This window comes from Dipodomys spectabilis, unplaced genomic scaffold (genome assembly GCF_019054845.1).
Source record: "Dipodomys spectabilis isolate Male_0828 unplaced genomic scaffold, ASM1905484v1 ptg000197l, whole genome shotgun sequence".
Lineage (NCBI taxonomy): Eukaryota > Metazoa > Chordata > Mammalia > Rodentia > Heteromyidae > Dipodomys > Dipodomys spectabilis.
The window spans coordinates 15,627,912-15,771,154 of record NW_024870874.1 but is presented as its reverse complement, the minus strand read 5'-3'; the positions used below and the strand labels follow the sequence as shown (position 1 = coordinate 15,771,154).

Sequence of the window (143,243 nt, the reverse complement as noted above, 5' to 3'; positions counted from 1 at the left end):
ATCTATCTATCTATCTATCTGTCTGTCTGTCTGTCTGTCTGTCTGTCTGTCTGTCTGTCTATTGGCTTGCCTGCCTGTATGCTTGTCTATCTATAATTTTATGAGGGATTCTCTTGTAAGTACCACTCTGGACTGTCTCACTAATGATTAGGGAGAGAGCACTAAGAAGCAGAGCAGGCAAAGGAATCTGTCTTTGTTTCAAAGGGAATGTCACATCTATCTGCAGGGCTGGGAATGTGGCTTAGTGGTAGAGTACTTGCTTAGCATGCATGAAGTCCTGGGTTCGATTCCTCAGTGCCACATAACAGAAAAAGCCAGAAGTGGCGCTGTGGCTCAAGTGGTAGTTTGCTAGCCTAGAGCAAAAGATGCTCTGGGACAGTGCCCAGACCCTGAGTTCAAGTCCCAGGCAGGACTGGCAAAACAACAACCATAACAACAACAACAGCAAAATGTATTTGCAAATATTCAGCAAGTCCTCTGTGAGCTCATCATAATCATACAGTGTTAATTCGGAAGCATCGTGAAAGAGCGCTGGTGACTTTATACCTTTCTCTGGTCTCCAAAATTCAAAATTTCTGGCCTTCAAAATTCAAATGCTTCACCTAGCCTTTTGCTTGCTCCTTTTGCCCAAGAGTTCTTTTCTTCTTTCTTTCCTTCCTTCCTTCCCTCTCTTCCTTCCTTCTTCCTCCCCTCCCTCCCTCCCTTCCTCCCTTCCTTCCTTCTTTTTTCTTTCTTTTATACTGGGGATTGAATTCAAGACTTTGCTTTTTCTTTTGGTGTTGATCCTAAGGCTTGAACTTTTACTTCAGCATTGGACTGCACTCTATTTCTGGCTTTTTGTTGCTTAATTGGAGATAAGAATCCCATAGATTTGTCTTTTCAGACTGGCTTTGAACTTCGATCTTCAGATCTCAGCCTCCTGAGTAGCTAGGATTATTAGTGTAAGCTACCAGCTCCTGTTTTATTTTTAACTGTGGAGCTGTATATGAACCCTGGGTTGCTGTATATCTTGCTTGGCTTTGCTGCGAGGCTCCTTTCTAGATCCTTTTTGGATGGTCCCTGTCTGTTCCATTCTGACCATTGTTCATATTTTCAGCTTTTCAGTATTATATGCATTATTTTATTTAAGTCATGAGACTGGTACTATTATTACCTCAGACTTTGTTTTTATTTGTTTTTTGCCAGTTCTGAGGCTTGAATTCTGAGGTGCTCTACCTGAGCTTTTGTGCTCAGGCTGGTGCTCTGCCCTTGAGCCACAGCTCTATTTCTGGCGTTTTGGGATTAATTGGAGATAAGAGTCTCACAGACTTTCCTGCCCAGGTTGGCTTCGAACCTCAGTTCTCAGGTCTCAACCTCCTCAGTAGCTGGGATTACAGGCATGAGCCACTGGTGCTCAGATACTACCTCAACCCTATGAATAAATAACGAAATTGCAGAGAAGTAAGAAACTTGCCTAAAGTAAAGCAGTTACAAAGAGGTTGAGCTAGGACTTGAACTCAGGAAGACAGAAAATTAAACAGTGAGATTAAGAATTAATTAGAGCTTGATGAAAAAAGATGGAGTCTTAAGATTTGACTGACTAAAAGATTGGAAGAAAAAAATGTCTAAGCTAGGGCTGGGAAGTTGGCTCAGTGGTAGAGGGCTTGCTTTGCATGCCTGAGGCCCTGGGTTCGATTCCTAAGCACCACATAAGCAAAAAGAAAAAAGCCGGAAGTGGCGCTGTGGCTCCAGTGGTAGAGCGCTAGCCTTGAGCTGAAGAGCTGAGGGACACCGCTCAGGCCCAGGGTTCAGGCCCTATGACCGGGAAAAGAAAAAAGAAAAAATGTCTAAGCTGGGCACCAGTGGCTCACACCTGTAATCTTATCTACACCAGAGGCTGAGATCTGAGGATAGCCATTCAAAGCCAGCTGGGGCAGGAATGTCTGTGAAACTCTTATGTCCAATTAACTACAGAAAAAGCTGGAAGTGGCACTGTGGCTCAAGTGGTACAGTGATAGTCTTGAGCAAAAGATACTCAGGGACAGTGCTCAGGCTGAGTTCAAGCCACAGGACTGGAAAAATCTATTTCCCACAAGGGAGCATTGCTTAGCATGAACTCTGGGATAATTGCACCTCGTCCATATGCTATCTAGGAGAAAGGAAATCTCAGCCTTCTACTCAGAATGTGTTGCTGGAATGGGTTGGAACCAATGGCTGCTACTATCGCATGTCCTATGGGAAAAATCTTTCCTACAGGATGACTGACCTGAGCTGTCTTAGGCTGCCCTGTTGCCAATTAATATTGGCTCATCTAACTTCTCTGGTGTGTTCCGTTGCCATTTGGCAGCCAATGTGCTCATTTTCATGAGGACCTGTCTAGCGGTGGGGGGGTAGGGGGGATGTTTCAGAAAGATATTTGAAGGGGAAGAGCTGTGGACCCTGTAACAGTTTGATTCTCACTGACAAAGAGTAAATTGTCAGTCTCATGGTCTTTTTATTTCTTTTTTCTTTTCTTCTGGAGCAAGTCTGCCTCCCTTGGGCATTGCTCAGGACAGGCTTTGTCCTTTCAGAGTGTCAGGGCTGATCCTGGACAGTAATGATTGCTCTCAGGGAATTTCCAACTCGAGATCATTTCCCTCAGATGACATCTCCAGTAGCTTTCAGCTGGCTTCTAGGCTATTTATATTAGCACTTAGCTGTTTTCATTTCATTTTATTTTATTGCTGTTTTGGTCTGGTTTAGTTTTGGACACAAGGTTCTGCTATATAGTAAAAGCTGGCCTAAAACTTGTGCTCATCCTGCCAAGTGTGGCAATTATAGGTATGTAGCATAATTCTTCAAAAACTGCCAAGAGATACTATGAGAGTTCCAGAGCATTTATATACTAGCTTTAATATCAAGAGACTTGGGTCTCAGTTCTATCCCTGCAAGATTATCCCTCTGAACCCCATTTATAAATTGGGAATAGTGAGAGTTACCTTGCCTGTCTTGCCTTAAAGCAAATGATGGTAAGGTTCTTTTCCAAGGTAGGTCATCATTTTATGAATATGTGACATTCACAGTTGAATATGAAGTAATGCAATAGCCACCCATCATAGTTATTACTTATCTGTTATTTTCAAGAAACATCTTTTATTCCACATAAAGCCTGTGGCTGCATTGTGTCAGATAAAGAGCTTGCAGAACATATAGGTATATAAAGCATGGCTTTCATTCTCTATGAACCTATGATTTCCTTCTCTCTTCTGCTTCCAAAATGAAAATATACAAAATTATAACAGAGCACCTTGTAGAGAAAATACAGACAAATCCAGAAAAGTAGCCAGAAGAAAGCAAAACCCCCTAAATCTCATTACTCAGAAGTAATCACCATGAGCTCTCTCTCCAGCTAAGCTGTGTTTACCATGTGTTCAAATGAAAGGAAGGGGAGAAAATTGTAATCATAAGAATGTGAGAGGGGAAGTGGCACTGTGGCTCAAGTGGTAGAGTGCTCGCCTTGAGCTGAAGAGCACAGGGACAGCGCCCAGGCCCAGAGTTCAAGCCCCAGGACCGACCAAAAAGAAAAAAGAAAAAAAAAAAAAAGGAATGTGAGACGGCAAGCCTTGTAGCCCTGTATTCCTCTGTCTGTAGTGTTTAAATATAATTTTTTCTTATCTCTTGGTACAGGTACTGGAGCTTGAACTCATGGCCTTGGTGCTGTCCCCTAACTTTTTCCATCAAGGCTGGCATTCTACCACTTGAACCGCAACTTCACTGCAGACTTTTTGGTAATTAATTAGATTTTTGGGTTTTTTGGTTGGTCATGGGGCCTGAACTCTGGGCCTGGGCACTGTCCCTCAGCTCTTCAGCTCAAGGCTAGGGCTCTACCACTTGAGCCACAGCGCTACTTCTGGCTTTTTTTTTTCTTTTTGCTTATGTGGTGCTGAGGAATCGAACCCAGGGCCTCATGCATGCAAGGCAAGGGTTCTACCACTGAGCTACCTTCCCAGGCCCTAGCACTATATTCTTTTGGAAGAGCAGTTGTTGAATTTTTTTTGTTGTTGTTTTGCTTTTTTGTTTTTTCTGTCATTTGTGGGGCTTGAACTCTGGGCCTGGGAGCTGTCCCTGTGCTCTTCAGCTCAAGGCTAGCGCTCTACCACTTGAGCCACAGCACCTCTTCCTACTTGTTAAACTTTTGTCTTATAAATTAGCATACAGCGAAGCTGGGCATCGGTGGCTCACACCTGTAATCCTAGCTACGCAGGAGGCTGAAATCTGAGGATTGCAGTTTGAAGCCAACTGGGGCAGAAAAGTCTACAAGACTCATATCTCTAGTAAAATACTCAGAAAAATCTTGAAGTGGCAGTTTTCAAGTGGTAGAGTGCTAGCCTGGAGCAAAAAGAGGCGCAGGGATAGCGCCCAGGCCCAGAGTTCATGAGGCCCCAGGACTGGTGAGACAACAAACAAATAAACACACACCAATATTAATTTTTTTGATTGGTTGCGGGGCTTGAACTCGCAAGCTCAGGGCTTGTCCTTGGCTTTTCTGCTCAAGGCTACCACTTTGTTGTTGTTGCTTTTTTTTTTGTTTTTTGTCGTGGGGCTTGAACCAGCACCTGGCTAAGGCTACCACTTTGAGCCACAGTTCTACTTCCAGTTTTCTGGTGGTTAATAGGACATAAAAAATCTCATGGAGCCGGGCGCCAGTGGCTCACGCCTGTAATCCTAGCTACTCAGGAGGCTGAGATCTGAGAATCGCGGTTCAAAGCCAGCCCAGGCAGGAAAATCCGTGAGACTCTTATCTCCAACCACTAGAAAACCGGAAGTGGTGCTGTGGCTCAAGCCGTAGAGCACTCGCCTTGAGCTGAAGAGCACAGGGGCAGCACCCAAGCCCAAAGTTCAAGCCCCGTGACAAAAAAAAAAAAAAAAAAATCTCATGGACTGGCTTTGAACCTCTATCCTTAGATCTCAACCTCCTGAGTAGTTAGGATTACAGGTGTGTGCCACCGGCACCTGGCAATACTATTTTTTCAATCCTCTCTCTCTCTCTCTTTCTCTCTGTCTCTGTCTCTGTCTCTCTCCATTTGTAGGGTCTAGCTGTGTAGCTGAAGCTACATGGAACTCAGGCCCATCTCATCACAGGCTCCTAAAGGCTGAGATTATTGACATAAACTACTATGCTTCTCAAATATTCTTTTCATGGGGGCTGGGAAGGTGGCTCAGTGGTAGAGCGCTTGCCTTGCATGCTCAAGGCCCTGGGTTCGATTCCTCAGCACGACATAAGAAAAAAGTCGGAAGTGGCGCTGTGGCTCAAGTGGTAGAGCACTAGCCTTGAGCTGAAGAGCTGAGGGACAGTGCCCAAGCCCAGAGTTCAGGCCCCACGACCGGACCCAAAAAAAAAAATCAAATATTCTCTTCATGGACTTAATGTCAAAATAGTATCTTAAAATATTTTGAAAAATTGACATTTGGGGAATGTGTTTAAGAAAAGGAACAAATATCTCTTTTAAAAACTGCCCTGAACATTCTGAATGAGATGAACAGAGGAAGTTCTACTCCTGAGAGGGAAGGGTGGAAGAAGGCAAGAGGAGGCTGATGGGAAGAGAAAAGCTGTGATTGTTCATGTGACGGAACTTTTCAAAATAATAAGCCCTGAGTGCTGAGCAGTTCCACGGCAAATGCTCTAGCGATGGAGAGTCCCACATAGGATTCCCTGCAAGCAGCTCCCAAAGCAGCAGGAGAGAAAGTGAAAGAGGGGAACCCTGGGAACTGGCAGAAATCTACAATGACAGTTTTGGACTCTAGAGCTCTATGGTCTAGGCAGGGAATCTGGAAATTCTGCCTAGAAACAGGAGGTTTCTGTCAATTATTGTCCTGTTTACAAATATACTTTAAACACCTCTATGTACAGCATACTACCTACAGTAAAATAACCTGCTTTTCCCATTCAAACATGCCAACTGACACAATAATGTATCAAAAATACTATGCTATCACTTGTATGCTATCACATACTATAATTTTATTTAATTATTTAGTTTGTTTTACAGTGCTGGGGATTGAACTTAGGACCTCATGAATACTTTTCAAGCATATGACCTTTGAGTCATACCCCAGTGTTATGTGTTATTATTTTCAATGCAGTTAAGAAAGAGAAGTACTGTCAATTAAACTGTGACATGCTCTCAGTAGTGATATCATCATAATTTCAGCAATACTAAATGTATAAAATAACCATCTTAGAATTAAAAGTATGATAGTATGCATCACTCTTTCTTATGACTGCATAGTACAAGTTTTATTTTTCTTTCTATTTTGGATAGTCTTGCCATGGTTCTTTTCCCTCCCTTCCTCCCTCCCTCCCTCCTTCCCTCCTTCCCTCCTTCTCTCCTTCCCTCCTTCCCTCCCTTCCTTGTTCTCAGAACTGGAGTTTGAACACAGGACTGAGTTTGCTAGGCAGGCACTTTACTGCTTAAACCCCAACTTCACCCCAAGACAGAGTCTTGGTATGTAACCCAGGTTGGCCTGGAACTCACAATCCTCTTGTCTTAGCCTCATAAGTGCTGGGATTACAGGAATGTGCCATGATATCCAACGTGATTATATAGTATTCCACTCTGTGTAGTACGTCACAGTTTACTTATTATTGATGCCTACTGATGTAGACAATGTATTGTAAAATAACCATTGCTTACTTAGATCACATAGCTGGAATAAATTCGTAATAGGTTTATTGATTGGAGGGTATAAATATTCAAAACTTAGTATATACCGCCAGAATGCCCCTGAGAATTGCAAGCTGATCTTTGCCCCAGACTTTACAACATAGAGGAATCCTTTTCAATATGTAATCACTTTCCAATATGCCAGTTGAAAAGTGCTATCTTATGTGTCTTAATGCATTTCATTGGGCACTGGTAAGGTTTAACATCTTTTTATGTATTTATTTTTTTGTTTCAATAACTTTTTTCAATAACATTTTTGTTTCAATAACTTGCTCATTTCTATCTCTTTTTTTTTTTTTTTTTGGTCGGCCATGGGGCTTGAACTCTGGGCCTGGGCGCTGTCCCTCAGCTCTTCAGCTCAAGGCGAGCGCTCTACCACTTGAGCTACAGCGCCACTTCCGGTTTTCTGGTGGTTTATTGGAGATAGGAGTCTCACGGTCTCTCCTGCCCGGGCTGGCTTTGAACCACGATCCTCAGATCTCAGCCTCCTGAGTAGCTAGGATTACAGGCGTGAGCCACCAGCGCCCGGCTTCATTTCTCTTATAAGAGCTACTTTTTAAAAATAATGTTTTGGTTTATTTTTATTTTTTGTCGGTCGTGGGGCCTGAACTCTGGGCCTGGGCGCTGTCCCTCAGCTCTTAAGCTCAAGGCTATCACTCTACCACTTGAGCCACAGCGCCACTTCCGGCTTTTTCTGCTTATGTGGTGCTAAGGAATCGAACCCAGGACCTCATGCATGCAAGGCAAGCGCTCTACCACTGAGCCACCTTCCCAGTCCCTAAAAATAAATTTTATTGAGATTGATTATATAAATTTCACAAATTTCACAGTATTGTGACAGTGATACTTAAAGTCACAAACACATTCTAATCTTCACGAGGCAAATTGTCATTATCATGGGCTATAACGTTTGTGAATTCTATGAGCTTTGATAATACAGCTATTTTTTCCAAATTGGGTGATATGTACATTTCTGTCTTTTTGCTTAGTGTCAGCTGTTCGCTCTTTCCCTCTCTTTCCCTTCCTCCCATCGCTGCCCTTGACTTGCTTAGTTCGTTTTCATCAATGTCCAGTGCAGCTGATGGGCCCCTCTACTGTATGTTTTTCCCTGTTTCTCTCTGATTCTGTGTCCTCCTCCTAGCTTCCCTCAGATGTGCACATAAACACACACACACACACACACACACCCCATATATATGGTCAAGAACATGTAGTCATTTAGTAATGACACGACAAAACGAGTGGAGGTCTTTTGTTTCTCGAGTCCTGTTTACTTTGTCATATCTCCTTGCACTTTGGATTTTGTAAGAGCTACTTGTTAAAAAAATGACATCAGACACAGGCAGTTATAGTAGGCAAATCATTGATTCTTCAAGTTGAAAGAAGCAGAGACCTATAAAAAAATAACATCACATAACACAAACATGTTTATTTCTGCATTCAGAAACTGCAGTTTCTACCTGGAAGCAGCCTTGAAGCGCACTCAGGGTTACTTGCCTAGGAATGACAGCTGGAACTGGGCGAACTCCCAGGAGAAGGCATGGTGACAAATCTCCTCCATGGGAAAAAAGGCTTGCAGCTGCCACAGGTGACTGCACCTTCCCACAGAGCCACAGGGGAAGATGGAGTTCCTCTGAACACCAGGCAACTGCTCTCCATCTATAACTCAAGTGTCTGCCATGCATACATGATTGCCTGCCTTCCTGCCTTATTCTTTCTCTGTATCTCTCTATTTTTTTGTTTCTCTTTCTCTTGTCTCTTTGTCTCTCTGTCTCTCTCTCTTCCCCCCATCCCCACCAAGGATTGAACTCAAGGCCTCCTGTTTGCTAAACAAGCACTCTACCACGTGAGCCCTGCCCCTCCCAATCCAGGGGGACTTTGTCTTTTTTATTTGTTTTCCTGATAATTTTGCTAGAGTTGCCTCAGATTCTGATTCCTCTGGTTCTACTTCCTGAATAGCTGGGATTATAGGTGTGAATGTCCCTTCATATAGCCAATGTCCCTTCTATACAGCATTCAGCAGAGCACCCTGTACAGCTCCTTCAAGGATAATGAGATGTTTTTTTTTTTGGGTCCGGTTGTGGGGCCTGAACTCTGGGCTTGGGTGCTGTCCCTCAGCTCTTCAGCTCAAGGCTAGCGCTCTACCACTTGAGCCACAGCGCCACTTCCGGCTTTTTTCTTTTTTGCTTATGTGGTGCTGGGGAATCGAACCCAGGGCCTCATGCATTGCAAGGCAAGTGCTCTACCACTGAGCCACCTTCCCAGCCCCCAATAATGAGATGTTTTAAGAGGTTGTTGATTCAACCTTCTAAAATTTCCCTTTCCTTAGTGAAACTGAATCAATAATCTATGCCGAGTGGCATATTCGAATTCCTTCTAACTCCTGGAGTACCTGTGATGATCCAGAAAGGCCTATGTGCTATGAGAGAAACACACTGAGAGTCACTCTGTCTTAGTTCAGGCTTAGCGTTTACCTGAAGACTAGGATGATCCCCATGAGAAAAGTTCCTGGAGGATAATTCAACATCCCTAGAAATTAAGCCAAGGAAGTGTATTAAGCTCAGCTGAACCTGCACACCAAATCAGAAGCTCTTCCTTTTAAAAAGAAAGCATAGGGTCTTCCTTGGACAAAATTGGAAGGTCTCCTTTAAAAAACAGTTAAGCCAGGTGCCAGTCTTTTATGCCTGCAATCCCAGTTACTCAGGAGGTGAAGATCAAGATGAGCACAGTTCAAGGCAAGCTCAGGCAAAATAAATAAATAAATAAATAAATAAAATTACCTCAATCAAGAGTTGGGAGTGGTGGCATACCCCTGCCATCCCAGCTATGCAGGGAAGCATACATAGCATTGCAACATTCAGGCTAGCCCAGGCAAAGAGCTCAAGACCCAATCTCCAGAATAACTAATGCTAAATGGCAGAGAGAGGGGCTCAAGCAGAGAGTGTCTGCCTAGCAAGCCTAAGACCTTAAATTTAATCCAAAGCACCACCCCATTTAAAAAAAATTTCTAAATTACTTTTAAGCCAGGTGCCTGTAATTCCAGTTACTTAGGAGACTGAGATCAGGAGCAGCATGGTTCCAGGTCACCTTAAGTCAAAAGTTTGAGGAAGGGGCCGGGAAGGTGGCTCAGTGGTAAAGTGCTTGTCTTGCATGCCTGAGGCCCTGGGTTCGATTCCTCAACACCATATAAGCAGAAAATACCGGAAGTGGCGCTGTGGCTCAAGTGGTAGAGCCTGGCCTTGAGCTGAAGAGCTGAGGGACAGCACCCAGGCCCAGAGTTCAGGCCCACGACTGACCAAAAAAAAAAAGTTTGAGGGACTCCACTTCAAAGAAAGAAATTAGGTGTGATCACACATCCCAGCTATGATGAGAAGCATAAGATTGGTGGCTTGTGGTCTAGGCATGTGCTTGGGCAAAGAGAGAGACCCTATCTCAAATATAACTAGTGCAAATAAAGGATGGGAGGTATGGCTCAACAAAGTCCTGATTTAAACCTTGATACTAACAAAAAAAGAAAAAAGAAAGAGAGAAAAAAGAGAAAGAGACAGAGAAAGAAAAAAGAAGGAAGGAAGGAAAAAGAAAAAAGAAAAATTCCATTTTGGTCCTTGCACCCAAATTTGGTAAAATTACAAAATGGCAAGAAGCTAGTCATAAAAAACTATGTATGGGGCTAGGAAGGTGGCTCAGTGGTAGAGTGCTTGCCCTGCATGCATGAGGCCCTGGGTTTGATTCTTTTTTTTTTTTTTTTTGTCGGTCGTGGGGCTTGAACTCTGGGCCTGGGCGCTGTCCCTCAGCTCTTCAGCTCAAGGCGAGCGCTCTACCACTTGAGCTACAGCGCCACTTCCGGTTTTCTGGTGGTTTATTCGAGATAGGAGTCTCACGGTCTCTCCTGCCCGGGCTGGCTTTGAACCGTGATCCTCAGATCTCAGCCTCCTGAGTAGCTAGGATTACAGGCGTGAGCCACCAGCGCCCGGCTTCCTGGGTTTGATTCTTTAGCACCATGTAAACAGAAAAAGCTGGAAGTGGTGCTGTGGCTCAAGTGGTAGACTCTAGCCTTGAGCTAAAGAGCTGAGGGACCCAGAGTTCAAGCCCATGACCGATTAAAAACAACAGCTATGTATGATTCAATTCATATAACATATGAACAATAAGGAAATCTTTAGAGGCAGAGTATATTAGAGCGTGTTCAGGACTGGAGCATGGGCAGGAAAACAAAGGGGAAAGTGATTTATAAAGGATAAGGCTTATATTTTATTTTATTTTGAGGTGATAAAAATGTTCCAAAATTGCCCTTGCATGTACTGAAAACGATTGAATTAGCTCTAGAGGTGGTGACACATGCCTTGTAATCTCTGCATCTGGGCAGCTGAATCAGGAGGATTCTGAGTTCTAGGTAAGTCTGAGCAACATAGCAAGACCCTGTTTCAAAATCAAACAAAAAATATTGAGTCATACTTGGAGATTTTTGTTTTTTGCTTGTCCTGGGGCTTAGGTGTTGTCCCTGAGCTTCTTATGCTCAAGGCCAAGGTTCTAATACTTGAACCACAGTGCCACTTCCAGACTTTTCTGAGTAGTTTATTGGAGATGAGAATCTTAAGAAATTTCCTGCCTGGGATGGTTTCAAACTGCATTCCTCAGATCTCAGCCTCCTTAGTAGCTAGGATTACAGATATGAACCACTGATGCCCGGCAAATTTTTTTTTTCTTTGCCGGACTGTGAGCTTGATCTCAGGGTCTGGGTGCTCAGGGCTAGAGCTCTACCATTTGAGCCACAGCTCTACTTCTGGCTCTTTTGTTGTTGTTGCTATTGGTCATGGGTCTTGAACTCCGGGCCTGGGTGCTGTCCTTGAGCTCTTCACAAGGCGAACATTCTATTACTTGAGCCATAGCACCACTTCTAGTTTTCTGGTGGTTACTTGGAGATAAGAGTCTCCTGGGCTTTCCTGTCCGGCTGGCTTTGAACTGCGATCCTCAAATCTGAGGCTTTTGAGTAGCTAGGATTAAAGGTGTGAGCCATCAGCACTTGGCAAAAGCACTTCTGGCTTTTTTTTGGTTGTTAATTGGATATAACAGTCTCAAAAAAGCTGTGTGCTGGTGGCTCACGCCTGTAATCCTAGCTTCTTAGGAGGCTGAGATCTGAGGATCACAGTTCAAAGCCAGCCCAGGCAGAAATGTCCGGGAGACTCATCTCCAATAAACAACTCAGAAAACTGGAAGTGGCGTTGTGGCTCAAGTGGTAGAGAGATCACTTTGAGCTGAGGGACAGCGCCCAGGCCAGAGTTCAAGCCTCATGACTGACAAAAAAAAAAGGGGCTGGGAAGGTGGCTCAGTGGTAGAGTGCTTGCCTTGCATGCATGAGGCCCTGGGTTCGATTCCTCAGTACCACAAAAGCAGGAAAAAAAAAAGCTGGAAGTAGTGCTGTGGCTGAAGTGGTAGAGCGCTAGCCTTGAGCTGAAGAGCTAAGGGACAGAGTTCAGGCCTCATGACCGGACCCCTCTCCGCCCCCCCTCCCCCCCCCAAAAAAAGTGTCTCAAGAACTTTCCTGCCTGGGATGGCTTTGAACCACAATCCTTAGATCTCAGCCTCCTGAGTAGCTAGGATTACAGGCCTGAGCCACCAATGCCTGGTTGTAAGACTCTTATCCGTAATTAACCACCAAAAATCTGAAGTTGGAGCTGTGGCTCAAATGCCAGGACTGGCAAAAATAAATAAATAAATAAATACACATACACATGCATACATATATACATACATACATATATAAATATTCAGATTCATGTATTCCCAGGGCAGGGCCTGGCTTGCTGGTTTCTGTGTGTGTGTGTGTGTGTGTGTGTGTGTGTGTGTTTGTGTGTGTGTGTGTGTGTGTGTGTGTGTGTGTGTGTGTGTGTGTGTGTGTGTGTGTCCTAGAATTGAATTCAGGGCCTGGGCACTGTCCCTGAAGTTTTTGTTTTTTGTTTCTGTTCTTTTTTCTTTTTTCTGCTCAAGGCCAGCTCTCACTATAATCACAGCTCCATTTCTGGCTTTTTGTAGTTAATTGGAGGTAAGAGTCTCACAGACTTTCTTGCTCAGACTGATCTTGAACTTCATTCCTCAGATCTTAGCATCCTGAGTGGTACAGACATGAACCACAAGCACTCAGCTTCTGTTGGATTCTTTTTTTTTTTTTTTGGGTCCAGTTGTGGGGCCTGAACTCTGGGCCTGGGCGCTGTCCCTCAGCTCTTCAGCTCAAGGCTAGCACTCTGCCACTTGAGCCACAGCGCCACTTCTGGCTTTTTTCTTTTTTGCTTATGTGGTGCTGAGGAATCGAACCCAGGGCCTCAAGCATGCAAGGCAAGTGCTCTACCACTGAGCCACCTTCCCAGCCCTTCTGTTGGATTCTTGAAGACCCAGGCCTTCTGGTTCAAGAGCAGTAAAGCCCATAATCTACAGCATTAGCATCAGGAAACTTTTTTGAAAAGTAAATCTTTGGGCTACACCTCAGGCCTAGTGGATCCAAAACCCCTGGGTGTGAGACTCAACAATCTGTGTGGGATGTGTGTGTGTGTGTGTGTGTGTGTGTGTGTGTGTGTGTGTGTTTGGGTCTGGTCGTGGGGCCTCAACTCGGCCTGGGCGCTGTCCCTCAGCTCTTCAGCTCAAGGCTAGTGCTCTACCACTTGAGCCACAGTGCCACTTCCGGCTTTTTTCGTTTTTGCTTATGTGGTGCTAAGGAATCAAACCCAGGGCCTCATGCATGCAAGGCAAGCGCGCTACCAATGAGCCAACTTCCCAGCCCTCTGTGTGGGATTTGTGTGTGTGTGTGTGTGTGTGTGTGTACATGAGTGTGCGTGCGTGCTTGTGTGTGCCAGTTCTGGGGCTTGAACTTAAAGCCCTTTTTTTCTTTTTCAATAGTCTATTCGTGTTCAGTAGAAAGTCTATGAATTATTGCTCAGTATCACCAGAAGAACATTAGTGATTATTTGACTCTATTTATTTGTCACACTGTTGAATTATTACTGTGTGCAGTAGAAACATCCTATAGGTTTTTTTTTTTTTTTGTCAGTTGTAGTGCTTGAACTCAGGGCCTGGGCACTTTCCCTGAGCCAATTTGTGCTCAAGACTAGGGCTCTACCATTTGAGGCACAGAGCCACTTCCAGTTTTTGAATGATTAATTGGAGATAAAAGTCTAATGGGGACTTTTCTGTCTTGGCAGGCTTTGAGCCTCAATCCTCAGATCTCAGCCTCTTTAGTAGCTAGGATTACAGGCATGAGCCACAAGTGCTTGGCTTAGAGTTGTTTAAACTGAGCCAGTTCTAAGACACTTCTACATCTTTGTTGATCCTACTTAGGTGTGGGATGAGTAAGTATGATGACTTGTTTTCTTTTTTTGTCCAAAAGTTCAGTTTAGGATGGTAGAAAGAAATGGTATTGGGAATAGCACAGCAGTGTCTGAATTTTAAGATTACATTTTTAAATTAGCATATATTGGTTGTATGTATGGGCCTAAACTCAGGGCCCACACACTGTATCTGACCTTTTTTGCTCAAGGTTAGTGCTCTACCACTGGAACCACAACTCCACTTTCAGCTTTTTGGTGGTTAACTTGAGATATGAGTCTCATTGACTTTCCTACCTGGGCTGGTTTTGAACCAAGATCTTCAGATCTCAGCCTCTTGATCTAGGATTATGGGTGGTGAGCCATTGGTGCCTCGTATTATTTGGCTTTTTTGGAGCTTGCTTATCAGCATGATGTTCTCCAATTCCATCCATTTCTTTCTTTCTTTCTTTCTTTCTTTTTTTTGCTTTTCCAGCTCATTTAGAATTTTTTTTAATTGTGAGATTACCATACAGAGGAGTTACAATTACATGGGCAAGAAATTCCATCCATTTCTGTGTGAGTGATATGGTTTTGATTTTCTTTATGTCTATATGATATTTTATGGCATATATGTACTATATTTTTAAAATTCATTTATCTTTATCTGTTGGACATTTCAGCTGATTCTACCATGTAGCTATTGTGAATAATGCTGCAATTAACATGGGTATGCAGGTAGTTTTTCTTGTATATTGATATATACTCCTTCAGATATATGCTCAATAAGGATATGTCAGGGTCTTAAGGTAGGTCTATTTTTAGCTTTTTGAGGGCCCTCTGTACTGCTTTCCATAGTAAATGCCACTATGGAGATGTGCTAGTTTTCATTCCTACCAGCAGTTTATGAGGGCTCCTTTTGCCTGTGTCATTCATTACCTGCATTCCTATTAGTTGTTTGTTCTCTTAATGGATGCTATTCAAACTAGGGTGAGGTGGAATATTGGTGTAGTTTTTATTTGCTTTTTTACTATAATATTATTTTTGTTATTAAGGTGTTGTACAGAGGGGTTATTAAGACTCATTCCATAAGTCAGGTAATACGTCATTTCTTTTTAGGACAATGTCACCCCTTCCTTCATTTTCACCTAGTTTCCCTCTAATTTGCATTTTTTATGGCTTAGGATGTTGAACATTTTTCCATGTATCTACTAGTCATTTGAATTTTTTTCTTTTTTCTTTTTTTTTGGTCGGTCGTGGAGCTTGAACTCTGGGCCTGGGCGCTGTCCTTCAGCTCTTCAGCTCAAGGCGAGCACTCTACCACTTGAGCTACAGCGCCACTTCCGGTTTTCTGGTGGTTTATTGGAGATAGGAGTCTCACAGTCTTTCCTGCCCGGGCTGGCTTTGAACCGTGATCCTCAGATCTCAGCCTCCTGAGTAGCTAGGATTACAGGTGTGAGCCACCAGCGCCCGGCTTTGAATTTTTTTCTTTTGAGAACTTGAGAACTCTGTTCAACAAATTCTTGTCCATTTGTTAATTGGATTTTTGTTGTTTTGCTGTATAATTTTTTTAGTTCTTTGTATATTCTGGATATTAACCCTGCATATATTGAATAGTCAGCAAAGATTTTTCTCCCATCTTGTAAATTGAGAGAGCAACCCTCTTTCTTCCTTGTAAGGAGACAAGAGACCAACCTGTTTCTCCACCTATACCAGTCTTTTATCGTTTGTGAGGGAAGCCCATCACTCACCAGCTTCTTGGTTGGGAAACAGTTTGGCCTTTATCATACTAGCACGCTGGGTTGCTTAATGTCCGGGAGACAGGGTGCAGTGTCTGTGAAACTGGATGTAAACATGTGACAATTCATCTTGGGCTACAGGTATAGTTCAGTCATAGAATGTGATGTGTAAATGTGTAAAGTTCTGGGTTCAATCCCCAGCACCACAAAAATAAAAACTTTATTGGGAGAGAGCTGTTCTTGGCTTCTTTTACATCAAGCTTCCCAACAGAAAGCTCCCAGGAGGGTAAAGGGTAATGAATATAATAGAGAAGGGACCCACAGTGCCTTCACTTGCCTGTGTATTGTGTATGTGTGCACACGTGTGTGTGTGTGTGTGTGTGTGTGTGTGTGGTACTGGTGCTTAAACTCAGTGCCTCATGCTCTCCCTTAGCTGTTTTACTCAAGGCTAGCTCTCTACTACTAGAGCCACATCTCTACTGAGCTACGTGTATTTGTTCTCTTGTATTTCCCTTGGGTTCAGTAAGTGGTCAGTAAACCTCAAATCTACTTAGGGTTTTCCCACCCAGTATTTCAAAACTATCTCTCAGAAAATCTTTAAGCAGTCAGGCCCCAGGGACTCGGGCCTGTAATTCTAGCTACTCAGAAGGCTGAGATCCAGAGGATTGCAGTTTGAAGCGAGCAGAAAAGTCTATTAGACTCCAAAGCAGGACCAGAGGCATGATTCAAATGGTAGAGCACCAGCCCTAAGTGCAAGACCCCTGAGTCAAGCCCCAATACTGCTAAAAAAGGAGGGAGGGAAATCTTCAAGGCTTTTTTTTTTTTTTTTTTTTTTTTTTTTGCTGAAGGCAAGTTAACTTGTACTCCCATCATTCGATAGAAATTCACAATATCTGTTCACCAAACTCTAGGCTAGGCCCACCTTCAAGTTTGGCTCAGGGAAAAGCTGGCTGTGACTCAGAGTTCTGAGCTGGAGAGCCAAAGGCAGGTGACCCCAGCTGTGGCAGTGGGTTTAACCGAAGAAAAAAGATTGATCATGTTGGGTTTACAGCTATCTCAGGTTGTGCAGAGAAGAATTCTGCAGAGAGTATACCCTGAAAGTTGATGTCAGAACATGTTAGGTTACGAGAGGTCAGGCAATGTGGCCTTCTCTTGGTAACAGAAGAGTCAGTACTGGTTCCTGAGAGTGAAAACTTCTTCAAGTTTACAGTGTTACTGCTCGTATGGAGTTAAAAAGAAAAGAAAAGCTGTGTTTTGATACAAGATGTTTGTTTGGAAATGTAAATGATCATTATAAGGAAAAATTCAAAACTGGTGGCTCATGTCTGTAATCCTAGCTATTCAGGAGGCTGGGATCTGAGGATTGAGGTTAGAGGCCACCCCAGACAGGAAAGTCAGTGAGATTCTTATCTCCAACAAAATAGTAGAGCTGTGTTTCAAGTGCTGATGGCTCTTGCCTATAATCTTAACACTTCAAGAGTCTGAAATCCAGAGGATTGCAGTTTCAAGTCAGCCTAGGCAGAAAAGTTTGCTAGACTCCATTTCCAAAATAACTAGCAAGGGCTGGGAAGGTGGCTCAGTAGTAGAGTGCTTGCCTTGCATGCATGAAGCCCTGGGTTCAATTCCCCAGCACCACATAAACAGAAAAAGCCAGAAGTGGCACTGTGGTTCAAGTGGTAGAGCACTAGCCTTGTGCTAAAGAGCTGAGGGACAGCACCCAGGCCCAGAGTTCAAGCCCCAGGACAAAAAAAAAAAAGGTAGCCAGGTGCTGGTGGCTCACACCTGTAATCCTAGCTACACCTGTAATCCTAGCTACTCAGGAGGCCGAGATCTGAGGATTGCAGTTCAAAGCCAGGGCAGGAAAGTCCATGAGATGCTTATCTCCAATAAACTACCAGAAAAATCAGAAGTGGCCCTATGGCTCAAGTGGTAGAGTGCTAGCCTTGAGCTGAAGAGCTCAGGGACTGTGGCCAGGCCCAGAGTTCAAGCCCCACAACTGACCAAAAGAAAAAAGGTATGAGGCTTGGTAATATTGGCTCACACCTGTGATTCTAAAACTCAGGAGCCTGAGATCTGAGGATGGCGGTTCAAATTTATCCTGGGCAGGGAAGTCTCTGGAACTCCTCATTTAACTACCTAAAAGCCAGCAGTGGAGCTGTGGCTCAAGTGCTCAAGTGGAGTCTTATGGAGACTTTTCTGCCTGAACTGACTTTGAACTGCACTCCTCAGATCTCTGCCTCCTCAGTAGCTAGGATTACAGGTATGAGCCACTGGTGCCCAGCTATAAGTTTTTGGGTTTTGTCAGTCATGGGGCTTGAACTCAGGGCCTGGGCGCTGTCCCTGAGCTTTTTTGTCCAAGACTAGCACTCTACCACTTTGAACCACATTTTTACTTCCTCCACTCCAGCTTTTTTGGTACTATTGGAGATAAGACTCTCACTTGATTTCTGTTTTTTTTTTTTTGTCGGTTGTAGGGCTTGAACTCTGGGCTAAGGCACTGTCTCTGAGCTCTTCAGTTCAAGGTAAGTGCTCTACCACTTAAGCCACAGCACTACTTCTGGTTTTCTGGTGGTTAATAAGACTCTCACAGACTTTCCTGCCTGGGTTGGCTTTGAACTCAGATCTCAGCCTCCTGAGTTGCTAGGATTACAGGTGTGAGCCACCAGCACCTGGCTCTCACAGACTCTTCTGCCTTGGCTAACATGGAACCATGATCCTCAGAGTTCAACTTCCTGAGAAGCTAGGATTACAGACGTGAGCCACTTGTGCCCAGCTCTTTGTCTCTTTTAGCTATTTGTATTAACCCTACTCTTTAACTCCTGTAGTCTCTTTACCTCCTTTCAGTTCTCTATAACCTAATCTAAATTGTGTGATGTGGGATTTGAGAGCTATAGATAGTAGTAATTTAGAGATTGGCATGAGATAAAGAACTTGCCATTGCTATGGTCACAATTCCAAGCGAAATCAGGAGTACTTGGTAAAGTAAAGCCTATGAAATTAATGTAGGCGTTGAATCTATTGATATTCAATCCATGCTGATGTTGTGGAAACATACAAATGTGTTGGTCTCTGTTAATGGTATGGCTTACTCATCACAAAAGGACTGTCTGTGGAACCACAGCTTAGTTTACTTTTGTAACCTGAGTCACACCACAAGTCATGGGAGCCATCCCATGACAGATCCAAGCTTTAATGGCTGGCTCATTTCAATCACTCCATTGTGTTTAGCCACCAATAAGCCACTGACACTGCTCAGATTTGTATCTTTAACTTATTCCTTAAGCTCCTTAGACTGAGGTCTCATACAGACTATACTCCACTGACTTTAGCTGTCTAACCCATTGCCTCAGTATTCAAGAAAGGCAAAGATTCAGCTCATTATCTTCACCTTTATACCATTCCCCATATGAAATCTTTCTTCTGTGTTCTGTTTCAGAAGCCTAGGTTCACTCCCTTTTCCCTAATAACATGCAAACCAAAAATCACATCAAAATTCTCTGTCTTAAATTCATCTTCCATGTATCTCTATTCTCACTACCAACATCTTACAATAGGCCTCACTCCTTAGGATTTTTATGGTTTCTTTTCCTGTCCTTGGCACTTTCCCTGCCCCAAACATGTTGTGTTTCAGCTAGAATGATTTCTCTAAAGAGCAATGTATAAGGAACCTGAGAGACAAGGATGCTGAATGTCTGTGTGCTTATTATGTGTTAGGCAGTGACTTGGCCTGGGATATGTGGGACATGGTAGCCACACTCTTTTGCTTCTACTCAGTATCAACTCTAACCTCCAGCTAGTGTGCACTTTCTATTAGTCTTTAAAATACATTCTTTTACCTATAGACTACATATTTGTTAGCTCTGCCTGAAATACTGGCTCGTTGACTAAGTGCTTCCTACTCATCTATCAGTGGAGACTCAGTATAGAAATAATGTCTCCTGGTAGCATTCCTAGACCCTTCATTTTGGCTTAACTATCACTTCTATTTTTTTTTAACTATTGGTTAAACCAACTTCCCACATCTTTCCTTCCTATCCCCACCTCTCCCCTCCCCTTCTCCTCCCTCTCTCCTCATCTCCTTTTGCCTCTCCTCTTCTCTCGCCTTCTCTCTCCCTCTCTGGCTATTTCCCTCTCCCCTGCTGTGTCTGAGTGTCTGTGTTTGTGGTGCTAGGATTGAACCTAGATTTCAAACATGATAAGCAAGTGCTTTATAACTGGGCTACACTCCAGCCCTTCTTGTGGTGTTTTAATAATTTTTAGTCATAGACCATCCCCCTTCCCAGCCCACCCCATCCTGTGTGTAATGCAGGGCCTCCAGCATGCACTGCACCATCATTTATTTCTCTCTTATAAAAGACAGGGTCTTGCTATGTTGCCTAGGTTGGTTTCAAACTCCTAGGTGCAGCAATCATCTAAATAATTCAGACTCCTGAACTTTTTCACTCAAGGGTAGTGCTCTACCACTTTGAGCCACAGCACCACTTGCCAATTTTCTGGCAGTTTATTGGAGATATGAGTTTCATAGACTTTTCCTGTTCTATCTGGCTTTGAACTCAATCCTCAGATCTCAGCCTCCTGAGTAGCTAGGATTTTAGGTGTGAGCCATGGGGTGCCCATTTGTAGATTATTTTCTTCCAAGAGTTTTATAGTTTTAGTTCTTACATTTAGGTACTATGATCTTTGTAGAAGTAGAAATTCTTCTGTGCTAGTCCCGAGGCTTGAACTCAGCCTGGGCACTGTCCTTGAGCTGTTTTTGCTCGAGTAGTGTTCTACTACTTGAATCACAGCTCTACTTCCCAGTTTTTAATGTTTATTAGGAGACAAGAGTCTCATGGATTTTCCTGTCTGGGCTGGCTTTGAACTGTGATCCTCCAATCTCAGTCTCCTAAGTAACTAGGATTACAGGTGTGAGCCATTGGTGCATGGCTTTAGAAATTCTTTTGCTTGTGGATATTTATACAACTTTTTACACTCTATTGAATTGCATGCTTTTCTTTACAAATACCATGACATCAGAGAATAAGGTGATCAGATACATCTTTTTTCATGAGTGAGAGTTAAGTAGCTTAAATATTAAATTATAATTTAATATTAAATTTTAATTTAAATATTAAAATTTCTTTTCTTTGCCTGATATCATAGCAACTCTAGCATGGATTTTTTTCATCACAAAGTTGGCATTTCAAAATTGACAACTCCAAAGCAAATCACCCGGTTGAATGATTGAGATTGTACTATTTGACAGGCTTTGATAAAAACATGATCTAAGCTGGGTGCCGGTGGCTCACTGTAATCCTAGCTTCTCAGGAGGCTGAGATCTGAGGATGGCTGTTCAAAGCTAGCCTGAGCAGGAAAAGTCTGTGAGACTCTTATCTCCAATAAACCACCAGAAAAACCGTAAATGGCGCTGTGGCTCAAGTGGTAGAGCGCTAGCCTTGAGCTGAAGAGCTGAGGGACAGCACCCAGGCCCAGAGTTCATGCCCCAGAGCTTCTCTTTGCTCAGGGCTAGCACTCTACCACTTGAGCCAGAGCGCCATTTCTGGCTTTTTCTGTGTATGTGGTACTGAGGAATCGAACCCAGGTCTTCATGCATGCTAGGCAAGCAATTTACCACTAAGCCACCTGCCCAGCCCAACCCTATGCTTTCATTCTTCCAGGTTTTCATTCTTAAAAATGAAGACTTTTGTGGCAAGGTTAAGATGAAAAAAAATGTAACTACAATGCTTTACATATTGTAAATGTTCATGAAAAGAAAGTATAGTAGTTATTTTTTAGGGCAAAAGACTAGCATATTAAAGACCCTGTAATATGTCCTTACCTATTGTGCCAAATCTTTCTTTCTTTTCTTCTTTCTTTCTTTCTTCCTTCCTTCCCCCCCTCCCCTCTCTCTCTTCTCTCTCTCTTTCTTTCTTTCCTTTGTCAGTCGTGGGCCTTGAACTCTAGATCTGGTGCTGTCTCTTAGCTCTTCTCCTCAAGGACAGCAATCTACCACTTGAGCCGCAGCACCACTTCCAGTTTTCTGGTGGTTAATTGGAGATAAGAGTCTCACAGACCTGGAGTGGGAGGTGGGGGGGAGGTGGGGGGTGGGGGGTGGGGGGGTGGGAGATGGGAAGGGATGGTAGGGGAAACAAAGGAGGAGGCAACAATGCTTGATAAGAAATGTACTCATTACCTTGCCCATGTAATTGTAATCCCTCTGTACGGTATTTTCACAATAAAAATAATAATAAAAAAAAGGGTCTCACGGGCCTTCCTGCCTGGGCTGGCTTTGAACCGCGAACCTCCGATCTCAGCCTCCTGAGTAGCTAGGATTACAGGAGTGTGCCAATTTTCTCCACAGTATAGATTCCAAGATTTTAGTTTTCTTTTGTGAATTGAGGTATTTTTTTTTGTTTGTTTTTGTTTTTTGGTCCAGTTGTGGGGCCTGAACTCTGGGCCTGGGCGCTGTCCCTCAGCTTTTCAGCTCAAGGCTAGCGCTCTACCACTTGAGCCATGGCGCCACTTCCGGTTTTTTCTTTTTTGCTTATGTGGTGCTGAGGAATCGAACCCAGGGCCTCATGTATGCAAGGCAAGCGCTCTACCACTGAGCCACCTTCCCAGCCCGAATTGAGGTATTTTTAAGACTGATATTGATTTGGAAAGAAAGCCATACCCCCCAAAATGTAGTGTGACAATAACCTTATAGATACTAAGTGTATACTCTGGAGTTAAGAGCATTTCAAGCAGTAGAATGAGACTGATTTGGGTTGGAAAGATTTTTCCTTTTGAGCTGGGCGCTGGTGGCTGACGCCTGTAATCCTAGCTATTCAGGAAGCTGAGATCTGAGGATCGAGATTCGAAGCCAGACAGCCTGGGCAGAAAAGTCCGTGAGACTCTTAGCTCCAATTTACCACCAAAAAGCTGAAGTGGAGCTGTGGCTCAGGTGGTAAAGCAGCGCTAGCCTTGAGCACAAAAGCTCAGGGACTGAGCCCAGGCCCTAAGTTCAAGCTCCAGGACTGACACCAAAAAAAAAAAAAGAAGAAGAAGAAAGAAAGAAAGAAATGAAAAGGGCTCGTTGGTGACAGGTGACAGGTAAAACACAGACGTACACATGGCACTCTCCTTCCAGGGTTCCTGCTATTCAGGGTCACTTCCGGGAGGGGGCGGGGAGACAACGGGAGGCGTGCCGGGGAGGAGGCCGTTTGCGGCGCACCAGGCGGAAGTGTGCCAAAGGCATCCGGATTGCCGCTTCCGGTCCGGCTCAACGCTGCTGAGGGCTACGGCGTGGTTTGTGCCGTGCGGAAATAGGCTTCTCTTGCAAGCCTGAGGAAGAGGAAGCCAGCACCGGGTTTCGGATTCAAGAGTCTGGATTCTAGTGGAAAGATCGAGGGAGGGGGGTTAAAAAAGACCAGGAACCCTAATACGATCTATCGGCTGTTTCCGAGGGGGCCAGCTTCCACGGGGAACCCTTCTGCCCTGGTAACGGCCGGAGAGGAGGAGATGGCGCCAGTCAGGGAGCGGCCGTGGCCAAGTCAGTGAGGAAGCGCGAAGGCGGAGCAGCCGACACCTGGGGAGAAGAATCGGAGCCGTCGCCGTCACCGCTGCCTCCGCCGCCACTATGGAAGGAGCCAAGCCGACCTTGCAGCTCGTGTACCAGGCCGTGCAGGCGCTCTACCACGACCCGGATCCCAGCGGGAAGGAGCGCGCCTCGTTTTGGCTTGGGGAGCTCCAGCGTTCGGTGAGGGGCCCGGAGGGGCCGAGCCGCGCCGCGGGGCCCGGGAGGAGCGGCACCCGAGCTCGTGGTCCCGAGCCCGACGGTCGGCCTCGCGAGGTTCTCCTTGGGGAGGAGCTGCGGCCGTGGGGTGGGGCTGCGAAGCTCCTTTCACGCCGCTTTTCCCGAATGGGGAAAGCGAATGGCCCTTTCCCCAGCCCGTAGAATCGGATCTGTGAGTCCCGCACTTCTCCCTGGTGGCACTGACCTGGCCCCCCTCGTTTGAGGTAGATCCAGGCTACTGCCTCTGAGGCGGTGCTTTTGTGTTTTTGTCTTCCTTCCACTAAGTGCAATACCAGTGCTTCTCCACCTTCCACTTAGAGATGCTGGTTCATCTACCTTCCGTGGCCCAGTGTTGGCGGCTAGCAGGTCTCCCTCCCGCTTGTTGCCTTAACACCTCACAGCCGGTTTGCGTTCCAGTTTGAGTCATGTATTCTCGAAGCTTCTTTGGTTTTCAGATTTGTAAACTTGATTTTTCTCCCTCGCTTTTGAGTACAACGTAATATAAGGAAAACGGAGTTCTGGTTTCCGAAAAATCTTTATAGAGTTCTCATTTTGCTTCATATTGGCCCGCGAACCTCATTTCCAAGGAAGTAAGGTTTTAATTTATAGGTCTTTATTTATAAGATGTTATCATAGCTGCTTGATTATTCCTTGGACCGTGAGCATTTGATGGAGTGTCTTATCAATCTTACATTTCCTCTTTTATTAATATATTTTTTTCTTCCTTTAATTTTCAAACCCATCTTTGTTGTGCTTTATGTCTATGAGTGTGTATAATTGGTGATCTTGCTGACTTGGGTCCTAGATGTGTGATTTATGAAGTATCTCGAAAATTGAAGGCGCATGTACAGACTGACAAGCATCTTTACCTTTTTTTTTTTTTGTGGTGGTGGTGCTGGTGGTGGTGGTGGCGGCGGTGGTGCTGCTGCTTCTGCTTCTGCTTCTGGTGCTGGGGATCCGTCCTTGGCAAGCATCCTGAGCTACAGCCCCATTCTTCCTCTTTATTTTTTCTACCCTTCTTTCCCTTTAATCGGTTTAACTCATAACTGATATTTAAAGATGGCTCTGATCTAATAAGTAAGCCCTTGGTGTAAATGTTCTTTAAAAACTTGCACCTTTGACTTTGGAGCACAAAGTTCCTTGTTTGCCTGTGGGAAGGCAAAAGGAAGTCATTCACATATGGCTTTCTTTGTTAAATCTCTGTGATCTGGAGAGGTACAGTTGCCTAATCTCAATATAGCTTCCCCAAATAAAAACAGAAGAAATGCTAAACAATACTACAAAAGTCAAGTCTTGCTTACTAAACCTGCTAATTGTAGGCATTTCATGAATCCCTATCTGTACTGGATATTGTTGGTATTTGGAAATGAAACAGACAAAAAAATCTTTTTACCACAAGGTAGTTGTGATAATTAAGTGATGACAGACAGCTCATAGAAGTTCTTCAACATAGACTTCAAAGTGTTATTTAAATGCCATTCACTTTTCCCTCATTATCCACTACCCTGTTACAACCTTATATCATCACTATCACTATTTATAGTCTCAACTGGAACAGATGACATACTTGACAGGATAATTTGAGGAGAGTATATTTTAAGTTGCAAATAATGCATCACAAGAAATGGTGTAATAACTTGTAGTCAAACCGTTAACATCCCTAGGCTGGAGGGATAAAAGAGAATGGCTATTAAGGTTCCCTGAGGGCAGTTTTTCTGGTGAAGGACACAGCTAACTTAAGTTGTCCTGAAGGGAGAGAGCTGGAAGAATTTTCCTGACTTTATATTCCTTGACTCCTAGTTTGTTGCTGAGATTGCCTATTGGATAAACCAACCAGAAGCCTGGGCAACCTGTTGCTGTATATGTACAGGTCAGCCTATTTGAGCAAAAAGATGGTAGAAAGGTGGACCTAGCAAATATCTAGCACATCTACATATTGTTTTAGACAACTCCATTCAGCATTTGAATTTCCAATTCAGTGAAGACTTTGGTCTTGATTCCTTTACTTCATTTTCTTCAGCTTCCTAGATGTAGTCACATTCTGGATCTTGTCATTACTGATAAATTCACCAACCTTCCACATCACTTACTCAGACTTTCTGCTCTGATAACAGTCTACTGTTTTTTTTTTTGTCTGTTGTTTTTTTTTTTTGTCGGTCGTGGGGCTTGAACTCTAGGCCTGAGCGCTGTCCCTCAGCTCTTCAGCTCAAGATTTGCATTCTACCACATGAACCATAGTGCCACATCCAGTTTTCTGAGTGGTTTGTTGAAGATAAAGAGTTTGACGACTTTCCTGGCTGTGCTGGCTTTGAACTGTGATTCTCAGATCTCAGCCTCCTGAGTAGGTAGGATTACAGGCATTAGCCACCAGGTAAGTTTTTTTTTTTAAAACCAGTTTGCTGGCTCAGGAATCTCAACCCCAAGCTAGGAATTTTTTTGAAATATTTTAATCTTAATTTAAAAGTTTTAGCCAGTTGCTGGTGGCTCATGCCTGTAATCCTAGCTACTAATGAGTCTGAGATCTGGGGATCATGGTTCAAAGCTAGCCCAGACAGAAAAGTCAGTTAGATTCTTATCACCAATAAATCACTCAGAAAACTGGATGTGGCACTGTGGCTCAAGTGGTAGAGCCAGCCTTGAAGTGAAGAGCTTAGGGACGACACCCTGGCCCAGAGTTCAAGCCCCACGACCGACCAAAAAAAATTTTTTTTCTAAAGTTTTACTTGTAAAACTTAAATACAGTTTGTGTAACTATTTTCCCCTAGTGATAATAAGCAGCTATAACATTTATTTGGAATATTTCAATATATGTAGTGATCCATCCCCAAATCTTTGTCAGTAGTAAGTATCCTCTTTGCGTGTTGAGACTAGTAACTTGTTTTCTCTTTTGTCCCAAGGAAACATCTAACTGGGGAGTCTTTCATCCTTCTGCTAATTCTGTCTGTCTAATCTCATTTGATTTTATGCTGCATAATTATTATCTTATATCCCTTGATCCTTACTTAGCACTACCCTAGGGAATTTCCTCTGCTTCTTTAGAATGTTGGAGCTACTGATTCCTGAGTCACATAATTTGATCTGGGATTACTCTTTTATTTGGTGGATAATTGAGAAAGGTACCTTCATTTTTTTTTTCTATTATTGTCTTCCCCTCACCTCCCCTTCCTTTCTTCTCCCTTCCTTTCTCCTTTTCTCCCCTGCCCTCTCCTGTCTTTGCTTTTCCCTTTCTCTTTTCTCTATTGCTCCTTTCTCTGTCCTGTTATTGTCTTCCCGATGGCCTTTTGCCTCCCCTGGAATCACTTTTACCTTGAGAAGAAATACTCTAGTTTTCTGCCTGAGGATTATAAACTGTGCTGCCCACAGTCAGCTGGGGTATGAGACTAGACAATAGAATTCACCACTAAGTGTAGAGGCTTTAACATTCTATTTTTATTTAATATGCTATCCTTAGCCAAGTCTTTTGGTTCAAGATACCAGAGCCCATCTACTGTGTCAGTCTTTCTTTTTTCTTTCTTCCTTTCCTTTCCTTTTCTGTTTCTCTGTCTCTCTGTCTCTTTCTTTTCTTTTCTTTTTGGTCAGTCGTAGGGCTTGAACTCAGGGCTTGGTGTTGTTCCTGAGCTTTTTCATTCAAGGCTAGTGCTCTGCCATTTTGAGCCATAGCTCCACTTCCTTTCTTTTTCTTTTTTGGGTGAGAAAGCAGAAGATAACAATGTTCAAAAAGAAATGTAACCGGGGATCTGTGGCTTATGCCTGTAATCATAGCTACTCAAGAGACTGAGATCTGAGGATCACGGTTCAAAGCCAGCTGAAGCAGGAAAGTCTGTCAGACTCTTTATTTCCAATTAACTACCAGAAAACTGGAAGTGGCGCTGTGACTCAAGTGGTAGAGTGCTTGCCTTGAGCTGAAGAGCTCAGGGTCAATGCCCAGGCCCAGAGTTTAAGTCCCACAACCAACCTCACCCCTACCCCCACCCCCCAACAAAAAAAGAAATGTACTCATTACCTTACATAACTGTAACCCCTCTGTATATCACCTTTACGATAAAATTAAATTAAAAATTATTAGTAATAAAATTGTTATACAAAGAAGTTATAATTCCAGAATCAGGGTATAAGTACAATATACCTTGATCAGTGTCACTCCTTTCATCATTCTACTTCTGTCCCTACCCTTGATTCATTCAGTTCATTTTTTACATAATATATATTGAATACAATGACTGCATTTGCTTACCCTTCCTCCATTCATGTGCCTCTCTTATTGTCCTCCCCCCTAAACTTGTTTCCACTTCTTGGTATTCATTTTGATAAGCAGTTCATTAGTTGTTCAGAGGAGTTCTACTTTTGGACTCTTTCCCTAAGTTTACCATCTTTTAGTCAGCTTGTTTGTGTCTATATACATAAAACCTTTTATATGTTATTATGTATGTTTGTATTTTGGATCTAGCATCTACATATGAGAAAAAAATGTGTCCTTTGGGGCTGGGAAGGTGGCTCAGTGGTAGAGCGCTTGCCTTGCATGCCTGAGGCCCTGGGTTCGATTCCTCAGCACCACATAAGCAAAAAGAGCCAGAAGTGGTGCTGTGGCTCAAGTGGTAGAGCACTAGCCTTGAGCTGAAGAGCTGAGGGATAGCGCCTAGCCCAGAGTTCAGGCCCCACGACCGGATCCAAAAAGAAAAAAAAAAAGTGTCATTTGTCTCCCTGAGCCTGACTTCACATAATTTTTTCTAGGTCCATCCGTTTCTCTATGAACAATAACAATACATGTTTTTTGTTTTTCGTTTTTTTTTTTTTTTTTTGGGTCTGGTCGTGTGGCCTGAACTCTGGGCCTGGGCGCTGTCCCTCAGCTCTTCAGCTCAAGGCTAGTGCTCTACCACTTGAGCCACAGCACTACTTCCGGCTTTTTTTTTTCTTTTTGCTTATGTGGTGCTGAGGAATCGAACCCAGGGCCTCAGGCATGCAAGGCAAGCGCTCTACCACTGAGCCAACTTCCCAGCCCAGTTTTTTTTTTTTTTTTTTTTGGGTCGGGTCGTGGGGCCTGAACTCTGGGCTTGGATGCTGTCCCTCAGCTCTTCAGCTCAAGGCTAGCATTCTATCACTTGAGCCACAGTGCCACTTCCGGCTTTTTTCTTTTTGCTTATGAATACTTGTTAATAAATGAGTAAAATTCCATTGTGTGTGTGTGTGTGTGTGTGTGTGTGTGTGTGTTTGTGTGTTTGTGTGTTTGTGTGCACGCGCGCGTGTATGCCACATTTTCTTGGTGCATTCATCTGTTATAGGGTCAGTCTTTCTAATACAGGCCTTGAATCCTTTATGGTAGGAAGATAGCTTGGCTGCTCAGGAGTCAAGAACAAAATGTAGGGGCTGGGAAGGTGGCTCAGTGGTAGAGCGCTTGCCTTGCATGCCTGAGGCCCTGGGTTCAATTTCTCAGCACCACATAAGCAAAAAGAAAAAAGCCGGAAGTGGCGTTGTGGCTCAAGTAGTAGAGCGCTAGCCTTGAGCTGAAGAGCTGAAAGACAGCGCCCAGGCCCAGAGTTCAGGCCCCACCACCGGACCCAAAAAACAAACAAACAAAAAAGAACAAAATGTAGCAGTTTGACTACTTCTTACACATGTTCTCAGTCTGTTCCTTAATTTTTTGTTTATCTATCTGCCTGCTTGTAGTTGTACCTAGTGCTTCTTATTCATGAGCCATTCTTGGTTTTTGCTACATGAATTAGCTTGTGCTTGGTGTTTCCAATTCTCATTTTACCTTTTCTTCCTACCTATATGCCAGTTTTAGCCTTCTCACATCTATTAACATTAGTTAACAATCTTTTGTCCATTAACTTTACAGTTTCCACAGTCTTGTTACTACCTGTTAACTGTTTCTATTCTGGTAGAGTGCTTGCCTAGCATGCCTGAGACCCTAGGTTCGATTCCTCAGTGCCACATAAATAAAAAGTAATAAAAATTTATTTATGTTGTGTGCGTACATAATGCACACATTGTTACTGGGACTTGAACTCAGGATTTGCCCCCTCCTTTTTCACTCAAGGCTAGCACTCTACCACTTGAGCCACAGCCCTGTTTCTGGGTTTTTGATGGTTAATTGGAAATGAGTCTCATGGTCTTGTTTGCCTAGGCTGGCTTAGAATCATGATCCTCAGATTTCAGCCTTCTGAGTAGGATTACAGATGTGAACCACAGGTGCCTGGTTAATGTTACTAATCTTGAGTCATTTAGTATAGTTCTAATGACTTAGTGACAGTAGACTTGGTATAGAGATGTAATTAGCAATGGCTTAGCCTGAAAGTTAACATTTTTCTTACTCTTTAATGTTTGTATAAAATAGCCATTTTTCTGAACAAGCTTAATTCATATTTCCAAACTTTTCCACCAAAATTCTTGAAACCCATAGCCAGTCTATGACAGCTTTTCGTTGATAACTTCATAGATTTTTTTGTTTTTATATTTTTGTGACAGTCCTAGGGCTTGAACTCAGGGCCTGGACACTGTTCCTGAGCATTTTTGCTCAAGGCCAGTGCTCTACCCCTTGAGCCACAGTTCTACTTCTGGCTTTTTGGTGGTTAACTGGGGAAAAGGGTCACGTGAAATTTCCTGCCTGTGCTGCCTTTGAACTGTGATCCTCATGGTACCTGACTTGCGTAGTATTTTCAAAGCAAAAAGTTATTTTGAGGCAGATCTTAAAGGAATCCTTACCTAATGGTAGCTCGCTTATTTCCTTTGCCCTCTCCTGCCTCCCCCCCCAATTTATGGGCAATGTAGAAAGTTATGGGAGGACTATGAAAACTAAATATTCTCAAGGAAAGGTGTTGATCAGTAAGGGGTTGGGTGTTAGGGAAAGACTTGTTGTGGGGGCATTGGAAGGAGAGGTTGGGCCATCAAGAAGGGTAAAAGTAGATTGAATATAGTTGAAGTTGATTGTTTGCTTGTTTGAGAATAATAGAACAATGAGTCTGGTGCCAGTAGCTCACACCTGTAATCCTAGCTACTCAGGAGACTGAGATTTGAGGATCCAGGTTTGAAGCCAGCCCAGTCAGGAAAGTCTGTAAGACTCTCATCTCTAAAGCCATCCATAAAGCCAGAAGTGGAGTTGTAGCTCAAGTGATAAAACACTATCCTTGAGCACAAAAAGCTCAGGGACTGTGCCCATGCCCTGAGTTCAAGTCACAGGACAGGTGCGCATGCACACACATGCATACAGAGAAAATAGAACAATGAAACCTGTTAAAATTGTTTTAGGAAGAGGGGAAAGGGATAAAAATGATAGAGGGGCTGGGCGCTGGTGGCTCACGCCTGTAATCCTAGCTACTCAGGAGGCTGAGATCTGAGGATCGTGGTTCAAAGCCAGCCCGGGCAGGAAAGACCGTGAGACTCCTATCTCCAATAAACCACCAGAAAACCGGAAGTGGCGCTGTAGCTCAAGTGGTAGAGCGCTCGCCTTGAGGTGAAGAGCTGAGGGACAGCACTCAGGCCCAGAGTTCAAGCCCTACGACCGATCCAAAAAAAAAAAATGATAGAGGGGATGTTATTGACTGAAATACATTGTATGTATGTATGTATGGAAATGTCACAATGACACAATGATACCCCTTTGTAACTAATTATGTGGATAAGATAAACCAATAAATAAGCAAGCTACAGAAGGAAAGACCATCTGTTTAGATATAGTGATTATACTACTCAATTTCAATCGTAATAAGTTTTATAGTTCTCCACTTTTAGAGACAATCTAGAGGGTATCTCAAAAGTTTTATAGTTTTATCTGGAAACTGAAAAGGCATGATAAAAAGCATAAATCAGATAATAGTAAGGCTTTAAAGGACTGGAGTGGCATTATCCTGTATGATATATAACATGTTTATGGAAATTTTAAATATTATGCCATGGATATCAGTCAATTTCTTTTCTAGTTCTTTTCTCCCTTTGTGTGTGTGTGTGTATGTGTATGTGTATGTGTATATATATATATATGTATACATATGTGTGTATGTACATATATATATATATATGTACATACACATACACACATATGTGTAGATGTATTAGTAGGGTTTGGACTTGGGGCCCTGGATTTGCTGAACTTGCTTGCTCATCTTTGTGCTCTAGCCATGCCCCTAGCTCATGCTTTGTGGTGATTATTTTGGAGGTAGAATCTAATGGGCTTTTCTTCCCATGTTGGCCTTAACCACTGTCTTCCATAGCTCCTCTACCTGAGTAGCTAGTATTATAGGTGCCAGCCACTAGCACCCAGATAACCCTTCAGAATGTCTTGACTCTTTAGTTCTAATACCTTTTCTTTAGCAGTTGTAGTTTCTGATTTAATTTCATTTATTTTTGTGCTCTAGTCAAGTTACCTTAAAATATAGTTTGTTTTCGAAAGGAGAACTTTATAGAAAAATATTTCTATATAACATGTGGGTTGATGATTTTAATAACTTATTTGAATACTTCCTATTAGTAGGAACTGGGAATTGTATAAATAAAGGCTTTTCACCAAAAAAAAATTTTTTTTTTGGTCAGTCATGGCCTTGAACTCTGGGCCTGGTGCTGTCCCTGAGCTCTTCAGCTTAAGGCTAGTGCTCTACCACTTGAGCCACAGTGCCTTTTCTGGTTTTCTGGTGGTTAATTGGAGATGAGTCTCAGACTTTCCTGCCTGGGCTGGCTTTGAACTATGATCCTCAGATCTACCTCCTGAATAGCTAGGATTACAGGTATGAGCCACGGGCGCCTGGCTTTACCAAAAAATATTTACTGATCAGTTTGCACCATTAGTAGACTTTAGCTAGGTGTGGCTGTTTAAAATCAAACCCTTTTTCATATCATCCTCATTCTAAGTATTGAATAGTGTAAGTATAGGACATTTTATGACTCTGGAGCATTGGAAGGTATGTATGTGAATTTGTGACAATATATCTGTTCACACAGTGGTCTGTAGGATTTATTCCTCATCTGTATTCATTTATTTCTTGTCTTACCAGGCCTTGAATCACTTGATGGTTTGATTCAGTACATACAATTATCAGAGCACTGACTTTTCGAAATTATACCACTGTTTTTTCAAAAGCGTACCAAATACCTTGCCAACTTTCTTTCATTGTATTGGTGATTATTACTATAATAGTAACCATCAATATTTATAGAGGAACTGGAAAGTAGACTTTTTTTTTGGTTGGTCATGGGGCTTGAACTCTTTTCAGCTCAAGGTGAGCACTCTACCACTTGAGTCACAGAACCACTTCTGGTTTTCTGGTGGTTAATTAGAGATGAGTCTCATGGACTTACCTGGCCAGGCTAGCTTGAACTGTAGTCCTCAGATCGCAGACTCTGAGTGGCTAGGATTGTAGACATGAGCTACCATTGCCCAGCTTTGTAGGTTTTTTGTTGGTTTGCTTTTTTTTTTTAATTTGGGACTTGAACTCGATAGCTGATGAGCTTTTTTGCTCATTGGCCAGTGCTCTACTAACTGAGCCATGCTTCCAACTCCTGTAATTAAAAAAAAATTATTACAGTAAACTATTCAAAATGTAAATTTTACCATTTTAGCTATTTAAGGTACTGGGGACTGAACATAGTTGCCTATTACTTGAGCTGTATGCTCCCATCCCTCATTTTATTCTGTGTGTGTGTGTGTGTGTGTGTGTGTGTGTGTGTGTGTGTGTGTGTGTGTGTGTGTCTCTGTCTGTCTGTCTGTCTCTGTGTGCATGTGTCTGTGTGTCTATGTCTATGTCTGTATGTCTCTGGGGGGGGGGTCCCTGGGACTTGAACTCAGAGCCTGGACTCTGTCCCTGAGCTCCAGGTTAGTGCTTTGAGCCACAAGAGCCTGGACTCTGTCCCTGAGCTCCAGGTTAGTGCTTTGAGCCACAGCTCCACTTCAGTGTTTAGAAATTGGAATTAAGAGTCTTACAGACTTTCCTGCCTGGGCTGGTTTTGAATGACAATCCTCAGATCTCAGCTTTGTGAGTAGCTAGGCTTTATAGATGTGAGCCAGTAGTGCCTGGCCATTTTATTCATTATGAACTATGTTCAAAAGCATTACATTGTTACATAGCAATCACTGCCATATATTGCTAGAACTTTTTCCTCTTATAAAATTGAAATTGAGGGCTAGCAGTATGGCTCAAGTGGTAGATAACTGTGTCAGCCTAGCAAGGAAAAGGTCCTGAGTTCAAATCCAAGTACCACCAAGAAACCAAAGCAAGCCTGAAATTATACTCACTAAATACACTAAGTCCTCATTTCTTCCTTCCTGCCATACTGCCCATACTGCTTTCTGCCTCTAAATTTGACTACTGTCAGTACCTCGTGTGAGTGGAATTATACAAAAGTATTTTTTGTGGCAGGCTTTTCTCAGCATGTCTTCAGGGTTTCCTTCCTTCATAAGGGTAAGCAATATTTCATTGTCTTGCATATATACCACATTTTATTTACTCATCCGTGGATGAATACTTATTCTCCTTTTGGCCATTGTAACCAATGCTACTGTGGACATGGCTGTACAAATGCATGTTGGAGTATCTAATACCAATTCTTTGGGATATATACCCAGAAGTGAAATTCCTAGGTCACACAGTAATTCCATATTTTGGAGTCTTTTTCTTTTCCTTTTTTTTGGTGGTCATGGGGCCTAAATTCAGGATCTAAGCACTGTCCCTGAACTTTTTCCACTCAAGGCTAGCTAGCATTCTACTACTTTGAGTGGTTAATTGTAGATAAGAATCTCACGGACTTTCCTGCCCAGACTGGCTTTGCTATGATTTTAATGTATATGCTTAAGATGTACAGTAAAATTTTATGTGGTTTGTATGAATTGTTATAAAACTTGATCTTATAGGTGGAAATAGAGATCAGAGATGAAAGAAACATTTTCTCTGCTGGGCATGGTGGCTCACTCTTGTAATCATAGCTACTCTAGAGACTGAGATCTGCAGATCATGGTTCAAAACCCACCCTGGTTAGGAAAATCCATGAGATTCTTTCCTCCATTTAATCACCAGAAGGCCAGAAGAAGAGTTGTAGTTCTAACTTTGAACAAAAAAGCTCAGGTACAGTGCCTAGGACCTGAGTTAAAGACCCAGGACAGGCACCAAAAAAAGGAAAGAAAAAAAAAAAGACATTTTTTGGGTTTTTGGCTTTCAGGAAGTCCTTACCTAGATAACACATTAGCTTCAGTTGAAATGGTTCCAGGTGCCACTTTCTAACTTTTTTTTTTGTTGTTGGTTGTGGTGCCTGAACTCTGGGCCTGGGCACTGTCCCTCAGCTCTTCAGCTCAAGGCTAGCACTCTACCACTTGAGCCATAGTGCCATTTCTGGCTTTTTCTGCTTATGTGGTGCTGAGGAATCAACCCAGGACCTCATACATGCAAGGCAAGCACTCTATCACTGAGCTACCTTCCCAGTCCCACATCTGGATTTACAGATTTAAAAATGCTAAAACTTTTATGTTGCTTTTTTGGTTCTCAATGACTATCTGTTCTAAAGTTCCTGTTGTTCTGTTTGCCAGAGCTCTTAGGTCCTCTGTGAATTTTAACTAATTCGGCTTAATTTAAGGAGTTTTTGAGGAGGGTAAACTAGCAGCTCTAATGTAATTCTTGGGCAGCTAGTGACTTCTTCCCTATCTGGGTATGTTTGTGCTTGTGTTATTGAGGCCTGGTCAGTGATTTTGGTTGATTTGGCAGTTTTAGAAATGTTGGAGTCATAAAATAACAGAACACCATTAAAGAGGAAAAAGGAACAAGTACTTTTCTGGTCTGTTGGAAGGATAATGAAGGCTTTAGAGCATGTTTGGGAAAAGAATTTTGAGACATAACCTACCCTATGCATCACATAGCCATAGGTATATCTTTTGAAAAGAAGAGACTGACAGGAAGCTCTGTTCTACTGCTTTGTGAAATGGGAGATTGGAATTAGATGTTTAAATGGAAAATGTTCTCGTTGCAGCCTCTTTGAAATGAGCTGCTAGTGGGAGCTGCAGCTTCCTCCTGCTGACTAAGCCCCATGCTTCCGTTGAGATGGTCCTTTGAAATGTGGAGCTTAGTCCAAGCCTGGATTTCAGTGGGTAGCACCTGACATCTGTGGCTAGAAAGTCCTATAAAGTGTAAGTGCTTTATTCTTTCCATGTAAAGAATCCTTTTTCCTTCCTTTACTCTTCTTTCTTTTTGCAGCTTAGCAGAGGGGAAGAATGGTGAGCAATGCACTATTGTGTCAAGGGTATCAGGATTTGGTGGTATTTTCTTGACTTGATTACCAAAGCAAGATTACTTGTTACTTTTTTGGATGTCAGCAATTCTTAAACCACACCTTTCCTTTGAATTCAGAATAAAAAAAAACTGATGAATTATGACCTTTTAGCATTTAGTGTTGGCAGTACCATCATGGGTAGTTTGACTGCTTGATTAGTGGCCTAATGGTATTGGAGGTTGAATTCAGAACCTTGTGGTTGTTATTTGTTAGTTAGATGCTTTACCGCTTGGCCTGCTTCCAGCCCTTTTTGCTTTAGTTATGTTTTAGATAGGATCTTGCTCATTTCTCAGCTGTTTTGGACCATTATCTTTATTTAGTCCTCCTACTTACACCTGCCTGTCTTGTAGCTGGGATGATAGGTGTGAACCATCGTGCTCATCTTCCTTGTTGAGATGGAATTTTGACATGACTTTATTCTGGCTGGCCTCAAACCAGTATTCTCCAGATCTCTATCTCCCAAGTAGCAGGTTATAGATCTCAGTAACCATGCCTACTCTTCCTTCTCTTTTTGCTTCATGTGTTACACTTTAATATATACTTCCTAAAGTGCTTTTATGGCCAAAGGATTTTCCTATGTATTTGGGAAAATACAGAGCTAATTAAGTTTTAAAATTTTTTATCTTTGGGGTGTGGAAGGTGGCTCAGTGGTAGAGCACTTGCTTTGCATGCATGAGGCCTGGGTTCGATTCCTCAGCACCACATAAGCAAAAAGAAAAAAGCCGGAAGTGGCACTGTGGCTCAAGTGGTAGAGCGCTAGCCTTGAGCTGAAGAGCTGAGGGACAGTACCCAGACCCAGAGTTCAGGCCCCATGACTGTACCCCCCCAAAAAAAAATTAAAAATTTTTATCTTTTATCTTTTTATCTAAGCTTGAAGAAAGCTTTGGATCTCTTGTTAATTGAGAATCAAGGGTATCATGATAGTAAGCTAAAAGAATTTATTTGTTTCTTTTGGTTGTGGGCCTGGGTGCTGTCCCTCAGCTCTTTACCTCAGGGCTAGCGCTCTACCACTTGACCCACAGCGCCGCTTCCGACTTTTTCTGCTTTTGTGGTGCTGAGGAATCGAACCCAGGGCCTCATGCATGCAAGGCAAGCACTCTACCACTGAGCCAACTTCCCAGCCCCAGAATTTATTCTTGCTAGATAGCTTTTCTAAGTTGGTTGTGTTAGATTTATATTATTAGGGAATAAATCGTTTGGTTTGTACTATAAAATCAGTAATTGTGATTTGTGTTTGCCAACTTTTTTTTTTTTTGTTGGTCGTGGGGCCTGAACTCTGGGTCTGGGCGCTGTCCCTCAGCTCTTCAGCTCAAGATTAGTGCTCTACCACTTGAGCCACAGCCTCACTTCTGGCTTTTTCTGCTTATGTGGTGCTGAAGAATCGAACCTAGAGCCTCATGCATGCAAGGCAAGCACTCTACCATTGAACCACCTTCCCAGCCCCATGTGTTTGCTAACTTTTATCGTATGTATTCAGTTGTCAGTGCTTCCCATATTAGCTTTTTTTCTTTTTTCTTTTCTTTTTTTCTTTTTCAGGTGCTGGGATTGAACCCAGGTCTTTGGGCTGCTAGATAAGTACTCTACCACTGAGCTACATCGTTATTCCCCCCACTCCCATAGTAGATTATCTGGAAGAATTTTGAGATTTCTGTAGTGTGTATATACCAACTGACAGGCTGTGTAGAATAATGGCCTACAGTCTTAGCCATTTTCTGCTTATAGAGAAAAGGTTCTTAAATCTAAAAATAATTTACTTATATGTTCTGGGAATAATCAAATGTATAGCTATTTTTTTTTAAATACTAGTCCTAGGGTTTGAACTTGGGGCCTGGGCTCTGTCCCTGAGCTTTTGTGCTTAAAGCTAGCTTGAGACACAGCTCCATTTCTGGTTTTTTGGCAGTTAATAGTCTCCCTGACTTTTCCGCCCAGACTGGCTTTGAACCATGATCCTCAGATCTTGGCCTCCTGAATAGCTAGGATTACAGGTGTGAGATACTAGCACCTGGCTTAAATGGTTTTTGTTTTTACTTATGTATACATTGTAAGCAATCAATAATAGCATCAAGATATAAAACATACTATTAATTTAATAGATTGCTGATACTTCCCAGCAAATCAGTTTTTGCTTTCCCCCAAACCATTCTTATGACTTATATCACCATAGATTGCCTTTTTTTTTTTTTTTTTGTCCAGTCGTGGGGCCTGAACTCTGGGCCTGGGTGCTGTCCCTCAGCTCTTCAGCTCAAGGCTAGTGCTCTACCACTTGAGCCACAGCGCCACTTCCGGCTTTTTTCTTTTTGCTTATGTGGTGCTGAGGAATCGAACCCAGGGCCTCATGCATGCAAGGCAAGCACTCTTCTACCACTTAGCCACCTTCCCAGCCCTAGATTGCCTATTTTGAAAGAATAAGTTCTAGTTAAATTCTTACAACTACAGCTTACCTATTTAAAGTGTAGACGTTTTCAGGGTGTTCATAGAATATTCATCCATCATCACGTGAAATTTAGAGCAGTTTCAGCATCCAGAGGAAACCCATACTTGGACCTGTTTCTTCTTCTGTCTTATATCCAGTCTTAAGAAATCTGCTGTCTACAGATTTGCCTCTTCTGGACATTTCACATAGATGAAATTGTGCAGTTTTTGATACTTTGTGATTGACTTCTTTCCTTTAGCATGATGTTTCATTAATATATGCTGTAGTATGTGTCACTTCGTGTGTACACACCCCTCCCCCAGTGTTAGGGATCAAACCCCAAGGGTATTGAATGTATACTAGGCAAGCTTTGTACCACTAAGCAATATCTACAGCTGACTTCATTCCCTTTTCTGGCTGAATAATAGTCCATTCTATGTATATATATACTGTTTGTGAATAGTTGGAGTGCTTTCATTTTTCTGCTATTATAAACAATTCTGAAATAAATATTTCTGCATAGTTGTGGATTTTCTAGATCATATCATAACTCTGCTTTTAACCTTTCAAGAAAGTGCCATCCTGTTTTCCAAAACAGCCATACCATTTTACATCAATGATGTATGGATTCATGTCTTCCCCCACCTTCATCAGTACTTCTTGTCTGTCTTTTTCATTATAGCATTCCTGGTGAATATGAAGTGATACCTTATTTTGGTTTTGATTTATTTCCTGATGGTCCATCGTGTGTGTGTGTGTGTGTGTGTGTGTGTGTGTGTGTGTGTGTGTGTGTGTGTGTGTAACACTAGAATTTGACTTTGGCCTGTAGTTTATTTGGTTTACTTGTTTGGCTAGCATTCTTCCACTTGAGCCACGCCTCTCCCTCATGCTTTTTTTTTTTTGGTCGGTCATGGGGCTTGAACTCTGGGTCTGGGCACTGTCCCTCATTTCTTTCAGCTCAAGGCTAGTGCTTTGCCACTTGAGCCATAGCGCCACTTCGGGTTTTTCTGGTGGTTTATTGGAGATAAGAGTCTCACAGACTTTTCCTGACTGGGCTGGCTCTGAACTGCTATTCCCAGATCTCAGTCTCCTGAGTATCTAGGATTACAGTCATGAGCCACTGGCACCTGGCTTTGCTCATGCTTTTTGTTGGTGTTTTTGGAGAGAATCTCAGACTTTTCTTCCTGTGCTGGCTTCAAACTGTGATCCTCCAAATATTACTTGAGTAGCTAGGATTATGAGTATGAGTCCCCAGTGCCTGACTAAATGCCCTGTTTGGTTTTTTTTGTCAGTTGTGGGGCTTGAACTCAGGACCTGGTCACTGTCCCTGAGCCTCTTTGTGCTCAAAGCTAGAGCTCTGCCACTTGAACCACAATGCCACTTCCAGATTTTAAAGAAATGTCTACTTAAATAGGCTTTTTTTTTTGGGGGGGGGAGGCAGTACTTGGATTTGAAATCAGGATTTCACACTTGGCTAGAAAGAACTGTTATCCTAATGATCTCTGTCTCCCTTTTAGCTAGAATTTCAGGGGTGAGCCACGACACCCAGCTGGGGTCTAGAATTGTTTTGACTTTTTTCTTTTCTTTTCTTTTTTTTCCTATGGCTCTAGTGATTGAACCCAGTGCCTCATGCTTGCCAGGCAGGTTCTGTACCACAGAGCCACACTCTCCCACCCTACCTGTGAATCTTAACTTGTACCTCAGGGACATGCATTTTCTGTCTGTCTTCCACAACTTAAGGCTTTCTTGAGTAGAAGACAAGGATCCAATAATTTTCTCCCCTCCCAGCTCAGGCTGCACCTCTAAATGCAATTTTCCTTATCTCCTGACCTATCCCCAATCTTTCTCTGTAGGGTCTGTGGAGAAGATCCTTAGAATCTATATACCCTTGTTAGCCCATACTCTTCTTCCTTTAGCAATTTCTTAGAAACATTAGTAGGTGTTTTTTTTCCCTTGTTGGTTGTGGATCTTTTTTATTTTATTTTTTTATTTTTACTTTTGTTGGTCATGGAGCTTGAACTCTGGGCGTGGGCACTGCCCCTGCGCTCTTCAGCTCCAGGGGAGCACTCTACCGCTTGAGCTACAGCACCACTTCCAGTTTTCTAGTGGTTTGTTGGAGATAAGAGTCTCACGGACTTTCCTGCCCAGGCTGGCTTTGAACCTCCATCCTCAGATCTCAGCCTCCTGAGTAGCTAGGATTACAGGCGTGAGCCACCAGTGCCCGGCTTTGGTTGTGGATCCTGAACTCAGGGCCTGGGCACTGTACCTGAACAATTTAGCTCAAGGCTAGTGCTCTACCACTTTAAGCCATAGATCCATTTCCGGTTTTCAGGTAGCTAAGGCTTTTCCTGCCTGGGCTGGCTTTGAACCACAGTCTTTAGATCTCAGCCTCCTGAATAGCTAGGATTACAAGTGTGAGCCACCAGCACTCTGCATTTAGTTGAGTTTTTTGTTTGTTTGTTTTTTGTTTTGGGTCCGGTCGTGGGGCCTGAACTCTGGGCCTGGGCACTGTCTCTCAGCTCTTCAGCTCAAGGCTAGTGCTCTACCACTTGAGCCACAGCACCACTTCTGGCTTTTTTCTTTTTGCTTATGTGGTGTGAGGAATCGACCCCAGGGCCTCATGCATGTAAGGCAAGCACTCTACCACTGATCCACCTTCCCAGCCCCTTAGTTGAGTTTTTATTGTCTTACTGTCTAGTACTCTGAGTCTGTCTACTGTAGATTAGCTAGTACTTTCCTTCTATATCCATGGAGTGGTCTGTCCTTACATTTTAGTTTACTTGGTTAGCCAGGGGCCTGGCTTTCTGATGCATTTAAGAAATTAGTTTGTGAATGATAAGAAAGTAAAATAGGCTCTGTTAGGGAGTGTACTAGTGGGAGGAGAGAGGTAGGTGGAAGGAAGATAAATATGGTCAAAATTGTTCACATGGATGAAAATAGAACAATGAAATAAGTTGAAATTGTTTTAAGAAAAGGGAAGGGGATAAGAAGTGGTTGAGGGTATGAGGCTGATTAGGATACATTATCATTCTTGTGTGGAAATGTCATAGTGAAATCTTCCTGTACAACTGATGGGTTCTAATTATTATTTTGTAGTTGATTTGCTTTTGTGTATTGTTAACTTGAAAGTAATGTTCTTTCAGTCTTTTTTTCATGTGTGTCAGTTGTGAAGCTTGAAGTCTGGGCCTGGACACTATTACCGAGCTCTTCAGCTCAAGGGTAGCGGTAGCGCTCTACCACTTGAGCCATAGAGCTGTTTCCGGTTTTTCTGGTGGTTAATTGGACATGAGTCTCACAGACTTTCCTGCCTGGGCTGGCTTTGAACTGTGATCCTTAAATCTCAACCTCCTAGCACCCAGCCTTTTCATGTCCCCCCTTCCCCCATATAAGACATTACTGCTTTACATAATCAGTACTCATTGAGATTTATACACATATCTGGCTTTTACATTGCTCTTTGTTCTTTCTTAATTTTTATGCTTCCATCCTGGATTCTTTTCCTTCTGCCTGAAGAACATCTTTTAGCATTTGGAGGCAGGGGGTAGAGGAATCTTAAAATGTCTTCATTTTGTTCATTTTGGAAGGATATTTTCACATAAAATAAAAATTGGTGGTTATTTTCAGTACTTTGATGATTTAAAATTTTCATTGTTTCTGTTAAGTAGTTGACTGTCATTCTAATTTCTGTTCTTTAAAGGTAATAACATATTTTTGGTTTGGATTTTTCTCTGTCTTTTTTTTTTTTAATAAAACAGTGTTACTGACGTGTAGTTTCTGTCATTATGTTTTTTTTTTTATCAGTTTGAAATTATTTTAGTCATTATTATTTATTTAGCTAATCTTGGGGCTTGAGCTCATGGTGGGATGCTGTCTCTGAGCTTCTTTTGCTCAAAGCACTCCATCACTTGAGCCACAGAGTCATTTCCACCTTTTTTCTAATTGGTTTATTGGAGATAAGAGTCTCAGAGCCTTTCCTGCCTGGACCACAATCCTCCAAATCTCAGCTTCCTCAGTAGCTAGGATTACATGTGTGAGCCACTAGTGCCTGGTCAGACATTATTTTTAAATAGTACTTCTTACCCACTTTTTTTCCCTTATGTAAGTTCAGTTGTAAACATTTAATTTTCGCACATATTTACTTGAACTTTTCATTCTTTTTATTTATATTTTTTTGTTGGTTATAGGGCTTGAACCTGGGTCCTAAACACTGTCCCTGAGCTCTTTCTGCTCAAGGCTAGCGCTCTACCAATTAGAGCCAGTGTCACTTCCTATTTTCTGGTAGTTGATTGGCGATAAGAGGCTCACAACTTTCCTGTTGAGTCTGGCCTTGAACCTCAATCCTTAGACCTCAAACTCCCAAGTAGCTAAGATTACAAGTGTGAGCCACTAGCACCAAGCATTTTCTTATTCTTCTTATCCTTTCATGACTTTATATTTTAGTCCTGCTGTTTTCTTTTAACCTGCTTTCTAGCATAGCAGTCTGGGTTGTCTAGAGTTCTCCAGCTTGTCTTCCTTCTTAGTTATATTATAACTTCCTGGAAATAAATTGTAGACTATAATATATACCTATAATATTATATATGGTCCATATCCAAATTTCTCTAATTGCCTCAGCTGTAGGCAGGTGCTCTACCACGTGAGCTATGCCCGTAGCCCTATGCTTTGCTTTTAAAGTTGTAGCTTTTAAAAGTTCATGGTGGCTCATACTATTGTCCCAGCTATTCTGTAGGCAGAGACAGGAAGATGGTGAGTTCAGTGAGTTCAAGGCCAGCCTGGGTTACTTAAAAAGACTAATTTCTATTTCACAGACTGTAGTTATTTTTCTCACACAACAACTTATGTGAGAAAAATTAACGTCTGTGAAATACTCATTTGAATTAATGTATCTTCTCTGCTATTTTATGAAGTAAAAAGATTGAAATGTAAGACTGTTGAGACCAATATGAAATAAATGTGCTTATTTATGGGTATATTAAAACACCTCCCAGACTCAATTCTCAGGGTTAACAAAGCTTATTTAAGTGTGAAAAAAGTAGAAACAGCCATCTTAGAGATAATGGTTAGAAGTTATATAGTAACATTTTTGTTTTTTAAAAAAAACCTTTTGGGATATTTTTTTCTTCATGCCTTCCCCCTACGCTTCATGTTTCTATCCTTCAAGATTATGTGTTTGGTTCAATAGCTGGTTCTCAGGCCTTCAGTAAAATGAGTCAGATTAGGCAATACTTCAGTTGAATAGGGCCTCTATAAGACTGTAGTTTGATATATTGCTGAATCAGTGGGTAATTTTGCTTGTCAGATTTTTCCTCCATTGTATTTGGTCTACTTATATAATGAAGTTGTGTGCCATTAAAGTTACTTTGAAAAGAAGTATTCTTTAAGATACCTCTGATTTACTTTCAGGTCCATGCGTGGGAGATTTCTGACCAATTGTTACAGATCCGACAGGATGTGGAATCATGCTATTTTGCTGCACAGACCATGAAAATGAAGATTCAGACCTCATTTTATGAGCTCCCTACAGACTCTCATGCTTCTTTACGGGACTCATTGCTAACCCATATCCAGAACTTGAAAGACTTGTCACCTGTTATTGTAACACAGGTAAATCTTGTATTTCTCTTAGGGAAAATTTATAAGGCCATTTGAATTTTCACCTTTATTTGGATTAATGTTGTAAGGTCATGTAAGGTAATGTTATCATAGATGGATTATTATATTCTTGAAAGTGTTGCAAAGTGAGCTGATGGCTCATGCCTATAATCCTAGCTACTCAGGGAGGCTGAGGTATAAGGTATAAGTTTGAGGCCAGCCAGGGCAGACAAATCTGAGAGACTCTTATCTCCAGTTAACCAGCAAAAAGCCCTAAGTGGAAGTGTGGCTCAAGTGATAGGACATTAGCCTTGAGTGAAAAATGCAAAGAGAATGAATGTCTTGTCCCTGAGTTCAAGCTCTGTACCAACACATCAACAAAAGGCATCAAAGTGAAAAATTTAATTTTATTCACTTGGGCCAAGATATCTTTTCTGCTGTTTTATGATATACTACAGATGGAACTGCAAGCCTGCTGAGATCAGTATGAAATAAGTATTCCTATTTATAGGTATATGAAAACAGATATAATTCTCAGAATGAACAAAACTCATTTAAGTGGGGAAAAAGTGTTTATTAGGTTTCAAACTAACCTCAAAAGACTGAAAGGTAGGAAGAAGGTCAGTGAATTTTTTCACTGGGATATATGTAATTTCTGCACCTCTGCTATTAAAATTGCAGATGACAAATTTTTATACTATTCTGAGTCAGCAGTCTATATAGCTACCTTTTAAAAACATTCTGTCTGGGCAGATTGGCTAATGAAGCTTCATGTATAAAGCAGTGAACTAGAACAAGGATTTTTACCCCTTTAGACATGGAAATATATTAGAAAGGAAAACAGGAAGCCTCTATGAATACATACATGTGTTCTTTGCCTGGCATAGAAATGTCCCTGCAAAAGAGGCTTTTGCATTAAGGATTCAGGATGAGAAATAGAAAGAAAAGGGAAATGATAATTCATTATTTCAGAACTGAGTCAGTCAACAACTTTGACCTTTTAGCAAAGTATAATTTACCTATAAGTTCATGAAATTATTTGGTATTGGCAAATAAAAGTAAATATTAGCGCTTGGTGCTTGACACTCTGGCTTATGCCTGTCATCTTAGCTAGGAGGTATAAATAGGAGATCATGGTCTAAAATAAGGGGTTGGAGGCATGGCTTATTGACAGAGTGTCAGGCAGTGAGCGAAAGCTTCAGGTACCGAGTTTGAGTTCCAGTCTTGGGCAGAAATTAAAAATGGGAAAAGGCATGGTCTAGGATGGCCCATGCCAACAAACATGTCAAAACCTTGAGAAACAAAGCAATAAGAGCTGGCTCTTATTGGCTCAAGTGATAGAGCACTTATCTACTTTGCAAGTGTGAGTCTCCTGAGTTCAAACTCTAGTACCATCAAAAGAGGTAAAGTTATTTTCTAAGGAAAATCTGTACTCTTATCATTTTTACTAGGTTTATTTTTGTAATTACTATTATTTTGTTTTGCTTTCCGTTTTAGAGATTAATCTTCCAATCTCACAATTTGTAGGTAACCTGGAAGAGTTTTCATGGGAGATAGTTGTAGAGATATGGGAAAGAAAAAGATAAGGGAGGAGATAATCTTAATTGAAGAAATTCAGAGGGCTGGGAAGGTGGCTCAGTGGTAGATTGCTTGCCTTGCATGCATGAGGCCCTAGGTTCGATTCCTCAGCACCACATACACAGAAAAAGCCAGAAGTGGGCGCTTTGGCTCAAGTGGTAGAACACTAGCCTTGAGCTGAAGAGCTCAGGGACTGTGCCCAGGCCCAGAGTTCAAGCTCCACAACCAGCAAAAAAAAAAAAAAGAAAAAAATTCAGTTCATTTTCCAGTTAGCATTGGTGGAATCCGTTTTTTGTTCATCTGTTCTGTTGGTTATTCACTCTCTCTTCTTATTCAGCTGGCTTTAGCAATAGCAGACCTTGCCCTACAGATGCCTTCCTGGAAAGGGTGTGTACAAACATTGGTGGAAAAGTAAGTCATTTCTGTTGGAAGTATATTAGAACTCGGAATTACCATTAAGCTACACAGAGACATTTGTTAGCGTAGCTATACATCTGATTATTTCCCTTACCTGTTAACATAGAGCCATATATTACTAACTTTTGTTAAAGAAAATCACTTACTATTGGAATACTACAAAAATACATCATGTAGGATAAAAAAGGAAATACATCATGTGAGATATAAAAAACCCTCATAATTTATATACTCTTCCCCCCCCCATCTCTTAAATTAATGATAGTAAAGTCTTTCATTACCTTTGTATTACACCTACTAACTGGCATCAGAAATTTTGTAAAACTATTAACTGTATTGAAGATTATGTTAAATTGAAGGTTGTTGTTGGGGTTTCTTTTGTGTCTGTCATAGAAAATAATTCTTTTCAGGTACAGAGAGCCTGCCAATTTGCATAAAGAATTTTCTTATGGGTATTCATTTATTTTAAATGGCTGAAACTTAACCCAGGACTTATGCTATGCAGATGTTATATTGCTGTGCTATAATATCCACCCTTAGATAACCTTTATATTTGCTTGCATTTGGCATTTGGTTGGGAATTTATTTATTTATTTTGCTAGTACTATAAGGCTTGAACACAGTCCCTGGGTACTGTCCTTTAGCTTTTTCGCTTAACGCTGGTGCTCTACTTGTGGCTTTTTAGTAGTTAATTGGAGGTAAGAGACTCAGAGACTTGTGCCTAAGCTGGTTTCAAACCATGATCCTCTGATCTCAGCCTCTTGAGTAGCTAGGATTATATTGTGTGAGCTACTGGTTCCTAGCTGGGTTATTTATTACTATTTTTTAAAATTAAAGTAGATATCTTAAAAAAAAAAATCTCCAAATAGAGTATGGCTTAAAATACTTAGATGGATAATTCATTTTTTAGGAAAATTTTTATTAAGGCTGGGAAGGTGGCTCAGTGGTAGAGTGCTTGCCTTGCATGCCTGAGGCCCTGGGTTGGATTCCTCAGTACCATATAAGCAAAAAGAAAAAGCTGGAAGTGGCACTGTGGCTCAAGTGGTAGAGTGCTAGCCTTGAGCTGAAGAGCTGAGGGACAGTGCCCAGGCCCAGAGTTCAGGCCCCACAGCCGGACCCAAAAAAAAAGAAAAAGAAAATTTTTATTAAGTAAATCCAAGCTTTTTGAAAAATTTCTCTGTAGAAATTTCATTGTTCAAAGTAAACAGTCTTCTATCTTTATTCTTACACATTATATATAAACATTGTTAGTAACTGGTTAAAATCCCCAAGATTTTTCTTTGTTTTAAAACAAATAAGTACATGTAATTTAATAAAACATATAGCCATATTTAATATGTTTCATATGTCTTCTTTTTTTTTCGGATCCGGTCGTGGGGCCTGAACTCTGGGCCTGGGCGCTGTCCCTCAGCTCTTCAGCTCAAGGCTAGCGCTCTACCACTTAAGCCCCCCCACTTAAGCCCCAGCGCCACTTCCGGCTTTTTTTCTTTTTGCTTATGTGGTGCTGGGGAATCGAACCCAGGGCCTCAGGCATGCAAGGCAAGCGCTCTACCACTGAGCCACCTTCCCAGCCCTCATATGTCTTTTTTTACTTAAAACATCACGATCACTTTTTCATGACATAGATGCCACTTTCATTGCAATGACTATAGGTATGATCCACTGAGAATCTGTAAACTTTGTAATTCTATCTAATAATGGATGACATTTATGTTTTTCCATTATTTTGCTATCATAAAAATACTGCAGTACATATTTTTATTGGGTTTTGCAAAAATAAAATTGCTGGGTCAAAGATTAAGTGACTTGAAATTTTAATTGGAACAAATTTCTAGATACTGTTCTAAAAGATCACATCTGTAGAGTATTCCTGTGCACCAGCTGTGGCCCACACCTATAATCCTAGGTATACTCAGTAGCTAGGAACTGAGGATCCCAGTTTGAAGCTAGTTTAGGCAGGACAGTTCCCGAGACTTTTCTGGAGGTTAATAGTGGATCTATGGCACGAATGCTGGAATGCTATCCTTAAGTGAAAAAACTAAGGGATAATGAGTGCCCAGGCCCTGAGTTCAAGCCCTAGCACATGCACATCTCTCTCTGTCTCTCTCTCTCTCTCTGTCTCTCTGTTTCTCTGTCTCTGTCACACACACACACACACACACACACACACACACACTGTATTTTTTTTTCTCTTAACAGTAGTAGGAGTGCTGCTTTGTTATGGGCTATACTGATGACTGGTAACTTTGAGACTGTATGTTTTCTGGCCCTTAATAACTTAGGATATATCTTTCCCCTTTCTTTTCTAGATATAGCAATGATGTAACTTCTCTGCCTTTTTTGCTGGAGATCCTTACAGTGTTACCTGAAGAAGTACATAGTCGTTCATTACGGATTGGAGCAAACCGGCGCACAGAAATTATAGAAGACTTGGCCTTCTACTCTAGCACAGTAGTATCTCTATTGGTAAGTTTGAAATAGTTGCTATGGGGCAGAAAATCATGGTGATTGTTCTGTAATCCTTTTGGGGTTTTTGTGAAATATCTTTCTTTGCAAAATTTAGCAGTGATAGTACACTGGCAATTATATAACACTTGATAATATAAAATAATTTCAAATTTCATACTTCATAATCCTATGAGGTTTATGATATCTCATTCCATGACAATAAATAGGCTTAGAGTTACTATTAATTCAGAATTTGAATTTAGCCTTCTGAACATGTGTCCTATGTTCATCTGGCAGTTCATGCTAGCTGGTTTATTGTCTAGTATTTCAACAAGCTGCTGCTTTTGGTGAAGGCTATGCTAAAGAAAGTGTGATCCTCTCATGAATATACATTGAATTTTGGGAAGGGGAGCTTGAACTTGGGGCCTGGGCTCTGTCCCTAAGATTTTCTGTTCATGGCTAGTGTTCTACTACCACTTTGAGCCACAGCTCTACTTTCTGTTTTCTAGTGGTTAATTGGAGATAAAAATCTCAGACTTTCCTGCCCAGGCTGACTTGGAATCACAATCCTCAGATCTCAGCTTCCTGAGTAGCTAGGATTACAGATATGAGCCATCGGCACCTGGTGATAAATTGAAATTTTGATAAGGAAGTAGTAGTCTTTACCTTTTGAGCAATATCACAGTTATACATTTGCTAATACCACATCTTTAAAAAGTTAAATATGATTAAGTTCCTTTTGATTAGTTGTCATTAATATGTATATACATTAGAAGTCTCTAATTTATGGCATATATACTGGTTGCCTATTTATTATTATTATTATTTTGTCGGTCATGGAGCTTGAACTCTGGGCCTAAGCGCTGTCCCTGAGCCCTTCAGCTCAAGACTAGTGCTCTACCACTTTCCTGCCTGGGCTGGCTTTGCACCATGATCCTCAGATCTCAGCCTTCTGAGTAGCTAGGATTATAGGCACGAGCCACCCGTGCCAGCACTAGAGGTACAGCTTAGTGTTAGAATGCTTCCCTAGCAAGCAAAAGGCAGTAAGTTCAAACTCCAGTACCATACCCCCCTAAAAAAAAATCCTTTACCGAGTTTTTGTCAACAATATCCATTTGAGAATAGTGCCTTATTTTGATTTTATAGTCATAGCTCTCCTTCCTCTTCCTTCTCAAAATGCTTCTACGTATCTTTATGTCATCTAATTGGAAGTTATATCCAAAGCATTCTTTTTGGTGAGGATTCCTTGAAGGTGTTAGCTCTTAATGCCACGGAGCATCCATCCTATGTAATGAGTTCTCTATGCTTCATTGAAAATGGTAATAACTGTATACCATCTTTAGCTAAATGAAAATAATCACTGGGATATTTTTCTTTAGGATTAAATTCTTTCCCAGGATTGGGAAAAACTGAGAAGTCTGATGGGTTAGTTTAAAAATGTTAAACAGTTTTGGCTAAAACAAAATTTTATGCAGTATCTAACTAGAAGATGTATGATATAGGGTCTAACTTTCACTAAAACACCTGTCTAGCATATGTGAAGACTTGAATTTAAACTTCACTTCTGAAGAGTAAAAAACAAAAACAAAAACAAAAAAACAAATCAGGTACTGGTGGCTAACACATGTAATTTTAGCTACTTAGGAGGAGGAGATGTGAAGATCATGTTAGAGTGCTTAGCTTTCTTTTGCTTAAGGCCACATGAGCCATAGCTCCACTTCTGGCTTTTTGTAGTTTATTGGAGATAAGAGTCTTACCATCTTTTCTGCCTAGGCTGGCTTAAAACCATAGTTTTGAGATCTGAACCTCCTGAGTAGCTAGGTTTATAAGTGTGAGCCACTGGCACCCAGCTTTGAGTCTTCCCTTTTGAAAGTTTGCTTTCCTGGAGCTGGGAAGGTGCCTCAGTGGTAGAGTGCTTGCTTTGCATGCATAAGGCCCTAGATTTGATTCCTCAGCATCACATGAGCAGAAAATGCTGGAAGTGGTGCAGTGGCTCAAGTGGTAGAGTACTAGCCTTGAGCTGAAGAGCTCAAGGACAGTGCCCAGGCCCAGAGTTCAGGCCTATGACCAACCAAAAAAAAAGAAAAAAAGTTTGCTTTCCCTTTTGTAAAATGTAATTTGTATAGTAGTAGCTTGTTATTTTTTGAATATTCATTTTTATTAACCTACTTGGGTGTTTTAAATTCTAATTGGTAATCCTTACCTTAATAATTTCATGATGAAATATGAAAAATATAATTTCAACATATTTTACTCAATCATTCCATATATGTTTTAGCATCCATATAGTTAGTTGGCATTCTTTTAATTTTCTATTAGGAAAGTAGAAAGAATCTTGATATTTACAATTTCCCAGGTATAAGATAAAGACTTAAAGCTCTATCAGATGTTACTATTTTGGTGTGACTTAGTTTTTTGTATTGTAGTCTTAGGGTTTTTGTTGAGTGCTTACATATGAAGAATTATTAACTATAATGAGGGCTATAGTAATGGGAGGTTGTCTAGTAAGAAATAAAGAGAAACTAGGTGCCGGTGGCTCACGCCTATAATCCTAGCTACTCAGGAGGCTGAGATCTGAGGATTTTGGTTCAAAGCCAGCCCAGACAGGACAGTCCGTAAGACTCTTATCTTCAATAAACTCAGAAAAAGCCAGAAGTAGAGCTGTGGCTCAACTGGTAGAGTACTACCTTGACCACAAAGAGGCTTAGGGACAGTGCCAGGCTCTCAGTTCAAGCCTCATGACTAGCAAAAGAGAGGGGGTGGGGAGAATCTTAAGAATACAGAAATATGATGATGGGTATTGGGCCAAGATAGACTCCAAGGAGGAGTCTCTGTTTTACCAGGGCTATGGCTTACTGAATGGTAAAGAAGTCACTGTGTACTGCATGTTGCCAAAAATCTATGCATTTGAATTGAATTTGCTCGCAATCTGCTTTTCAGGAAGCCTACAAAAGTTGTTGAAATGTCTTAACAAATAGTTCTACAGAAATGCTTAAGGGTAGGGCACTGAATCTGAGGAAAAAAGGGTGAAAAGGAGCCCACTGGACATTGATTAAAGTCAACTATGCAACTTGTGCGTGGAGATGGGAGGGAGGGAATAGGAGAGAATGAGGGAACAGATGATACTGTACTAAAGGAAATGTACTTACTACCTTACACATGCAAATGTAGCCCCACTCTATAACGCCTTTATAATAACAATAAAATAAATTACAAAAAAAAACCAAAAGAAAAACGCTTAAGTGCAGGATACCCAAGGGAAGCTGCTGGCCATTGTTCACTGAGAGTGCTGGAGAAACAGTACTTTATAAATCTGGTGCTAGAAAAGTTGTTCATGGGGCTGGGAAGGTGGCTCAGTGGTAGAGTGCTTGCCTTTCATGCCTGAGGCCCTGGGTTCGATTCCTCAGCACCACATAAGCAAAAAGAAAAAAAAGCCGGAAGTGGCGCTGTGGCTCAAGTGGTAGAGCACTAGCCTTGAGCTGAAGAGCTGAGGGACAGCACCCAGACCCAGAGTTCAGGCCCTACGACTGGACCGGAAAAAAAAAGAAAAGAAAAGAAAAGTTGTTCATTCCTCAGGAGCCAGAGGAACTTTGCTATAAAGCCATTGGTGAGGGCTGGGATGTAGCTCAGAGTGGCAAAGCGCTTGCCTAGCAAGTTCAGCGTCCTGGGTTTGAGCCCCAGAACCAAAAGAGAGAAACCCCCCCCCAAAAAAAAAAAGTTTTTTTTTTTTTTTTAAAAGCTTGGGGGAAAAAAAGCCATTGGTGAGGATGGGGGAAATGCTAGGAAAGCTGTTGTCCAGAACTACAAGAGTTAGGCCCCAGAGAAGCTAAAGTCTGGTGCTAGAAAAGTTGAGACTGCTGAGTAGAAACACTGAAACCAGGAACCTAACTTTTTTTTCCTACAGTGTCTTTTTAGTGTCCTCAAGTGACAAATCTTTAGTGCTGACATTGAAGAATGAAAGGTCCTGTTACATTTTCATAAAAGAGTCTAATTAGATAAATTTGAGGTGACTAACTGAACAAAAAAAAGTAATAGGAAATTCTGCAAACAACATCAATGTTAAAAAAGAGCAGGATGATTGAGGACTAAGATTCTTTGGGATAAAAGTTTGAGTCTTAGCTGGGTGCCAGTAGCTCACTCCCTATAATCCTACCTATTCAGGAGGCTGAGATCTGAGGATTCCAATTTAAAGCCAGACCAGGCAGGAAAAGTCTAGGAGACTCTTACCTCCCATAAACTATCCCCTCCCCCCAACAAACAAAGAGCTGGAAGTGGAGCTGTTGAGCACTAGCCTTGAGCAAAATACGGCTCAGGGACAGTGCCTAGGCTCTGTCAAGACCTCTGACTGGTACCAAAACAAAACCATGAATCTTCACCAAGTAAGGATTCTTGCCACAAAAAGTTCTTATTAAAGCATAAAGGTGAAATATGTTGTAAAATAAAACCATACATATCAATTATAAACTGACCAATTATATAAAATGAAGAATACAGTATCTTTTCACCTTTTCTAATTGCTTGTTATCCATTGCATAGGACTTTAGATGTGTACAAAAGGGTGCATATGGAAGCTGAATTTGTCAATTCCAAATTCATCTAATATTGTTGAGGTTGTAGTCTCATCTACCAGCTCACTGCTCTTTTAACACCCCTGTATTGGGAATTGAACCTATGGCCTTGCACATGCTGGACAATTACTCTAACACTTCACCCATGCCTCCAAGTCCTTTAAGTGTTTTGAGGTAGAGTTATACTAATTTTGCCTGGGCTGGCCTGAAACTGGCAATTCTGGGTTGGAGACATGGCTCTATTGGTAAAGCTTCAGCCAATTAACAAAGTGTTAGGTACTGAGTTTGAGTCCTAGTCTCACAACAAACAGCAGCAGCAACAACAAAAAAGAGATTAAACTGGCCAATCCTCTAGTCTCCACCTTCTGAATAACTGGGCATAGTGTTCCAGCTATCTCTCATTCAGACATGATGGACAGTCACATATACTGTTTGGAGTTCTGCCTACAGGAGAATTTTCCTTCCTCACTTCAGGGACCCTTCACTAAAGCTCCTGAGTGGGCCTATAATAACATTTCAGCTATTCACCTCAGGTGGTCCCAGCATCAGGTACATATTCATCTGTAAATAGGGCTTGAGTTGTTTTCTTTTTCAGGTCTTGGGACTACCCTAAGCGAGGCATAGGCATGGATCAAGAGAAAGAATCATTGTAAAGAGAGCTGGTTTTATTTTATTTATTTATTTATTTTTGGGTCCGGTCATGGGGCCTGAACTCTGGGCCTGGGAGCTGTCCCTCAGCTCTTCAGCTCAAGGCTAGCACTCTACCACTTGGGCCACAGCGCCACTTCTGTCTTTTTTCTTTTTTGCCTATGTGGTGCTGAGGAATCGAACCCAGGGCCTCAGGCATGCAAGGCAAGCGCTCTACCACTGAGCCACCTTCCCAGCCCCAGAGAGCTGGTTTTATAAGAGTCGAAATCACCTGCTCATGCAACTTACTCTTACCTTCTAGAACTTTCTGAACTCAATCTCTTACATACTATTTCCTTCCTCCTTTCCACAGGATCTTATAACCTCAAGTTACTTCATACACATATTAGCATGTTTTACAATTTTCTTTGTGTGTAAGTTGTTTCCTTCTCTAGGTACCTATCCTGTGCAACTTGTTGAAGTTTTTTTTTAACTCCAGTGATGAGTTTGGAGGCAGTGGGATGGTTTTAAGAACAGGTATCTCTTTCAAGTACTTTGTCAGAAAGTACTTTGTCAGATGAGGTTATTGAGAGCTATTAAGCTGAAGAAGGCACTAGGGCAAGTTACCTCTGTTAATAGGGAAACTGACTTAGAATGTCTTGGGAATTCATCATTATTATTGATCTGTTTTGCTTACTATCTAATTCCCCTCTCCCTTTCTACTTATATTAATTATATGGTAAGGGGTTGTTACATTCCTACATGTCCTGACAAAATATTCCAGTAAGTCTCACCCCCCCACTATCAGTCTAATTTTTTTTGTTGTTGTTGGTCATGGGGCTTGAACTCTGGGCCTGAGCACTGTCCCTGAGCTCTTCAGTCAAAGGTTAACACTCTACCACTTGAGCCACAGTACCACTTCCAGTTTTCTGGTGGTTTATTAGAGATAAGAGTCTCACAGACTTTCCTGCCCGGGCCAGCTTTGAACCTCTATCCTCAGATCACAGCCTTCTGAGTAGCTAGGATCACAGGCCTGAGCCACTGGCACCGAGCTAATCTTTTTTTAGGAGGCACAGAAGTTTGAACTCAGGTCCTTGTACTTGCTAGACTTGTGTTCTACCACTTGAGCAACTCCACCAGCCCTTTTTATTAGTTATTTCTTGACATAGGGTTTTGCTTTTATGCTTAGGCCAGCCTGAATTGCAGTCCTCCTATTTGTGTATACTCTCGAAACTGCGATGAAATGCAAGTAGCACTACCCCTACCAATTGGTTAAGATGAAGTTTCTCTTAACTTTATGTCCAGGCTGGCTTCAAACCATGTTCCTCCAATTTCTACTTCCTGAATAGCTAGGGTTATAAGCTTGAGTCACTGTTCCTGGTTTGTCTAATCTGTGTTACCTTTACCTGAAAGTAATGATGTAGGTGCAAGAAGACATATTAGCAATAGCACATTTCCCCTGTTCAGGCAGCAAGTAGTCCAGAGCCATTTGATTATCCAGCACAAGTTTTGCAGGTTGGAAAGGGATTAGGCAGTTTCATTAGCTATTTAGCCATGATTAGAATTTGGGATAAATTTTGGAGGGTCTGTTGGTGGGCAGCCACATCCCACCAGGGAAAAAAAGAGAAGACAAAATGAGACTTGAGCCCATCTGATATAATTCTGGATAAATTATGAATTACTCTAGAAAAGTTTCAAAGAGTTTGCCCCATGAGCTGATCCTTTGAGTTGCAGAAGCCAGTGTTTGAGTAATATAGACCAGTGAGTTATTTTCTACCCTGCAGAGAGGCTACCAAAGACAAATAACTAGACTTACAAGCTCCCACAGGTGCTCTGATTGTGGTGGAGTTGCCTTTGCTGGACACACACACACACTGTGTGTGTGTGTATACAGGTACACACTGGGGTTTCAAGTCAGGGCCTTTTGCTCTTGATTGTCTTTTTCACTAAAAGTTAGTGCTGTATCACTTGAGCCACACCTGCGGTTCCTGTTAGACACATTTTTCACCCCTATGACATATCCACAGCATGCCTCCAGGTAGTTTCCAAAAGGTGTGAGTTGTTATTTAGGGCCTTGCTTCTTCCAAACTTTTAGAAGCACCCAATTTCTTGTCCTAAAAGGATGGATAGCTGTTTCTAGCCGAGATGGTGAGCTGGAGGAAGCAAACTTATGTACAGCAGTTAGTATTTGATTTACATGTATATACCCTTGTAGAGGCTAGTAAGGGGCTCCCATATCCTGTTTCATAGAAACAAGGTTCAACTTCAGTCTACTTCTAGGGCCTAACTGTATTTGGAGAATGGCAATTGGCATATCCCATTCTAAGTGAGGGTGTGTGTGGGTGTGGGTGTGGGTGTGTGTAGAATGGTTATTGGCATATCCCAGTCTAAGTGAGGGTGTGTGTATGAATAGCAATTGGCATATCCCATTCTAAGTGAGGGTGTGTGTGTGTGGGTGTAGGTGTGTGTGTGTGTAGAATGGCAATTGGCATATCCCATTCTAAGTGAGGGTGTGTGAATGGCAATTGGCATATCCCATTCTAAGTGTGTGTGTGTGTGTGTGTGTTGTCCACTCCTGGGGCTTGAACTCAGGGCCTGGGCACTGCCCCTGAGCTTCTTTTACTCAAGGCTAGCACTCTACCACTTGAGCACAGTGCTACTTGTGGCTTTTTATGTTTATGTGGTACGGAGGAATTGAACCCAGGGCTTCATGCAGGCTATGCAAGCACTCCTCCACTAAGCCACATTCCCAACCCCTCTAAGTGAGTTTCTTGGCACAGTTTCGCTATAGTTCTTCTTTTCTTTTTTTTAAAAGCATATGATTTATCTTTTCAGTTAATAGAGTGAGATGTTGGATGACTTCCATCACAAAGGAAGGTCTGTTGTTATTCTGAATTGAAGATGGAGTCTATTGTATCTTGGAATGGTCTCTTAGAAAATTTTTGTCACTTTCATACTTTTTAACTTCAACCTATCTGTAAAAGGTGTCAACTAGGTATCAACAATATTGACAGATATTTAAAGTTGCCAGTAGTTTAGCATCTGAGTGAGGTCTGCTTTCCAGTCTTCAAAGGGATATTCTCCTATGTGTTCTGTTCCCAGAGATTTTCTTTCTCTTAGTGTTACTCTGGCCAAAGAAGGGATGTTTTTGAGTTTTCTGTCATTATTGTAGCTGGATCCCTACAAATAAGGTGAGATGAGTTTACCAGTATGTCATGACCAGAATGTATACTCTCATGTAGATATTTTACCATGGCTGAGTATAGTAACTCAGGCAAAAGTGTAAGCCCATGAGAATTTTTGCTCTACTTTGAGGTGTTGTCCCCAAACTGAAACTCCATTCCTTGGCCTGCTTTTTATTTTTTATTTATTTTATTTTATTTATTTATTTTTTGGTCTGGTCGTGGGGCCTGAACTCTGGGCCTGGGTGCTGTCCCTCAGCTCTTCAGCTCAAGGCTAGCGCTCTACCACTTGAGCCACAGCGCCACTTCCAGCTTTTTTCTTTTTGCTTATGTGGTGCTGAGGGATCAAACCCAGGGCCTCATGCATGCAAGGCAAGTGCTCTACCACTGAGCCACCTTCCCAGCCCCATATTTAATGTTCTTATTCCCTGTCATTGAGTCCTATTTTTTCAATGTGACTCCATCAGTGTACCACCATAAAATCATGTTTTGAGTTAGTATATGTTTTATCTTTTGTCTCTTTTGAGAGATGTAGGGCTCTAGTTAGAGTGGTCAGTTCAATCTTCTGGACCAATTTCTGGGAATTGCTGCCTCTGTTATCTGCTGTTCAGTGACTACTGTGTATGCAACTTATTGTTGGCCATTGTTTATAAAGTTGCTGCCATCAGTAAACAAATCCTAGTCTGGTTCTGAATAGACTGGTCAGGTAAGTCCACATTTTTGTAGACAACAAACCCAGCTGAGTTTGTTGGCTTCTAGTGATTGGAGGCAGCTGACTTTCTCAGGAGGCACCTACAGGTGAAGCTCTTGCTTTCCAGGTGGAAAGGTTATTTGAGCATTTAATTTACATGGTAAATCTTGTCCTAAGAGAGGGATAAAACAATCTAGAATGTACAGAAAGTGGTATCTCAATCATTTGTCCTAATTTCTATACTAGAAACAGTAAGCTGCATGGGTTGCCCTGGGGCTTGTCCTATTATCCCCACCATATGGCAATGGTAATATTACTTACTAAGTGATGTTATCCAGTAGGAAGTCGATTAATTGTGTCACCACTGTCAGTGTTTCCCAGGTTCCTGTGGAGCTATTTTGATAGGAGATGCCAGAGTTAATTTTGGGGGTGGGGTGGGGCTTGAACTCTGGGCCTGGGTGCTGTCTCTCCACTCTTCAGCTCAAGGTGAGAGCTCTACTACTTGAGCCATAGCACCACTTCCCGTTTTCTGGTGGTTTATTGAAGAGTCTCATGGACTTTTCCTGCCTAAGGACTTTTCCTGCCTGCACTGGCTTTGAACCAAGATGCTCAGATCTCAGCCTTCTGAGTAGCTAGGATTACAGGCATGAGCCACTGGCGTCTGGCTGCCAGAGTTAATTTGAAGCTTTGGGCCTGGTTATTTATCATCCGAGTCTTTGGCCTGAGAGTTCATCAGACTCTCCAAAGGCCATTTGTTCTCAGGTTTGGTTTTTTTTTTTTTTTTTTGGTATCTTCTCTCCAATGTCCTTTTAGCTTAATCCTTGTTACCTTTTTTTGTTTATTTGGTTTTGTTTTGCTTGAACTCAGGACCTGGGTGCTGTTTTGGTACTGGGACTTGAACTTAGGGCCTAAGTGCTGTCCCTGAGTTTTTTACTCTCAGAGTGTCACTCTACTACTTGAGTCACAGCTCCACTTCTAGCTTTTTGGTAACTAATTGGAGATAAGAGTCTCATGGACTTTCCTGCCCAGGCTAGCTTAGAATTGGGATCTTCAGATCTCAGCCCCATGATTACTAGAATTACAGGTGTGAACAACTAGTGTTAGTCTTTTGTTTTTTTAAGGACCCTCTTTGAATTGGTTTCCATTTCTGTTCGTCCTTGTAAGCAAGTGACAACAAATTGTGAACAATTCATGCCAGTTGTTCCTTTTGCTTATTATGGTATTTTTTTAATGTCAGGAATATTCATTCCAAAAAAGTCCTATTAAGCTGGGAATTGGCTCAAGCCTGTAAATCCAGCTTTTTTGGATTTTCAAATCTCAGCCTTGAGCACAAAAGCTCAGCACCTAGGCTGTGAGGTCAAGTCCCAGTATAGGCACCAAAAAAAAAAAAGTCATATTAACTATGTGTAGGGTCTCAGAGGTCCTGGGTCAGAGTCTGTGTATTTCCTATAAGCCTGATAAACATGTCTCAAAATTCAGAAGGGTCCTTACTAGCCTTTTGTTTGGATCTTATTTAGGCTCCTCTGCTTGGGCACTCCCTACAGAGTCCTGCGAGGATGCACTTCCAATAATGATTTATCCTGGTATTTCTTGCATCTGTCTTACAGTCCCAATTGGTTCCACCATTGGTGTGGCATCATCAGGTAAGGGGACTTAGGATTCTCATCATAGAGGCTGTGCCTTGTCCATCACAAGTTGATGCTCATTGTTTGTGAGCAAGATATTCAACAAAGTTTGTAGATCTCCACCATAGCAGATGGGGATGTATGCCTTAGCTTCCCTATGTTGCCCCCCACCCACACCAACCCCTCCCCCCAAAAACACCCACCCTGTACAGGGTGCACAGATGGAGATGTTATGTTTAGGCATGACTTTGGGTGGGACGGGTGAATGTTGGATTTAGTTCTGTTTATTTCCTGATGTTTTGTGATTAATACCTGGAGTTGTAGTATCCCTTGTGCTGGATCTGGATGTTCTTTTCTTTCCCTTGGTCATGAGATAAGAGGGATAAGAGGGGAGGGGGAAGCGGGTGGTAAGGGGGAAATGCCTTGCTTGGAGCATATGAGGGAATGGCAAGAAAGAAAAGAATGGGTTTTTTTTTTGTTTGTTTGTTTTTGGTCAGTTGTGGGACTTGAACTCTGGGCCGGGATGCTGTCCCTCAGCTCTTCAGCTGAAGGCTAGCACTCTACCACTTGAGCCACAGCACCACTTCTGGCTTTTTCTGCTTATGTGGTACCGAGGAATTGAGCCCAGGGACTCATGCATGCAAGGCAAGCACTCTACCACTGAGCCACCTTCCCAGAGTTCAGGCCCCACAACCAGTATTTCCCTCCCCCTCGCCCCCCCCCGCCCCCAAAAAAAAGAGTCTCACAGACTTTCCTGCCCTGGCTGGCTTTGAACTATGATCTTCAGATCTCAGCCTCCTGAGTAGCTAGGAATACAGGCATGAAACACTGGTGCCTAGCTGAAAAGAATGTTTTTAAAACTTGTTTTTAAAGAGTGGTCAGTAAAGTGAGTTATTGGGCTCAAAGTACAGTTGTAAACATATTTAGGTACCTGTTGCTGTAGCAACCCCTTCTCCTACTACCTCCCTCTCCCCACCTTGCTAAAGGGCCCTGTTCAAACTGACTCCAAACTCTTGGGCTTAATGGATTCTCTATCTTAGCCTCACTTAATCTCCAGAATAACAGGCATGTGCCACCACTCCCAGTAGTATATAGTAAACCCATTGTCTTACTGCATTATAGGCAGTTATGATCAAACATGGCCCAAAATAGTAACAAAATTTTAAATATCAAAAGAAATTTCAAAAAGAATTTTTTAAAATAATTTTCTATTGAGATTAAGTGATTACATAAATTTCACAAATTTCACTGTATTATAGGATAGTGGTACTTAGTTAAAATCACAAACACATTTTAACCTTCACAAGGCAGATTGTCGTTATATTGGTCTATAGTTTGTGAATTCTATATGCTTTGACATTACACTATTTCTTCCATGTTGGGTGTTATGTACATTTCTTTCCTCAAAAAGAATTTTAATTCTTGCTATACAGCTTAGTTGATTTGGAGAAGCTCTCAGTCCTATTATCAGTTATATTTAAATTGTAGGATTGGATGACTGCTTTCCTGCCATTAATTTGGTGAAAACATGTTTCCTAAAAAGCAAATGGTGCCCTAAATGAAAGGAAAACGTTAGTGTAGTTAATTTAAATGATAAAGTAAAAACTTTAGATTTGTTGAAAGATGTATATCTTTAGTGGAAGTTGTATGGTCTTATAGGAAAATGAATCACAGTAGTACTGAATTCTGCATTCTGAGCATACACTGGTTTTTCCTCCTACAATCTCCTTGGAGCCATATAATCATGGATACTAAGGTTTACTGTATTGACCTTTATTATTATTATTATTATTTATTTATTTATTTTGCCAGTCCTGGGACTTGAACTCTGTGCCTGGGTGCTGTATCAGAACTTTTGTGTTCAAGGCTAGGGTTCTACCACTTGACCCACAGCTTCACTTCTGGCTCTTTGGGGTTAATTGGGAGATAAGAGTCTCACAGACTTTGCTGCCATGGCTGGCTTTGAACTGTGATCCTTATATCTCAGTCTCCCAAGTAGATAGGATTTACAAGTGAGAACTACTGGCACTTGGCTATATTGAACTTTTTGATATTCCTCTTGCTTTTCTAGTGGACCTTGGCCTGCCACTATTGTTTTTCTTTCTCCATTCCCTATTTAGTTAATACATAATTTCGATTTTTTTTTTTTTGGGTCCAGTCGTGGGGCCTGAACTCTAGGCCTGGATGCTGTCCCTCAGCTCTTCAGCTCAAGGCTAGTGCTCTACCACTTGAGCCACAACGCCACTTCCGGCTTTTTTCTTTTTGCTTATGTGGTGCTGAGGAATCGAACCCAGGGCTTCATGCATGCAAGGCAAGCACTCTACCACTGAGCCACCTTCCCAGCCCCATAATTTCGATTTTTATTTATCCTTGCTAATTTTCTTTTTCTATTGGTAGCCTTTTCTGGACTGTTACATGTGAGGCAGTTTTTGAGGCCTCACTTCAAAGTGGCAGATTTTTAAGTACTCAGAAATGAACTGATGATACCTCTTAGAAGCTTTATGATGTATTTTTATTTATTAATTTCTTTTCAAAACAGCTAATTTTAACTGTACATTTTTTTTCAGCATTCCATATTTAAATTTGAAGTTAGAAAGAAAAATAAATCCTATGTGTAAATACCATGTTGTAGTATTAATGTTGAAATGCCATTCAGGAATCATAAAAACCAAACAGTTAAGCTTACCACAGGGCTTCAAAGATTGAAGCAAAAGACTCTGTTATCAGTATGTATCAGCATTAAAAGATAAGTCTCTCAGAGGCTATAGTTTATTTTAATGAAAATTTACTACAAACTTTTATTTTTTCAGCCTTGGACCTTATTTTTAAAAGGCCCTATAGATGATTCATCCTTATAGATTATAATCCTAGTACTTAGGAGCTGAGATCTGAGAAAGAGGCTTGGGGAGTCCTATCTCCAGTTAACCAGAAAAAAAAGGCAGAAGTGGAGTTGTGGCTCAAGTAGTGAGTGTTAAAAGCCAAGCAAAGTAAAATATCCTGAGTTCAAGCTCCAAGAGCTGCACCTCAGAAGGATCCTACTATGGGAATTCTTTTCTGGTATATTCATTTGTTACTACAAAATAATACTGTTGTGATCTTCCCTGCCCCCCATTTCCTGGAATTCACTTCATTAAATATTTTATATGATCAGAGGCATAGAGGCATTACACCTTTGTGTTCCTTTCCTAAGAGTATCTAAATTGGACATTTTAGTGATCTCAGGCAACTTCAAACACCTCTAAATATTTTTGTCTTGATTACCGGGGGAACAAAGAGCCTCAGAAAAACGTACAGTAAACAAAACTGCTAAATAAACAAATAACAAAAATGAATGTCTTTTTGTTGTTGTTGATGTGATCCTGGTACTTGAACTCAGGGCTTGGACACTGGCTCTGGACTTTTTTGCTCAAGGCTGGCACTCTACCACTTGCAACACAGCTTTTTGGTGTTTGATTTGAGAGAAGAATATTGGACTTTTCCTGCCTGGGCTGGTTTTGGAATGTGATCCTCAGATCTCAGCCTCCTGAGAAGCTAGTATTACAGGTGTGAGACACTGGTGCCCAGTCCTAAAGTCTTTTAAATATATTTGGAAGGTCCACCCTAATAATCTTTTAAATATATTTGTGCCCAGCCAGGCGCATGTGTGTACACACACACACACACACACACACACACACACACACACACACACACACACACACACACACACTTGTACCTTTATATACTTTAATGTATGTACTGCTTTTCTATCCTTTTTTCTGCATTATTAAAATAAAGGATGACTTTAAAAATCATTTTTGGGGGGGTAGCATTTCAAACCTTAATATTTTTAGTAGTGTTCTGAATGTTATACCTCACTTCATCTAGTATTTCTTGGAGGATAGTAATAAAAAGCAGTCATCTTCAATGTAGATTCTATGATAAAGGAAGCATTGAAGCCCAGCACTGGTGGCTCACGCCTGTAATCCTAGCTACTCTGGAGACTGAGATATGAGGATTACGGCTCAAAGCAAACCTGGGCTGGAAAGTCCATGAGATTTTTATCTCCACTTAACCACTAGAAAACCAGAAGTGGTGCTGTGGCTTAAGTGGTAGAGCGCTTGCCTTGAGCTGAAGAGCTAAGGGACAGTGCTCAGGCCCAGAGTTAAAGCCCCATGACTGACCCAAAAAAGAAAAAAGAAGAAAAAAAAATGAAGCATTGAGTCAGCTTCTCCCTGTATAGTTTATATCTACAATGTAAACATGAATATCAGACAGTCTTATTCTTTAGACTGGTTTTCTTATTTTCATCAAGTCAGTTAACTACCATGCAATCACTGTTGCATGATAATGCAAACATAGGGCTTACTTAGTGTCAGCCTTTAGATGTAATCTGATGAACTTGGGATTCTACCCTTCCCCTACATGTGCCTTCTTAACTCCATGGCAGTTATGTTTCTAACACATTGCCTGCAAAGCTGTCTTGAGACATTTTTATCTAGAAATTATACTTTACTTGGGTAAAAACATACCACAGAAACCATCTGCACAGGAAGACAATGGACAGTGAGCTTGAACTCAGGGACTAGGCACTGTTCCAGAGCTCTTTTGCTCAAGGTTAGTGCTCTACCACTTTGAGCCAGAGCTCCACTTCTGTTTTTGTTTTGTTTAAGATCAGTTAGTTGTGGAGCTTGAACTCAGGGCCAGGGCACTGTCCCTCTTTATGTTCTAGGCTAGCACTCTACCACTTGAACTGCAGTACTACTTCTGGTTTTTGAGTGGTTAATTGGAGATAAGAGTCTCATAGAGACTTTTCTGTCTGGGCTGGCTTCAAACTGCAGTCCTCAAATCTCAGCCTCCTGTGTGGCTAGTATTACAGATGTGAGCTACTGGTGCCTGGCTTTTTTTGTTGTTGTTATTGTTAGTGCTAGCTTATTTATAGTAGTGTCACTTTTTTTTTTTTTTTTTGCTAGTCCTGGGCCTCGGCAATGTCCTTGAGCCTCTCTGTGCTCAAGGCTAGTACTCTACTAGTTGAGCCACAGCACCACTTCTGGATTTTCTGTTTATGTGGTGCTGAGGAATCAACCCAGGGCTTCATGCATACAAGGCAAGCACTCTACCCCTAAGCCACATTCCCAGCCCCGTAGTGTCACTTTCTATGTTATGACACTTGTTAGAACATAAGAGATAACAATTATGTGAAAATACACAGTGGAATACCAAGCTAATTTATTGGTATGTAGATGAATAAATACCACTTTAAAAACAATTGTATTTTTAAAAGGGTATATTGCAAAAGTGAGAAATAAACCTAATCGGGGTGAGGGGTAGAGTTGGAGTTGTGGCTCAGTTGATAGAACACTAGCCAGTGAGCAAAAACAGCAGGTTTCAAGTTCCAGCTCCAGTCTCAGATATTTAAAAAAAAAGAATAGAATGAAACCTAGTAAGTTATTTCTAAAATCTTTCTACTATGGGGTGATTATATCTACTCTGTGTTTCTATTGCTCTATTGAGAAAGAACAACAGTGGTACATTATAACACTTGCATGGTGATTATAACAATGGTGTAAGTATTATGTTTAATGTTAAATAATTCTTCTATTTTTTTATTCTATTCAGATGACCTGTGTAGAAAAAACTGGAACAGATGAGAAAATGCTTATAAAAGTCTTTCGTTGTTTGGGAAGTTGGTTTAACTTGGGAGTTTTGGACAGTAACTTTATGGCTAACAATAAGTTACTAGCGCTCCTTTTTGAGGTTTTGGTAAGTAATGGTTTATTAGAATGTTAATAATCTACAACATAGTGTTTTCATATTTCTACACTGTTACTAGAGGGTGTATTTTACAAAAGCTGTAGTATCATTTTCTTGTCATCAAGTACTAAAATAAGGATGTTAGTTTTAGTACTCAGAGTTTAGAAAATGCAATAAGATCGTTCTTACAAATAATTTAAATATTAAGATCCAACTAAAAGCTGTTTATCTTTCTTTGTTATAAAAGTATAAAATGGCGGTGTGCTGGTGGCTCACGCCTGTAATCCTAGCTACTCATGAGGCTGAGACCTGAGGATCGTGGTTCAAAGCCAGCCCAGGCAGAAAGGTCCGTGAGACACTCATCTCCAATTAACCACCAGAAAACCGGAGGTTAGCCCTGTGGCTCAAGTGGTAGAGCACCAGCCTTTAACTGAACTGCTGAGGAACAGCGCTCAGGCCCAGAGTTCAATCCTCACGAACAAAAAAAAAAAAAATGTATAAAATAGTGTTTTTTATTTTTGTTTTATATTTTTTATTTTTTCGTCAGTCATGAAGCTTGAAATCAGCACCTAGGCACTGTTACTAAGTTGCTGTGCTCAAGACTAGCACTCTACCACTTTGTGCCACAGCTCCATTTTCAGTTTTCTGGTGGTTAATTGGAGATAAGAGTCTCATGGACCTTCCTACCCAAGCTATCTTCCAACCATGATCCTCAGATCTCAGCCTCCTGAGCAGCTAGGATTATAGCCGTGAGCCATTAGTGCCCAGCTGTATTTTTATTTTCAATAAAATAAATTTCAATTATTTATTTGATACTGGGGTTGAACCTGGTAGAGCAAGAACTGTACCCACCTAAGTGTTCTTTTGCTTTTTATAGTTTAGTTTTTCAGGTAGAGCCTCATGTTTTGGCATAGCACCAGACTCCGATTGAGATTCTCCTACTACTGGGCTGTTACACATACAATGTACATTTTCAGAAGAAGCCTATGACTGCTTTTATGCTACTTGGATTACAAGGCCATATTTCTTGCTTTTGTATTCCTTTTACCTCCCAGCAACAGGACAAGACCTCATCTAATTTACATGAAGCTGCTTCAGACTGTGTGTGCTCAGCTCTTTATGCCATAGAGAATGTGGAGACTAACTTACCATTAGCCATGCAACTTTTTCAGGGAGTCCTGACGTTGGAGACTGCTTACCATATGGCTGTGGCACGTGAGGATTTAGACAAGTGAGTTATTATTATTCATCCATCATTTGTGATTCTCAGTGACTCTAATAAATACTTCATCCTATAGCTCTAATAGTCTTACCTGAATCAAGAGTGGCAAGATGGATGCAAGAGAAGTAGAATTATCAGTTTTGGAAAGTATTAATGTTTTTCAATTACAAAGGTAAGGCTGTAAGAATTAAGGATAAACTTTAAAATACCAAGTATGACTTGGTAGAAATTTTTTATGTGAATTTTTTTCTTTTGCTAGTCCTGGTGCTTGCACTTAGGACCTGGACACTGTGTCCCTGAGCTTCTTTTTGCTCAAGGCTAACACTCTTCCACTTGAGCCAGAGTGCCACTTCTGGCCTTTTCTGTGTATGTGATACTGAGGAATGGAACCCAGGGCTTCATGCATGCAAGGCAAGCACTCCACTGCTAAGCCACATTCCCAGTCCCTGTAAATATTTTGGAAATTAAGGATTTAAAATAAGTTGCAAGTAGATAATCCAAGTAAAGGGGTCCGCTACATAGAGTGTGATGTATAATGGTGGGTAATCACTACATATCACTTAACACTGAGGAATGTTTTATTTATTTGATTTATGGTGCCTAGGAATATGATATCCAGGTTTCTGACTTAGTGTTCTCATTCTTCTGTTTTCTACAGAGTTCTGAATTACTGCCGTATTTTTACTGAACTATGTGAAACTTTTCTTGAAAAAATTGTTTGTACTCCCGGCCAAGGTCTGGGAGATCTACGAACTTTGGAACTGCTTCTTATCTGTGCAGGGCATCCCCAGTATGAGGTAGTGTTTCTTACTGTGCTAAGGCCATGATTCTCCAAGTTATTGTGTATTATCTATATTCCATTACATAATCTTGTTTTTAATTAATGGGTGTAGGAATTTATAAGTTCGTTACATTTCTACCATCCAATGAGCCTCCCTACTTGCCTCCCTCTCTCTCCTTCTGTCCCTTACCAAACTCCCTCCCTTCCTTCCTTCTTTGCTTGCTTGTTGTGCTTGTTTGCTTCCTTCTTCCCTCCCTCCCTCCCTCCCCCTTTCTTCACCCCTCCCTCCCCCTTCCTTCACCCCTCCCTCCCCCTTCCTTCCTTCCTTCCTTCCTTCCTTCCTTCCTTCCTTCCTTCCTTCCTTCCTTCAATCCTTCCTTTCTTCCTTCCTTCCATACCTCCCTCCCTCCCTTCCTCCTTCTCTCCCTCCTTCCTTCCCTCCCTCCCTCCCTCCTTCCTTCCTTCCTGTACTGGAGTTTGAACTTTGGGCCGTAAGCTTGTGAGACAGGTGCTCTACCACTTGAGTCATATCTCTAGGCCCCCAATAAGTCCCCTTTCTACTCAACTTACTCTAGCGTTTTACAGCTAAAAACCACACTGTGTTAAACTGTGTCCTTTACTGTTTAAAAAACAAACAATAACAAGAGAAAAATTTGAGATAATTAACTTAAAGATAGGAAAGATTTAGTTTAACAGTTTTTGGGGTGTTTTAATCCTTGTTAATCTATTGAATCCATTTTAATCTGTTGAGTCCATTGTTTTGGGTTTATAGGAGACTGTAGTAGTGGAGATTGGTAGAAGAAAATAAACCTGTTTACGTCTTGGTAGGAGGTGTGAAAGAGGAAGAGGAGGGACTGGCTGGGTCCCAATATCATTCCCAAGGACTTGTTTTCAATAACCTACTTCCTTCCACTAGGTTCCACGCATAAAGGTTTCACCACTTCTCATTAGTACCACAGGCTGGGAATCAAGTTTTCAGATACAAGGACCTTTGAGAATACTTTGAAGATCCAAACTGTAGAATATACCAGTTCTCCTTACTATACCCCTACCTTTATACCTCAAATTTTTCTCCAAATGAGGAGAATGCAGAAAGGATTTTAAACAAGAATTTCTTGAAAATCTTTAAGAGCTGGATATGATGGTTCATGCTTATAAACCCAGCATTCCAATACTGAGGCAGGAGAAACTCATCAATTTGAAGTCAGCCTAAGTTACTTTAGCAAGGTTTATCTTTTTAAAAAAATGTTTATTTAAAGATGCTGTCATTTTTTTGTGAGTATGATACTGACGATAGCACCTAGGACGTTGTACATATTAGAAAAGTACTCTGCTACTGAACTACATCATACCTAGCCCTTGAAGTTTTTTGAAACCTGTTCTCAGTATGTAGCTTAAGACAGCTTGGGACTTGCTATGTATAGCCCATACTGGCCTCAAAAACTTATAATTCTCCCACTTCCTATATAACTCTGTGCCTTTAAGTTTGCTAGATTTTAAAGAATTTCTTCATGTACAAAGTTTGTACCTTCCAGTGAGAGCTGGACATCAGTGGCTCACTCATGTAATCTTACTTAGGAGGCTAAGATGTGAGGATAGCAGTTTGAAGCCAGCCTAGACAGGAATATCCATAGGACTCTTATCTAATTAATAAGCAAAAAGCTGGAAATGGAGCTGTGGCTCAAATAGGAATGCTATCCTTGAGTATAAAAACTTAGGGACAGCACCCTGGTCCTGAGTTCAAGCCCCAGGACCAGTAAAATAAAAAGAACATTGGGAACGATGTGTTCTTGAGTTGAGCATTATTTGTTTCATATAACTTATAAGGATATCTAAATGTGGGTGACACCCAAAACATTTTGGGAGAAGTATAACACTGTACAATAACAATCACTCCTTTAGTGCTATAAGGAAGATCAGCTACAAGTAAAAATCCCAGTCTTTTCCTCCCTTTCTCTCTTCCTCAAAAAGTGGTCAAATGAAAGTTAGATAAAGCCGGGTGCCGGTGGCTCATGCCTGTAATCCTAACTACTCAGGAGGCTGAGATCTCAGGATCATGGTTCAAAGCCAACCTGAGCAGGAAAGTCCAATAAAACACCAGAAAACTGGAAGTGGTGCTGTGGCTCAAGTGGTAGAGTGCCCACCTTGAGCTGAAGAGCACAGGGACAGCACCCAAGCCCAAAGTTCAAGTCCTGTGACGGGGGGGGGGGGGGGGGGGGGGGGGGGGGGGGGATTATATAAAAGCTTTTTAGTTATGTTAAGAGAATTACAGTTGACTTTGGCTGTTAAGAAGTGTTCTGGCCCCCCTCTCCCAATTAAAAAAATTCCTCTGATTCCCAATATAATAAAATGATTTCAGAATTGGAGAAAAATGTTTTAATTCTTCAATTTCTATTTTTCTAAAATTAACTTTGGGGGAGATATCTGAGTAAATAAGGAATATAAAGCTTGTCCTTCTGAGTGGACTTTTGGGCTGACCATGGAGAAATTTGGAAGGATAATGTAGTGAATCTAGTAGAAAAAAAATGTGGCTCTTTTTATTTTTTTGGGTCCAGTCGTGGGGCCTGAACTCTGGGCCTGGGCGCTGTCCCTCAGCTCTTCAGCTCAAGGCTAGCGCTCTACCACTTGAGCCACAGCGACACTTCCGGCTTTTTTTCTTTTTGCTTATGTGATGCTGAGGAATCTAACCCAGGGCCTCAGGCATGCAAGGCAAGCACTCTACCACTGAGCCACCTTCCCAGCCCCGTGGCTCTTTAAATGGTTCCACCTAACATGTAAAAGTATATGGTCTTTCCTGTCTGGCCTTAGTAATAATAAAACTGTCTTCTTACTCCAGTTCTTTGCCAATCAAATAAAATATCTTTTCTCTTTTGAAAGGTGGTAGAAATTTCCTTTAACTTCTGGTACCGACTAGGAGAACATTTATACAAAACTAATGATGAGGTTATTCATGGCATCTTTAAAGCTTACATTCAGAGGCTGCTTCATGCCTTGGCTCGACATTGCCAGATGGAACCAGACCATGTAAGTTCTGTCTCTACTTCAAGTCCTCATTTTCTCCACTTTTCAGAGCTAATTTGAAAAGGTAGAAAATAAAGCTGATTTTTTTTTTTAACACTTTAGTTTATAGTGAAATCAATCCCAGTAATAGACTTGGCTTATCTAGAAAAAAACTACTTCTGCTGTCAGTAATTCTTCTCCTAATAATTTGTTTGAATAGTCCAATAGAAGGAAAAATTAGGACCTATTATATGTATACACATTATCTATAAAAGTAGAAAATGTTTAACCCTGTCTACTGGTATAGAAGAAACCATGTCTAGCATATACTTGATGTACCATTATGTGGCAATTAAAAATAATGAGTATTGAAATAATTGGTATGCTAAGAATAAAAAAATCAAAATTAGAATTCTGTACTTGTGTGGGAGGAGGTCTGGGGATTGAACCTCAGGACCTTCATGCTAGCTAGCTAGGGAAGTGCTCTACCACTGAGTTATATAGCTCATTCCCAACTCTCTTCTTTTTTTTTTTTTGAGACAGAGTCTTGGTTTGTAACTCACACTGGTCTTGAACTCTGTGTAACTCAGACTGGCCTCAAACTTGCAGTCCTACTTCAGCCTCCCCAATATTGTGATTACATGAATATGATTACCATGCCTAGTTTATATTCTGTTTTAGTAGTGTAAAATATATGGTTATAAATTAAATCTTTCTGTGAGGATGCTGAAAATTACAAAATTCATTCCCCCTCATATTTATGCAATTTCTTTACTCTGATTTTATAATTAAAGGAAATAATCTATTTGCTTAGAAGAAAATATACAAGTAATATGGAAGTCTACTGGAAACTCTTCAGCCTTAATTCTTTGCATAATGTCTTTAAATTTTACCTCATTTATTTCATCTTGATTAGCTGTTGATTTCAGGACTTTGAGTACATTTAATTGCTCATAATTAAATCTGACATGCTAGTTTCTTGGTTTTAATGTTAATATTGTGTTTGAGCATTTTGTGTCTCCATAGAACTTTAGTAATGTCTAGTGTAATAATCATGTGTCCTGAGCACCCCCTCCCCATTAATTATTGTTGTTAAACTGAGAAACCCTATTTTTTTTTTACCATATCTTACTTAGAAGACCAAATTGTAAATAAAACGAGGGCTGTTCTGTTAATTGATTCTATTTTTTTGTTCTCTTTCTTATCTTTGATAATGTAGTGTCACTAGTTTTCTTAAAAATATTGTATTGTTTACACATATATGTATAGTACTTTAACTGTATAGTATTTTATAAATTACAGTGTTTTATAATTTTAATAATCATTATTTTATATGAGAAAGCCATTATTTCCTCCTCATTCCTGAACCTTATTTTCTTTATCTTAAAGCAAAATAGTTGAATTAGATAAGCAGTTTTCAAAAGTTCTAAGGACTTTTTCTAGGTATTTATGGCCCAAGATTTTCATACATGTCTTTAACCATATCAAAATTAATATCCTTTATATAGAGAGAGATGTATATTTGGATAAGACAGTTTTAAAAGTCTGAAATTCTATTTTCCTTGTGAATTGATGGTGATAATGGTTGATTTTCGTAGATCTTGAACAAAAAGCTTCAGAAACTTGGTTAGTACTAAATAGCGGATCTTCTCTTGATAGACTTGTAACTCTTCTTTTACTACTTCTCTGGTAGATCCTCTATTGTAATAAAATATTCTTGTGGTTTGAACAACTTTGGTCCATTAGGACTTGACTACTTAATGGCTTTTTCCTTACTGACTTTATAGAAGTCATCGAAAACTTCAGTAAGTTTAAAACACATGTTACCTGATTTGAAATTTCAGGAAGGGGTTCCTGAGGAGACTGATGACTTTGGGGAGTTTCGGATGAGGGTATCAGACCTGGTGAAGGACTTGATTTTCTTGATTGGGTCTATGGAGTGTTTTGCTCAGGTAAGCTCTCTCAGAGATTCTTAGGCCAGTTTTACTGACCCTTAATTGTGCTCATTTCTGTGTTTTCTGTAAATGTTCCATCTTATTTTTTTCAAACTCAGTGGCTAGATGAGATGCTAGATGTGTAGGTGCCTAGCATATGATAGCTATGTTTATTTATTGTATCTGAGCTGTTTTCAATCTATAGATAATTGCTTGTGGCTTACTCCACTAGTTTTGCCAATGAGAGCTTTTCCATTAGTATAATGGAATGGAAGGTCCGAGATAAGCTTTAAAGCTTCCAGGAAACTTAGTGAAATTTGGACCTAGCCAGGAAAAATAGACTACTTTTTCTACTTTCATAATTATGTACCATTTCCTAGTAAGACTTAGTTATTTGGCATTTCATTGTTCACACTTATGATAGATAGGTTCCTGTACAGTTTCATTTCAGAGGTGATTATCCTAAAGTAGGTTTCCCTTAGAATGAGTAACATTTGTCATGTTAAGGTTAAGATTGCAGTCATCATCATTTTGCTACTTTACAGAAGAATTTCAAGTGTTTTTCATACTGGCTGAATCATGCTTTAATGAGCTCTGAAATACTAGTTTTGATTGCTGTGAACTAACCTAAAGAAGAAAAGTGGGGAAGAGGAGAGTAACTCAATCAGAGTTTCTATATTTGGGCACTCCCTTATTTAGGAAGTGTTACTTTTTATTACAGAGCATGTTTTTTCACAATGAAGAGTTGGACACTCCTAAAAGGCAGATTCAGGGAGGTTCCTGAACCATAGGCAGGTGACCTATACTCAGATTTCAGCCCTTCTCTCATCAGCTCTGTGGCTTTGACTTCAGTTTACAAACTTAGATAAATTATCAATGTTGCCAAGATGTGTTCTGTGGAATACCAGACTAGATGTTCTTTGACAAAAATAAATAAATAAAGTTATATCATCTATTAAAATTGGGGAATACTATAAATATCTTAATAGTATATTAAAGTCATTATGAAGTCATAGAGGGGCAAAGGTTTAATTTTTTTGTAATAGTGTCTGTTACTTGACTATAGAAGGCTTTTTAAACTACTACCTAGTCACATTCCATACATAGATGTAATCTGGAAAATTCTGGGCCAGAACATCTGAGTATCCCACTAGTATTCTATCTTTTTTGGCAAGTGGCAGGGTCGAGCAGATAATTGTGCTTAGTCAGGCACTGGTGGTTCATAACTGTAATCCCAGCTACTTCAGGAGGCTGAGATCTTAGGCTCATGGTTTGAAGCCAGCCTGAGCAATAAAGTCTGTGAGGCTCTTATTTCCAGCTAAGCAGCAAAAAGCCAGAAGTGGAGCTGTAGCTCAAGTGGTAGAGTGCAGAAGAACTCAGGGACAGTGCCCAGGCCCTGAGTTCAAGCTCCAGGACTGGCACAAACAACAAAAATGAAATTGTGCTTAGATAGGGTATTGCCATAGGTATTTTTTTAAGGATCTATCCTATTTTCAAGAATTTAACCTAACTATCATTGTTGGGGCAAATAGTAGTAGAATTGTAGAGCTAATACAGATGTAGAGGATTTATGTTGTATCTCTACTTGCTATGTTTTCATATACTTATCAGCTGTCAAGACCATAAAGAGAAACTCATGTAATATGTTTTGTGTTTCCCATAGCACTTACTTTCTGGAGTAGATGATTATCTTTTTAAAGTCTTCAAGTTCTAAATAGTTGTATATCAAGTTTAAAAAAGTAGTTATTCCTAGTTAGTGAAGATTTCAAAGAATTAATATTTTTGGCTTGCTCTGACAAATTTAGAAACAAAGAGCTAGATTTCTTTTAACCTAGCTTTTCTTTTCTTGTTTGTTTTGGAATTGTTTTCCTTTTAATGGAACTATAATCTACTTCTTCTTCTCTAGTTATATTCTACTCTGAAAGAAGGCAACCCACCCTGGGAAGTGACAGAAGCGGTTCTGTTTATCATGGCAGCTATAGCAAAGAGTGTTGATCCGTGAGTCTCTGATAAGTCTTTTGCTGGGATCTGTAAATATTAAAAGGAAGGAAAATTATACCATATTTCTCTTACATGGTATATACTTAGGACTTCTTATTTCTGTAATGTCTAGTTTTAGGACTTTATGGTCTAGTTCAGCATAGCCTGAATTACTGATGTCATATTTTAACATATTTCCTAGAGTTAAAAGTAGCTTACCCTTTGGCTGGGATATAGCTTAGGAGCAAAGTGCTTGCCCAACAAGTGCAACATCCTGGGGTTGACCCCCAGCACCAAAAAAAGAAAAGATTCCCCTCCCCCCCAAAAAAAAGCAGTTTTTAAAAATCCATTTTACTATTGATGCTAGGAATAGATTGCTGATTTATTTTTCCAATTGAGGTTCCTTTGTGAAACTAGTCATGATTAAGAACTTGTTAAATTGTTAGTACTTGCTTAAAAGCAATTGAATAAGCATTAATTTTGACCTGCTTTTGTGGCCTTGGGTTAATTATCATTATAGATGTTTAATTAGATTATTCTTTCTGTTTTAGAGAGTCATTCATGAGTTTCAGAGAGACAAGGCATAGACAATTCTTTGACTTAAAAGAATAGCAAAATCTATAGGATCATTATTACTTATTGCCACTAAAATTTTTTGAATAATGTCAATTTGATTTCTAATTTCTTAGAATAGAAATTCTATTTATGACTTGAATCTTTCAGAAGTTATTTATACTGTAAATTTATATAGCATACTGACAGATACAGTGGCTCAGTCTGGTAATCTTAGCCTGAAATCAAGAGGAACTGAGTTCAAATCAGCCTGGGGCTAGGCACTAGTGGCTCAGGCCTATAATCCTAGCTACTCAGGAGGCTGAGATCTGAAGATCATGGTTCAAAGCCAGCCCACGCAGAAAAGTCTGTAAGACTCTTATCTCCAATTAACCACCAGAAAACTGGTAGTGACACTGTGGCTCAAGTGGTAGAGTGCTAGCCTTGAGCAAAGAGCTCAGAGACAGGGCCCAGGCCCTGAGTTCAAGTCCCATGAGTAACAGCAACAAAAAATCAACCTGCACAAAAAAATGTTTACAAGATTATGTGTTGACCAATAAACAGTGGGGCATGGTAATGGGCACCTGTCATTCCAGCTACAAGAACAAGGACAATGTAAATAAATAGGTGAATTGTTGTCAGAGCCAGCCTGGGCAAAAATCTTAAGCCACAGAAGTGTGGCTCCTGTGGTAAGAGCACCTGCCTATCAAACACGAGGTCCTTAGTTTAAATGTCAGTATTATCTCCCCACCGCCTGGGAGTGAAGGGAGAGGAACACATTTAGGTTAGTTACCTTTCTTAGCTACTCATTGAAATAGTACATTGGTTCTAACCCAGTAAATATTCTAGGAAATAAGTAGTTTGTGTTTATTAAGAGGTTCTCCTTACCCAGGCAAAGCGGATTCATGCCTATAATTTCTAGCTATTGAGGATTGCTGCCTGGGCAGACACATTTATGAGACTCTTATCTCCAATTAACCAGCAAAAAGCCAGAAGTAGAAATGTCACTCAACTGGTAGAGCTCCAGCCTTAAGGAAAAAGCCAAGCAAGAGTACAGTGTCCTGAGTTCAAGCCACCAGATCCCTCACCGTAATTAAAGCTATACTCCTTAATTATATACTATAGTATTTTCTCTTAAACCTATTTTGCTATCTTCTGGAACCTCTGTGAAAATCTGAAAGTTGTTAGTGTTTGCTTTCTGTTCTTAGGGAGAACAATCCTACACTTGTGGAAGTCCTAGAAGGCGTTGTCCGTCTCCCAGAGACTGTACATACAGCTGTGCGATATACTAGCATTGAATTGGTTGGAGAAATGAGTGAAGTGGTTGATCGAAATCCTCAGTTCCTTGGTATGTGTAACTATTTCCCATCTGTTGCTGATACTTCTGTTTTTTGTTTTTGTTTCTGTATTTTGTGTGTGGTTTTCTTTCTTTTACTCTTGTTCGTTCGTTCTTCTTTATTGACAGGTAGAATATTTGTATATATAAGAGTAGGTTATATAAGTTGCTTAGTTGATAAAACATTTTTAATCTGATCTGGAATAAGTGCCTTTGAAAAATTAAATCTACAGGTAGGAAAAAGGTTTGATTTTAATGCTTGACTTAATCATGAACATTTCTGTTTTTCCTGATCTTTGGCACTGTGTGTTGTACTAATTAGATCTGTACTTCTAACTAGAAGCTACTAATAGGTTAAAGTAATATAGAAGTTTTTCTGTGTTAAATACATGTTTCCCATAAAAACTAGGAATTGTCATTCAAAACACAATACTTAAATTGAAGAGTATTAAATTATACAACTTTTGGTTGCCCTTGTTGATTCAAAAAGGTAACTAAAAATCATATAATAACTTGGGAATTGGGGCTGAAAGTACAAATCATTTATCCTAACCCCCTTATTTTACAGATAAGGACACTGAGATAATACAACAAATAATTTTTCCAGGGTAACATATATCAAGCCCCTGTCATTGAAGGGATACATTCTGAAAAATATTTAAATTCCAAATTATTACCATTTTACTTGATTTTCTTTTACAAATGATCTTGTTTTGATGATGAAACAATAGCTGTGTAGTGAACAGATATGTTCCTTTTCCTCCTTTCTGTATAGAAAGCATATGACAAGAATGCTCACTTTACAACTACCATGTTCCAAATCCCTATTTTCTAATTCTTAGATTTTTTCACTTTTGTTTTGCTTCATCATTTGGCTTTCATTTCTGAACACTTTTTTACAAAGAAGCAAAAGTGCTTTTGTTTGTATTAACTTCAGTTTGTGTCCTGTAAGAAGCAAATCTTGCAGTATCTCACTCAGGTTTGTAAATAATAAGTAAACAAATGGCTGAATGTTTGTACTTTAAAGTAGTTAAAACCATGAACATTCCATTTTGGTACCCACTAAAGTCTACAGCATTAGAATTGCTTTGGTGAAGGTCTTAGACTAAACAGGTTTGATTCTTGTGAAAGGGGTAGTCAGTGCATAGGTTGCTGTGTTATATTGGTTGTTAGACTAGAAATATAGAGATAAGGGCTTTAAGACATCCCCCCCTCCCCCTTTTTTCCCTTCTTTTTGGTGCCAGTCCTGGGACTCTGTCCCTGAGGCACAGCTCCATTTCTGGCTTTTTGGTAATTAATTGGACATAAGAACCTTATGGACTTAACCTGCTCAGGCTAACTTACCTGCTCAGGCTAGCTTTGAACCAAAATCTTCAGATCTTAGTCTACTGAGTTACTAGGATTATAGGCATGAACCACTGGCACCCAGCTTAGGACATTGTTCTTATCTAGGAAATTACATTTTCTTACAGAACTGTGTATCCTAGCATCCTTTGGGCTCTCTACAGGAAAAGTAAAAGAAAGTCTCACATAATGATTTTAGCGCAGAATTTTAATTGTTATTATAAAGGTGCTATACAAAGGGCTTATCGTTACATAAGTCAGGTAAAAAATAACATTTCTTTTTAGACAATATCACCCCTTCCCTCACTCACATAATGACTTTTTAATGGGAATCTGTAGGAATGTAAAATGTTTTGTAACTATTTATGATATATGGTAGTATAGTAGTGAGTATGCTTTAATAGAGCTGTTTTAATTATGTTACTTTAGAATGTTTTCTTTCTAGATGATAATTGGGAAACTATTTTTTTGAAATGGTCCCAAGTACAATAGTAACAGATTTGTTTTATTTTATTTTTTGTTGGTCATGGGGCTTGAACTCTGGGCCTGGGCGTAATCCTTCAGCTCTTCAGCTCTAGGTGAGCACTCTACCACTGGAGCCACAGAGCCACATACCATTTTCAGGTGGTTAATTGGAGATGAGTGTCACGGACTTTCCTGCCCAGGCTGGCTTTGAACCGTGATCCTCAGATCTCAGCCTGAGTAGCTAGGATTACAGGCATGAGTCACCGACATCCTGCCCAAAGATTTTTTTTTTTTTAAATCAGTCGTGGGGCTTGCACTCTGGGTCTGGGCACTATTCCTGAGCTTTTCATCTCAAGGTGAGTGCTTTACCACTTGAGCCACAGTGCCACATCCGGTTTTTCTGGTGGTTAATTGGAGATCAGAGTCTCATGGACTTTCTGGCCCAGGCTGGCTTTGAACTGTGATCCTCAGATCTCAGCTTCCTAAGTAGCTAGGATTACAGGTGTGAGCCACTAGCACTGGGCAAGTAACAGAATTTTTTACAAAGACATTATTCTTTTGATTTCTTTCTTTTTTCTTTTCTTTTTTATTTTTTTGTCGATCGTGGGGCTTGAACTCGGCTGGGCGCTGTCCCTGCGCTCTTCAGCTCAAGGCAAGCACTCTACTACTTGAGCCACAGTGCCACTTCCTCTTTTGTTTTTTTGTTTTTTTGGGTCCGGTCGTGGGGTCTGAACTCTGGGCCTGGGCGCTGTCCCTTAGCTCTTCAGCTTAAGGCTAGCGCTCTACCACTTGAGCCACAGCACCACTTCTGGCTTTTTTCTTTTTGCTTATGTGGTGCTGAGGAATCGAACCCAGGGCCTCTGGCATGCAAGGCAAGCGCTCTACCACTGAGCCATCTTCCCAGCCCCAACCACTTCCTCTTTTGATTTCTTTTTTTTTTTTTTCTCCCGGTTGTGGGGCCTGAACTCTGAGCCTGGGCACACTGTCCCTCAGATCTTCAGCTGTAGCCTAGCGCTCTACCACTTGAACCTCAGCCCCACTTCCAGCCTTTTCTGCTTATGTGATGCTGAGGAATCGAACCGAAGGCCTTATGCATGCAAGGCAAGCACTCTACCACTGAACCACCTTCCCAGCCCCATCTTTTGATTTCTTAAATTAAAAAAAAAAATATTGTGCTATGAGGTTACTTTAAAATATTCGGAAAATGTTCTCTAACCATAGTGTTTTCTGTAGAAAACATTCTGGTTTTTATAAAGGAAGGTTAAAAAATGAGTAGAATTCTATAGAAATTTACCTGTGCATTCAGTTTTTTAAAACACATCTGATAAAAATAAAACAGTTAATTTATTTAGAAGTACTACAGATTCTATATTTAAAAGACATTTGTGACTAGAGTCAAATATAAAAATGTCAGCTTTAGACAGTATCATTGTCCTTAATAATGTAGGTTGTCTTAACAAATGATTCATCTCTAAGTATAATGATAGCTGTCTAAACTTTACATTCTTTCATATATTACTGTATTCTTGAAATTAAATGATCATATATGCTCTTAGGGTTTTTCAAACTGTTTTATGAATCCCTAAGTTTAGATTGGGGAAGACATGAACAATGAAATAGGGCCTGCCTGATACTGTGTCAGTGAGATCAGCTCCAGTTGTGTAAATTTCTTCTCTGACTTTCATATATGTAATTTCTACTTGACTTTACTTCTTAGACCCAGTGTTGGGCTATTTGATGAAAGGCCTGTGTGAAAAACCTCTGGCTTCTGCTGCAGCCAAAGCCATTCATAATATTTGCTCGGTCTGTCGGGATCATATGGCTCAGCACTTTAATGGACTCCTGGAGATTGCTCGCTCCCTTGATTCATTCATGTTGTCGCCAGAAGCTGCTGTGGGCTTGCTAAAAGGTATTTACTGGGACTGGGAAGGTGGCTCAGTTGTAGAGCGCTTGCCTTGCATGCATGAGGCCCTGGGTTCGATTCCTCAGCACCACATAAGCAAAAAAAGAAAAAAGCCGGAAGTGGCACTGTGGCTCAAGTGGTAGAGCACTAGTCTTGAGCTGAAGAGCTGAGGGACAGTGCCCAGACCCAGAGTTCAGGCCCCATGACCGGACCCAAAAAAAAAAGGAAATAAAAGGTGTTTACTTAGGATGCTAAATAGTAAGTGTCTCCTAAGCCACCATTTGGATTTATCTTACATCAATCATATCATAGTTTTTCAGTTGTAATCTATCTACTTCATTGTGACCTTCCTATTCAAGGTAGAGTGCTAAATTATATATGGTCTCCTTAGAGTATTTTATGGCTATTTAATTGATTAATACTGCTTTCAGATCTAGGTTTTGGGTTGTAAACACATTTGAACCAAACATGATTGCTTTTTAAATTTGGGCAAGTATTTAAAACTGACAGTGCTGTATGAAAGTGGTAAGTGGATATTGGAAAGTATACATGGATCATTGCTAAGTCAGAAACCAAGGAATTCTGGTCTCTAAGCAGTCTTTATTATTACCTAATAGCTTCTACTACTGAACGTTGGCCTATCCACAGCAAAACAGCCAATTGCTGGTAGGAACAAACTGATAGAAGTAGTGATACAAGGTTAAGGAAAAGACTTAGAATAGACTTGAATCACACCTATTAAGTGGTAGAGTGCTTGCCTAGCATGCAGGAAGCCCTGGGTTCCATTCCTCAGTACCACATAAACAGAAAAGGCTGGAAGTAGTACTGTGGCTCAAGTGGTAGAATGCTAGTCTTGAGCAAAAGAAGCTCAGAGATAATGCCCAGGCTCAAGCCTAAGACTGGCCAAAAAAAACCCCAAAAACCAAAAAGAAAAGGATTATATTTATTTTGTTAGTAATCAGTTGTCAGTCACTTATCAATAATGGCTTCTAAAGAGAAAATACTTCATAACCAAACTGTCTGAAGACAAATTAGCATGCCTTATGATACTAAAATTCTTGTAACTGGTAAATTAATATGGGTCAGACTATATCAAAGAATTTAGTCACAAAATGTATGCAATATATTGTTTTCTAAGCCTCAGTAAACAGTCTTTCTTAGAGTGGATGACCTTTTATGCAAACTAATTTTATTCTCTTATTTCTATATGATTAGGTTCCTCACTAGTGTGTATGATTTATCATGTATTTTTTCGTTTTTGTTTTTTTTTTTTTTTTTTGTTAGTCACAGGGCTTTGAACTCAGGACTGTCTTTGTCCCTGAGGTCTTTTGCTCAAGGAGTCACAGTGCCCCTTCTGGTTTTCTAGTGGTTAATTGGAGATAAGTTTCCATGGACTTTTCTGCCTGGGCTATCTTCAAATCCTAGCAACACCAGAGTCGCTAGGATTACAGGTATAAGCGACCAGTGCCCAGCTCCAAGTGTATTTTAGATCTAGCTTCCACATATGAGAAAAAAAACATGTGTCCTTTGTGTGATATCCCACTTTAACCAACAGCTTGGTATGTGTTTGTCATCCCAACCCAGGCAACAGAGTGGTGAGACCTTGTACTCAACGGAGTCTAGGTGTGGTAGGCATACTTGTCTCACTTGTCGTCACGCATAGTGAGACCGAAGAACAGTCCTAGGAACGCACAGGCACAGTGCCTATGTGCATCTGATCTCATAGAATAATATTTATCAAAATGAACTCCAGGAAATGGAAACGAGTTTTTTTTCTTCATTGCTGTTTTTGTTTTCTTTCTGCTTTGTTCATTATTTGTCTTTGGGAGGGTAAACAGGGGCATAGGATTGGGAGGGATAAAGGGTGAATAAATGCAGTAATAGTACTCACTAGACACTATGGTGAAAATGAACTACACAACTTTTGGGTAAGGACAGGAGGGAAAAACTGGGAAAGAGAGAGGGAAGGGGTAACATTGTTCATAAAGAAATGTACTCCTTACCTGAGTTATTTCATAATAGCAACAATTTCTTTTTCTTAATGAGGGCTTATGAGCTTTTCTCCAGGGAATCAACTCCCAAATTCATGAGCCACCAGGCCTTGTTTATATATGGGGAACTTTTAAAATAACATCCTTTCCTTTTTTTTTTTTTTGTCGGTCATGGAGCTTGAACACTGGGCCTAAATGCTGTCCCTCTGCTCTTCAGCTAAAGGCAAGCACTCTACCACTTGAGCCAGAGCGCCACTTCCAGTTTTCTAGTGGTTTATTGGAGATAAGAGTCTCACAGACTTTCCTGCCCGGGCTGGATTTGAACCACGATCTTCAGATCTCAGCCCCCTGAGTAGCTAGGATTACAGGAGTGAGCCACTGGCACCCAGCATTAACATCCTTTCCTTTAGAAATTAATTAAAAAGGGCTAGGAAGGTGGCTCAGTGGTAGAGCGCTTGCCTGCAGGCATGAGGCCCTGGGTTCGATTCCTCAGCACCACATAAGCAGGAAATAAAAAGCCCGAAGTGGTGCTATGGTTCAAGTGGTAGAGCGCTAGCCTTAAGCTGAAGAGCTGAGGGACAGCTCCCAGGCCCAGAGTTCAGGCCCACAACCGGAACCTCCCCCCGACCCCCCCCCCCCCAAAAAAAAGAAAGAAATTAATTACAAAGAATAGCATTGAAATTGGGTCCTCCCATGGGGCTGGGAAGGTTGCTCAGTGGTAGAGCACTTGCCTTGCATGCCTGAGGCTCTAGGTTCGATTCCTCAGCACCACATAAGCAAAAAAAGAAAAAAGCCAGAAGTGGTGCTGTGGCTCAAGTGGTAGAGTGCTAGCCTTGAGCTGTAGAGCTGAGGGACAGCGCCCAAGCCCAGAATTCAGGCCCCACGACCAGATCAAAAAAAAATAAAATGGGTCCTCCCTTATTCCCTACTTTTAAAGAAGGAGTCTGACACATCTGTCACTTCATTTCTTTTATATTTAAAGATTAATTGCTGTTCTGTGCATGAAAGTGAAGAAGATAAAACCACAGTGAAAGAGATCTCAGCTTAGGAGGGACTGGCTTTAAGATGTAATCCTTTGTGGAAGAGGGCAGCTAGTAGTTGGTGGTGGAACTGTGGGGATTAAAGGAGATACTAAGTAGGAAGAGTCCAGGCCTTCTAGCCCTACTTATGACTTACTTTTTGTTTTCAACTTACTGAGTGTCAACTTAAGAAATGGGAAGGGGGAGACTTTTATAACTTTTTAAAAGAAAGGCACTTTTGATTGCTAAATTTCTGTTCAAATCACTTTTTTTGCAGGTAAAGGAACAGACTCAGAATATCTCACATAAGTTAATGTGTTAATGGTAGAACGAGTGAAATTTCTGACTTCAGCTCATTCTTTCTAAAAGCATTATGCCAATGTTTCTCAGACTCTTCTGATAGAATCTGGTGAGGTATTTGTCAAAAATAAAGGGGAGCCAGGTGCCTGTGGCTCACACCTGCAATCCTAGGAACTCAGGAGGCTGAGATCTAAGGATCATGGTTTGAAGCCATCTTGGGTAGGCAAGTCCATGAGACTCTTATCTCTAAGTAACCAGCCAAAATCTGAAAATGGAGCTGTGGCTCAAGTGGTAGAGTGCTACCCTTGAACAAAACCACCTAAGGGACAGCATCTAGGCCCTGAGTTCAAGTCCCAAGACAGGCAAAAAAAGGGGGGGGGGGCGGGGAAAATAGTTAAGGCTCTCTTGGCAAGGATGAAACAGTGCTAAGCTTTTAAGAAGAATGATCCCACCTTTCTCTTAATCTGATAGAGACTAATTTTTTAATTAGCCTCAATGAAGTCTTTATTTTCTTGCTTCTTTCTATGTTTTTCAGGAACAGCACTTGTTCTAGCAAGATTACCTTTGGATAAAATTACTGAATGTCTTAGTGAATTGTGTTCTGTTCAAGTTATGGCATTAAAAAAAGTAAGTGCAATTGGGTAAGGAATGAAACAAACGTAATAAATATATTAGGAAGATAAAAATGATTTATTTACAGATTGGATTTCGTCTACATAGAAAAGCCAAAAATGAACTAAAAATTGATTTAAACTAGTAAATCTATTCTAACTGCATGCAAAGAAAAAGTAGAGTTGCCTATCCCTTTATAATGGGGAGTTCATTCTGAGAAATGCATTATCATGCAATTTTGTAATTGTGAAAACTTCGGGGGATACTTAAACCAAAATGTTACCAACCAGTTATTTGACCACTACCTGTTGATTCAGTTAAGACATGCAGTAAACATGAAATACAAATGCCTGTGAGTACTAAGTATGCCTAGAATACAAAGTTTAATAATCTTAAAGCTAAGTAAAAACTTTCTCATGTATATATTATGTTGTAACAACATATAGTGTTCATGTTGTAATATATAATATAGATACTATCTCAATCATAATTTAAGTAAATGGGAAGAAAATCATATGTTAACATTTTCTACTCCCCAGTGAGCAGATAGTAAAATATAGTATATGCAGTCTTGGCCCAGCTGCAATAAATGGAGGAAATTAAGTAGACAATAAAAAGTTGGCAGCATTTGAGTCACCTTTAGGAAATAGGCAAAGATTGAGGCAAAGGTTAAGAGTACTTGGTTAAGCACTGGGATGGTGGTACACACCTGTAACCTCAGCTATGCCAAGATGAAAGGATAATTGTGGTTCAAGACTGACTCTAGGCAAAAGCAAGGTCATCTTGCTCAGTGGTAGGGTGCTTGCCTCGCATGCATGAGGCCCTGGGTTCAATTCCTCAGCACCACATAAGCAGAAAAAGCTGGAAGTGGTGCTGTGGCACTAGCCTTGACCTGAAGAACGGAGGGACAGTGTCCAGGCCCAGAGTTCAGGCCCCATGACCAGCAAAAAAAAAAGGAATAAATAGTTTTAAAAAAAAAAAGAAAAATAGTGCTTGCAAACCCCAGCACAACCCCCCCCTCCCCAAAAAAAAAAGTATATGTTAAGGAATTTACCATAGGTCTATATACATTCATAACTGTATGTCTCTCCAGTTGTTGTCTCAGGAGCCCAGCAATGGAATCTCCTCAGATCCTACTGTGTTCTTAGATCGACTGGCTGTTATATTTAGGTAAGAAGGAAGACTGAATTCTTGATGGATTAAAAGCTCAAACAAAACCTTTATACATTGAAGTAAACAAGCATTGTTTTCCTTGAACTTCTAAATACTCCCTTTATCTCTCTATCAGATTAGTTATCTGAACTTTTGGAGCAAAGGCAAATTTATTCTCAGACTCATTCTTGGCCTGTCTTTGTGTAAAGACCCTTTGGATATAATTGATCACTTTGCTTTCTAGTTAAGTGATTCTTAAACTTTAGCATGCATTAGAGTCACTTGAGGATTTATTTATCCAAATACAATTTGGTAGGTTCCATCCTCAGCTATCTGATTCTGAAAAATTGTGTCACGGTTAAGTTCCCAACTGGGTGCTGGTGGTTCACGCCTGTAATCCTAACTAATCAGGAGGCCAAGATCTGAGGATTGCAGTTTAAAGCCAGCCCAGGCAGTAAAGTCCGTGAGACGTCTCCAATTAACCACCAGAAAACTGGAAGTGGCACTGTGGTTCAAGTGGTAGAGCACTCGCCCTGAGCTGAAGAGCTCAGGGACAGCACCCAGGCCCAGAGTTCAAGTCCCATGACCAACAAAACAACAACAACAAATCTTTATTTTGCAGTAAATGAAAATCTGCAATGGCTATACATACTTAAAGAAAATTAGATTTTTATGAGGCTGCTATTGAGCTTTCTTAAGTCAGAGTAACTTGATATTGTTAGTGGGTCCATATTGTATATCATGGGTCTAGACTGGAACTACAAGAACCATCTGTAATGCACTGCAGTTCTTAAACCATTGTCTTTTAACGCAAAGATTGGAGCAATAGTCAGTTTCTTCCCCACCTACCCCAACTTGAACTCTAGGCCTGTGCACTGTCCCTGAGCTACTTCACCTCTTGAACCACAGCTCCACTTCTGTTTTTTTTTCCTGTGATGAATTAAGAGATAAGAATCTTATAGACTTTCCTGCCCAGGCTGGCTTCAAACCATGATCTTCAGATCTCAGCCTGAGTAGCTTGGATTTCAGGCATGAGCCACTAGCACCGGGCCAATAGTCAGATTCTTATAATGGACTCAGACAATTTGTCTATGTAGTTTTTGTTAAGTTCAAAGAAACTACATATTTAGGTTTACAAATGAGAAAAAATGGAAAAGGTAGCAGTAGTATCCCCATGGATCATGTAACCAGAATTAGATAGAATTTGCATGTTCTTCTAGTAGTTGAAAAAAGTGAAAAGGATTCAAATTACGTTCTTATTTTCGTTTGAATGGAGTAGAAGGAAAAGGTACTGATCTAAGTAAACAACTCATCTCGTTTGGCAAGTAAGCAGGGATTGGTGTATTGCTGGGTCCTTGGTGAAATTGCTCTTTTACTACCTGGGGTCATTGTCTTTTCTCAGACACACCAATCCCATTGTGGAAAATGGACAGAGTCACCCGTGCCAAAAAGTCATACAGGAAGTAAGTGCAATGGATGCTGTGGAATCAAGGCCTTCCTTTTCCTTACAAGGTTTTATGGATAACTGCTTGTGAAAGGTCTTTCAGGTTCTTTTTAATTAATTCTTTTTAGAGCATACTGGTCCTGGGGCTTCACTTTGAGCCTTTGTGCTCAAGGCTGGCATTCTGCCACTTGAGCCACAGCTCCACTTCTGGGTTTTTGGTGGTTAATTGGAGATAGTGTTTCACAGACTTTTGTACCTGGACTGGCTTTGAACCAGGGTCCTCAGATATGAACATCCTCAGCAGCTAGGATTACAGGTGTGAGCCACTGGCTCCAGGCTGTTCCAGTATTCTTAATGTTATATTTGATAATGAAAGAGGATGTGAGAAATGCACTAAGAAACCTTAGAAAGGATGTTCAGTCTAGCAAATTCTTTAGACAAAGCTAATGGCTTTAGTTTCCCCATTGTTATCATACTTCCTTTTACTTTTTTTACTTGGATAAATGTGAGGATCTAGAGTCACAGTTTTGAAAAATGCTTTTCAGACTTCAGAGAGAAAGTTAAATAAATATTAAATATCCTTACTTGTTCAACATTACCTTAACCTTAGCCCTTTTGTTCAAGGCCTTCTACCTTCTTGGACCGACTTTTAACACTTGTCTACCTAATTCATCCTCACTCAAGATGTCTAAAATTTAGGAAAATATGTGTTTGCCTTTTATAAAGTTACATTCTTTCTGTTTTTAAGAATCATTGTGTTTCTCTTAACAAATGATTGAGTTTTAGTAGTAAGCAATGTATTGAACCTTTGTGCATGTACACAAGGACTGGCCAGAATTAGGCCAGATATATATGTTTCTATAAAGAATGTTTAATCCAAATTATTTAAAAGCTAAACCAAATGTTACCAACAGTTTAGAATCATGTTGTTAACTCTTGGTTGATTAGTTTCATGTGCTCTTTAACTTTTAACTCAGATATGGCCAGTTTTATCCGAGACTCTAAATAAGCATCGGGCCGATAACCGCATTGTAGAGCGTTGTTGCAGATGCTTGCGCTTTGCTGTTCGCTGCGTAGGTAAAGGATCTGCAGCCCTCCTCCAGCCTCTAGTCACACAGGTAAGTTTCTCATGAGAGAAGATTATGTGCACAAATTTTGAAATACGTCTATACAACAAAAAACTGTTAATGAAATGAAAAAAAAGATTAAATATGAAATAAACAATTCAGAAGCGATAAATGCCTATAGTAGATACCTTGCTTATAAGAGAAACAGCTTGCGGCTTGAATCTGTAATTCTGAGTCTTTGGGAAGATGATATTGTAAGGGTGAAAGTTCCAGACCAGCTCGGGCAGGAAAGTTCTAGAGATAACTTCTCAACAGAAGGCTGAAAGTAGGGATGTACCTGTTAACCTATCGAATAGGAAGCATAACATAGGCAGATTGAGGCCTAGGCAAGAGCTTAGGCAGAACGTGAGACCTTACCTCAAAAATAACTAGGATTTTCTTTTAAGGCTGAAAGTGTGACTCAACAGTAGAGCAAATGTGAGGCCCTGACTCAAACCCTAGTATTGCAGAAAAGAAAAAACAAAGAGAAACGACCTGTAGTAGAAGTAGTAGTGGTCCAAATAGCAACACATTCCAATGTGGAATTAATTATGTGAAGAAAATAACTCATGCTCAGCCTTCAGCATAGGTAAACATTTTCATACTCATTTCCTTGAGTAAAAAGATCATATTAGGGGCTGGGAAGGTGGCTCAGTGGTAGAGTGCTTGCCTTGCACGCATGAGGCCCTTGGTTCGATTCCTCAGCACCACATAAGCAGAAAAAAACGGAAGTGGGGCTGAGGCTGAAGTGGTAGAGCACTAGTCTATAGCTAAAGAGCTGAGGGACAGCACCCAGGCCCCAGAGTTCAGGCCCCACGACCAACCCCCCCCCCAAAAAAAATAAATAATATATATATATATATATATATATATATATATATATATCTCATATTGACTTTGCTATTTCTTGTCCCAATGAGATTTTGTACTTTTTTGTTGGGGAACAGTTCCAGGGTTTAAACTCAGGACTTGTTCTTGAGCCATGCCCCGTTTTTGTTTTTTGTTTTTTTTCTAATAGGGCCTCACATTTTTGTCTAGGGCCAGCCTTAAATATGCTCTTCCTACCTACAACTTTCCATATAGATGAGGCCAGAGGCATATACCATTATGACAAGCTTCCTGGTTATGATGAGATCTTGATAAGTTTGGGTAGGCCTCAAATTTTGATCCTTCTGATTTCCACTTCTAAATAACTGGATTATAGGTATGTACTATGACACCTTGTATAATTTTATTCTATCTTAAATAAATCTCTTTATTTTTCAAATAATAACTGCCTCAATCACTAAAAGTGTAATTATGATGGCATGATTCTTAGAAGGTACACATATCTATAACTTCTGTATGAGACACCTATGCTTAGATACTAAGTGATTTGTGTTGATGTTAACCTTCCAACAGAACTCTGGCCAGTGTAGCCTATTTTAAGTATTACCTATTGGCCATTTTTGTGCTACACTGGCAAATGGATAAGAACACTGAACTATAAGTAAGGCCAACCCTCTCTCTACCTTAGAGTTTTTAACTATGTAGCCCTTTTAAAGAAAAGTTGGTTAACCCATAAGTTAAAAATTATTCATTAGTAGAACATAACAGTTGTGAGTCTACAACACTGAGTAAGTTCATATCTAATGCTCATTCTATGGCATGTAATGATAGAAGAATATGTTACTCATCTTTTAGCCCCCAGCAACCTCAGAGTTGAATTTAAGAAGATGCAAACATATGTGGGTTGTTTTTTGTTTTTTTTAAATTGGTCATAGGGCTTGAACTCAGAGCCTGAGCACTGTCCTGAGCTTTTGAGCCACAGCTCTAATTTCAGTGTTTTGGTGGTTAATTAGAGATACGGGTCTCTTGGACTTTCCTGCCCTGGCTGGCTTTGAACCACAATCCTCAGATCTCAGCCTCATGAGTAGCTAGGATTCCAGACGTAAGCCACCAGTGATAGGCTTATGTTGGCATTTTAAATGGGTAAATTCCTCAATTTTTGGAGGAAAGTGCAGTAAAAAATTATAAGCAAGTAATTTAAAAGTGCATATTGTACTGAAACTTTTATTGCATTGAGTTATATATGTATATATCTTGATTGGAAATACTATTATTTATTTATTTATTTTGTCAGTTGTGGGGCCTGGGTGCTGTCCCTCAACTCTTCAGCTCAAAGCAAACACCACCACTTGAGCCACAGTGCCACTTCCAGTTTTCTGGTGGTTTATTGGAGATAAGAGTCTCAGGGATGTTCCTGCCGAAGGTTGACTTTAAACTGCGATCCTCAGATCTCAGCCTCCTGAGTAGCTAAGATTACAGGTGTGAGCCACCAGCACCCGGCTTGGAAATACTGTTTTTATTTAAAAGAGTTTGTTGTTGCCGGGCGCTGGTGGCTCACGCCTGTAATCCTAGCTACTCAGGAGGCTGAGATCTGAGGATCGCGGTTCAAAGCCAGCCCGGGCAGGAGAGACCGTGAGACTCCTATCTCCAATAAAACCACCAGAAAACTGGAAGTGGCGCTGTAGCTCAAGTGGTAGAGCGCTCGCCTTGAGCTGAAGAGCTGAGGGACAGTGCCCAGGCCCAGAGTTCAAGCCCCACGACTGACAAAAAAAAAAAAAAGAGTTGTTGAAGTAATTTTAAGACAGGGACAAAGGATAAGGGAGAGTGATAAGAGGGTGAGATTGATGGGATATATTGTCTGCATATGTGGAAATATATAATGAACCCCTTTGTACAATTAATGTATGCTAAAAAAAGAAAAAATATTTAGATAGATGGATTTAAGACCAGCTCAAAATTTATATAATGTATTCACTCTCTTCTCCAAGAGAAGAGGGGACATATGCTGGCAATATAGTAAGACTTGTCTATGATATAAACAGAACAGCTGGTAGGAAACGGAGGTGGAAATTTTAAGTATCCTATACTAGAGTTTTGGAGACACTACCCAACCCATTAATACCTTCTTCTTTGAACTATTAGACAATATTAAATTACTTAGGTAAAAGAACTCTAAAGAGCTTAAAAATTACTGAGGAATGGAATCCTATTTCACAACTTGTTACCAACAAGCTTTTCTTTTCTCTACTTTTAAAGAAGAGACTGATCTATCTCTGAATTGTTTGAAACAGCATCCTAAGTTGATCCTTTTTTATTTTCTTCTCTCCCAGTCCTGGGCGTGGGTGCTGTCCCTGAGCTCTTCAGCTCAAGGCAAGTGCTATACCCCTTGAGCTACTGCACTACTTCTGATTTTCTGGTGGTTAATTGGAGATAAGAATCTCATGGACTTTCCTGCCTGGGCTGGCGATCCTCAGATCTCAGCCTCCTGTGTAGCTAGGATTACAGCCGTGAACCACCAGCACTTAGCTTAAGATGATACTTTTTGATGTTGAAGAATTGAACCGATATTTTTTCTTCTTGGCAGATGGTGAACGTGTACCACGTACATCAGCATTCCTGTTTCCTGTATCTTGGCAGTATCCTTGTGGATGAGTATGGCATGGAAGAAGGCTGTCGGCAGGGACTGTTAGATATGCTCCAGGTATGTTTTTCTTGGGTGGATAGATGCATCAGGCCTGGAGTATTTAAAGGGCAAAACAGTATGTTCTTTACTGTGTCTTTATTTCCTGTTTTTCACTTTGCGGCCCCCCCCCCCTCCCCCCCGCATGTGGATTCCCTAGTAACAGGGAGTTAGAATGTTGATAGCTGTTTTCTAGACAGGCTTGTTTGGAAGAAAGGGAAAGAAAACAGGTTGTTTGAGTGTAATAACTATTATAGATGTTACTACTACCTGATTTTCTTTCCTTGGTGAGAATGAAGTTTAATGGAGAAGGGGAGGACAAATGGATTTAAGATAGAGACTCCAAACTAAAGCATTTTTTTTTTCTTCTGTTGTGGGGCCTAAACTGTGGGCCTGGGCACTATCCTTCAGCTCTTCAGCTCAAGGCTAGCACTCTACCACTTGAGTCAGAGTGCCACTTCTAGCTTTTTCTGCTTATATGGTGCTGTGGAATCGAACCTAGGACCTCAGGCATGCAAGGCAAGCACTCTCCCACTGAGCTACCTTCCCTCAAACGTAATTTTTTTTTTTTGGGTCCAGTCGTGGGGCCTGAACTCTGGGCCTGGGCGCTGTCCCTCAGCTCTTCAGCTCAAGGCCAGCACTCTACCACTTGAGCTACAGCACCACTTCCGGCTTTTTTCTTTTTGCTTATGTGGTGCTGAGGAATCGAACCCAGGGCCTCATGCATGCAAGGCAAGCACTCTACCACTGAGCCAACTTCCCAGCCCCCTCAAACATAATTTTATGTTTAGTTTCTTGCCTGTAAAAGACAAAGAAGTAGTTTATTTAAGGCTTTATGGTTAATAGCAGGCATCAGGAAAGGTTTTTGATAAATGCCTTTTTCTTCCCTCCTGGTGACTTGGAAGGGAATTAAAGTAATCTGTACCTTCTCAAGCTCTTCATTTAAAATTGATCTTCTATTAATATTAAAATGTTATATAAAACCTTGAGATGATATCTAGCTTCATCAACTGAAACCTGAAATAGAGATTCATATGAAAATTGATTGTTTCAAATGGTAAAGATTGTCTTTTCCTTATTTGATTCTCACCATGATTTTTTTTTCCCCACCGTGCTTCCATTTGTTACTTGCTTAGTATTTGTTGTGATATTCAGTACTTAGTGGTATTCGGTGCTTTCTGGCATTTTCTAGGCACTATGCATCCCCACCTTTCAGCTCCTTGAGCAGCAGAATGGCCTGCAGAATCACCCTGACACTGTAGATGACCTGTTCAGGCTAGCCACTCGGTAAGTCCTTCTAAAGAGCTTTTTTTTGGGTCCTGTCGTGGGGCCTGAACTCTGGGCCTGGGCGCTGTCCCTCAGCTCTTCAGCTCAAGTCTAGTGCTCTGCCACTTGAGCCACAGCACCACTTCCGGCTTTTTTCTTTTTGCTTATGTGGTGCTGAGGAATCGAACCCAGGGCCTCATGCATGCAAGGTAAGCGCTCTACCACTGAGCCACCTTCCCAGCCCCAAGAGCTTTTTTTTTAAATCATTCATCTTTCTTAATGCTTAAATTTTCTTTATGACCCTTGGTAATTTTCTTCTCTATAAAATAAGGTCATTGAGATTTTTAACTCCAAGTTATATTATGATCTAGCATATCTCCACAGATGAAGGAGGTATTTGATGTAAGCAGTGAAGAAAAGTAGCTTAGTTCCTACACAAAATAGAACATGTCTTTCTTGACAAAGTAGTTCCTAGAGGTACTCTTTGCATAAATGGTGAAATAAGCTAGAAAAACAGTAGGGGGCTGGGAATGTGGCATGGTGTAGAGTACTTGCCCAGCATGCATGAAACCCTGGGGTCGATTCCTCAGTACCACATAACCAGAAAAAGCTGGAAGTGGTACTGTGGCTCAAGTGATAGAGTACAAGCCTGGAGACAAAGAGCCTCAGGGTGCCCTGAGTTTAAGCCCAGGCCCTGAGGTTCAGCCCCAGGACTGGCAGAAAAAAAAGGAGGGGGCGGGATTTTTTTCCTTGAAAGTTTTCCCTGGAGGGCTGAGATGTAGCTCAGTGGCTAAGTGCTTGCCTACCAAGTGCAATGTCCTGGGTTCTATCCCCAGTAACAAAAAAGAAAAGACAAAAAAGCTTTCCCTGGGTAACAAAAACTATTTAAATAAGCAGAAAGTACTTAAAAGTCCAAATTTAATTGAACATGCAGCCTTTCTTTGAAGAGTTCCTGTTGACATTCTAGGAACTAGAATACAGTTGGGTAGTGCTGATCTAAAGAATTTTGGCCCTTTTGGATTGATCTTTAACATCCCTACCTAAGCTGGATGCTGGTGGTTCATACCTGTATTTCTAGCTACTCAGGAGGCTAAGATCTGAGGATCACAGTTTGAAGCCGACCCAGGCAGAAAAGTCCCCATGAAACTTTCATCTCCAATTAACCACTCAAAAAAACCAGAAGTGGAGCTGTGGCTCAATTGGTAGACCACTAGCATTGAGCACAAAGAGACTCGGGAGCAGCACCCAGGCCCTGAGTTCAAGCTCCACAACTGACCAAAAAATAAATAAAAATCATTTCTTGATTTAATCTTAGGGGATTGAGTTTGGAGACATGTCTCTTCATATGCCAACCTGAAATAGCCTTCCCTTGTCATGGCTTTTTTTTAATGGGATTTTTTTAAAGAGCAGCTTTAGGTTCACAGCAGAATTGTACTTGCTTATTAACCTATCACACATAGACTCCCCCAGTATCAGCATTCCTCTCCAGAAGCACTTTTTTTTTTGGTCGGTCATGGAGCCTGAACTTTGGGCCTGGGCGCTGTCCCTCAGCTCTTCAGCTCGAGTCTAGCCCTCTGCCACTTGGGCTATAGTGCCACTTGTGGCTTTTTTTTGCAATCTCTCTGGTTTTTGTCCTCTGTCATGACCACTTGTGTCATTTATAACTAAGTTTTCTTCCCATACCAGGTTTATTCAGCGTAGCCCTGTCACCTTACTGAGGAGTCAAGTGGTCATCCCAATCTTACAGTGGGCCATTGCCTCTACCACCCTGGACCACCGAGATGCCAATTGTAGTGTCATGAGGTTCCTACGAGATCTCATCCATACAGGAGTAGCCAATGATGTAAGTATAAACAGTGTAACTTTTCTACTCTATAGGTTATTCTCTTTCTCATTTTTTAAGGGAAGACCAGTATTGTAGCATATTCTTATTTGATTTGTATTAGTAGACATGCTATAGTGTATCACTTACTAATCAAATCATCAACCTCTAGATCTAAAATTTCTATAATAGTGCTGTATATACGCAGTGCAAAGCATTTGAAGATTATCCCTGCTCCCAAACCATTTGGCATTTTATAAATAGGTATAAAAAATTAAATTATAAAAGGAAAGGGGCCAGGCACTGGTGGCTGATACCTGTAATCCTAGCTACTCAGGAGGCTGAGATCTGAGGATCATGGTTCAAAGCCAACCCAGGTGGGAAAGTCCAGGAGACTCCTACCTCCTCAGTTAACCACCAGAAATCTGTAAGTGGCACTGTAGCTCAAGTGATAAAGTGCTATCCTTGCTGAAGAGCTCAGGGAGAGCGCCCAGGTGCAGAGTTTTATCCCTACAACCAACAAAAAAAAAGGAAGAAGGATAGAGATGAGGTTCAAATGATAGAATGCTTACCAGGCTCAGTTGGTATGAGTTCACAAGAAAGAAAGAAATGGATTTGGGGTAATTTTTTGGAAGAGCTTAAGGACTTAAAAGCAGCCATAAGACAGAGTTAGAACTTAAGAGTTTGAAGAGAAGAGGATAGTCTTAACTGATTTATAAAGCATGCTTAGGAAAAGTCAGGATAAGTAGTGCTATGGTTCAAAGTGATATAGAGTGCTAGCCTTGAGTGAAAAAGCTCAGGGACAGCTAGGCCCTTAGTTCAAGCCCCACACCAGTTTTTAAAAAAAGAAAAAGTCAGGATAGGACTAAGTGTCTTAGTAGATAACTAAGGTTTAATTGGTGCTGGGGATGTGGTTTAGTAGTAGAGCACTTTTGACTAGCATGTACAAGGACCTGAGTTCCGTTCCCCCCCAAAAAAAGATAGACTTTCTATAGTAGTAAAGTGATTCACAACATTTTCAGAGATAGGATGGGAATGTGGCTTAGTGGCAGAGTACTTGCCTAACATACATGGGGCCCTGGGTTTGATTCCTCAAAACCACATAAACAACAATCAAAAGATAAAATAAAACAGATGAAAACACTCAAAAAGATTTTCAGAGATAGATTTGGCTAGATGGGAAGTAGAATTGAAAATTGGGGAGAGGAGTAAAGAAGTATGTGAAATGATCTAATTATTTAACAAGTTTGGCAGTAAGAGGAGAGAAGAAAATAATTAGAAGTGGAAGGCTATTTTTAAAAAGTTTTTTCTCAAGATAGTAGAAATATGAATATTTAAATTTTCATATTCCTTGTATGAAGGAAGAAAGTAGTCAAGGTTGCTTTAAGGACACAGTTAAGGAATGGAACAGGGAGAGGAGAAATTTTAAAAGAATAGAGACAAATTATTTTTCACAGAAAAATTAAGGAAATACTAGCTTTAATTAATTTTTTTTTGTTTGTTTGTTTGTTTTTTTTGGGTCCGGGTCATGGAGCCTTAACTCTGGGCCTGGGCACTGTCCCTCAGCTCTTCAGCTCAAGGCTAGCGCTCTACCACTTGAGCCACAGCGCCACTTCCGGCTTTTTTCTGTTTTGTTTGTTTGTTTGTTTTTGTTTTTGTTTTTTGTGTGTGAGTATATGTGTGCATGCATGTGTACATGTGTGTATGCCAGAACTCAAGACTTCACATCCACACTCTCACTTGGCTGACACTCTACTACTTGAGCCATAACTCCATTTCCAGCTTTTTGGTGGTTAATTGGAGATAAGCATTCCATGAACATTCTTTCCTGGACTGGCTTCAAACGTTAATCCTTAGATCCCAGCCTCTTGAGTCATAGCTAGGATTATCAGCCCCGCCCCTGGTGCCTGGCTGCTAGCCTTAATTTTAAATGATCATTTCTCTTCTGCATTCTTTTATTTTATAATTCATCTGTTATATATACATACAAACACACACACTCATACGCCTTGTTCCCTAGGAAAAAGCAATTATAACTTAAAGGGAAAAGAATACTTGATCTTTGGAAAGTATAGACTAGACCCCAATTCATCTAAATAATGCTTCTGCTTTCTTAACAGCATGAAGAAGATTTTGAATTACGGAAAGAACTGATTGGACAGGTGATGAACCAGCTTGGACAGCAGCTTGTAAGCCAGCTTCTCCACACTTGCTGCTTTTGTCTCCCCCCTTATACCCTACCAGATGTGGCTGAAGTCCTCTGGGAGATTATGCAGGTTGACAGACCGGTAAGATGGTTTTGTGAGACATCTATTCTTATTGGCTTCATAAACCAAATTGACATTGATTGAAGCTGGCCATAACTTTGAAACTAACTTTATTGTGTATGTCTTCACAATGAATTTTAGACATTGCTGTTTATTTGGTAGGTAAAGGATCTCATAGAATGCCAGTTACTCACTATTGGGAACTTTTTTTGGGTTTTGGGTTATTTTGGTCTGAGGTCAGGACTCGAACTTGGTACCTGGCACTTTTACTCATTGGCTAGTGCTCTACACCTCTAACCCCAACTATTGGTTCTTGAAAGCATGTTTGTGTCACTGTTGTAAGATTTATACTGTTTGTTACCAGAAATGTGGCTGGCTAGTGGGAAATTAGTTCACTTATGAGATTCCCATATATGAATTATGTCAAAATGCAGATTATTCAAGAAGTGCTAGAAATTTAAGTGTCAAAACCAGCCTACAACATATTGTTGGCTATATATTATATTAGTTACTGGAATTAATCTCCCCCTTGGAATCTATTTGCTTCAGGTCTTTTTCCACCTAAGCATGAAAACAAAAAATTTGGACTTCAGTGCAAGGGACAAACTAGGGCGTCAAGCATGTTAAGCATGTACATAACCACTGAACTATACCTTCCATTTTGGAAATTTTTTTTTTTTAAGATTGTGTAATAATAATGTCCAAGTAGTAATGTCCAACTCTTGCAGTCAATGAGATGTAATGACTACATGTCATAAATTAGCTTATGTATACTATATCAAGGGTTTAAATATAGTGACAAAATATAATAGCCTGTAATTTTTATTTATTTATTTATTTATTATGGTCAATTGTGGGGCTTGAACTCTGGGCCTAGGTGTTGTTCCTGAGTGCTTCAACTCAAGGCTACCACTCTACCACTTAAGTCACAGTGCCACTTCCAACTTTTTCTGTTTATGTGGTACCAAAGAATCCAACCCTGGGCTAAATGCATTCTAGGCAAGTACTCTACCACTGAGCCACATTCCCAGCAATTAGTATTTTTTTAATTTAAATATTTTTGTTATTATAAAGGTTATGTACCAAAGGAGTTACAGTTACATAATAAGTTAGAGTACATTTATTTTTGGGCAATGTCACCCCTTTTCCCATGTAAATTTTTTTTTTTTCTAATGACATAGCCAGGTGCTTGTGGCTTATACTTATAATCTTAGCTACTCAAGAGACTGATTGATGTAAGGATTGTAGTTAAAAGCCAGCCCAGGCAAGAAAGTCCATGAGACTTTTAGAGCTGTGGCTCAAAATGATAGAGTGCTAGCCTTGAGCACAAATGCTCAAGAACAGCACCTAGCCCCTGAGTTGAAGTCGTAAGACTACCACCACCACCAACAAGAACAGGACTTATAGTTTTTAATACTGATATAAAAGCCATTTGGGAAAATATACAATTAGACCTAGTTAAAGTGAATAATATGTAATGAATAACATGATAGTGTTATAGTTCCCATTACTGTTTATTGGATATATGTTCATTTCAAGATAATACAGTGAAATTATTGTAGTTTTGTTAAAAAATAGAAAAGTACTCTGATTCCTACAAAGGCTAACAAATTTAATGCCAAAAGTTCTTTACTTGAGAAATAAAATTCCCATACTCTGCTCTGCTTTGACACTTTTTGTATGTGCCAGTATGGAGGTCGAATTCAGCAGCAGCACCTGCCACCCAGGCCTCCACCTTGTCTCACTCAACTCTTTCAGTCAAGACTAGTGCTCTACCACTTGAGCCACAGCTCCACTTTTGGCTTGTTGGTAGTTACTTGGAGATAGTGTTTCACAGACTTTTCCTGTCCAGTCTGGCTTTGAACCAAGATCCTCAGATCTTAGCCTCCTGAGTAGCTAGGATTACAGTTGTGAGCCACCAACACCTGGCAGTTTCTAGAATTTTGATTAATTTGAGGAAGAAAGTGGAGGGGGCATTTCTGTGCCTTTGAAAGTTCTTTTATATTATTTATTTGGAAAAAAATGTGAGATATTGATTAGGTATATATCCTCAAACTTAGATCCTTTTGCCTCAGCCTCTCTCCTGCTGGGATTAGAGGTATGAATCACCACACCAAGCTTGTATAAAAGAGACTCTGCTCAGATATAAAATTATATTTAAATAGCAGTAAGAATGAAATTTTCCTGACCCAGAGAATAGGTAGGTAGTATAAGGCAACTGAATAAATATAACATACTGAGAGAGATAGCTTTAAAATCCTCAAAGATTCTGGATTTATATTATATGTATGCATTAAGTAAGTATTTTAGTATGCTTTTTTTTGTTTGGTTTGGTTTGGTTTGGTCATTGGGCTTGAACTCTGGGCCTGGGTGCTGTCCCTCAGCTCTTCAGCTCAAGGCTAGTACTCCACCACTTGAGCCACAGCACCACTTCGGTTTTCTGGTGGTTAATTGTAGATCAGTCTCATGGACTTTCCTGCCCAGGCTAGCTCTAAACCTCGATCTTCAGATCTCAGCCTCCTGAGTAGCTAGGCTTACAGGCGTGAGCCACCAGCGCCTGGCTCAGTACTGGGGTTTGACATCAGAACCTCATGTAATTTTTAAAATAAAAATTTTTTGTGTGTGTGTTTGCTTTTGGGTCTGGTCATGGGGCCTGAACTCTGGGTCTGGGCGCTGTCCCTCAGCTCTTCAGCTCAAGGCTAGCACTCTACCACTTGAGCCACAGCGCCACTTCCGGCTTTTTTCTTTTTGCTTATGTGGTGCTGAGGAATCGAACCCAGGGCCTCAGGCATGTAAGGCAAGCACTCTACCACTGAGCCACCTTCCCAGCCCCTAAAATAAAAGTTTAATGACAAGAACAGAACTAGTAGCCTCATGTAAAAAAGACTTCCAAGATGTGGAAGATCTCTATCCAAAATGTTGCCTTCAACCCCTTGAGTTTTGTACCTTTTGATAATTGTCTTATTTGTTTCAGCTCTATGGAAACAAATTCTACTTTGTATAAACTTGTGGAATTTTGTTAGTACTTTAGGGTCTCCAGTGAATAAACTTAATCTCCTTTTAAAACTTTCATCCTTCTTGTATATACAGACTTTTTGTCGGTGGTTAGAGAATTCTTTGAAAGGTTTGCCAAAGGAGACAACTGTGGGAGCTGTCACAGTGACACACAAACAACTTACAGATTTCCACAAGCAAGTCACTAGGTGAGTCGTGCTGGGGCCTATAAAAGGAGCATGAACAGCAGCTGAGGTATATAGAAAAACTATCTGTTTCTTTAAATGTCTTGTAAATTCAGTTTAGTATCTGTTTGGCCTTGCATTGCACAAATTGGCACAAAAGGCCAGTCTGAGAAATCCCCATATCACATATGAACTAGCTGGCTTAAAGGTAAGTGAAGGCAATGGGCAGCTAGCTCAGTACCCTTTGGGGGATCTGTCTATGTCTCTTTAAGTCCTTAGGTCTCATCTGGCTTCAGGAATGAAGAGTGCAAATGCCTGAATTAGACGAAGCATTGGCTATAAACCTTAAAAAGTAACAGTGACTGAAGTAAATCCAAGTACTTTTCCAAAGCCTAGAGATTTTTTTTTTAATTCTAATTTCAAAATTGTGCAAATGAAATACCACTCTGGTAAGATAGGTCCATAAGGCCCATGCTGACAACTCTGGATCAAAGCTTAGTTAAAATGTTAAGAGTATTTTTTTTTTTTTGGGTCCGGTAGTGGGGCCTGAACTCTCTTTCCTGGCTTATCTGTTTTTACTTTTGTTGCTTGTATTTGTCACATCTAGGAAATTATTGCCATATCTAATGTCCTAAGTTTGTAACCTAGGTTTTCTGCAAAGAGTTGCAACTTTTTTTTTTGGCGGGGGGGGGGGGGGGGGGGGGTCAGTCGTGGGGCTTGAACTCTGAGCCTGGGCACTGTCCCTCAGCTCTTCAGCTCAAGGTTAGCACCCTACCACTTGGAGCTACAGCACCACTTCCTGTTTTCTGGTAGTTAATTGGAGCTAAGAGTCTCATGGATTTCTCTGCCCACGCTGGCTGGCTTTGAACCATGATCCTCAGATGTCAGCCTCCTAAGTAGATAGGATTATAGGCGTTGTGCTCTGGCACCGGCCTGAGTTGTAACTTTTTATAACTTTTTTTACTTATTTTTTTGTATATGATTAGGTAAAGATCCAGCCTCCTAGCTAGTGCCAGTGGCTCACAACTATAATACTAGCTACTCAGGATGCTTCAATCTGAAGATTGTGGTTCAAAGCCAGTGTGGGCAGGAAGGTCATGAGACTTTATCCAATTAACCACCAAAAAGCTGTTAAGTAGAGGTTTGACTCAAGTGATAGAGTGCCAGCCTTGAGCACAAAAGCTAAGGGATGGTACCTAAGCCCTGAGTTCAAGTTCCAACACACACACACACACCACCTAGCTTCCTTTTACATGTGGATACACACCTAGCTTCCTTTTACATGTGGACACACACACACACACACACACACACACACACACACACACACACACACACACACACACACACACACACACACACACACACACACACACACACACACACACACACACACACACACACACACACACACACACACACACACACACACACACACACACACACACACACACACACACACACACACCCTAGCTTCCTTTTACATGTGGATATCCAGTTTTCTCCACACCTTGAAAAGACTCCTTTCTCTATTGAATGGTTTTATTACTCTTCAGAAATCATTTGGCTAGTGGTGCTGTGGCTCAAGTTGTAGAATGCTCACCTTATGCTGAAGAGCTCAGAGATACACCCAGGCCCAGAGTTCAAGCCCCATGACGTGGGGAGCGGAGAGGGGGAATCATTTGGCCATTAATGTTCATTTTTTGGCTGTTCTGTTCCACTGGTCTATGTGTCTGGTTGCTAATGTGCAATTTTGATTACTCTGACCTGGTAATATTTTAGAGAGGGAGTGTGCTGACCCTGGGGCTTGAAATTAGGGTCTGGGCTTTTATACTTTTCAGAAAATTTTAAATCATTTGCATTTTTATAAGTAGATATTTTAATTTTTTAATGTTTTAATTGTAACTTAAATTTTAAATAATTAAAATTAAAAATCAATGTTTTTTCTCATAGTAGTTGAACTCAGAGCCTCTAGCTTACTAGGCAGGCAGTTTTACCATTAAACCATGAGAAGACAAATTTTTGTTAATGGTACAAAGTCTAACTTCTTCTGAAGATTGTTTCCTTTTTTAAAATTTTTCTATTGTAAAGATACTGTACAGAGGGGTTACATTTACATGAGTGAGGTAGTGAGTATATTTCCTATCGAGCATTATTACTCCCTCTGAAGATTGTTTTTTAATGTCTTTAAAAAAATAGTTTACTTTCTCATTCTTTGGAATGCTTCCCAACAATTCTTTTAGTGTTAAGATATCAAATCTTGGCCAGGCATAGTGGTTAGTACCAGAGTTTATAGGCTTAGGCAAAGATAAGATGTTGAGAGGCCAGCCAGGATTACATGGTAATACCCTATCTCAAGAAAAAGAAAAAATTGAAATCTCAAACCAAAGAGTACTATTATTTGTAGCTTACTAAGGGACTAATAACTTCGTGCCCCAGATGTAGCTGGTATTTAATGGTGGTATTCATGACTGAAAAATAGTACATGACTATCTCTGTGATATATTTTGCCAGAGTAGAATAATCTCTCTGGTAAAAGTAGCATTCTTAACTACAGGCTGTCACAGGTCAAAGCAGTAAAATAATTGCATTTCTCTGCTTCTGTTTTGCTTTATTCTATCTTTTTGGTGTGAGTATATAGCCTCTAATTACCTTAAAGCAAATTGAAGGTAAGTCTGTTGGTTTGAGGCTTGCCACTTACTCTGTTACTTAGAACTTCAGTTAATTCTTCCGTAAAATATACTTAGTGCTGCTGTTTTCATAGGGTTATTCTGAAATGTACTAAGTGGAAATCTAAAGAAGTTTCTTGTGCATAGTAGGTAAACAAGTGATTCTGAATTCCTTTCTCTTTGGAAAAGAAACTGCCAGAATGTCCTGTGTGCTTGCAGAAACTAGCTGGGACATGTCTCCCATGAGCTCTAAAGGCAGCCACCCACACATTCTAGAATTAATCTCCACCAAATTCAGATTCCTTTAGTGGGACTGATGTATGACAGAAAAGTGAGTTAAATCTGAGGTCCCGATTATGGGCACAATTTCTTAATTTAAAGAAAGGGACAAGAAAAAAGGGTCTCAAAGCAGTACTATGAACAAAATTATTGTAATTTTCCCTAAGACACAGGAAAATAAAATGTACTGCCAACCTGGTGTATGTGATCTATGCTGCTAAACCAGTTTTGCAGCTTCTATAGAAGGCTGTGACATGATGGTGGGAAATGAGCAGAAATAAGAGGTAACATTGAGATGCTAGAAAAAGGGTTTGAGATGGCCTACCTCTTAGTAATTCTTTCTCTAACATGCCTGTTGCCCTTGAACCTGTGTATGACTCAGTCTCTCTTTTGGTCTTCAGGTCCTATAGCTCCTGCCACAACTTGCTGCTTTGTTTGCCATCCCAGCAAGAAGGCAAACTGGTTTGGTTTTATTGCAGCAAGTCCAAGCTTGCTTTTTAAAAATGATACTAGTAATTAAGTCCTCGGCTTTTTTAGTTGGTCACTGTGAAGTAACAAACCTTTTCATTCTAGAATATCATATTTGCTTTCTGAACCCAAATATTGGCTCAAATTGGGATTAGAAGAAATTCTGCCATTAATTTCAATTTCTCTGTATTGGCTCAACTTCTTATCATTAACGTGAGGATTTTTTTTTGAGGGGGGGTCCGGTCGTGGGGCCTGAACTCTGGGCCTCGGCGCTGTCCCTCAGCTCTTCAGCTCAAGGCTAGCACTCTACCACTTGAGCCACAGCGCCACCTCCGGCTTTTTTCTTTTTGCTTAGGTGGTGCTGAGGAATCAAAAACCCAGGGCCTCAGGCATGCAAGGCAAGCGCTCTACCACTGAGCCACCTTCCCAGCCCCTAACATGAGGATCTTTAAAGCCAAAAGATGCTGAGCATGGGAAGCACTGATATTGGAATTGGAGACCAGTGTGGGAGACCAGTATGGGAGTATCTCCCCAGCTGGGTCATCAGTTAAAGCTATACTATTCTCCATTACCTACTAGGACATCAGGTCCAAGCATTGAATTTCTCATATTTCTCAGAACATCAATTATGAAGCTTAAGAAATAGTGACAAAGCCAGGCGCCAGTGCTTTACATCTGGAATCATAGCTATTCAGGAGACTGAGATCTGAAGATTGCAGTTTGTTCAAAGCCAGCCTGGTTTTTGTTCAAAGGCAGCCTGGGCAGAAAAACCCATTTAGACTCTTTATTTCCAGTTAACCAGCAAAAAGCTAAAATGGCTATGTGGCTCAAGTGGTAGAATGCCATCCTTGAGCAAAAAAGACAAGTAACAGCACAAGACCCTGATTTTCAGTACCATTGTGTGTGCACATGTACACACACACACACACACACACACAGAGTACTAAGAAATATGATAGAAGTCAGTGGCTCATGCCTATATTCTAGCTACTCAGGAGGCTGGGACCTGAAGGATTGCAGTTTGAAGCCAGCTCTCTTCATCTCCAATTAACCAGCAAATGCCAGACTGGAAGTGTGACTCAAGTGGCAGAGTACCAGCTGTGAGTAAGCAAGCCATGCAAGGAAACAGGCTCTTAGTTCCAACCCTGATACCAGCACTCATGCACGCGCGTGCGCGCGCGCGCACACACACACACACACACACGGACAAAGTATGGTATAATTGGAATTGTGGGATCAGAAGTCAGAAAATAGAACCTAGAAAAATAATAGCAGTTGAAAAAAATAAATTAAAAAAAAGGAACTAGGAAATATGAGAGGATTGAATTAGGAAACAAAGTATAGTGCTAGTGTTCAAGGAACTTTTGGGTTCATATTTGTAGGCTTCCACACTGGTTCAACATTTGGCCAAAGCTTTTAACACCAGAACAATCACTGATCGTGTTGAGGCAGATGTGGAGGCGGTTTGAGACACTGTGGCCTATCCTTCGTTTTGCTGTCTCAGCACAATTCTTCTACTTTATTTCAATACTCTTTCTCATGTACCAGAAAAGAGGCTAACAATGGAGTTGTTTCTCCAGAAATGCAGGCTAAAGAAGAGTAGCATTTTAGAAAAGTAGGACAGCTGCGCGCTTGTGGCTCAACACTTTTTAATCCTATCTGGGATCTCAGGGAGCTGAGATCTGAGGATGGCGATTCAAAGCCAGCCTGTGCAGGAGAGTCTGTGAGACTCTTACCTCCAATTAACCCCAAGAAAACTGGAAGTAGCACTGTGGCTCAAAGCAGAGCACTAGCCTTGAGCAAAAGAGTTCAGGAACAGCACCCAGGCCCTGAGTCCAAGCCCTACAACCAGAAAGAAAAAAATGTAGGACATTGGGATAGCAAAAGACTCCAGCAGTTTTCTAAGTGTCCCTTGTAATGACACAGTGCACAGTCTCTCTTAGGTTATATTCTTCCTATGTCCTGATAGTAGGAACATGAGTAAAATCAGCCTGCACACCATTGGCTGCTTCTGTAGATAGCAGATAGCAGTCAGTGTTGATTTGGAAATAGAATAATATAATGCTTTTGTTGAAGTTTGGTATGTCCATAAAGAAGAAATGGAAGAATTCCAATAAAACTAGAAAAGTATCCTCATTTTTATTACCTTTTTAGAATGGAGAGAGACTAGAAGAAAGTTCCTAAACTATTCTGTCAAATAAGTCCTAGAGTCTAAATCAATGTTCTTAGTGATGTTTTAGACCTTATAATACATGGAGAAACCCAGAGATAGGTACGTGAAGGAATAGCTCAAATAGTACCTTCTTTTCTATTGGATCACTCTTAGCAGTTCCCTCCTTTGATATCTATTTAACCATTATGAGCAGGAAAGTGAATTTTCTTCTGAGGTTTTAGAGCAAGAAGTGGCTGTACATACCTGGGAGCCTAGCACTTGGGAGGCAGAAGCATGAAAATATGAGTTCAAGGCCAGTCTAGGCTACATAATGAGACCCAGTCTCAAGAAATAAAAGAAAAATTGAACTCTAGGTTGTAGACCTTGATGGCCTGAGTTTTCTGAGCCAGAAAGAACACTACGATGCTCTGTTATAATATAGTGCTTTGCTTAGCCTAACGTTCAGTTAGCAATAACTGTTGGAAGACACATGAAAGAATGAAGTTTGTTGGTGGGTTTTAGACAAAAGGAATCTTGAAAACATTGTGACAGATGAATATCACCGTCTTCAGACCACCTAGGCATCTCAGTGATTGCCTGAGGACCCAGTCCTGCTCATTCTTCTGGCTTTTCTATGTGTCTTAACTCTTTCCTCTTTTCTCCTCCCACAAGGAAACCCTGAGCAGACTGTTTAGCTGGAAAATCAGCGACTGATGGGTACTTAGTTGCTCACTAGGCCTTGTAAACCGAATCTGTCTTTGGAAGAAAACATAAGGAAGCTAGAGTACCTAAGTTAGGGTAAAAAGTTAGTTAAAAGGTTTAGAGCCTCTGGGGAACATGCTTGCCATCTTACTTTGTGGGTTCTTGTACTCTTTTGTGTCAGAGACTGGATGTGGTTATTAACAGCATCCTATTTTATTAAGTAGCATGTTGTCACTGCTTTGTTATAATGTTTTACATATATGAGCAGATTGAATCCCTTGAACAATAGGAGGTAGATACTAGATGAAGAAAACGAAGCAAAGATTAGTAACATGCGCAAGGTTACAAGAGTCAAGAGTTAACCCCGTATTAGTTCATTTATATGAAATTACAGAAAGATTCCCATTGACTAGAGAGACCATGATTCAGTTGGCTGAAGAGAAGCTTGATTTGGTGGTGCTTGAGGCAAAAAAAAAAAAAGAGACTACAAAGAATAACTTCTGGGCTGGGAATGAGGCTTGGTTGTAGAGTGCTTGTCTAGTATGCATGAAGCCCTGGCTTCGATTCCTCAGGACCACATAAAAGAACAGTGCCCAAGTTCTTGAGTTCAAGCCCCAGAACTGGCAAAAAAAAAAAAAAGGAAAAAGAATAACTTCTGACAGTTGGGACTATTCTGAGCTTGCCGCTCAGTATTGATGTTGTTTCTCAGGAGATACTGCTTTCATCAGTCAAGTGCTACTTGCCTTTTCTCTTCTAGTGCTGAAGAATGCAAGCAAGTTTGCTGGGCCTTGCGAGACTTCACAAGGTTGTTTCGATAGCTCACATTCCTGCACTGTGCCTGTCACCAAGGTGCGTAGTATATGCTTCCAGTTTTCCTTAGGCTTTCAGGGAGGCTTGGGATGAGGATAGGTCTAGTGCTTATAATGCAACTGATCCCATCGATAGAGTCAGGGAAGGACTTACAACTTACATGTATTGAGCAGCTGGGGGTCATAAGCGTCTTGAGTTTCTTGAGTATTTGGATGCAATTTCACTTCCATAAGAAGGTAAGTATTGGCCAGGCACTAGCTACTCAAACTGAGACCTAAAGAATTGAGATTCAATCTGAGTGTCAGTGGCTCACGCTTAAAATCCTAGTTGAGTTGCTCAGGAGGTTGAGATTTAAGGATCATTGTTCAAAGCCATCCTAGTCAGGAAAGTCCGTGAGACTCTGATCTTTGATTAATCACCAAAAAGCTAGGAGTAGAGCTGTGGTTCAAGTGGTAAAGATAGCCTGGAGCCAAAAAACTCAGGGAAGCTAGGTGCTGGTGGCTCAGGCCTGTAATCTTAGTCTTTCAGAAGGAGAACTCTGAAGATCACAGTCCAAAGTCAGCCTGGGCAAGAAAGTCTGTGAGATTCTTATCTCCAGTTAAGCACCGAAAAAGGTAGAAATGGAGCTGTGGCTCAAGTAGTAGAGCACTAGCTTTGAGCAACAAAGCTCAAGGACAGTGCCCAGGCTCTGAGTTCAAACCCAAGCGTGCGTGCATGCATGCATGCATGCATGCGCGCGCACATAGACAAAATTGAGATTTGAAGCAACTGAGGCAAAAAAGTTGTAAGACTTCCGTCTCCAATTAACCAACAAAAAACAGAGTGGAGGCTTGGCTCAAATGGTTGTGTGCCAGCTGTAAGCAAGAAAGCCAAACAAGAGCTTGAGACCCTCAATCAAGCCCCACTACTAGTACCAAATAAAGTGAGAAGGCGGGGGAGGAGAGGAGAGATAAAGGAAAAGTGTTGCAGAATAGCAGAAAACATTCCTTTCCCTTCAGGTACTTCTAAGATGATAAATGGGATGGTTACAAATATTTTTAACTTGGCTACTGTGGTGAAAATAGTGATGCCCTAAAGTTGAGTATGATGCATAATACCAATTTCTTAAAACTAAGTCCTAGATTTAATGATCTAAGGAGCTCATTCTTATCACTTTATAATTTGAATGCTGAAATGCTAGGTTGTGACCAAGGCAAGAGGTACCTAGGAAAGGACTAGTGGCTCCTAATTGTCAGTTTTCTCAAAATGTTTTCTGCCTGGATTCAGAAGAAAAGCAAGAGCTGAGCACCTGTGGCTCACACCTGTAATACTAGGTATTCAGAAGGCTGAGATGTGTGGATCCGGGTCCAAAGCCAGCCTGGGCAGGTTATCTCCACTAAACTACTCCCCTTTCCCCCATTAAAAAAAAAAAAGTGGGGCTGGGAAGGTGGCTCAGTGATAGAGTGCTTGCCTTGCATGCATGAGGCCCTGGTTTGCTTCCTCAGCACCACATAAGCAGAAAAGGCCAGAAGTGGCTCTGAGGCTCAAATGGTAGAGTGCTTGCCTTGAGCTGAAGAGCTGAGGAACAGCACCCAGGCCCAGAGTTCACGCCCCACAACTAAAAGAAGTGGAGCTATGACTCAAGTCGTAGAGCACTAGCCTTGAGCAAAAGAATCAGGGACAATACCCAGGGTGGGTAAACTGAGTCATGAGAGTGTAAGCATAAAGAAAGGGCAGAAAGCATACTTAACAGACCAAGAGACTTTTATTTTGGGAGTAAAAACCTAAGAGGGATACTAGAGTCTTCCAGCCAAACTGAAGGGAAAATGGCACACTCTTTTATAGGCTGAGGTGTCCTCATACAGGGGGAGAAGTGGAGGAGCTCTTTGTGCAAGCATCAGGAGAGCCTTATCTTGGGCCACGGTCTGAGAGTTGCCATATCTGCATCAGCAGATGTGTGTCCACTGCAGATGTGACTAGAGTTTCGTAAGGTCAAAGGTCACAGGGTCAGTTGACCACAAGTGTGAGGACTCGGGACATAACAAGCAGTCCATATGGGGAGGGGATTTGCTTTAGAGGAAGAAAGAGAGTTAGTGTTTTAGCTGTTTATTTCAGCAGGGTCAGCTAGAGGGCAATTTTTTGCTTATTTTCCATTATCCCTGAGTTCAAGGCCCAGGACAACCTTCCTCCTGGTTCTGGAGCTTTAACTGCTCAAGGCTAGTACTCCACTACTTAAGCCACAGCTCACTTCTGGTTTTCTTTGTGGTTAATTGAAAATAAGAATCTCACAGATTTTCATGCCCCAGTTGGCTTTGAATCAATCCTCAGATCTCAGCCTCCTGAGTAACTAGGTAGGAGCCACTGGTGCCCCGAGGGATGCCAGTTTCTTGACATAGAATGCACCTTTTTTGCCTGAGCAAGGGTAGAAAGCTCTGCTTTGAGGCTGATACTATAGTCTGCCCACTGTCTTCTGGAGCTGTTATTCACTGTCTTCTCTCTTCGGTCAGGAATGTCTTTTTGAATTAGAAGACAGGAAGAAACAAAACCCAGACTGTGTCCCACAATCAGAAACCTCCGTTGTGGCAGAGGGGCCTTCACTGCCACCAAGGCATCCCTCCAGACAAGGAGAGACTCCAGCCTTCTGAGGCATCCCGAGGAGTTCCTGTTTGGGGTGTGAGGGAAAATCAGTGCGGTTTTAAAGAGATGGCTGCAGCCTGTCCGGCATGATGGGAGGGGAGCTGGTTTCCTGATGAACTTGTTTCTTAAAGGAAAAATAACTAATGAAATAAAAGGGGGGAAAAAGGAAAACTGAAACCAGAACTGAAGCGTTCTCCTGGTAGCAAATGACACACATACACTCATAACCTATAAGGAAGATGAGAATTCAGATGCACTAAATTGCCACAGTTGGAAGTAAAGGGTCAGAGGCATCTCTTAAGATGTTCTGTTTTATCTTCCTCTCTATTCTTCCCTTCCTTCTTTGCCTTTCCTGTGGATAAAGGTATTCCCCCCACTGTTTGTTTTCACCGTTAGTTGTTCAGACAAGCCTATTGTATCATGGTCACATCAGTGATACTCAGGACCTCCTCAGAGTCAAAATTCATATTTAATGTTTAACCCAACCCTGACCCTTTCTGATCTCTAAATTCACTTATAATCCACACAACCTTGTCACCAGCCTTGGGGAAGAAGAGCAAAAATTGTGGTAGGTGGGGAAGGATATAAATGTGTTTTCTGTTTTTTAGGCCTTGTTTTCGTTAGCAACCTGCTCACCTCCAGATAGGAGAGAAAAGAGGGGGCAAAAGAGGATGGGGTATGGAAAAATGTTTACAGGGCCAATTGTGTTTTACTAAAAAGTGTGGGAATCAATTGACTTAGGGGGATGAGGCCAAAGAGGAAGCCCAGAACAGATCTTGATGTTTTAAAGGAGGGTAGTCCTGCACAGCCATTAGATATGAGGGCCCTGTTCTGTCTGCTGTTTTAGCCATCTCAAGAACAAATCAACAGCAAAAAAGAAAAGAAAAAAAAAAAAGAAATAAACCATTTTTAAAATTTAATCAGTGTTTGTTTTTACTTCCATTCACTGCCTCTTGCACTGGAATGGTGCAGCTAGACCAGTTAACAACCTTGGTTGGTACCCAGCAGACACAGAGTGTGGGACTTTTTTGTTTTGTTTTGTTCTTGGCAATGCTGGGGACAGAACCTAGGGCCTTGTGTGTGCCAGGCAAGCACTCTACCACTGAGTTACCTTCCAGTCCTTTGGTACAGAGTTTTAAAGGCCTACCCTATACCATAGACCCTTTGGGAATTGTTTGTGCTGCATCTTTTCTTCTAGCTTACTCTAAAACTCCTCATGCTATATTTTACTCTTTCTTCCACTTCAGTGGTCACTCCATAACAAACAGATGTGTGCCATCACAGTCTAGGGAATACAATGGAATTGTTCCAAGGGCAGAGTTACTGTCTTACACACACACATATACACATATATGAATATATGCATAAGTATGTACACATGTAAATATCAGCTGCGTTAGGAAGTATAGCTGACAATAATAAACACATTTGAAGGTATATAATTTGAGGGGATTACATGCATGAGACCAGTGCATAGAAGTTTCACTGAGCCCCAGGTGACCCTCCTTCCCATCCTTCCCTCCCTGTCGTCAAGTAACTGCTGATCTGTTTTGTGCCACTGTTGATGCATTTGTATTTTTGAGAATTTTATATAAATGGGATCAAACATGTTATAATTGGGTTTTGACTGCTGAGCCAAACAATATTTGCAGTCAGTGAGACAAGCCTTCTAATGTAACTAACATAGGTAATATTCAGGGGGTTACTATCTAGAGGCATTACAAGGAGAACAGAAAACTTGAACACAGAAGAATGTTTAGAATGAGATGAGATACAGGTAGTCAGCACACTACGCCTGCCTGCCGTGTCTCTGCTATTCTGTTTAAACAATAAAACCTTTAAGCCTAATCTAACTCTGAGTCCCTGAAATAACCATTTGGCTTTGTTCTACTTAAGAAATTTAGCTTTTAAAAAAAAAAAAAGGAGCCAGGCATCAATGGCTCATGCTTGTAATCCTACCTACTCAGGAGACTGAGATCTGAGGATCACAGTTCAAAGCCAGCACAGGCAGGAAAGTCCATGAGACTCTTATCTACAATAAACCACTAGAAAACCGGAAGTGGCACTGAGGCTCAAGTGGGTAGAGTGCTAGCCGTGAGCTGAAGAGCTAAGGGACAGTGTCCAGGCCCAGAGTTCAAGCCCCATTTCTGACCAAAAAACAAAACAGGAAATTATCTAAGATTGCAAAACATAAGGAAAGCTTAATTCAACCCTTCCTGGCCACTGAGTAATAGCATATGATATGGAACACACTTCATGTCAGGAACATCTCTATAGCTCTAGCTTTGAAAGTTGAACCCTAACTTTTAGAACCTCACTGCTGTAATCCAGAAAGTTATTTTTTCCACATTAAAACCAGTACAGTTTTATTTTTAAAGTTTATGCATGGTCTAAAATAAAGCATCTCTGTGGCCACAGTATGATCACTGGTCGTGATACAGTCTTACCACTTTGTTTCTTCTATGCTATTGTCCAGTCTATTGGGAGTAGAATGTCTTCTATGCATGCATGTCAGCCAGCTGCACCTGAACTTTTTAGACAGTAGGATACGTGCTTTCAAGTGCATCAATTGAATATACTATGTCTACCATGTATAGTTGTTGAGTGAGTAATTTTATAGAGGTGAGCACCCAAGATCCAGAGAAGTTAAAAAATCCAAGATTTTATTCAATAAGATACACTTGATTTGGAGGATATATTTGAATATATGACCAGTAAATAATCATATTTTTAGAAGATAATTTCCAAGAAAGTACCTAGAGCAAAAAAAAAAAAAAGCAGTTGTCTTCTACTCAGACTGAAAATAGGGTATGTTCTTGATTTTGAAAAGCTGAATAAAAACTCTTGAGCTAAAGGAATATCTCACTGGATACTGGATGAACTTGGGGAAATAAAGAGTTCTTGGGAAGGGAAAGGGAACTTCAAGGTTCCATTGGCAGGGCCACAGCAGCAATGGATTTACTTTAAAATGCCAGCATAGGGCACCAGAGCTGACAAAGGCTACTAGTAGGAGAAATCCTGGCAGAGCTTTGAAGCGATTTGGTGTCCGAACATGACATGGTACTGTCTTTAACGCTACAGCAGGCTACTGCAACACAGAAAGTGACAGCCAGTGCCAGTGGCTCACGCCTGTAATCCTAGCTACTCAGGAGGCTGAGATCTGAGGATTATGGTTTGAAGCCAGCCCAAGAAGAAAAGTCCCTGTGAGACTCTTAATGTAATTAACCACTCAAAAGCCAGAAGTAGAGCTGTAGTTCAATGTGGTAGAATGTAATCCTCGAGCAAAAGAGCTCAGGGATGGCACCCAGGCCTTGAATTCAAACCCCCCCCCCCCCCCAACCAACCAAAAAAAAAAAAAATGACAAGTTTTTTGTTGTGTGAGAGTCAAAAAGGGGCTGGGAGTGTGGCTTAGTGGTAGAGTGCTTGCCTGGCATGCATGAAACCCTGGGTTTGATTCTTCAGTACCACATAAACAACAAAATAAAAGCCAGAAGTGGCGCTGTGGCTTAAGCAGTAGAGTGCCAGCCTCGAGCAAAAGAAGCTCAGGGACAGCACCTAGGCCCTGAGTTCAAAGCTCAGGACTGGCCCCCCCCAAAAAACAGGCTCATGCCTGTAATCTTAGCTACTCAGGAGGCTAAGATTTGAGGGTCTTAGTTCAAAGCCAACCCAGGCAGGAAAGTGTGAGACTTTGATCTGCAATAAACCACCAGAAAACCAGAAAGTGGCACTGTGGTTCAAGTGGTAGAATGCTTGCCTTGAGCTGAAGAACTGAGGGACAGTACCCAGGCCCAGAGTGCAAGCCCTACCACCGACCAAAAAATAAAAATAAAAAATAAGTAAAAACCTCAGAGCAAAGCTGGGTGCCAGTGGCTCATGCTTGTAATTCTAGCTACTTAGGAGGCTAAAATCTGGGGATTGCAGTTTGAAGCCACCCCAGACAGAAAAGTCTGAGATTCATCTCCACTAAAACTACCCAAGGAAAGTCAGAAGTGGAGCTGTTGTGGCTCAGGTTGTAGAGCGCTAGTCTTGAGCAAAAAAGCTCAAGCTTAGCCGGGCGCTGGTGGCTCACGCCTGTAATCCTAGCTACTCAGGAGGCTGAGATCTGAGGATAGCGGTTCAAAGCCAGCCTGGGCAGGAGAGACCTTGAGACTCCTATCTCCAATAAACCACCAGAAAACCGGAAGTGGCGCTGTAGCTCAAGTGGTAGAGCGCTCGCCTTGAGCTGAAGAGCTGAGGGACAGCGCCCAGGCCCAGAGTTCAAGCCCCACAACCGACAAAAAAAAAAGCTCAAGCTCACTCACAGCACCCAGGCCCTGTTTCAAGCCCCAGGACCAGTGGCAGGGAGGGGAGCAGGGGCGGCAGGGAATCAAGAATGAATTTTGTCAGTGGCCACATTGATAGGGTTTTTTTAACCTTCCATTTATCTTCAGTTTCCTGCTCTACCTGGCATCAAGGTTGCAGATTCAGATGCCCCCAAGAAAGAGGCAAGTAATTAAGGGAGTGAAGCAGATTGGAAGAGGAACAGTTAAAATATAAAAAAGAAATCAAACTTCACAGGCTAGTGGGATAGTGTGGGAGGGAGGGCCCCCCCCCCACACACACATAAATACATGGCTAAAAGTCATGTCCATGGTGCATGCCAGAAATCATAATAGCTACTTTAGAGACTTGAGAATCACATCGAATTTGAAGCCAGCCAGGGCAGACATCCTAAGATTCTATCCAATTAACCAGCAAAAAGCCAGAAGTGGAGATGTGGCTCAAGTGGTAGAGAGCCTTGAGGCCAAGTTCAAGCCCAAGTACTGGCACACACACTAAAATGAACTGTACACAAGAACTATGGTCTAGCTGGCAAAGTACATGAGAAAATAGAATTGTGGTCTAATTGGCAAAGTACATGAGAATATACAGGTTACAATTCTGAACCCTACTATATATGAGTATAGAATAGAGCAGTGGAACTACCTCAGCCAAGTGGTCAAAGAAGACATCAGATAAATCCAAGAGGGATTCTAAAAAGGCCTGACAAGTACTGAAGACCTTCAATATTATCAGACATAAGAAAAGCTAGAAACTGCCTTGGATGACATCCTGGAACAAAAGACAGTAAAAATAATGAAATCTGAGGAAAGTAGGGAGCTTAGTAACTACATGCCCATATTCTTAATTAGCTGTACCAAAATGTGCTGTAGTAAACTGGGTACCAGTGACTCATACCTGTAATCCTAGCTACTCAGGAGGTCACAGTTCAAAGCCAGCCCAGGCAGGACAGTCTGTGTGACTTTCATCTCCAATTAACCACCAGAAAACCCAAAGTGGCACTGTGGCTCAAGTGGTAGAGCTCTCGCCTTGAGCTAAAGAGCTGAGGGACAGCGCCCAGGCCCAGAGTTTAGGCCTCGTGACTGGCCAAAAAAAAAGAAAAGAAAAATGCTGTAGTAATATATTAGCAATTAAGGCCAGGCACTGGTAGCTCACATCTGTAATCTTACTATTCAGAAGGAGAGAGGATTGTGGTTCAAGTGGTAGAGCGTTAATCTTGAACAAAAAGCAAAGGATAGCACCCAGACCCTGAGTTTAAACTCAATACCAGCACCAAAAAGAAATAGCAACTGGGAAAATGGTGTGGGCCATCCGAGAACTTTTTTTTCTTTTTTTTTTGTCAGTCCTGGGGCTTCAACTCAGGGCCTGGGCGCTATCCCTGAGCTGCTTTTGCTTAAGGCTAGCATTCTGCAACTTCCAGCCTTTTCTGTTTATGTGGTAGGGAGGAATTGAATCCAGGGCTTCATGCATGCCAGGCAAGCACTCTACCACTAAGCCACCTCCCCAGCCCATACAAGAACTCTTAATTTAGCAACTCTCCCAAAATTTTCTCTCTCCCTTCCCTCCTTCCCTCCCTCCCTCCCTCTTCTCTTCTCTTCTCTGCCTCCTCTCTCCCTCTCCTTCCTCTTTCCTCCCTCACCTCTCTCCTCCCTCCCTCCTCTCCTACCTCCTCTCTCCTCTCTCCTCCCTCTCTCTTTCTCTTTCTTTCTTTTTTTTTTTTGGGGGTCCAGTCATGGGGCCTGAACTCTGGGCCTGGGCTCTGTCCCTCAGCTCTTCAGCTCAAGGCTAGCACTCTACCACTTGAGCCACAGCGCCACTCCCGGCTTTTTTCTTTTTGCTTATGTGGTGCTGAGGAATCGAACCCAGGGCCTCAGGCATGCAAGGCAAGCGCTCTACCACTGAGCCACCTTCCCAGCCCCTCTCTTTCTCTTTCTCTCCTCTCTCTCTCTCTCTCTCTCTGTATATATATATATATATATATATATATATATATATATATATATTTGTAGGGCTTAAACTCTGAGCCTGGGCACTGTCCCTGAGCTCTTCAGCATTCTACCACTTGGGCCACAGCGCCACTTCTGGTTTCCTGGTGGCTTATTGGAGATAAGAGCCTGAGCTGGCTTTGAACCGTGCTCCTCAGATCTCAGCCTCCTGAGTAGCTAGGATTACAGGCATGAGCCACCGACACTCAGCTCCTAAAATTCTTTTTTGATACAGGTTCTTACTGTAGCCAACGCTGACCTAGAATCTTTCTCCCTCACCTTATCAAGTGCTTGGAATATAGGCATCATGTACCCCCATACCCAGCTTTAATTATTTTTATTGATTTATTTTTATTGTCTTGGTAGGGCTGGAGATCCATATTAGCCAAGCACAGAATCTGTGCTACATCTCCAACGATGTTTAGGTTTTTTGTTTGTTTGTTTAACCAAGTAAACATGCCACTTAATCATATGAAAAACTTTTCAGCCTTGCTCATGAGAGATTGTCAAAAATCCAGTTGACAATGTGCTACAATGTACTTTATGGAAGAGAGTGTGGGGAAACAAGAAGCAAGTTGTTCTTATACATTTATCTAGCAAAACTATATACTTAATATATATCTTTTGGCCCAGAAACCCAAATTTTAGAATTAGATTCCAAAGTTAACTGACAATAACAGTGGAGACTCAACTCACTAACTGTTCATCAAATCAAAAACATGACTCTAATCAAATATCTGTAATATGGAGGCTAGATCTAAACATTTTAAAGAAATATAGGAGGCAAAAATACATTAACAGAGATACAATAAAAAAAACAATGCTGAACTGGATGTTGGTGGCTCATGCCTGTAATCCTAGCTACTTAGGAGGCTGAGATGGGAGGATTGTGGTTTGAAGGCAACCCCAGGCAGAAAAGTCCCAGCGAGATTCTATCTCCAATTAGCCACTCAAAAACAAAAATTGGAAGTGGTGCTATGGCTCAAGTGGTAAAGCACTAGCCTTGAACACTGGCTCAGGGACAGTGCCCAGGCCCTGAGTTTAAGCCCCACAACCAACAACAATTTTTAAAATGCTGTTTCTTCAAATTGGAAGGGAATAAATTTCAATTACATTTATATATATATATATATATATATATTTTTTTTTTTTTTTTTTGTCGGTTGTGGGGCTTGAACTCTGGGCCTGGGCACTGTCCCTCAGCTCTTCAGCTCAAGGCGAGCGCTCTACCACTTGAGCTACAGCACCACTTCCGGTTTTCTGGTGGTTTATTGGAGATAGGAGTCTCACGGTCTCTCCTGCCTGGGCTGGCTTTGAACCGCGATCCTCAGATCTCAGCCTCCTGAGTAGCTAGGATTACAGGCGTGAGCCATCAGCGCCCGGCCACATTTATATATATTTTATCAAGTATTTTAGATTAAAAAAAAAACAGGAACAGGGGGAGTAGCTCAGTAGTGTCTGTTTAACGTTTGTGAGATGGGCTGGGAAGGTGGCTCAGTGGTAGAGTGTTTGCCTTGCATGCATGAGGCTCTGGGTTCGATTCCTCAGCACCACATAAGCAGAAAAAGCCAGAAGTGGTGCTGTGGCTCAAGTGGTAGAGTGCTAGCCTTCAGCTGAAGAGCTGAGGGACAGCATCTGGGCCCAGAGTTCAGGCCCCACGACCGGAAAAAAAAAGAAAAAATTGTGAGACACTAGGTTCAATTTCCAATACCACAAGAAAAACATCTTTGAGATACATGCTGAATATTTGTACATTATTCTAGAATTTGCTTCAAAATCCTAGGGTATGGATAGAAGTATGGATGCGGATGTCAATGAGAAAGATGATAAATTGGGGGCTGGGAAGGTGGCTCAGTGGTAGAGCGCTTGCCTTGCATGCCTGAGCCTTGGGTTTGATTCCTCAGCACCACATAAGCAAAAAGAAAAAAGCTGGAAGTGGCGCTGTGGCTCAAGTGGTAGAGTTCTAGCCTTGAGCTGAAGAGCTGAGGGACAGCGCCCAGGCCCAGAGTTCAGGCCCCATGATCGGACCCAAAAAAAAAAATGATAAATTGAAATCATTGACATTACAGGGAATTGTATAGCATTCTCCCTATTGTCATTAATGTTTAAAATCGTCTATATTAAGATAAAACAACAGTTGCTCAGGACAAAAAATTAGACCTATGAGCCAGGTTCGTTTGATGAGCTAGCTATTTGTGAGCAGTGTTCTAATTTAGTGGCACATGAATATACATGGAGATAATAGATTATAGTAGTCCCAAAATGTAGCTAGAATCCTAGCATTCCTTTTTTTTTTTTACCATTTTCTATGGGAAAGTTGATTTGAGCTGTTTAGACTGCATAACCAATATTCTATACCCTTGCCTTAGCTCTCTTCCTTCAGGAAGCAAAGCCAATCAAGTGATTATGGAGGCCCAGCTGACTCACTAGCTGGAAGGGAGGCCCCAGCCAGAGGGCTTGCATCTGAAAGAGAGTCTGATATAACAACATGGGAGCCACTGACCCTGGGAAAAATAAAGAAACAGCTAGGCCTGCTTTTAGCATTTATTAATTCTAGCAACTCAGGATGCTGAGGAAAGAGGATCCTTGGTTGAAGTCCAGGTCGGCAGACAAATTGAAGAAATTCTACCTCCAATTAACAACAAAAGCAGGAAGTGGTAGTGTGGCTTAAGTTGTAGAACATGAGCCTTGAATGGAAGAAGTTAAGCAAGAGCGGGCTGAGAAGGTGGCTCAGTGGTAGAGTGCTTGCCTTGCATGCATGAGGCCCTGGGTTCGATTCCTCAGCACCACATAAGCAAAAAGAAAAAAGCCGGAAGTGGCGCTGTGGCTCAAGTGGTAGAGCGCTAGCCTTGAGCTGAAGAGCTGAGGGACAGCACCCAGGCCCAGAGTTCAGGTTCCACGACCGGACCCAAAAAAAAAAAAAAAAAAAAGATAAGCAAGAGCATAAGGATCTGAGTTCATGCCCCAGTATCAGCAGAAAAAACATACTAATTTTAAAGCTACATAAAATTCTTTGTACTCCATTTTCTTAGACTGAAGAAGGGGGTTAGGTACTGGCCTTGTCTGCTAATATTTAAAGGCTCAGAGCCATCTCAGAGGAAGAAAGGTATGGAAGCAAGACTCAAACTAAGAAACCTCTAAATCAGGCCTATACTCTACAGAAACCCTATTGGCAGGACGTGGCCCACTCCTTGGCTCTTTTTGCCAGAGGCAATAGGGCAATAGTAAGTATGGGCCATTCAGGATTTACCCTGTATAATCAGGCCCAGTGTTGGGGCACTCTTTGCTCACTGCGGATACTGGCTGAGTTTCTCCAAAGCACAGGGGAAGCCAGCCTAAGGAAGATAGAACTGTTAGAACAAAGATTTTCAGGAACAGCAAGCCTCTTTATCCTTGGCCCAAATCCACTTCCAGGAGATCCAAAGGTAGGACCTGATAGCCAGCCAGGCCGGCGGGGCTGCCACATTGCTCTTTCAGTCCATACAGCTGCCCAGGAAGACAGCCAGCCACTCTCACTATTGCATGCCAACTGAGTGCATGGGCCAGGGGCCCTGGCCAGCACCAAGCCCTGCCACAGGAGGTGCCTGGGCTGCAGGCTGCAACCCCTGCTGGGACTGCCAGATGTGATGGAGCTCTTTGAATTGTTCTACCATATGGTCTTTGAGGTCTGGGTTTGAGATTTGTAGCCGGATGCTGTCAGCAGACCAAGAAAGCTCCCCTGAGAACATCTCGAGTAGCAACCGAGCTGCCACAGGCACCACCTGTGGGGAAAAGAGGAGACAGAACAGAGAATTGGCAGGTCCCCCAGATCTAATGGTGCCTGAAGGTATCCACCAGGGGCAGGTGGTAGATTGCCACTGCCAACCCTAAGCCTTGGTTATCCTCACTGCCCAGAAGTGCCTACTCTCCACTCTGGACCAAGGACCCAGCTTTCAAGCAGAGAGGGGCTGGGGACACACCTGTACAGTAATAAGCTTCTTCTCCCGGGGCTTGCGGTCAGGCCACTCCTCCCCAAAGCAGAAGAAAATCTCGAAAGGCGGTGGAGCGTTGGTCTGGCCCTTCTGGAACAGGATGAGCTCTGCATCAAGATCAAGGCCTCTAGTCAGAGGCTAGAACTGTGTTCTAGGCAAAAGGTGGCCGGGAGGAGCATGATGTGAGGCTCACCATTAAGAAACTGCTCCAGGCTGAAAAGCTTAGTCTTGACCTCTCTCTGGATGGGGTTGGGGCACAAGTCATGGGCTGCAGCGCAGGGCCCACTCCAGAACACCTTGCACTGGCACAGGCGGATGGCATATAGGTCCTGGCCCTGCAGCTGGAGGATGAGGCCCCGGTCCAGGACATCTAGCAGCTGGTTTGTATAAAAACGCTGCTTGTCACTGGGGATATCTTCGGGGCTAGGGAAGCGCACTTGCTCCAGGGTCACAGGGCCAAAGAGTTCCACTTGCTCCTGGGTGGCCTCCAGCTGGCTGTAGAAGAGGCGACAGCCCTGTGGGTTGCTGATGGTGAGGGCTCGAGGTGGCCGCCCTCGGTACTGGAACTTGATCTCCAGGTCTGTCACTGTGGGGCAGAGAAGCAGGTTACAAAGCCCCATAGCTTGCTTTCTTCAGCCATATGGCAGCCGCCCCAGTTCCCCCTCTCAGGGAAGACTGACACAAGGCTTGTTCTCCACCACCCTTGGCCTTTCTTGAAACCCTGCCCCACATTCTATTTTATTCCCCCGCCCTCCAGCCCTCTCAGCCCACTTACAAGGCAGCATGTGGGGGCTAATCAGCAGGTCAGGCAGGAGTTGTTCACTCATTGCAGGTGTACTGTCAGCCAAGGACTCTGGGAGAAGCTGCCCAAAGCCAGCAGGAATGCCAGGGGGAGGGGCTGGGCAGCTGGGGTCTGGGTCAGGGGGACACAGCCCAACAGGTGGCTGGAGAGCAGGTGGCCATTTGATATCTTTGGGTAAGGCTGCCATGGAAGGAGCGGGCTGCACTGCTTCTGTGGAGGGTGGAGTGACACAACTGGTACTGGTACTGGTACTGCCCCCAGGGTCCAGCACCTCCCAACTGACACCCCCCAGCCTCCCCTGGGTATTATGGTACCTGTTACTTCTTAAGCTAGATCACCCCCAACCCCACCACCTCCCAGCCCTACCTGTGATGTTCAGGCTTGGTAACATCCTCTGGAGCTGAAAGGGAAACAGGAGGGAAGGGAGGACAGGTTACAAATGGATCACGTGTTAAAGACAATTCCCTCAGCTCCAGCTCCACCAGGCCAGACCCTGCCTCCCATCCCAGTGTTGCCATCCCGGCAGAATGAAAACTCTGCTTCCTCATTTGCCTTCTGCAGATAGCAGTACCTGTAAGCCCGATAGCATGAGGGTCAGTCAGTCTGACAATGTATGACCCACTATGTAACAACCAAGTCCCAGGGAAGGGCTAAAGTGTGTACTCTTCCTATCCTTCAGAATCCCAAAAGAGGACAACCCCCAAAAAAGAGGTATAGAGAACAGTGGGATCCAGACAAGGAGACTACTCAGGGTGGGCTAGTAGAGACTACCAGGGCCAGCCTGTGTCAGTGGCCAGGGCAGGCAAGCTCAGGTAAGTATGGTCCTCTCCCCACTCCCTGCCCCATGTACCTCTTCCTCTTCGTCCTCTTCCTCCTCTCCTGCACACCGAGAGTAATCCTCAGTGGGCTGGGACTCTGTACAGAAAGGGAAAGAAAAGCAGGACAGGAAAGGAATCAGTGATGAAGCAGGAGCCAGGCCAGTCCAGGGTTCTATCTTGGGCAACTAAAAGCTTTCCCAGTACTTCAGATGGAGTTATTGCCCTTCTCAAAGCTTCCTGAACATAAGGTGAGGTTAAGGTCACCATTTCTAAGAAGCAGTAAGAACCTCTCCTAAAACCCAGGACAAGGGCAAGGGGAGGAAGCATCCAAGGCCCAGACTCCATTCCCAGCAGTTTCTGGGAGTCCTGGGATAATGATTTCGCAGAGCCCCAGCAGTCATTCTCTGGACAACTGTTAATGCTGTAACTTCCTGCGCCCAGGAGGTCACAGCACCACCTCCCAGGGGCTGGGCATGATACCTGTGGGGGCAGGCCCATTGGAGCAGACCTCGTAGATCTTATAGGGCTGAGGTGGCATGTCCCGGGGCCCATCATAGATGAGTTGGAAGTCACGGCTCTTGTTGAGGGCACAGCGCAGGTTGGCCTTCCACTTGGCTGGATCAGCCTCATCCACTCCCTCGGTGTATTTTCCCGTTTCCTTAGCCCAGGCCTGCAGTAGGAAGAAAAGACAGCTGGTCACAGAGAAAGCTTCACCCCTCATCAAGGCCTCAGCCAACCTCTGGTCCTACAGGCATTGTTGCTGAGACACCAGCAGTAGACAGAGCCTCGCTGAGCTGAGAGCCACGTGAAGAGGATAAGACCCAGCCTTCTTCAGCCGTCAGGGCTCAAACCAGCTCACTGATACCTGTGTGCCTTGTGGGCATCTGCAGCGCTGCAGATGAGGTACAATCTCTCTTTTTTTTTTATTGTAAAGATACTGTACAGAGGGTTACAGTTACATGAGTGAGGTAATGAGTACACTTCCTCTTGAACATTGTTACCCCCTCCATGTTTTCCCCCTACCATCCCCTCCCTCCCTCCCTTCCCCGAGGTTCTTTTTTTTTTTTTTTTTTGATTGTGATTAAGTGATTACTTAATTTCTGGAAATTCACAGTATTGTGGAATAATGATGCTCATTTAAAGTCACAAGTTCATTCTAACTTTCCTGAAGCAAATTGTCTATCACAGTCTGTAACATATAACGGTGTTTACATTGTTATATACCATATATGTGATCAGCAGCATGGGGATATTTAGTAGTGGTTCAACCAGATGAATGGGAGTTCTTTGTTTCTTAAGTGAGGTACAATCTCTTAAGGACAATGAACAACTACCTTTAGGGAGGTAGATAAGGGCTTATGATCTGGAGCCAGGCTGGTTTTGTTGTTGTTTTTCGGTCATGGGGCCTGAACTCTGGGTCTGGGCACTGTCCCTCAACTCTTCAGCTCAAGGCTAGCACTTTACCACTTGAGCCACAGCACCACTTCTGGCGTTTTTCTGCTTATATGGAGCTGAGGAATCAAACCCAGGGCCTCATGCATGCAAGGCAAGCACTCTACCACTGAGCCACCTTCCCAGCTCTGGGTTCGTAGATGGAATGTGCCAGCTACATACTGGTCATGTCACTACCTCCTCCTCACTGTACCTATTTACAAGGTGGCAGTGGGAACTCAAAGGGTCAATGCCAATAGAACACTCAAAAGAGCAGGCTGGGTGTCTCAGCTATTACCATGATGATGATGATGATGATGGTGATGGTGATGGTGATGGTGATGATGATGATGATGTTTAGGATGGAATGCAGAGCTTTGTATTTCCTATCATTATTATTTTGGATGCCAATTTGGGAATGTCAGGAATGCAAATGTTTCTACCCTTTAACCTAGCTCTATGTATATGTGTATGTGTGTGTGTGTGTGCGTGCACATGTGTATGTGCGCACGTGCACATGTACACAGGCATGCACACACATGCACTGGAACTGGGGCTTGAACTCAGGACCTGGGCACTGTCCCTTAGCATTTTTTTCTACTCAACACTGGCACTCTACAACTTAAGCCACACCTCCACGTCCAGCTTTTTTGTGGCTAATTAGAAATAGAGTCTCATAGGCTTTCCTGACCTGGCTGGCTTTGAACCACAATCCTCAGCTAGGATTACAGGTGTAAACCACCAGCTAACCTATTTGATTTCTGTAAAATTAAAAAAAAAAAAAAGTTTTCACATACAGATTATTTTATTGCAGTACCATTTGTAAAAGTAAAAGATCCCAAATACCCAATGTCCATTTGGGTGAGGCGGGGTGGGGGTGGGGAGGCTGGTTAAATTATGGCAAACTCATAGAATGGAACATGTAGGAGGAAAAAAGGACTGAGTTTTTCATATACTGACATGCAATCTACAAGAAATATGAAGTGTACAGAGAGTGTTATACCACTAGAATTTTGTGAGAAGTGGGGAAAGAATAGGTATTTACTTATATATGCACAAAAAAATGGCTCAGGAAGGATAAATAAGACCCTCGTTACACTGCAGCCTCTAGAAAGGGGCAGGTGGCTCTAGACAGGTGAGGAGGAGATTGTTTGCTGTAAATAATTTCACATCTTTTAATTTATTGATTTCTATACTGGAGGTTGAACTCAGGACCTCATGCTCTTGCTTGGCTTTTTCAATCAAGGCTAGTGCTTTCCAGTTGAGCAATACCTCTACTTGCAGCTTTGCTGTTTAACTGTGTACCCACCCTGACTTCAAACTGGAATTCTTAGATCTCAGCCTCCTGAGTAATTAGGATTACAGGCAAGAGCCACCAGCATCCAGCACACCTCTTACTTTTTAATTGAGTGACTATGTTATCTATTTAAAAATAAGAAATGGTTTTGAATAAAAAGTTTAAAAAGGGTCAAGGGCCAAGAGAGTTATTCTGTTGCAAGTATATGCCTATCTGAAAATATGTATATAAAGTTTTCAAAGCAAACGTTCTGTTTGGCCCTGCAAATTTAAACTGTAGGTGGTAGTCCCAAAGAAATCATTTAAAACAAATAAAGGGTAGGAGTTAGGAGAGAGTGCATGGTGGAATAGTAAACAGTCATTAAAGCAACATGGAAGCCAGGCACTGGTGGCTCACGCCTGTAATCCTAGCTACTCAGGAGGCTGAGATCTGAGGATCTCCATTCAAACCCAGCTTAGGCAGGAAAGTCTCTGATACTTTTTCTTTTGGTGCTGATCCTGGGGCTGGAACTCAGGGCCTAGGCACTGTCCTGAGCATTTTTTTTGCTCAAAGCTAGCATTCTACCAAGCTTGGTAGCTGGGAGAGTGACTAGCCTCCAGGAAATGTGTGGACATGTGTGTCCCTCTTCTGGGGATGAAATGCCTCAGAGATCCAGGCAGCACTCTGTCTAAGGCTTACCTTGAAGATGGTGTTGTCTCCATCCTGGCTTGGGCCGTGCCTTGTGGCATGGCGCCAGGGGATGTAGAAGAATTTCCTTTCCCCATTGACCCACTGTAGCCCTGGGTACTGGCAGCTGTTCACCTGGGCCACCAGCCAGGGCTTCAGCCGCACACGGCGGGGTGGTGGGGGAACCCCAGGGGCCGGCTGGTTCATGGCCACACGATCTGCTGAAGGAAGCAAGATAGAGCTCACTGCCCTGGCATGAAGGGCCAAGAGAAACAGTCTCTCCTATCTATCCAGGTGCTCAAAGCCACATGTCCAGCCGGGGACCAGAGGCTCACAACTGTTATCCTAGCTACTCAGGAGGCTGAGATCTGAGGACTGCTGTTCAAAGCCATCCCAGGCAGGAAAGTCCAAGAAACTCTTATCTCCAATGAACCACCAGAAAACTAGAAGTGGCGCTGTGGCTCAAGTGGTAGAGCGCTCGCCTTGAGCCTGAAGAGCTGAGGGACAGCTCCCATGCTCAGAGTTCAAGCCCCACGACTGACCAAAAAAAAAAAAAAAAAAGCCACATGTCCTTTTTAACTCTCAGCTTTCTTGTCACTGAGTGTCACTGAGTCTGTGCTTTGTGTTGGGGAGGGAATGTCGTCACTGGTGGATGTCTTGGGCACCCTTCTTCAGTGCCCTTTACCAGGCTGCTGCTAACATCACTGAGCTTTGCTTCCTTCAGTCACCACTAGCTGTCTCACTCTGAGAGGCGGCCCAGAGCCAGGGAGGGCCCAGCTAGGAGGGAAGCCTGGATCCCTGGCATTAAGGCCAAGAGTAAAGCTCCTGTGCTATCAGATGTGTCTCCCAGCACGAACTCATCTTGTTCCTGCTCAACTTTTCCCTCCATTTTTCTCACTTTTCTTCCCTTGAGAAGGCCCTGGAATCTATAGACAAATCCTCTTTAAAAAAAAAGATTCCATCTAGTTGGGTGCTGTTAGCTCATGCCTGTAATCCTAGCTATTCAGGAGGCTGAGATCTGAGGATTGTGGTTCAAAGCCAGCTGGGGCAGGAAAAGTCCCCAGGAGACTCTTATCTCCAACAAATTACTCAGAAAAAGCAGGAAGTGGCATTATGGCTCACGTGGTAGAGCCTTGAGTATAGAGTCTCTCATGGACAGGGCCCAGGCTCTGAGTTCAAGCCCCAGGACAGACAATAATAATAATAATAATAATAATAATTCCATCTTAGGCTTCTAGGAAACCTAGCCTTAGACAAAAGGAGAATAGGCAAATAAAGCATGTTTCTACATCTACTTCTCAGGTTGAGCTTTGATTCTAGATTCCCTCGGGGATGAAGTTCTCCCCATTTCCTCCCCCCTCCACACACACCTTTGACCCTTTAGAGAAATCTCATCCATCTCTTAGCAAGGATAGGCTTAGATCTTGCCTCTCTGAGGCTATCAATTTTCTCCTTTCTTATTCCGACCCTTCCTTCCCATATTTATCACACATGACACCTCTAGTGGTTTTCCAACCTGAGCTGCAAATGGATGCTAGAAGTGCACAGGTCTAATGGCTTCCCTTGGGGATGCACCCCTTCCCAGCTCACAGCCTCAGCCTTGCTAGTCACATCAGACACAAGAAACCCCTTACCCTCCCTTCCACCTGCTCATCCTCTCTCCAGACCCAGAACCTGAAACAGGTCACAGTCTGGTCCCCCGATTGTCCCTCCTCATCCTAGGCATGTTCTCTCCTTTTCCAGCGCCCTTGGGCTTTAGCTCTGTGACTCCAGGGTCAGAGACAGAAAGAATCCATCATACCACTTGTCCTCAGAGGAGACTCTGTTGCTCCACAAAAAAGGAACCAGACATTGAACATCTATTTGGGTGTTGTAGCACCAAGCCATGGTTTCCCCTGAAGTTCCCCACCTGGTACTGCTTTAGGTTGTGGCTGCTACAAACCATCTCCAGAATGCCAGTGTCCCTCTACAGGTGTCAGAGTAGTGTCCAGTTCAACGGCCAGACACCCATTAGAGTAAGGCCAGCCTCGTGGAGGGAAGAGGATGTTCCCAGCCCAGCCCCCAGGCCTAAGAAATCAGTGGCTCAGTTCCTCTTTCTGCCCCAGCCTCCACCCTGCCCCAGGGGAAATGAAAATGGCCTAATGGGACTACTCCAAAGCTGACTCACCAAGCCTGTTGAAGAGAGGGAGGGGGATGCAGAGAAAATCCATTAGTGGGTGCCAAGGCCAAATTTCCAACCTGTCAACCTCTAGCCCAACTCCCACATCCCAAGCCTGCTGACAAGCTTAACACTCTTGGTGAGCTCACAGCATTGGGTAGTCTTAGTCTCCCACATTTTTATTCTGTGACTCCCTAAAAGACCTTGGTTAGTCCTAGGATAGAGGGGTGATGGTGGCCAGCAGCATGTAATTCTGGCTGTATGAGGGAGGACGGTAAGAAAGTGTGTTGTTTACAGAGGGGTGGGCAGGTTAGTGGATGAGCCACACACAATCATGCTCACAGCTAGACAGCTGGCCAGAGTGATGTAGCTGAGACCAGAAAGGTCTAAGTAAGGTCCTAGCTGCCAGGACCAAGGAACCAGGGGCCAGTCCAGCTCTCTGGCCCGTGGTGACACTGCTGCTTAATTCAGAGCATGGTTTTGAAATTATTCTTCTGGTCTCAGTGTTAGAAAGTTGCCATCCTTTCAGGGACAGGGTATGAAGAGGGGGCTCCTACCACAAGCCTCACCTCCAGGCGTAAGAGTGTCTACCAGGCCACAGAGGAGCTCTGCTCACAGCCAGTTCCTCCTGGACCTTTCCCTGAGCAGATCCAGGTTTGGCATACATTTCCCATAAGCTTCCTCCCATGCAAGCTTAGATCTCATTCAGACCAATCCTTGTCTGACAGCCCTGAGTTTGTCTATTCACTTCTGCTTTCTCTGGGGTCTGGCGGCTTGGGGTGAGATGTATACAGCCCCAGACCCAGGTTTGTTCATTTGATTCCTGGAAAAAGGGGGAAACAACAGTACTTTCACCACCTTCCGTGGAAATGTTAAAAAAAAAAAAAAAAAAAGGATGAGGGTTGCTGAAGACCTGAGGGAGCTCCTACAAGAGGGTCAAGCAGAAAACCACCCAGCACTTTAGCTCTTGCTGGACAGGGAGACCCCACAGCCCACCCAAAGGCCCTATTAAAGTTTCAGGTGAAACCACACCTGTAATCCTAGCAACTCAGGATACTGAGATCTGAGGATCATGGTATAAAGCCAGCTTTGGCAAGAATGTCTGTGACACTCTTATCTCCAGTGAACTACCAAAAAGCAGGAAGTGGAGCTGTGGCTCAAGTGGTAGGTAGAGCACTAGTCTTGAGCAGTGAAAAGGCTAAGGGACAGTAGACCTGCGTTCAAGCCCCAGTGACAAGTGGATACATAAATAAATAAATAAACAGTCCTAGGCTAGGCCACAGAAACAGAACAGAGGGGCACCAGGGGTAACAAGGGGAAGAAGCTGCAGGAGTGGAGGTAGAGGCCTAGCTTCAGCCCCTGCTGCGTCCTTGTCTGAGGTCTCCCTGCAAACCCCATACCCAGCTCAGAGAACAGACCAAGGGTTCCCTGCAACAAACTTAACTCTCAATCTCTGCTCTCTCCAGGTGAGCTGACACACCCGAGCCCTGGCTCCCTTGAAGTGCAGACAGGCTAAGGCCAGGGAGGCAGGTGTGGCAGGAAAAAGCCTCTCTCTCGGTTTTCTCCCAGGGGAAGGCCAGGGTGCAAGGGAAAACCCCAGAACAGAGCCTTTAGGCAAAAAGGGGGTGACTTCCCGCCACTTCTCTAGTCTGTAGTGGGAAGCCTAAAGAGCAAGGACCTAGACACTCTGATGGCGGATGCGCAGCCCCTCAACCCGCCGCCCCCCCCCACACACACCTGAGCACACACACCTGAGGACCCCCAGCTCTCCGCACCCGTTCAGTTTACTTACCCGAGCTCTGGAACTAGGGCCAAGCTGGACCCCCGCGGCTGACCCGCGGAACGCAGCACGTCCCTTCCACCCCCGGGGCAGCCCCCACCCCGACAGCCCGCCGGGCCATCCCCAGGCCAGACGATGGTTAGTGTCCGGAGGCTGGTGGCGGCCCCGCCCGGCTGTGCCAGGCCAAGGCCGGGGAAAGTCCCCCCCTCCGCCCCCACCCCCGCTCCCGGGGCCCCTAGTCCCGGAGACACCTGTGCGGGGCGGGGCAGAGGTCCTCGCCTCTCCTCCGCCTCGCGGCCTCGCGCGTCCCTGTCCCTCTACTTTTAGGTTCTTCATGGTTTCCTTCTGAAGTTCGGGGCAGGCCGTAAAGCAACCCGTGCAAAGAAGCATTGCACCCCGCGCTTCTTCTCAGCTTCTGGGAACACCGGCGTGTAGTTTCCCACTCTTGCTACGAGTCAGAGCGCCGGGGCGCCTCCGTTCCCCAAACTCTCGGCCCTCTTAATTCCCATCCTTGGCGTTAGGGACCCCGCGAGGGCGACGGCTCGGAGCCTCCACCTCTTACCCCGAGGAGGTGAGGGGTGGCCGGGGACGGGGCAGGATGGGGGAAGCCCCCGAACACAGAGGTCGGGGCCTCGCTCTGCGGTGGCACCACCCGGACTCCTGCCCTGACGCGGGCACTCCTGGTCGTGGGCGACGGGAAGGCGGACGGAGAGACGCGTCCGAGCCCGCTCCGGGGCGCAGCGCCCACCGCGCCAGCCCGGCCTCCGGGGTCCTCGGGGCGCCCGTGGAGGCATGGCGGCGGGTGCCCAGCACCCCAGCTGGCCTGGGCGTGGAAGGCACCTTAGAAGCTGATCCGGCGCGCCCTGCGGCGGGTGCCCACCCGAGCTCGGGCACCAGCCGGGGCTGGGCGCGGACCCCACCGGCGCTCCCGGCAGGGCACTGCGGGGTGCGTGCCACGACTGAGCCGGCAGGGACCGGGGGCGACCCCCACCGCGGGTCTGGCCCTGGAACCGCACGCAGCCCCCGGGACCTACCTGTCCGCGCTGCGCCCGCGCCCGATCGGTGGTGCCGGAGCTGCGGCCCGGCGGCGGGGCCGAGCTGCGCCCTGGCAGAGCTGCGCCTCCCGCGGGTCGCCGAGCCGGGCCGGGCACTTCCGCATCGCGCCGCCCCCGCCCTGGGCCGCGGAGCCCGGGGGCCCGCGCGGCGCCCCGCCCCGCCCCAGAACCACCCTGGGGCTCCGCACCGACCTGGGCACGGCGGACCCGAGCCAAGCACCTGCCCAGGCCCTGGGCCTCCTGGGAGACGCCGAGCTGCGCAGGGGCCTGGACGGACCACAGGGCTCCTTTTGCAATCTGGATCCACAGAACAGTCAGGGACAACTGTCCTCAGCCCCGCGGGGGACCGGGAGCCCCAGGCTTCCTCGGCCCGCGCCCTTTGGAGAGACGGAGATCCGCAGGTCACGCACGGGCATCAATCAGGCCGCGTACCGGGGGGCTTGAGAGGCGCCGGACAGCCTCTGCTACCCTACCTCCGTCTACCCTCACCTACCTACCCGCGCCGCCTACCCTCGCCGCCTGTGCCCCATGGCTCTCCGCTGGGGTTGGGGACCTGGACCTCCCTCCTCCAAGTGCCTGCACGTGAAGATCCTCAGGCTACTGTCCCTTCCTCTGCCTCAACTCACAGATCCCTCCCAGGTCCCATCCTGGCAGGGTCAGCCTGTAGTATTCAGTCCCGCCTCTTCTTCCTCCCACTATCTGGAGAGGTACTTGGCTGTTTGCGATGGTTTGTTGTTGATTATTTTTTTCATTTCCTAAATGAATCTTGCTGCTGGTCTCAGCCTTCACATAACCTATTCCATCTGGAACGTTGTTCGGTTTGAAACCGTGTCAGTATTACCTCCTCTGGGAAGTCTACCTTGATTTCTCTTTCTTTCTAAGTGAGAGTTCTAGGACTCTGGTGGACTCTAGCTTGCAGTAGTAATGTCTAAAGAAAAGTTACACCTTCTTTCGTTTTATATAACAAATAAAATCTATGAATTCTAGATAGTAGTAATGTTTACACTTTAAATTTTAGAATCATATTTTTATTAATAGTATTAAGTAAATCAGATTGAACAGGGCATAAACTCAGAGTCTTGCTTGGCTTTCTTGCTGAGGACTGGCACTCTAACACTTGAGCCATACCTCCACTCTGGCATTTTGCAGGTTAGTGGAGGTCTGGGTGTGGTGGTACACACATACCTGTAATCTCAGCATTTGGGAGGCTGAGGCAGGAGGATCTCTGCTTTGAGGCCAGTCAGGACTATATAATGAGATCTTATCTCAAAACACAAAACCAAATAGAACTTCTCAGGGCTGTAGGTAGAAGGGGCATCAAGATTGAGCTTGCACCTGGCTCTATTGCATTCTGGTTATATAAGCTTAGGTAGACTCTGTTCCGCTCATCCCCTAGTGTCTAAAAGGAAGATGTTGATAGACTTACACTGGCTGGAGTCTCCAGGGATAGGGGCTGTGCAGGACCTCTGCTTTATTCAGGTCCAGTCTTCCCTTGACAAGGAAATTTTGAGCCAAGAACCACCCTGGGCCAGAGCTATGCAGGAGGAGGAGGAAGGAAGAAGCAGTGAGCAGCACTCTGGCTTTACCAAGAACCAAGGCTCCTGGAGCTGTCTTGTGGGTAAAAGCACTAGCAAAGGGGAAGTGCTGCTGGCCTGGCCCCTGAAGTCAATCTCAGTTCCCCTTGCTGGAGTGGGGGACTCCTGGAGCACCAGGAGACTTGATTTGCACAGACCCAGTAGCTTAGCTAACATGAATCCAGGTGTCTCCTACCCAATGGTAAGATGACCCCATCCCCCTACTTCTTCTGGCTGGGGCAACACACCCCAGAATGAGATTGGGGAAGCGGCACCTCCCTGCTTCAGAAGCCAGAGTGTAGAAGGGCAGAGAAGGGAAGCCATGTTACCAGAAGGACAAGACCCCTGCCACCTCTGGAGCAGCTGCCTGCAGTGCAGGCCTGGGAGATGAAGCAGATGCCTTTGCCTTCCAACACTTCCTTTCCACAAAGTCCACTTTCTCAGGCGGGGGCAGTTGACTTCCCCAGGATGGCCTGTTTCTCAGACCTCAGGCCAGAGTTGCTGAGCACTTGTTGGCTGGGTAGGGGTGGGGGGGCGCTCCAGTCCTGGCTCTACTTCTCAGGAATTGGGAGGCTTTGCAAAATTTCTTCTCCTGGGCTTCCCCTTTCCCATCTGTACATTGGTCACCGACACGAGGTCTAAATTCAGCAAATGCTTATTGAGCATCATGCACCTGTCAGCACAGACTGCTAAACAACTATTTTGTTCTGGGTGCAGGGCCTCAAACTTGTAATCCTAGCTACTCAGATGGCTGAGATCTAAGGATTGTGGTTCCAACCCAGGCAGGAAAGTCCATGAGACTCTTATTTCCAATTACCCACCAAAAAGCCAGAAGCTTACATGGTTTTTTTTTTTTTGGAGCTGTGGTTCAAGTGATAGAGCATCAACCCTTGCTGAGTTTAAGCCCCTGTTCACACACGCGCGTGCACACACACACACACACACACACACACACACACACACACACCACGTATTTTGGCTAACCCTACTTGTCCTCCTGTAGTTTCCATTTTGTGGGGTAAGAGAGAAGATAAATGATAATCGGGTGAGGGGCGTGACATAAGCCAACGCTTTTCTTGAGGAGGGAATGGATGGAGGGTTCAGAGCAGAGGCGGGACATCATCTGATGGAGGTTTTAACATGGCCACTCTAGCTCTGTGTAAAATGCACCCAGCAGTTTCTGATGGCTTTGTCACCATCGGTGCCCAGACAATGTAGCTGAAGCTTCCTTTCTGCTTCTTACTAAGTGCTGCCACCTCAGAGCTTTCTGTGGGCGTGGCCTGGAAGTCAATGGCTCAGCCAGCACTGTCACATGGTCCCCTCCAGACCTCAGTCTCCACTGCTGCTAATGTCATCATTCTCTTTCCATGGCCTGTGGTAGGAGGAAGCTGCCCAGACACCCACATGTATCCAGGCCCCACAACCTCTTGAGAAGGAGGGCCGCTTCCCCTTTCTTTGTTGTTCTCCTCTTCTCTTCAATGACAGTCGCTTGTTCTGGCTTTCCCTCCCTTCCCTGGACCTCAGATCCACAGTTCAAGCTGACCTCAAGACCCACAGGAACTCCCAAATCTGTTTCCCTGTCTCATGTAAACACACTCTGGGGATGGAGGGGGTCATTATAATGGGAACTTCTTGGAGGCCTTACCCTCTCTGAGATTTCCACCCCTTACCCCTACCAGACACCTGTTCACCCAGATGCCCGCCCACCCAGACACCCACACCCACAACACAGCACTTGGTCTGATTCAAACCTCCTAGGATCTGCCTAGCTCAGCATTGCCTCAAACCACTTCCCTCCTCATGCCTGGGCTCTATCACGAAGGCCCAGGGCCTCCCTTCCCTCCATAAGGCACCAGGATCTTGGGTGAGGAAGGAAAGAAAGATTAGGAACTCAGCTTTCAGGAGCTTCTGTGATGGGAATGGCTGGCCCCTGCTTTGTGAGGCCAGAGGCCAAGCTGCCTCTACAAGAACCCGCTGAGGACCTCCAATGTCTTTATTCTACAATGAACCTGGCTGAAGCTCAGGCTGCAGGGATCCCCAACCAGGTGCACAAAGACTGCCCATTGCCCATCTTCAGCTGGATTCAAGGAGCCCCAGGCTCCTGGAGCCAGATACATCCCAAACCCCTGCAGCTCAAAACCCAGGATCATCCCGGAGCAGAATATTTGTCCCTTGATGTGGACACTGAGGCAGGAAAGGAGAAGAGACTCAATTCTATCCAGGATGGCAGAGCTGGCCCAAGGACAGGGGATCTACTCAGACGTCTGGGGCTCTGAATGCAGAGGAGATGAGAGGGTACCTCAGAGGGGAGGTCCAGGGAAGGCTGAGACTCCGTAAGAAGTGTTCTTTGCACAGTAAATAGAGAGAGACTTGAGAAATGGGATTACACCAAAGTGAAAAGTTCCTGCACAGCACAGGACATAGTTACTAACCTAGAAAGACAGTCATCATGGAAACTGGCCAACATCAAGAATTTGAACAACATATGCTAGTGGGGTTGTAAGGAAGGAGGGACCATACTGCACTGTTGGTGGAAATGTAAATGAGTACAACCACTGGACAGCAGTCTGGAGCGTCCTCAAAAAACTAAACATAGAGGGAGACACTAGGAGAGAGCGAGGCAAGGGGTATATGGTCCAAAAAGAAATGTACTCTTCACCTGACGTACGGAATTGTAAACCTTCTATATATTACCTTTACAATGACAATTTAAAAAATTTAAAAAGAAGCTACAATGAGAAAAAAAGAGAAAGAAACCTAAGCATAGATCTCCCCCAAGGCTTAGTCATACAACTCCTGGGTACCTACTGAGAACATCACAAGCCAGGATACCATGAAGACACTTGCACATCCATGTTCATTGCTGTACTATTCACAACAACCAAACTATGGAAACTGTCTAGGTGCCCTACAATAAGTGAATAATCAACAAAATGTGATACACACACACACACACACACACACACACACACACTGGAATTTTACTCATCTATTACAAAGAATAAGAGTATGTCATTTGCAGGAAAATGGATGGACCAAGAACAAATCATGCGAGGTGAGTTAAGCCAAGCTCAGAAAGTGGCACATGTTTTCTCTCATATGTGGAAGCATGATCTAAAATATAACTGGACATGATAACCTATATAGGACCCTAGGCATCCACATACAAATAAACTAAAAGAAGATACCTTTGGGGAGGAATGCAAAGGTATAACTTCTGTGAACATTTTTTTGGGGGGTGTGTGTGGCTGGTCTCAGGCCTTGAATTCTAGGCCTGAATTCTATCCCTGAACTCTTCAGCTCAAGGTGAGCCCTCTACCACTTGATCCTCAGTGCCACTTCTGGTTTTCTGGTAGTTAATTGGAGATCAGAATCTCAATGGACTTTCCTGCCCGGGCTGGCTTTGAACAGCGGTCCTTAGATCTTAGCTTCCTGAGTAGTTAGGATTACAGGCATGAGCCAACGGTGCCAGGCCTAGAGTTTGTTTTGATAAATCGTATTTTAAATGTTCACAGAAGCCAGGCACCAGTGGCTCATGCCTGTAATCCTAGCTACTCAGGAGGCTGAGATCTAAGGATCAAGGTTCAAAGCTAGCCCAAGCAGGAAAGTCCATGAGACTCTTATTTCCAATTAACACAGAAAAAGCTGGAAGTGCTGGTAGAGTGCTAGCCTTTAGCAAAAAGGAGTTCAGGGACAGTGCCCAAGCCTAGATTTGAGCTCCAGGACTGGCAACAAATAATAAATAAGTAAATCAATCAATAAATAAAAATTTAAATTAAAAAAAGAAAAGCAGTGCCCTCTCTCCCAGAACAGCACTTCCAATGCCACAGGAATGCTGACAGGCCCTATGGCTCTTCTCGTCTGGGGGTCGTAAAGGTAGGGGAAGGATGGGAAGATGTTCAGATAGGAAAGAGCTTATGAAGGGAGGAGAGAGTGTTCCTCATTAGTCTCAGGATTCTAAGGAAGCTTTGCTTTGCAAGAGGAGGTTGCAGGATTGCTCAGGACAAGCCTGGGACCCTTGATTGTCGCTGAGACTGGGCCATCCAGAGAACATCTTCAGGCCCTTCGTGCTCACCGCTCATTGTACTTCTGAGGTCTCATGACAGAATCAACAGGAGGAGAAGTCTGGCCCCTGCAGACAGCAGCCATCCCAGCCACAGAGAAGCACGTGTGTCCCCCAGCAGGCTGTTAATAAAATGAGATGCTGGGTGTTGAAGCTAACTAAAGCATAAATGACATCTTATCACATTGGAGTCAGGTGGAAAATAGATCATGCTAATGAGATAACACATGTCAGACATTTTTAAGCATTTTTCATACATCATTGCACTTGATCGCCACAGTCAGCCTCTGGGAAGTCAATATTATTTCTCTTCCTGTTTATGAAGAAGTATGCTGGGCTTTTTGCTAACCTTGTGAACTTCAGCTCATCTTCAGCTGACTTCGGTGCATTGCTTTGTGTGTGTGTGTGTGTGTGTGTGTGTGTGTGTGTGTGTGTGTGTGTGTGTGTGCCTAAACAGGCTTAAACATAGGGCCTGGTCACTGTATTTAGCTTTTATTTGCTCAAGGTTGGTGTTCTACTGTTTTATCCATACTTTCATTTCTAGGTTTTTGCTGGTTAATTGGAGCTAAAAATCTCATGGATTGTTCTGCCTGGGCTGGCTGTGAATTGCAGTGCTCAGATCTCTGTCTCCTGAGTAGGTAAGATTACAGGTGTGAGCCATCAGCGCCCAGACTAAAAATTGAGTCTCTTTTTTTTTTTTTGGTTGGTTGTGGGGTTTGAACTCAGGGCCTGGGTGCTGTCCCTGAGCTTTTGTACTCAAAGCTAGCACTATACCACTGTGCGCCACAGCTCCACTTCTGGGTTTTAAGTGGATAATTGAAGGTAAGAGTTGAAGCCCAGACGCTTCGAACCATGAGCCTCAAATCCAGGCCTCCTGAGTAGCTAGGATTATAGGTGTAAGCCACCAGTGCCTGGCCAAAATGGAGTCATTTTTAAAGGAAAAGGAAAAGAAAATAAACAGATCCAAGCTGTGTCCTGAAAGGGGTGAGTGGTAGCTGTTCTTCAGCTAATCTGTTGGGCCCTCTGCTGATTCCTTCCCAGGAATCCCCAGGCCTTTTAACTGCCCCTGAAATTGCCTTCTCTATATGGGATGCTCAGAGACACAGACTGGGCTCCTGGGGCTCAGTCAAGTACTCAAACTTCAGGAGAGCAGAGGGAAAGCGTGAGGAGAGGGACCTGTCACTCTGATCAGCAAGGTGTGCACATCTGCAGGGCAGCTACCGAGGTCCTTCATGCGCGCCCCCTAGCGGAAGGAGCAGAGATGACCACACATGTTCATGCCTGTGTCTTGGAAGACAGTACTAGTGACACCTAATGGGAGTAGAACTTTCCATTCTGTCCCTTGCAGGGCTGGGGTCAGGGGGAAGGGTCTGACATGGTGCTGGGCACCTGCACACCTGTGTATGTATTCTGTCCTGTGTGTTTGTCCCCATCACAGGTCCTTATCTGCTTGGAAATCACTCCAACTGAACAGAATCATCTCCCAGGAGACTGAATCTTCAGTGTCCAAATGGCAGCACTAGGATTAAGGTGAGGGTCAGGGGGGAAGGCCAGAGGCACCAGGCAGATTTCTTCCTCAGGAATCTCCCTCTGGGAGTCCTCCACATTATATGCCTCACCTCTACTTTGATCAGAGTTTGGCAGGCAGTGATTCCCACGATTGGGTGGTAGCCAGAGGGAGAATCATCCAGAATCCTTAGCAGAGGGGATCCCAGAAGTGCAGGAGAGCTGCCACAGATGGGGAGGGCTGGAGAGGCAACTGTCCTCAGTGTTCAGGCAAGTCTTGGGCTGCGAGAGACGAAGAAGTGCAATGTGCACTGTGGTTAAGCATCTAATAGAGCCAGTGATGGGCTGGAAGCCAGTTCTTTCCTAGAGCTATTTCAATTCCAAAGCCCCAGTTTCCTGGGCACCATTGCAGCATCTGGGAATATATCTGATTAACTCTTCAGTCCACCCAGCACAGGCCTGTCTCCCATGAAGGATGTCTGGCTCATGAGTCCTTATTGCTTCTATAGGGTAAGGGAGGCCTGGGGAGGGTGTCCCCAAGCCCCAGTTGCCATACAGGGCCAATCACAGCACAATTCTAGGGGATCTTGTTTACTTCATAGCTGGGAGATCTATTATAAAAATTTCCCAGCTGTATATATGAACTATCTTGAGAAGTGGCAGCTTTTATTTATTTATTTATTTTTGTCGGTCGTGGGGCTTGAACTCTAGGCCTGGGCGCTGTCCCTCAGCTCTTCAGCTCAAGGCGAGCGCTCTACCACTTGAGCTACAGCGCCACTTCTGGTTTTCTGGTGGTTTATTGGAGATAGGAGTCTCACGGTCTCTCCTGCCCGGGCTGGCTTTGAACCGCGATCCTCAGATCTCAGCCTCCTGAGTAGCTAGGATTACAGGCGTGAGCCACCAGCGCCCGGCGAGAAGTGGCAGCTTTTATAAATTCATACAAAGGGGGCTGGGAAGGTGGCTCAGTGGTAGAGCGCTTGCCTTGCATGCATGAGGCCCTGGGTTCGATTCCTCAGCACCACATAAGCAAAAAGAAAAAAGACGGAAGTGGCGCTGTAGCTCAAGTGGTAGAGTGCTAGCCTTGAGCTGAAGAGCTGAGGGACAGTGCCTAGGCCCAGAGTTCAGGCCCCACGACCGGACCCCCCCAAAAAAATGCATACAAAGTTATCTTATGGTTGAAAATATGCAACAACTAACTACATATGACTTTTCTTTTTTTTTTTCTTTTTTTGGTCAGTCGTGGGGCTTGAACTCTGGGCTTGAGCGCTGTCCTTGCGCTTTTCAGCTCAAGGCATGTGCTCTACTGCTTGAGCTACAGTGCCACTTCCAGTTTTCTAGTGCTTTATTGGAGATAGTCTCATGGACTTTCCTGCTTGGGCTGGCTTTGAACCTTGATCCTCAGATCTCAGCCTCCTGAGTAGCTAGGATTACAGGCGTGAGCCACTGGCGCCCGGCGAGTTTTCTTTTCTTTTTGGGGGGATGAGGACTAGCACTGGGAGTTGAGGGGTTGGCTAGCAAGGAGGATGAAAGAGCATGAGTGTGCTGGAAACAAGTTGCACATAGAAATTTGTTGAAAATGTTTTGGGAAGGGGAAAAAGAAGAAGGGATAGCGATAGAAGGGGTGAGATTGCTTACAGTATATGGCAAACACATGTGGAAATGTCACAACTAACTGCCTCCCCTCACCATATAACTAATGTAATAGAAAAAAGGAAGGAAGGAAGGAAGGAAGAGAGAGGAAGAGAGAAAGGGAGGAAGGAAAGAAGGGAAAAAGAAAAAAATGCTTGGGAAACATTATCTAGTAGGCAGTTGCTAGCTAATAAAGACATCACCTGCATTTATTTTTAAAAAGTTGACAAACAGGACTATAGCACAAATTAAATAATTTCTGCACAGAAAAAGAAATATAATCACCAGAAACAAGAGACAACCCACAGATGAGAGGAAATCACTGTCAGCTCTTCAACAGATAAAGGATTAGTGTCCAGAAGATACTCAAAAAATTTAAGAACTCAAAAAATTAAACAGCAAAAGAACAAATAATCCAACAAATAACTGAACAACTGCATTGAATAGACAGTTCTCAGAAGAAATACAAATGGCTAATAGATACATAAAGAAATAAATGTTCAACATATTTAGCCATAAAAGAAATGAAGATCAAAACTACAGTAAGTGGGCTGAGAATATGGCTTAGTGGTAGAGTGCTTGACTAAAATGCACAAAGCGTGGGTTTGATTCCTCAGCACCACATAAACAGAAAAAGCTGGAAGTGGCGTTATGGCTCAAGTGGTATAGTGCTAGCCTTACGCAAAAAGAAGCTCAGGGACAGTGCCCAAGCCCTGAGTTCAAGCCCCAGGGCTGGCAAAAAAAAAAAAAGAAAGAAAGAAAGAAAGAAAAGAAAAGAAAAGAAAAAAGAAACAGTACACTAAGAGTTCACCTCATTCCAGTCAGAATGGCAGCCATCAAGAAAACAAACAAGAAATATTAGTGAAAATGCTGGGGGGAAAGGTACTCTTGTACACTGTTGGTGGGAATGTAAGTTAATGCAATCACTGTTGAAATCAGTATGGTGATTTCCCAAAAAAAAAAACAAAAAAACTGAAATATATAGCTGAAGGAATGTCAATCAATATACAAGAAAACATTTGCATACCTATACTTACTGCACCACAAAAGCCAAACTGGGGAATCAGGCAAAGTGCCCAACAGCAGATGAATGGATAAAGAAAACATGATACTTACAGTTCCTGGAATGTTAGTTAGCTATAAGTTAAAGTAAAATGACATCATTTGCAAGAAAATCGATGGAGCAAGATAAGCCGAGATCAATAAGGCAAATATTGCATGTTTTCACTAAATTGTGGAATATAAATCTAAAAGACACACACACACACTACATAAAACATGATGGTAATGTGGGACTGTGTAGCTAGATAAAGTGGAAAGGTAACAGAGAAGGGGAATGACAGGTGAATACTGTTGGAGTATATCGTGTCTGTGTATGAAAAGAAATTCACTTCAAGACGTGGACACAAGTGAATTTTCTTTGTTGTTGTTTTTAATGTACTATGTGATTTTTTTGTTTCTTTAGTATATTCTTCTCCCTATGGTATATCCCCTGTTGTCACTGTATTTGACTTTGGTACCCTGGTATTGTATACACGTTTATTTGACAACAGAATGGTGAGACAAAGGACAAGGGGGAGCCAATGCAACAGTGACATACGCAAGACAATATGTTGGAAATGATCTGCACAACTTGGGGGAAGGATTGGAGGAGGGAAAGTAGGAGAAAAATGAGGGAAGGGATAACAAGTTTGACAAGAAATATACTTACCACCTTACTTATGTAACTCTAACCCCTCTGTACATCACCTTGACAATTAAAAAAAAGAAATTCAGATTCTCAGTTGCACTAGCTGTGTTACAGGTTATAATTTTACATAGCCACCATCATGGATAGTCCAGATATAGGCAGTCACCATCATGGTCTAAAGTTTTACTGAGCCACAGAGGAGGCTTTGATAACACCTAAAAGCAGGGCCCTGCAGACAGGAAGTCAGGAGAGGATGAGAAGAGGGAATTCTGGTTAGCAGCCATACACCTGTTCCTCTCCTTGGTCCTCACCCTGTTAATTTCTCCAAGTGCTAATGAATCTCTAGGGTGGGTCTTTGAGAGAAGGAAGCCAAAGGAGATTGGAGAAGCCCAGAATAGGAATAGGCACAGGGCCAATCAGCTTCTGGACTGGCAAAGCTGTCCTTCCGGTTGATGAACGAGTGGCTTGACGGTCACTTAAGTTTGAGCCTGGAAACTTGCGCACCTGCCAGAGCTGTGCTGGGAGATGAATGTCTTTTTTCCCCCTTTTCCTTTTCTTTTCCTTCTTTCCTTTATCTTTTTTCCCCTCTTTCCTTTCCCCGTTTTATTTTTTTGGTGGCAGTGTTTATCTGATTGGTATTTTGGTGGTGTTTGTGTGTATGAATTTCAGTGTGACTACACTGTTCTCTCAGAGATGAAAGAAAATTAAAAGCTCACACACAGTGAAAATCCCAGCAGACAAGGAAGTGCACACCCAACCATAGGGCAGGGCAGTCAGGTGTGGACTGGCTTTTCATACTTCAGCGGGCACACTTCTGCTCAGCGCTGCACAGTAGAGGTGGGCCCATGGCAAGTCCTTTAAGGGTGGGCAATGGAGGCCCCTCCTGAAGGGAACTGGGGAGGGTGCTACTTGGTCTGACTTTGGGGATATGAGTAGAGAAGTTAGAATCCTCTTCTAAGATGAACAGCACCGTCTTGACCCACTGCAGCTGCTCAGCCAGGGGCCACTTTACCTGGTGTAGACTCTGTGCAGCTGGGGGAAGAGGAACTTGGGAGAGTTGAGGGGCACTATTTAGAGAGGTGGCTTCGTGGTAATCTGGCAAGGGTGTGGAGAGGAGGGGGCAGGGGCTGGAGGCTGCACAGCTGGTTCCAAAACACCATCCCCAAATGAAATCACATGTGTGCGCATGCTTGTCTGTGGTGTGAGTCAGGTGAAGGGTGTTGAACAGCACCTCAGGCCATTTCCATCGGTTACATGGCAGGGGGCGGGGTGATGGGTCAGCCAAGGGGCTGGGGTGGGCAGAAGATGGGCTTTGAGTCTGTGCCTTTGTAGTATGTGTCTTATTTCATTGGTCACCACTGGTATGATCTGAAAGAGATCAAATGAAGTAGAAACTTTTAATCATTTACTAATTCCCTTCTCGTCCTTCCTCTCTCACAGTGGCTTTTGGTTTCCAGCTACCAAATCGACACAAGCAAACAACGTACTGCTATTGCTGTTCATGGTACAAACCAGAGCAAATAGTAGCTAAGAAGGTCGTGTTGGGGTCTCTGCCATGCCAGGCACAAGGATATGTCTGGCATCTAATACCTGTTCATTACCCTGCTGAATTCACCCAACATAAAGAAAGGGTTACTGTTTCATTTTATAGATGGAGGATTTTTGCCCCAGAGATAGTAAGTAACTCAATGGAGTATGTGGTTAATTTTTGAAAATCAGTTAAAGACTTGGGGGAATACAGAAAGCTCCTCAGAAGGGTTTAGCTGCAGAGAATTTAAAGGTGCCTCTGGCACTTGGCTTCCAGAAACTTCTAAACTGTCTATTGTAGATAAAGAATGTTAACACTGGTTGGGACCTTAGATGGAAATGATTAAGATAATAAAAGTAGAGCTGGGCATGGTGGCTCACATCTGTAATCCTAGCTACTCAGGAAGCTGAGATCTGAGGATCAAGGTTCAAAGCCAGCCCTACGCAGGAAAGTCCATGAGACTCTTATCTCTAGTTAATCACCAAAAAGCTGAAAGTGGACCTATGGCTTAAGCAGTAGAATGTTATCTGTGAGCTAGGGACATGTTCAAGCCTTAGAATCAGCAAATGCGCCCACGTGTGTGCACATGCGCGCGCTCAAAGACACACACACAAATAGAGGTAATTATATATTGCTACTGATTAAAATGTGTGAGGTACTATAAAAAGTGAAATATCCTCTGTGTGTGTGTGTGTGTGTGTGTGTGTGTGTGTGTGTGTGTGTGTGTGTGTGTGTGTGTGCTGGTCCTAAGGCTTGAACTTAGCCTTAGACTCTCATTAACTGCTGGTGCTCTACCACTTGAGCAACCCCTCCACTTCCAGCTTTGTGCTGGCTAATTGGACAATGCTCCAGAATTTGTCTGCCCAGATTGCCTTGATTCTCAGATCTCAGCCTCGTAAGTAGTTAGGATTACAGAAGTGAGCCACTGGCACCTGGCCTCATTCCAGTTCTGTGCAGGCTGCATTTCAGCTGGAGTGTCTCACTTAAGGCCCTGCAAAACTCTTCCTTCTTGCTTTGGAATTCCTCTAGTGCATGGCATTGGGCACCTGGGGAACCCACTGAGGCTAGCTGAGCACAGCTGGTATCTTGTATGCCAACTTTGATCAATGGAGCACCAATGACATTGGCATTTCACACTTTCTTCCTGGCTGTCAGCTGGCTCAGCTTGTTCTGCAGGACTGGACACTTAGACATCTATAGCAGTGACTATCTCCACCACGCAACCTTTTGTGGCTCCCTGTCTTGCCCTGTTTCACTCTTCCCATCCCTCATTCCCGCTCTCTGATATCATATTTTTTTCTTTCTTCCTTCCTTCCTTCCTTCCTTCCTTCCTTCCTTCCCTTTCTTTCCTTCCTTCCCTTTCTTTCCTTCCTTCCTTCCTTCCTTCCTTTCTTCCTTCCTTTCTTTCTTTCTTTCTTTCTTTCTTTCTTTCTTTCTTTCTTTCTTTCTTTCTTTCTTTCTTTCTTTCTTTCTTTCTTTCTTTCTTTGCCAGTCATGAGCCTGGGCGCTGTCTCTCAGCTCTTCAGCTCAAGGCTAGCGCTCTACCACAGCATCACTTCCAGCTTTTTCTTCATATGTGGTGTTGAGGAATCGAACCCAGGGCCTCATGCATGCAAGGCAAGCACTCTACCACTGAGCTACGTTCCCAGCCCTCTGTATCACATTCTAAAATAAACCTGTTTGAAGTTCTGCTTTCAGAACTCGGGCTAAAATAATCCCTAGGTCCATGATGACAGGTGTTCTTATTATCCCTGCTTCACAGAGGAGGAAACCGAGGCAGAAATAGTCAATGACTTGCCAAGATCCTGCAGCACATGATGGGTCAGCCAGTGGAAGCCAGAAATACCCTTCAAAAGAAGTAGGAGAATAAGCCGGGCCCCGGTGGCTCACGCCTGTAATCCTAGCTACTTAGGAGGCTTGGATCTGAGGATCGTGGTTCAAAGCCAGCCCGGGCAGGAAAATCTGTGAGACTCTTATCTCCAATAAACCACCAGGAAAAAAAAAATGGAGTGGCGCTGTGGCTCAAGTGGTAGAGTGCTTGCTTTGAGCTGAAGAGCACAGGGACAGCACCCAGGCCCAGAGTTCAAGCCTTACGACCGACAAAAAAAAAAAAAAGAAGTAGAGAATGAATTGCCAGGAAGCTCCATGGTTTCTTCTCCATGTGATTTTGAGCTGCTTCCCAAAGCAGAGGGCTTGTAAAATGGGGGCAAAGGTACCCCAACTCTGCATGGTATATATATACTTAGAACCATTGGATGACGACCTTGTACATACTCAGATCCCTTCCAAAAAGTCTTCTAAGTCACAATTCCTCACTTCCCCAAAATCAGCCCATTTCATTGCCATAACCCCTTCCACACTCTCCAAATTCTAGAAAGCTGTGGTGATTTCCCTACCCGGGGTTTCTCTTCCTTCTCCCCTCTCCCTTCCCCCCTCTCCCTTCTCTCCTGTCTCCTCTCTCACACCTTTTGGGTTGACACTTAGATTTGTCTGCCTGTCTGCCT

The 143,243-nt window shown here is 42.6% G+C and overlaps 2 protein-coding genes across 7 annotated transcripts; one reads left to right on the top strand and one right to left on the bottom strand.

Moving 5' to 3' along the window:
- The first annotated feature begins 22,944 nt into the window (after positions 1 to 22,944).
- Tnpo3 (transportin 3) lies at positions 22,945 to 108,615 on the top strand. The gene is made up of 23 exons (XM_042696105.1): positions 22,945 to 23,434; positions 43,530 to 43,730; positions 45,634 to 45,707; positions 48,023 to 48,179; positions 64,453 to 64,596; positions 65,643 to 65,818; positions 66,468 to 66,606; positions 69,468 to 69,614; positions 71,435 to 71,542; positions 73,431 to 73,522; positions 75,265 to 75,404; positions 78,919 to 79,110; positions 82,950 to 83,041; positions 84,120 to 84,196; positions 85,581 to 85,641; positions 86,600 to 86,740; positions 90,141 to 90,257; positions 91,429 to 91,523; positions 93,189 to 93,345; positions 95,445 to 95,612; positions 98,682 to 98,794; positions 105,798 to 105,889; positions 108,337 to 108,615. Exons 1-22 carry the CDS (start codon positions 23,315 to 23,317, stop codon positions 105,856 to 105,858), a joined length of 2,772 nt encoding a protein of 923 aa, XP_042552039.1. The 5' UTR covers positions 22,945 to 23,314; the 3' UTR covers positions 105,859 to 105,889; positions 108,337 to 108,615.
- Positions 108,352 to 129,682, bottom strand: Irf5 (interferon regulatory factor 5). Of its 6 annotated transcripts, XM_042696111.1 has the most exons (10): positions 128,729 to 128,824; positions 123,769 to 123,977; positions 120,843 to 121,032; positions 120,395 to 120,459; positions 119,911 to 119,944; positions 119,518 to 119,754; positions 118,936 to 119,328; positions 118,731 to 118,849; positions 118,422 to 118,532; positions 108,352 to 108,590 (listed from the first exon to the last, which is right to left on the bottom strand). In XM_042696111.1, the coding sequence occupies exons 2-10, from the start codon at positions 123,961 to 123,963 to the stop codon at positions 108,525 to 108,527; spliced, it is 1,410 nt and encodes a 469-aa protein (XP_042552045.1). In that variant the 5' UTR covers positions 123,964 to 123,977; positions 128,729 to 128,824; the 3' UTR covers positions 108,352 to 108,524. The 6 variants fall into 6 exon arrangements, with proteins under 6 accessions (XP_042552045.1, XP_042552043.1, XP_042552041.1 ...); XM_042696109.1 differs by lacking the exons at positions 108,352 to 108,590; positions 128,729 to 128,824 and adding an exon at positions 129,247 to 129,682 and having other exon boundaries at positions 117,679 to 118,532; XM_042696107.1 differs by lacking the exons at positions 108,352 to 108,590; positions 128,729 to 128,824 and adding an exon at positions 128,942 to 129,024 and having other exon boundaries at positions 117,679 to 118,532; positions 123,769 to 123,974.
- Between the last annotated feature and the right edge of the window lie 13,561 nt (positions 129,683 to 143,243).

Bases quoted from the DNA above. Each gene is read 5' to 3' on its own strand.
- Irf5 (XM_042696109.1), bottom strand. From the start codon at position 123,963: ATGAACCAGCCGGCCCCTGGGGTTCCCCCACCACCCCGCCGTGTGCGG. The intron at 120,460-120,842 runs GTATCATGCCCA...CTTTCTGTACAG, and splicing joins CAATGGGCCTGCCCCCACAG to AGTCCCAGCCCACTGAGGAT. The intron at 118,533-118,730 runs GTGTGTCCCCAG...TTTTCCCCACAG, and splicing joins AGAAGCTTATTACTGTACAG to GTGGTGCCTGTGGCAGCTCG.
- Tnpo3 (XM_042696105.1), top strand. From the start codon at position 23,315: ATGGAAGGAGCCAAGCCGACCTTGCAGCTCGTGTACCAGGCCGTGCAG. The intron at 64,597-65,642 runs GTAAGTAATGGT...TTTACCTCCCAG, and splicing joins CGCTCCTTTTTGAGGTTTTG to CAACAGGACAAGACCTCATC. The intron at 91,524-93,188 runs GTAAGTCCTTCT...TTCCCATACCAG, and splicing joins CTGTTCAGGCTAGCCACTCG to GTTTATTCAGCGTAGCCCTG.